Source organism: Antechinus flavipes, chromosome 3 (assembly GCF_016432865.1).
Source record: "Antechinus flavipes isolate AdamAnt ecotype Samford, QLD, Australia chromosome 3, AdamAnt_v2, whole genome shotgun sequence".
Lineage (NCBI taxonomy): Eukaryota > Metazoa > Chordata > Mammalia > Dasyuromorphia > Dasyuridae > Antechinus > Antechinus flavipes.
In genome coordinates, this window is record NC_067400.1 from 422,176,280 (window position 1) to 422,280,518 (window position 104,239).

A 104,239-nucleotide genomic window follows, 5' to 3' on the forward strand; every position below is an offset into this window, starting at 1 on the left:
GGGGAAATAGTTCAATTAATAGAAATAGGCAAATCAAGAATTGATATGATTTCATAGAATCAAAGTGTTGAATAGAATAGAGTTTATGGGATTATTTGAGGCAGCCAGGTGATACTTTAGGGCTCTAAGCTTGGAATCAGGATAAGCTAAGTTCAAATCTGGATTCAGACACTTGTTAGCTATAGTATCTAACTCTGGACAAAACCTCTCTTTGTTTTTTTCATCTGCAAAATGGGGTTATAATAGCACCTACCTCCTAGGTTTCTGAGGGCAAAAGAAGATGGCATTTATAAAGAGTTTTGCAAACCTACAGTATTTTATATGATTTACATACATGTCTACACATATATAATTGATATATGTATGTATAAAAGTAACCTATATAATGCTTTGAAATGTATAAAATGAAGAAAACAAAAGTCATTGAAAATAAAGATACATTTTCCCGCTATACAAGTTCAGGAACCTTTTGAAATCTATTGACCTTTAGTGAAGAATCCATGTTTTAAGGGTGTAAGAATTGGATATGGATTTAGTTTCCATAGAGTTATGAAACAAATTAAAGAAATGCAGAGACATGAAACTGAAACTTAAGAAATGAAAATAAAGAGGGAAGTCATAAATTACAATAAAAATGCTATAAGATATAATCAGAAATGGAGACTCATTTATATGGGGAGAATTAGATGTTCTAGATAGTCTGTAACCTCTGTAGTATCCAGCCAATGGGGAGTAGGGAGAGGAACTTGCATTTTGAATGGTAATAAAAAGCTTGCTTTTGTACTTCAAGGGCATGTCTACTAGTTTAGATACCCGTTCTTGCAAGAACATAACATCCTTTCCTGGTTTCATCAGGATTCTTGATAAGAAGTTTGTCTAGTACAAAGGAATGAAGTAGCACCTTAGTGGAGGATTCCATCTGAAGCCAGAATTTGAAACTTTGTGTTCAATGGCAACTGGTAACAGGCGGTAGTAACCAAGACCAGTGGAGTACCTTCAAGTAGTGGTCACATGAGAGCATCAGGGAGTAATACCTGGCCAAGACTACAAGGGCAGCTATGTGGTGAAGTGGATGTGGTGAAGTACTGGGCTTGGAAGTAGGACTATTCATCTTCTTGAGTCCAAGTCTGGCTTCAGACATTTCCTAGCCCTGTGACCCTGCTTGTCTCAATTGCCACATCTATAAAGTGAGCTGAAGAAGGAAATGTGAAATTACTCCAGCATATTTGCCAAGAAAACCCTAATTGGGGTCATGAAGAATCTAGATATGGCTAAAATGCCTCAACAAAAGACTGGAGGGGACTTCTTGTAATCACCAGACCTTATCAGATGACATTGGTAGCTCAGCATCATCAGAGACAAAAAAGGCCACTTAATAAGTACAACCTGTTCACATATGTTCCCTATTACATGTGCCTCCCCACATGTATTCCCTAGGTTTGTTCTACTTTTGGTGTGTGAATTTGTGGAAGAGACTATCTCAGATATATATAGGAGAAATGTTTAAGTGTTATTTTCTTATTCTGATATTTTATCCCATACCTTTGTTTTGAACTAATTGTGTCCTTTGCTTAGGAAATGTAAACACATTAGTGGGGATTTGTGAACTATTGTTTTAAGGGGATGCAGATCCATAGAGTTGTTTAAACATTAAATGGCTTGTCTGGGGATTTCACTTGCAAAAGGTAGTTTTACCATCACAAGCTATATATAGTACTTTATCTTTTATCAAGTCCTTTATGTACATGATCTCTATCATAACACCACTCTGAAATAGTGCAACTTTTATTGTATGTGCATTTTACAGATGAAGAAACTGAGATGAAGAAATTTTCCTGAGGTGTCCTAATTATTGAATACCTTGTGGAATATCTATATTTAGGGAATGGGGTCATAGAGTCATAGATTTAGACCTGGAAGGGACCTTGGAGATCATTCAATGTGAATTATTTATTTTAAAGATGAAGAGACTCATTCCTAGAGGTCAAGAGAAAGATAAATTAGCAATGGAGTCAGAGAAGCAGCAGAAGAAAAGTAAAAGAAGAAACAGAAAGGATAGTGTCATTGTAGAGAAAGGGATGAATTCAGAAAGAGGGTAGGAAATTTGCTTCAGAGAAGGCTTAAGGAAGGAGAAAAGGCCATTGGATTTTTAGCAATTGGGAAGGCATTGGTGACAGTTGTAGAGTGGAAATCTATACATAGATTTAAGGAATAAATAAACAATTAACAGTCAATGAACTAAATTCTTGGGATATAGAAAGAGACAAGACAGTGCCTACCCTCAAGAAATTCACAATCTAGTGGGAGAGACAACAAGAAGACAAATATATACAAACAAGCTATGAGAAGGGGAGGTGAGAAATAAGAAACAAGAAAAGGAAGGCATTAGAATTAAATAGGGTTAGTAAAGGCTTCTCATACAAGATGAGATGTTTCTTGGAACACAAAGAAAACTTGGAGATGGATGGGGGACAGTCAGAGAAAATTTTCAGAACTGAAAGAGGAGATGCTCCAGTTTGAAAGGCAGTTAATAGATGATGTAGGAGTGGCTTGCCTTAAGGTAGCGAAAGCCCATTTGAGATTGTGGTGTATAAATTAACTTAGAATGGCTACAGAATTTTCTAAACCTACTTTCAACATGTGTAGGAATAAAGATGACAGATTGCTGGAGTTATCTGAGGCTGAAGTTTGGCAATATGATAAATAGGACCAGGGATTGAGATAAGAGGATAGAATAGAGTTGGGTTGGTTCACTAAGGACTCAAGATGGGGAAAAGTAGAGTGGCTAGTAAGTGATTAGGAGAGAATTGAGGGGTCAAGGATTTGGAGGTCACCAGAAAAAATGAAGAATAAGAGTTTGATAAGAAAAAGAAAAGAGAGGTAGAAAGCCAACAGATTATGGTTAGATAAAGGGATATAGGTATAGGTTGTTTAGAACTAGAGGAATCATGAAAGATAGGGTCAAGTCTTAGAATTTTCTATTCCACAAGTATGTAACACAATGCTTGAGTATATTTTAGAGTTAAGAATAATTGACTTCCAGTTCTGAAAGGGAGTTCAGAGATAATGTAGTCCCATTCATTTTCTTTGAAATCCAGAAAAGCAATCTTAGTATACCTCCTTTACTAACTCTAGCAATCTCTCCACAGTGTCTCTTCCAAACCTTTTCATTCCTCCTCAAACTTTCTATGAATCTCCTCCCTCCATTCTCTGAGCTGAGAACCTTACCTCACATTTTACAGAAAAAATTCAGGCCATTTGCCATGAGTGCTCTCTCTTCCTCATCTACCATGACTCATCCTCATCTCACCTGATGGAGCGCTCTTATTCCTTACCAAGACTAACCCTTCTATTGATTCACATGATCCCATTTGTTCTTGTTTCCTCCACACACTCCCCGCCACCCCAATCATCTCCACTCTTTTACTTATTTTAAATTTGTCTACTGGCTTCTTCCCTAATGCCTACAAACATGCTCCTCTCTTCTATTCTCAAAAAATTCTCACTTGATACTTCCATTCACAATAACTATCCCCCTATACATCTTCTGTCTTGTGAGGCTAAACCACTTTCAGAAGTCACCTATAATAGGGGCCTCTACTTTATCTCTTTGTAATGCCTTACAGTCTTGCTTCTAACCTCATCCCTCTACCAAAACTAACCAAAATAATCTCCTTATTGCCAAATCCAGTGGCCTTTTTTCAATCCTCATTCTCCACAACCTTTCTGCAGCTTTTGACACTGTGAATCATCCTCTTCTCTTTACACATTTTTCTCTCTAGATTTTTGGTGCATTTTTCTCCTGGTTCTCTATTTACCTTATCAGACTGTCCTTTCTCACCCTCCATAACCACTCTATTGCCAAGGCCTGTTGATCTTACCATTGCAACCAACATCTCTAAAATACTCATCCTTCTCTCCTCTGATACTGACACCATCTTTGTACAGGTTATCATAATGTCATGTTTAGACTATTGCAATAGTCTCTTGGTTGTTAACTCTTTCCTCATTCTGATGAATTCTCCATTCAGCTACCAGAGTATCTCCCTCTTGCCCCCAGGATCAAATATAAAATCTCTGTTTGGCTTTCAAAGTCATTCATAACCTAGGACCCCTCCATACACATTTTCCAATCTTTTTACAACTTATTTCTTCCTGACATATACTCTGTGATTCAATAACATTGATCTCCTTGTTGTTCCATCATTTTACCTCTGAGCATTTTCTTTGGTTGTCCCCCAAGCCTGGATGATTTTTTTTCCCCCTCTTTTTCTCTACCTCCTGGCTTCTCTGGCTTCCATTAAGTCCTAAGTAAAATCCCATCTTTTCCAGGAAGTCTTTGCCATACTCTCTTATTTCCTTCTCTTAATTATTTCCTATTCATCCTGTAAAAAACTTATTTGCATTTATTTGTTTTGTCTCTCTCATTAGATTGTGAGCTCAAAGGCAAAGTCTATCCTTTATCTCTTTTATGTACCAGTGCCTGGCACATTGAAGGTCCACTCAATGTGTTGTGAATCTTCTTCTAGATCTTTTGACATTTTGTGGAAACTAAAAACATGTAGGATATCCATCTCTTGCACTACCATTCATAAGTGATCCATCTTCTTTTCTAGTCATACATCTCAGTAATAATAGTTTTTGTATCACTTCTCTCCTGCAATTCTTTCATAATAAAATATTGTTATAGGCACAATATTTTATTATGCTGCCTTATGAGAAGCACATAATTTTAATCCATTAGAGACTATGGCTCAGACATAAGATCCCTGGAAAAATTTTGATGTTTGGAACTGAAGGAATTATAAATTCTTGGAAGACCTTTATTTCAATAAATCACTCAATCAAGAAGAATTTGTTAAACTCTTACTAGGTAGCAGGCACTATACTAAGCACTGAAAAGATAAGGAAAAGAAAAGCAACAACTCCATTTTCTCAAGGAACCAAAAATATACATGTACAAGTATATCAATGTAAGAAATATTTATACATCCAAAGTACTTACAGTGTAGAAGGAAAGAAAACTTGAAGAGGAAGTTCACTGTTAGCTGGGGAGATTTGGAAGGGTTTAATATAGAAAGTGGTTGTGGGTGATCTGTGGCTTAAAGGAAACCAGGGATTTTAAAAGGTGGAGATGGGGAGAGATAGCATTCTAAGCATAGGGATCAGTCAGTGCAAAGGCATGGAAATAGGTAAAATATGCCCGTTGTGAGGGACAGCAAGTAAACCAAAATTGAGTGATTGTAAAGTTTATAAAGAAGAGAAATTAAAAGCCCTGTGCAACTTCTCATAGATAGACTGATGCAAGTCCATCCTCTCTTCATTGTCTACCTTTGATGTCTGGCCAACATATATGTAGTGATAGACCATCCAACTATTGGAGAGAAATGGTGTTTCATTTTTGTATTCCATTACATAGCACAGCATTTAGTATAAAGACTTAAGAAATGTTGGAGAGAAATGGTGTTTCATTTTTGTATCTCCATTACATAGCACAACATTTAGTATAATTTAGTAAATATTGTTTCATTCACTCATATGTGGCCAACTCATGAAGACAGTTTTGTCCTGAGTTATCACCCCACCTCTTTTTCTTTGGGCTGAATTATCTCAACTTGCCTTGGAAGCAATTCCAATATGAAGATCTGAGTTTCAGGGTCATCTAAGGCTACAACTCAAACTCTCAGAGTGTTGGAGAAATGTGTGTGTGGGGAGAGGGGAGTTAGTGGGTGGATGCACTAGTGCATTTTTCATTTGCATGAAATCAGTCACAGTGTCACCATTGACCCTTAAACATGAAATATTTACTAAATCCTTAGGCAAAAGAAGAACAATTGTAACATTTACTCATTAGAAGGCAAATGTAGAAATAATCATAATATTCACTAAATAGAAGACAAAAGCAGTAAAAATAAAAATACAATTATCCCTTCCACATCACATTCACATTGCAACTTTCCCTATATCCGTTTTGATGAATCTCAGGTCAGCATAAAAAATCAAATGGGAATTTTCAGGAAGTCTTGCAGAAACAATAAAAGAAACAGAAAATGTTTAGAAATGCATAAAATATATTTAGATTATATTTTATCATTTAATGCCATAATAACTCAAACTTCTTCTCTAGTATGAGGGATCAAATCCCCCTTCTCCTCCCCAGGCAATTGGGGCTAAGTGATTTATCCAGGATCACACAGCTAGGAAGTGTTTGCAGTCTAATTTGAACTCAGGTCTTCCTGACTTCAGGGCTGGTGCTCTCTCCATTGCTCCACCTAGCTACTCTCCCCCTTCTCCCTCTCCAGGATCAAATTTTTTTAATTTGAATTTTCCAGATCATGAGGGCACTGGACCCTAGCACCTGCCATATGGAAGGAATAACTGTATCCCTTCCCTAATGGTCCACCAATTTGCTTGAGTCACATTCTCCCACTGAAGAAGTAAAATAGATAGCAGGAATGGGAAATAGGAGAGCAATAGATTTGGGAGAGCATGATTATAAAAAAGAGTATTATCATGACATAACATCACAGGTTACAAAGTTTGCTACTTATTATGTGAATAGCACATAGGAGTTAGCAAAGAAAGGGGTTTTAACAATTAACAAGGATAGATAAGTTCCCTAGTGGAACTCACAATTCTGATTAATTGTGAGGAAGAAGCTGTTAAAGAGGAGAAACTAAGAGATGGGACTATACCTTTACTGGCACGCTAAATCTATAGAATATAAAAAACTAACCCTAAAAGGGAGTTAGTAGGGGAAAAAGATTACACCAATGATTAGTAGGCTTAATCCTAAAAGGGATTTAGTTGTAACAAAGAGAAAGAGGCAATGAGGCAGGAGCACCTCAAGACTGGCTAGCTCACAATTAATCAAACCCTCATATTGGGTTTAGTCCTGAAAAGGAGTTAGTAAAGATCTAGACCATCATTGGATCTTTTATTGGGCAAATATAATATATAGGGGAGATTATATATATATGTATATATATGTGTGTATATATATATATATATATATATATATATATATATATATATATATATATAAAATCTGAGGCAGGAATGGAAGAAAGTTGACATCATAACTTGGCTTCCTGATTGGATAAATAAAAAGAGAATTTCTTGATGGGTAGGGGAGGGTTGTTGGGTACTGTAATCAAAAGTCCCTTGAACAAAAAGACCTACTTAAGAGCAAAAGGCTCATTGGCTGAGTTTATCCTGCCTATTAGTCTCTGCTGTATTATAATCCTATGAGTGCTTCATGCTTTCTCTGCAAGGAAAAACAAACAAAAAAACTTGATCACCTAACTAACCAAGGACCTCAACAGCACCATGCCTAGAATGCATATAGGAGAGTGGGCATATGCTTACAGAAATCTAATGGGGAGGCACATGACTCAGGCTAGCAGACCTTGATATCTTGCTTATCTCTATAAATCAGTTCTTACCACCTGTTAGTTGCTGGACAATATCTTTTCTCCATTTAATTCTCAGAGTTCTCTTGTTACACAAAGCCACTTTTCTGCTGCTCCCGGGTCATTGAAGGAACAGGGAAACTATTTTATTATTTAATGATTTATACATTATTAGATTTTTTTTTGAGGTTTAATCTCCTTATTTTGCAAGAAGTGCAGTAGTTACTCATGGGCCTAAAATCCCAGTGCTCACTGGGTTAGGGAAGTTTTCCATTTTTCCTTCTCTTCAGGCAATCTGGTGTCTCTCCTGCTCAAAGAGACTCAGCATATTAATTCCAAATTTAGCATGGATACCGAAAAAAATCCATGAGAGGATTCCTTTCTTTCTGGGTAGAGGTGGCTCTAGAGAGCAATCCTGCTTTTTTTTTTTTTTTTTTTTTTTTCCCAATCAGCTCTCAGCAAAACAATGTATCTCTTTCAATCAACAGAGGTCCCAGCAAAACAAATGAAGGTCTTATCAGTTCCTACCTGTCTTCTGTAAACATCTCTTAAGCCTCCTATCCTGGACTTTTTCTGGCATAAAATCTTTCTATAACTTCTTTTCATCATATCCATCCAGTTGCTTTCTCAAGTTGGAGATGACTGATCTATGGGCCCTCTCCTCCAATTGGAGAAATCTTTTGAAGAGTTTCCATATGAGTATTTCCAAGCTAGCCATGCTCACTTTTAATCCAGGCTCAACTCCTGACTCACATTTGTCCCTTCTTGGGTATCTCTGTTCCCCTCATCCCTACTTGTCTTCTTTGTGAATGTAAGCTTCTTGAAGGCATTTTTCCCCTTTATTGTTTGTATTTGTATACAAATCCCACCATTCAGTCAGATATGATACATAAGTCCTTATACAACCTTCTCATAATATGCAAATAATTATTTGATTTGTTTTTATTACCAATATCCTTAAAAGCTTAGAAAACAGTTTCATGTAAATAAGGTAATGGACCACAGTGTTCTGCAGCCATAATTACTAGTCAGCATTATGTTTTCAAAAAGGTCATCTCAGTACATTTATTGGAGGGATAATTTTCTTTCTGGTGCTCAAAAGAGTCTTTGTTTCTCCATAACATTTTATCTGAGAAGTCATATTTCTTCTTAGGCTTATTTATTAACTTTTCTCATAAATATTATTTCTCTACCCAGTAAAGCAAAACGTCCACTATCAAAATTGACAGTACCTTACATTCTAAAAAAGGTGTGAGGGAAGAACAGGAGGATTTTTTGCGTTGCATTTGGAAAAAATCACAAGCATTACTGGAAAAAGGTAACCAAGAAAATGTCAATTATCACTGATCTATTTTTCAATCACTACAACATCTTTATGAAAATTATTTATGAATTCATAGATGCATACTTGCTAAAGATATGAGGAAACTCATAACAGGGAAAAGGCAGGCTTCCATAATTGACACTCTACTGTTAACTCTGGTCTTTATAGTCACTCAACTAAATAAATGGTTCAAAGAATACAAAGTTTTATTATGCCTACTGTCAGTTGGCTAGAAATATAATTTTTTTTAGTAGAGCATAAAACAACCTTAAAGATTCTTCTTCAAAAATATATCTATCATGCACAAAACAAAATCATTCAGAAATCCTTGGAAAAAATAATATAATTTTGTTAGATGACTCTCTGATTATTTCTATCAAGCCTGGCATAAAACAAGTAGACATATACTTGCCAAAGGTGTTTGTCACAGTCATGGAGGATGTCCAGCACAGAATTCAAGTGGAAAATGATTCCCTATAGATGGTGAGTTCCTCCAAATGCTCCTGTTTCCACACAGCATTGTACTAGTTACATCAAGCCTAGTAACACGGCAGTCTCTTAAATGGGTTCGATAATCATTAAAAGAGTTCAGTTTACTCACATTGAAGGCATTAAAACCTACTTTTCGGACTTATTACAATAACCAAAAAAATCCTCCAGTTGAAGTTTAAAATGTATCCCATTCCGCAGCCAATGGCTCTGGTAGAGAGAAAGCCAAAGTGTATAGCCAGAGTCAAGATCCAGAGATGCTGCAATGAATGTGACTACAATTCCCAGCATGCCGTGTAATCCTGGTTTCGAGCTTAACCTTGCCTCACTGCACTTCGGGTTATGTAGTATATTTGCTCTCCTTGTGCACGCCGCCACGACAGGACATTTGGCGCTGCTGATTCCGAGGAGAGGAGATCTCTCTTCCAGGACCCGGTGAGCCTGAAAGAAAGTGTGGGGCTTGGTAAAAACTAGTCCAGTCCACGGGGAAGTTCTGGGGCTAAGTTAGGTCACTGCGGTTCTTGCCCACGTGTGCCCCGCCTCTTAGCCTCACGTGCTGGCTTTGCTGCGGGGGTAGGCAATGAACTCGGAACATCAGGGAACTCTGTAAAATGAGAGGTTCGTACAAATAACCCCTAATATTCCTTCCAGTTCTGAGCCTCTTGAGTTAGGTAACCTTACTTGCTTCCAGCCTGAGATTCTCTTTGCCTACATTCCACCTACGAATGTTATTTTAAAATTTAGGGTTGGTTGGAAGGGGACAAGAGATCCGCGGTGTATCTGATGGGATTGGTTTTCTCCTCCCTCATGTTCGGGAGCTCTTTCAGAACTAGACATCACAGAGGGAGCTCTTACTGCTTTCTGGGATAGGAGTGGACTAGGTTACGCTTGTGGGAGCCCCCATAGTGGAGCAGTGGGTGGCTAACCTAGTCCCCGTGTTTCTGCTCAGTGCCCAACGGGGATTGGCTTCTGGAAAATTTGTGGCTTTTGGGTTGGCTTCCCAAAACTAGTCTCAGCATCTTGTGATTTAGAACTGAAAGGGACCTTACAATCAGCCAATCTAGTGATAATTTTACAGATGAGTAACCTGAGACCCAGAGAAGGGAACTGACATTGCTAAGGATTCAAAGGGATTCCACATCCTCTGACCTGCCAAATCCCTGGCCTTTGCACTTCTCCAACCTGGTGGGTGGGGATAATTTGTGACCAGCATTAATTTCTGTCCCTCTCCCCACTTAATAATATTTTATTTTATGTTTATACATTTTGGATTTAACATTTAACATGTTAAACATATATTGAATTGCTTGTCATCTAGGATGGGGGGAAGGAGAAAATCTGAAACACAAGGCTGTGCAAGGGTCAATGTCAAATTGTCCGTGCATATGTTTTGAAAATAAAAAGCTTAAAATAAAATAAAAAAAGGTTTTGCAAGGGTGAATATTAAAAACTATCTATGCATATGTTTTGAAAATAAAAAACTTTATTTAAAAAAGGAAAAATATTTTATTTTTTTCTAATATATGTAAAGAATTTTCAACATTCATTTTTATAAGATTTTGACTTCTAAATTTTTCTCCCTGTCTCAGTCCTAAGACAGCAAGCAATCTGATATAGGTTATACATGTATAATCATATTAAACATTTCCATATTAGCCATGTTGTGAAAGAAGAATCAGAACAAAAATGAAAAACCACAAAAAAGAGAAAAAATGTGGAAAATTGTATGCTCTCTACATTCAAATTCCATGGTTCTTTCTCTGGATGTGGATGGCATTTTCCATGGGTCTTTTGGAATTGCCTTGAATCATATTGTTGAAAAGTACTAAACCTATCATAATCACTGCACAATGTTGCTGTTACTGTGTATAATGTTCTGGTTCTGCTCACTTTACTTTGTAACAGTTCATGTAAATCTTTCTAGGTTTTCCTGAAATCAGCTGCTCATCATTTCTTATAGAATGATAGTATTCCATTACATTCATATTGTTCAGCCAGTCCCCAGTTAATGGTTGTCTCCTCAATTTCCAATTCTTTGCCACCATAAAAAGAGCTGTTATAAGTGTTTTTTGTATATGTAGGCCTTTTTTCCTTTTTGGGATACTGAACTAACAGTAGTATTGCTGGCTCAAAGAATTTGTTCAGTTTTATAGCTCTTGGGCATAGCTCCAAATTGTTCTCTAGAATAATTGTACCAGTTCACAACTCCACCAGCAATGCATTAGGGTTCCAAGTTTTCCACATCTTCAACATCTTTTCTCTCATATTAGCCAGTCTGATATATTTCAGGTAGTATCTCAGAGTTGTTTTAATTTGCATTTCTCTAATCAATAATGATTTCATATATTTCTTCACAAAGGACTAGATAGCTTTGATCTCATTTGTGAACTGTTCTTCATATTCTTTGAATTTTTATCATTTGGGAAATGGTTTGTATTCTTATAAATTTGACTCTTTGGGCTTGAGACCAATTCATATCAATTGAGGTTTTGTATGTAGGCATTTTGTCCTCTATTGACTTTGGTGTTTTAATCTTCCCTTTCAGTGAAATAGTGTTCTGTGATCAAGATTCTTTTTTGTTTCTTGCTCAATTTTTTTTTTCTTTTCCTATTCCATGGCATTTAAAGTTGAGCTCTTAAGTCCTTTTTTTTTTTTTTTTTTAAATTTTATTTTTATTAAACTTCTACAAAGCATATGCATGGGTAAATTTTCCAATATTGATCTTTGCAAAACCTTTTGTTCCAAATTTTCCCCCTCCTTCCCACCTCCTCCCCTAGCTGGCAGGTAGTCCAATACATGTTAAATATAATACATGTTAAACCCAACATATGTATACATATTTATACAGTTATCTTGTACAAGAAAAATCACATCAAGAAGGAAGAAAAAGAAAAACTGAGAAAGAAAACAAAATGTAAGCAAACAATCACAGAAAGAGTGAAAATGCTATGTTGTGTTCCACACTCAGTTCCCATCGTCCTCTCTCTGGGTATAGATGGCTCTCTTCATCACTGAACAAGTGGAACTGGTTTGAATCGTATCATTGTTGAAGAGAGCCATGTCCATCAGAATTGATCATTGTATAATTTTGTTGGCCCGTGAAAGAAATAAAAAATGCAGGCAAGCAAAAATATAGGGATTGGGAATCCAATGTAATGGTTCTAAGTCATCTTCCAGAGTTCTTTTGCTGGGTATAGTTGGTTCAGTTTATCACTGCTCCATTGGAATTGATTTGGTTCATCTCATTGCTGAAGGTGGCCAGGTCCATCAGAATTGATCATCATATAATATTGTTGTTGAAGTATATAATGATCTCCTGGTCCTGCTCATTTCACTCAACATCAGTTCGTATAAGTCTCTCCAGGCCTTTCTGAAATCATCCTGTTGGTCATTTCTTACCAAACAATAATATTCCATAATATTCATATAACACAATTTATTCAGCCATTCTCCAAATGATGGGCATCTACATTTCCTGGGCAACCTTATTTCACTCCTGATCTTATTGGGAATGGTTTCAGTTTATCCTCATTATATATGATGCTTGCTGATGGTTTTAAATAGATGTTACTGACTGTTTTTAAGGAAAAATTCCTATATTCTCAAGTGTTTTTATTAGGAATGGGTGTTGGATATTATCAAATGCTTTTTCTGCATCTGTTGAGATAATCATATGGTTTTTGCTAATTTTGTTATTGATACAGTCAATTATGTTAATAGTTTTCCTAATATTGAATCAGCCCTGCATTCTGAAGTCCTTTCTTAAACTAAACTGCCAAACATTCTAACTCTATTGCAGAGAGCAAACTCCATTGGTTGGCTGGTCACAGTATTTGAATGCCGAATATGTACTTGCCAGCAAGATTATTTTATGGAGAACTCATACATGGCAAGTATTCACTAAGTGGTCAGAAAAAGCAATACAAGGACACTTTCAAAGGTCTCTCTTAAAAACTTTAGAATTGATTGTATGACATGGGAGGGACTGACACAGGAGTGCCCACAGCAAGTTATGCTCTCATCAGAGAAGGTGCTGTGTTCTATGAGCTAAGCAGAATTGAATTAGCTCAGAAGAAACACGAGATGCACAAAGTGAGAGAATCCACCCCAAATGTTCAGAGGGACTGTTTGTGTATGACCTATGGCAGATTTTTCCAAGCTCATATTAGTCTGATCAACCACAGGTGGACACACTGTAACTCACCTCTATAAAAGTGATGTCATTTTGGTCCTCTTCAGAAATGAAGGACAACAACTAAAGTCAAGTTCTGTTCCTGGGGAATTAGGAGTACTGCCGCAAGCTTCTTTTGCAGTTTCTCATTCTGCTTCAGTTTTATGGAAGAGTTCATCTCATTCACATTCACAGTTATAATTAGTATCTATTTCTCTTCATCCCTTCCCTTCCCTTCATTTCTATTTTTCTCTCATCTTTCATTTTGTCCCTCTTCACCAGTGTTTTGTTTCTGGCCACCACCTCCCTTATTCTGCCCTTCTAATAGCACTCTCCCCCCTTTACTTTTCTCTCTCTTCCTACTTCCCATAGGGTAAGATAAATTTCTATACTCATCTGAGTGTGATGTTATTTCCTCTTTGAGTCAAATCAATGAGAGTAAGGTTTAAACAATGCTCACTCTTTCCCTTCTTACCTCCTTCTGTAATAGGTCTTTTGTTATCTCTTCAGTTTGATGTAATTTACCCTATTCTGCTTCCCTCTTTTCTCTTCTCCCAGGACAATACTTTATTTTTACCCTTAATTTTTTTGTGTCATCACATTAAAGTAAATTTATACCTACACCTTCTATGTATAATTCCTTTTAACTGTCCTATTAGAAATACAATTTTTAAGTCATAAGTATCGTATTCCCATATAGGATTGTGAACAGTTTAACCTTGTTGAATAACTTTTTTTTTTCTTTCCTGTTTACATTTTTATGCTTTTCTTGAGGCTTGCATTTTCTCTTCAACTCTTTTCATTAAGAAAGTATGAGAGTCTCTTATTCCAATGAATATCCATCTTTTCCCCTGAAAGATTATGCTCAGTTTTGATAGTTGATTTTGGGTTGTAATCCAAGTTCCTTTACCTTCTGGAATATAATATTCTAAGTGCTCCAATCCTTTAATGTAGTAGCTGCAAAGTTCTGACTGTAATCTTGACTGTCGCTCCTTGACATTTGGATTATTTATTTCTGGCTGCTTGTTGTATCTTCTTCTTGCCTTTATAATTCTGGAATTTGACAATAACATTCCTTGGAGTTTTCCTTAGATTTTCTTTCAGGAGATGATCACTGCATTTTTTCAATTACTATTTTGCTTTCTGGTTCTAGGATATTAGGCCAGTTTTCCTTGATAATTTCTTAAAAGATGTTGTCCAGACTCTTTTCCCCCCCATTTGATTATGGCTTTCAGATAGTTCAAAAATTCTTAAATAACCTCTTCTGAATCTGTTTTCTAGGTCAGTTGTTTTTCCAGTGAGTTATTTTACCTTTTCTTTTAATTTTTCATTCTTTTGATTTTGTTTAACTGATTCTTGACATATCATAAGTCATTAGCTTCACTTGCCCAATACTAATTTTCAAAGAATTATTTTCTTCAGTTAGCTTTTGTATTTTCTTTTCCATTTGGCCAATTCTGCTTTTTAGGGAGTTGTTTTCTTTAGTAGATCTCCCCTGGTGCCCAAATTGGCCAAGTGTAGTTTTTAAGGAATTCTTCTCTTCAATCAATTTTTATCCTTCCTTTTTCAAGTTATTGACTCTTTCATACTTTTTATTTCTTTCCTTGGTTTTTGTTCTACCTCTCTTATTGGATTTTAAAAATACTTTCTGACCCCTTCCGAAAAGATTTTTTGGGGTTGAGAGCAATTAATTTTTCCTTTTCAGGTTTTGCATGTAGGCATTTTGACATTGTTATCCTTTTTTGAGTCTGTGTTTTTGATTTTCCCTATTGTCATAGTAGCTTTCTGTGGTAAGGGCTCTTTTCTATTTTTTGTTCATTTTTTTAGCTTATTTTTTGGCTTTTAAAGTTGAGCTCTGCTTCTGGGGTATAGGAGGGCATTTATCTTAAGCTTCTTGTTCTGGGGGCTGGGGGCTGGCCACTGGCTTTCTGTGATGGCAGAAAGGTGCTGTTCAGATGCTGATGGCTTCCTCACTTCCACTGGGGTAATCCAGCCTCATCATGCTGTTGTATCTTGGCTTCCAGGACTAGCAATTTGCTTTCTGTGCAAGTCTGGAGGTCTCATAGTTGGCTTGCTGTGCTACTGGCCTGCTGAGATAGAACTGAGGGGTCTCAGTTGCAGATCTCTGCTGTGACTGAAAAACCTTCCCTGGCTTTCCTGCATACCACCAGAACTGAAATAGATTCCTTTTTTTCCTAAATGAGATAGACCTTCCTGAAGTGCTTGTAATTATTTTAAGCTGAAAAATAGTTTCACTCCATGTTTTTTTAAGTTCTGTTGCTCAATTGTTTAGAGACAACATTGTTTCCAAGACAAATTGGGGGGAGCTCAGGTAACTTTGATTTTCTCAGCCATCTTGATTCTGCTCCCAAATACTAATATTTTAAAGAAAAATGAGACATCACATATAGTAGGTCCTAAAACCCAAGCCATGCTCTTACCTATAATCCAGTTAATATTACTATAACTTTTAGAAAGGATGTCTCAATTGAGTTTCTCACAAATCTTTGTTATATAATTTCAACTGAACTTTCACTAGGACTAGGTCATCCTTTTACACCTCTCCTAATCTACTTACTATCCCACTCAAAAACTTTTCTATACTTCTTTCCTCAAACTTTATCTCTCCCCCTCCTCTCTGCTGAGAATCTTGCCTCATATTTAGTTGAAAATATTCAGACCATTTAAAAGAGCTCCCTCTTCTCTCTTCCTTATCTCACATTACTCAAATGCCTTTTGCTGCTATCTTTCCCTTTATCTTCCTCCTATTGTGGCATTTGTCAAAACAAACCCTTCACCATGCATAAGTGATTTCATTACCTTCTCTCTTCTCCAGCAGATTGCCCTTCTCTTTCATCTTCACTCTCACTTCTTTTCAGTAATTCCCTGTCCTATTGGCTGCTTGCCAATTATGTACAAACATACCCTATGGCTTGCTCATCCTTAAAAATATCTTCATTTGAACTATTTATCTCTGTTACTTATTATCCCATTTCTTTCCTCTCTTTTGTGACTAAACTCCTGGAGAAGGTCATCTACAATCTCTGTTTCCACTTCATTTCCTCTTCTCTTTTTAACCTTCAGTAGTCTGACTTCCAACTTCATCATTCAATTTAAACTGCTTCTCCAAAGCTGCTATTAATCTCTTAATTGGTCTAAACTGTGTGGGACAAAGACCACCACTCAAATAAATCAAATAAATTAAGAAGATTTCTCAAGATAAAGCAGAAAGGAATTGTATTATGATCTCAAGAGAAAGGGCGTCTCCCTCCCCACACGCAATTGGGCAAGGAGAGGGAAGGCCCAGTTAACAGACAAGAATTATTTAGGGGCCCAGGATACTATTCCCTCGAGGCTGGATCTTTGCTCTAATTAGCCAGGGCAAATGACCTCACATTCTAAGTCATAAATGAAGAAAAACTTCTAACCCAACTACATCAACTACTAAATTACCTTAGATGGGAGTTTCAATACCTAGGTGGCTCTACCGTAGTCTTACAAAGCAAAGGGCCCACTTCTTATAAACCATGTAATTTCTGGAGAAAGAAATCTGACCTGGGGTACATCAGACGTTCACTCAGTTTTTACAACAGTCTTGTGAGACAACTTTTACAGTTCACTTCAAATCCAAAGGCAAAATTTTCTCTGTCCTCTTTTCTCTTGGCTTTTTGAAGTGTCAAAAGTTGATTATCTTCTTCTCCTTTTTTTTTTTTTTATCATAATTTTTGGGAAGTCCAATGATCCTCAGGTTATCTCTCCTAGATCTATTTTCCAGGTCTGTTGTTTTTTCAAGTAAATATTTGATGGTTTTTTCTAATCTAATTTTTTTGGTTTTGCTTGACTGATTCTTGCTGTCTCAGTGAATCAGCCATTTCTCTTTGTTCAGTTCTGATTTTTAGTGAGTTATTTTCTTCATTAACTTTTTAAATTTCTTTTTGTATATGTCCAATTGAGTTTTTAAATGAGTTGTTTTGCTCTATGGAATTTTTTCCATTTCACTAATTTTTTTTTCTTTTTCCAATTCACAAATGCTACTTTCTTGGGAATTCTTTACCTTTTCTAATTCATAAATTGTTTCCCTGCACTTCTTGGGAGTTTTTTGCCTTTTCCAATTCACATTTCAGGAAGTTGTTGCCCTCTTGCATAGCTTCTCTTTCCTTACCCCATTTTTCTTCTAGTTCTCTTTTAAAGTTTTTAATAGTCTCCTCTAGGAGAGCTTTTTGTGTTGGGGACCAACAATTGTCTGGGGACTGTCTGCTATTAGTCTCCTCTGGGTTGAAAAGCTGCTCTCTTTCTGGATAGAAGCTATCGATCCTTTTGATTTTTTTTATTCATTTTTTAAAGCCTATAGGGTCTGCCTTCAGGAGGTTACCAGCTTCCTCTGCAGAGCAGTGATAGGTGTATGGACGGGTAGCTGTCCTGCCAACCAGCTACAAAGAGCAGAGTGGTACTGGAGTGCTCTGGGAAAGAGTTCCCCACCCGGGGGATAACTCAGGCCTGCAGGGCTGAGCTGGGAAAGTGCCCTGCAAAGAACCCCCGCTGTGTGAATTAACAACTGCCCTGGGGCTAGAAGCCTGGCAGTGAAAGTGTCACTATCCTAAGCCAAGGCCTGCCTTGGGGCTGTGGGTATTAGGCTGTAGACTGACTAGTGAATAGTCCCATAGGGACCGGAAGTGTCCCTGCTTAGGGAAGCACAGTAGGCTGCGAAAGTTCTATTGCCCCAAGCTGAGCCCCCCACTGTGCAGATTAGAGGCTGCCCCGGGCTGTGCCCCCCTGCCATGCAGATTTGTACCTGCCCCCTCAAAAGCCCCAAACTGCGGGATGTGGTGGCAGGGCTATGTTACTGTCTGTGCTGAGTCACTTCCGGTTTTGAGTGGTTATAGCCAGATCTTGTTAGTGTTTTTTTAGAGTACCCTCTGTTTTAGGCTTTAATTTCTCTGCCTTTTACTGCTTTGTAATCAAGGCAGAGCAGGTAGGCTATGGGAGAGTCATCTCTAGCTGCAAAGGTCACCCCTGCCCCTGGTCTGCTCCGGAAGCTAGTCTCTCCCTCCCTGTGCTGGTCTGTTCCTGGCCCTCAGGACAAACCTTTCCTGGCGAGCTTCCAGATTATCTTCGGCTAGTAAGTTGTTGTGCTTCTAAACCTTGTGGGTTTTGCCAGTCAAGAGCTATTTTTGAGGCTGAATTTAATAGTTGGTCTTCAGGGCATGAGAGGAGTTTAGAAAGTCACGCGTGCCTTCTTCACCATCTTGGCTCCCTTATCTTCTTCTCCTTGATGCATTTTTCCCTAAAGGTTTGCCTGACCATATTTTCTTCTAGTTGTCCTGCCTCTTGGACTCTACCTTTTTAGTCTTGTTTTCTCATTTCTCTCTAGGCTTCACTCCTGATTTTGCTATGCTCCAGAAGCCTCTTCATGCTGGAAGGTCATTTATTCTACCTTGGAAATCACATGCTGGAAATCCCCTCTAGTCATTCCAATCTGATTGGATGGTTCCTTCTAGAATTTCATTTAAAAAAATTATTTAATTTATTTTTAGTTCTCAATACTTATTTTTGTCAGATTATGAGCATGAAATTTGTTTTTCATCTCTCACTTCCTTAATGCCTCCCCAAGACAAGAAGCAATCAGATATAAGCTATACATCTAAAGAGATAAAATAGGCACCAGAAGTTGTAAATAGAAATAGATTCAGGAGAGTAATTAATTAGAAAAAGAATATTCTATAAAAGTTCACTGCAGGAAGCAACTATGTCAAGGCACCTATCACAGGCTACAAAGGAGGGCTATTTATTACGTGAATTAATTGACAGGAATTAGCAAAGAAAAGGGTTTTAACAATTAACAAGGGGAAAGACAAGTTCCTTAGTGGAACTTACAATTTATCAGGAGGAAGAAGCAATTAAATGGAACACACCAAGAAGTGGGAGTGTGCCACTGACTTGTGGGCTAAATCCAAAGAGGAGTTTATCAGACTAATCCCAAAGGGGAGTTAGCAGGGAAAGGGGATTACACCATTGACTGCTGAGGCAAGGGGGGAGGAGATGGGAGTTGGGGAGAGAAGGGTAGAAGAAAGATACCCTGAGATGGTTTACCTTTGGGGCTAATCCTAAAAGGGATTTAGCAAAGATCTATACCTTGGACAGATGTTTTATAGGGAAATATAATATAAATATAGGAATTTGATATCGTAGACTTTCTGATTGGATACAATTTGGTGGGATTTTTAAAAATCTCACTTGAAGTGTACTTTTTTTTCCCTTTGGAGAGCTGATTAATAAACATTATAGGAAGCAGATAGGTGGCATAGTAGAGTGCCTGTAATCTGGAAAATCTGAATTCAAATCTGGGCAAGTCACTTAACCTTTGCTTACTGGTTTTCCTCATCTGTAAAATGGAAATAATAACACTTATCTCCCAGGGTTGTTGTGATTGTTAAGTGAGATAATATGCAAGAGTTTAATACAGTACCTGGAACATGTGTGGTATTATATAAATGTTAATTATTATATTAGTAGTAGATGTAGTAGTAGAAGTAGTATTAATCAGCACAAATCCCATCTCTTCTCTGACACTGCCATTACTTTATTTCAGGCTCTCATCCCCTCACACCTGGATGATTTTAGTACTCTCCTGATTGGTTTAGCGGCTTCAAGTCTTTCTTTATTCCAGTCCATCCTCTCAGACTCCAAGTCTTCTCATGTCATTTCCTGGTTCAAGGAAAACTCAAATGATTGCCTACTCCTCCATCCAAGACCCAACATAGTATCCTCTGGCCTTCAAAACCTTATTTCTAATTTTCCAGTCTTTTTTTTTTTTTTTTGACCAGGACTCGATGGCTAGGAAGTATTAAGTGGTGCTCTATCCACTACGCCATCTAGCCGCCCTACTTTTCCTATCTTATATCTTATTCCCCCTCCTGTAATAGCCCAGTGACACTGACTTCCTTCCCTTGCTTACACTTCACCTCTTGATTCCTGACATTGATCCTGGCTGGCTCCAGGCGGAATTCTCTCCACTTTCGTCCCTATGTCCTACCTTCTTTGACTTCCTTCAGGTACTAGCTAAAATTTCACCTTCTACAGTAGGTAATCAGGAAAGATTACCTACTGACTTCCCCCTGAGATTTATCCCATCTGTGTCATTTTTATACCGTTGTGTGTCAGATGTTGAAGACATTAAGTTCTTCTATTGCATCCTGGACCATCTCTAGTGTCCCTGAGTTTTATTCTGTCTCTCTGGGAGAGACTGAAGCTGAAGACTTTGTGCAACCCTGGTTCATTTCAGTACATTTCACCTAGCTGTCAAGAATGATCCTGGAATGACACAGGTCATCTTCAAAAAGATTAAACAACAGTTGTTGCTATGTTGTCTCTCCATTAGACTGTGAGATCCTTAAGAGTCGGAACAAATTTTTGTGCTTCTTTTAAATGCTTGCTGACTTGATTACTATTTCTTTTATCACCTCTGAAACTTTCTCTGGTTTCTACTCCCTTACATGTGTTGTATTGCCTGAGGAGAATGTAAGCTTTTTGGGAGCAGGCACTGTCCCACTTCTGCTTTTTGTATGTGGAATGTTAAGCACTGCACTTGGCATTTAGTAGGCCTTTAGTACATATTTTTCATTCATTCAAAAAGATTTGAATATGAACTGAGGAAGTAAGTAAGCAGAATCAGAAGAATATACATTCTGAAGTCTGGCTCCCACCCTCCTCGGTTTAGTGCTATCTAGACATTTTCATCCTTTACTTAAAATTACCAAGGGGGGAATATAAAGACAGTCATTAAGGGCAGAATGTTTCAACCAAGGATTTGTTTGACATCAGGTCGTTGTATGTGGGGAAATCTGGATTTGAATACCAGTGTGGCTGTGGGCAAGTTACTTAGTATCTTTGAACCTCAGTTTCCTAATCTATTAAAGGGACATAATTTATATCTCATGTATCTCACTTAAACCTATAAAGTGAAGATAATGTTTCCAATGACTTTTAAGATCCCTTCTTATAGTTCTGTGGTAGCTAAATGGCATAAGATAGAGATTGGCTTTTGAGTCAGAAGGACTTGAGTTCAAATCCAGCCTCAGACATTTAACATGTACTAGTAGAAAAGTCACTTAACCCCAATTGCCTCACCAAAAAAAAAAAAAAAAAAAATTCTGAAGATCCTTTTCATTTCTAAAGCTAATATCCTACAAATTCAGTATTAGCAATTATCTATTCTTTTTTTTTTTCTTTATAAAAAAAATTCTTTTTTCTTTACTAGAAATTCTTTTAAGGGTTCCAAGGACCAAGCACTACAACTATAGGCTGATCCAAAAGAGCCAAGTCAACCTACAGCAGATTTAACTGAGTACTAAGAGTTTAATTGGGCAGCTATGTGGCATGGTGGGTAGAGTGCCAAGTTTGAAGTCAGTAAAACTTCTCAAATCTGACTTCAGACACTTTACTGGCTATGTGATCTTGGGCATTTCACTTAATCTTGTTTACTTCAATTTCCTCATCTGTTAAATGAGCTGGAAAAGGAAATGCTAAACTACTTCATTATCATTGTTAAGAAAACTCTTCATGATTCCCAATCCCTCTATTTTTGTCCACCTGCATTTTTGATTTCCTTTATAGGTTAATTGTACACTATTTCAAAGTCTGATTCTTTTTGTACAGCAAAATAACTGTATGGACATATATACACATATTGTATTTAACATATACTTTAACATATTTAACATGTATTGGTCTACCTGCCCTCTGGGGGAGGAGGTGGGGGGGAAGGAGGGGAAAAAAAATGGAACAAAAGGTTTTGCTGTTTGTCAATGCTGAAAAATTACCCGTGCATATATCTTGTAAATAAAAAGCTATAATAATAATAATAATAAATTAAAAAGAAAACCTTTCATAAGATCCCCAAGAGTCAGACATGACTGGAAAAAAAACAAGAATCTAATTATTTGATTCTATGGTTCAATGGCTAATTTCTAACACATTCAGTTAATAGGAAAAAATGCAATTGCTTTTTACTACCAAATGTTATAAAATGCTTTCTAAATCTTTGAATGTCAAGATCTAAAAACCAAAGAATATGTTACTATGCAGGATAGTCTTTCTGTAGATTTTCTTTATATTCACTGTAAATTAGTCTTTTACCACAAATAAAAATCAACTTCTCTTCCCTGATTTAGATAGCCTTTTTTTTTGTTTGTTTGTTTGTGACAGTTCGTTGCTTCTCTTGATGGAATGAAATATTAGTTTAATACTTAATTGAAAAAAATAAAATAAAATGAAGAACCCTAGGTATTAATTGAGACTAAATGAGAAAGTTCAGATATTAAGAAAATATGCCATTTACAGGTGTTTCAAGCCATTGCTTGTATAAATACTGAGCATTTGCCACCTATTCTTTTTCAATTCAACTTACAATGCATTTATTTTACAAAGCTTTTTTTTTTCCTGTGTCAGATACTCTAAATTCTTTTTTATATATGTACCACATCTTGTTACTGTTCTACACTTTTTAGATTCCTTGACTGATGATTAAATATTCTTTTAATTGACAGATTAAAAAACTGCTAAATGAAGTGCTTAAATTGTTTGAGGGCACTATAAGAATAAGAATGAATGAATGAATCATGCCTTGCTTAGAAAAGAATTTGTTTTTTTGCTTTTGTGACCAAATTTATAAACTGTCCATTAATGGTAGGATTAAAAGTTAATTCAAAAAGTAGTGTCTAGGGAAAAAAATAGATCTCAGATCTCAGGACAAATTTTTCTGTTTCCATTAAATTCTGATGAATTCCAAGAAAATATTTTATTGATCTAGAAAAAATAACAACAAAATTCATATGGAACAATAAAAAGTCGAGAATCTCGAGGGAATTAATGAAAAAAAAATCAAATGAAGGTGGCCTAGCTGTACCTGATCTAAAATTATATTATAAAGCATCAGTCACCAAAACCATTTGGTATTGGCTAAGAAATAGATTAGTGGATCAGTGGAAAAGGCTAGGTTCACAAGACAGAATAGTCAATTATAGCAATCTAGTGTTTGACAAACCCAAAGCCCCTAACTTCTGTGAAAAGAATTCATTATTTGATAAAAACTGCTGTGATAATTGGAAATTAGTATGGCAGAAATTAGGCATGGACCCACACTTAACACCATATACCAAGATAAGATCAAAATGGGTCTATGACCTAGGCATAAAGAACGAGATTATAAATAAATTAGAGGAACATAGAATAGTTTATCTCTCAGACTTGTGGAGGAGAAAGAAATTTGTGACCAAAGATGAACTAGAGACCATTACTGATCACAAAATAGAAAATTTCGATTACATCAAATTAAAAAGCCTTTGTACAAATAAAACTAATGCAAACAAGATTAGAAGGGAAGCAACAAACTGGGAAAACATTTTCACAGTTAAAGGTTCTGATAAAGGCCTCATTTCCAAAATATATAGAGAACTGACTCAAATTTATAAGAAATCAAGCCATTCTCCAATTGATAAATGGTCAAAGGATATGAACAGACAATTTTCAGAGGATGAAATTGAAACTATTACCACTCATATGAAAGAGTGTTCCAAATCATTATTGATCAGAGAAATGCAAATTAAGACAACTCTGAGATACCACTACACACCTGTCAGATTGGCTAAGATGACAGGAAAAAATAATGATGAATGTTGGAGGGGATGCGGGAAAACTGGGACACTAATGCATTGTTGGTGGAGTTGTGAACGAATCCAACCATTCTGGAGAGCAATCTGGAATTATGCCCAAAAAATTATCAAACTGTGCATACCCTTTGATCCAGCAGTGTTTCTATTGGGCTTATATCCCAAAGAAATACTAAAGAAGGGAAAGGGACCTGTATGTGCCAAAATGTTTGTAGCAGCCCTGTTTGTAGTGGCTAGAAACTGGAAAATGAATGGATGCCCATCAATTGGAGAATGGCTGGGTAAATTGTGGTATATGAATGTTATGGAATATTATTGTTCTGTAAGAAATGACCAGCAGGATGAATACAGAGAGGACTGGTGAGACTTACATGAACTGATGCTAAGTGAAATGAGCAGAACCAGGAGATCATTATACACTTCGACAACGATATTGTATGAGGACATATTTTGATGGAAGTGGACTTCTTTGACAAAGAGACCTAACTGAGTTTCAATTGATAAATGACGGACAAAAGCAGCTACACCCAAAGAAAGAACACTGGGAAACGAACGTGAACTATCTGCATTTTTGTTTTTCTTCCCGGGTTATTTATACCTTCTGAATCCAATTCTCCCTATGCAACAAGAGAACTGTTCGGTTCTGCAAACATATATTGTATCTAGGATATACTGCAACATATCCAACATATAAAGGACTGCTTGCCATCTAGGGTAGGGGGTGGAGGGAGGGAGGGAAAAAAAAAATCGGAACAGAAACGAGTGTCAATATAAAGTAATTATTAAATAAAAATTAAAAAAAAAAAAAAAATAATTCAAAAATAAAAAAAAATAAATTCTGATGAATAAGTTAAGTCCAAATCAAATATTTTTTTTTTTTTGCTCTAAAAAAAATTTTTTTTTTTTATTTAATAATAACTTTGTATTGACAGAATCCATGCCAGGATAATTTTTACACAGCATTATCCCTTGCAATCACTTATGTTTCGTTTTTTCCCCTCCCTCCCTTCTCCCCCCCCCAAGATGGCAAGCAGTCCTATATATGTTAAATATGTAGCAGTATATCCTAGATACAATACATATCCAAATCAAATATTAAAAAATGATAACATTTCCATCTGAACTTTGGAATTAGAGAATGATGTGAATGCCAGTGATGATTCTACTTTTTTTTTTTTTAAACAGGTTTTGTATGCTGAAATGAACTGAGCGTACATAATGAAAGCCCAAAAAGCAGAGCCAAAGCAGAAGTTGCTTTACCAATCTATCTCACATGATGGCCACAACTATTTTTTTTACTTGTGAAGATGGATGCAGAGGAGAAATTTTTTTCTGAGTGTTCATTAAGTAGTCCATGTAGCGATTAGTTTCCATCATGCTTCGTCTGCGTGCTGCTTATGAATTCTTCTGGAGAGTGTTTCGACTTGGACCTAAAACTATCAATCCTTTACTTACACAAATAAATGAATGTATAAATGAAGAACAGGTTTTTGATATAGTTGGAAAAAATAAAGCCAAGCTTTCTGAAAACCATGTGGGATATGCATGTAAGGTACTTTGGCAATTTCAAAAGGAAAAGTCCGATTTGATGAGAAATATTCCATATGTTAGAGACCATCCTCAGTTTCTTACTCTTCGTATTTTAGCTAAGGATAAAATTGAATTAATGGATGATGATACCCTGGTGGATGTATTGCATGTTATGTTAAGGTAAGCAATATGATTTTTTCTTTTTTTAAAAACTCTTCTAAATATATTTCCATATTTATGATGCTACACAAGAAAAATCAGATCAAAAAAGGAAAAAAAAATGAATTAAAAAAAAAAGGCAAGCAAACAACAGAAAAGGCAAAAATGCTATCTGGTGATCTACATTCAGTCCCCATAGTTTTCTTTCTGGATGCAGATGGCTCTCTCCATCACAAATCTATTGGAATTGGCCTGAATCATATCACTGTTGAAAAAAGTCAAGTCCATCATAGTAGATCACCATATAATCTTACTGCTGTGTACAATGTTCTCTTGGTTCTACTCACTTCACTCAGAGTCAGTTCATCTAAGTCTCTCCAGACCTTTCTGAAATCATCCAAACAATATGATTTTCAAGCTCATTGATGTATACTAGTTTATTTCATTTTTGTTTAGTTTTTTCGCTTTTTTTGTTCTTAATGGGTTTTTTTATATTTTCATCTTTTATTTTTTTATATCACTTTCATTTCTGAATGTCTTCCTCCTCACTAGGCAAAATGCCATCTTTGTTATAAAGAATAAAAAAGGGAGAAAAAACCAAATCAATTCATCATAGAATTACATGTCTATCAGTATTTATAATGTTCCATACATGTAGCCCTTCTGCAAATAAAAGAAGGAAGTGTATTTTCTCAATTCTACTCTGGGGCCAAGTTTGGTTATTATACTTATATAGCTTTCAGTTTCATTTTTCCCCGGTTACACTTTTATAATTATTGTGTATATTAATTTCCTGGTTCTATTTCATTTTCTATAATCAGTTCACATATATCTTTCCATTTTTTCTATATTTTTTGTATTTATTCTTTTTGATAGTACAATAATATCCCATTATATTCCAGCACTGCAATTTGTCTAGTATTCCTAATCAATTGACATCTTCTTTATTTCTAGTTCTTTATTATCTCCCCAAAATACTGTCATGAATATTTTGGTATGTTCAGGACCTTCCTGTGAACCTTTGCCTCCTATTAGGGTACATATTTTATATTGAGCTCTTTGACTCAGTGGGTATGGACAGATTAGTCACTTTTTCATGTAATTCCAAATTTCTTTCCAAAATGGTTCCAGAACAATCTCCCCACTCCACTAAGAGTGTATTAATGTGCTTCTCTTCAATTCTTCTCCTGTTAATTATTCCTCTCTTTTGTCATTCTTATTCTGTTAGATTCTAGTTGAAACTTACATAGGTTTTTGGGTTTTTTAAATAAGAGAAATGCAAATCAAAGCAATTCTAAAGTTTTTAAAGTTTAATTCATACCTTTTGTTCTTGGTATCCTTTCTCTACCCAAATACCCCCAGTGACTACAAAGGAAAACACTTAAGCAAAACCATATTTAACAGTGACTGACCATTTCTAACAGTGTAAGCAGCATTTTGCACTCAGAGAAGGTGGTACCTCATAGTTTATTGATTGATTGATTGAGGCAATTGAGGTTAAGTGACTTGCTCAGGATCACACAGCTAGGAAGTGTTAAGTGTCTGAGATCTAATTTGAACTCAGGTCGTCCTGACTTCAGGGCTGGTGCGCTACCCACTGTGCCACTTAGCTTCCCCTTATAGTTTATTTTTAAAAGATACTTTAAAAAACCACCTTACATGATACCCTTTTTGGTCAAGTATTAATTCACCCCTTTGTCTTCTCACTGTATGTACTTAACAACTGGTAACTATTTTCTCCTCTTGGGAAAAGTACATGGATATCCCTTCTTTGCTTATTCATACAATAATATAAAAACAAATCAGAGTTGAGGCTTAACCAGTAATGGAAGGAGCATTTATATGATTACTTCTTTGACTCACCATTTCACAAGGAAATGCTGTTAATTTGTAGATCTTGAAAATGAGGTAGAAAGATAATTTTGGGGTTGAAACAAATGCATAATGCCCCTGGGTTTATATGAAACATGGTATAGTAAAAAGACCTCTGAAGTAGGAGGGAAAAAACAAGGTTCCAGCCTTGGCTTTGTGTCTTCCTATTGATTTTGGATAATCTACTTAGCCTTTTGGTTTTTTTGTTTGTTTATTTGGATTTTTTTAAAGGACTGAGGATAATCATTCTGCCATAACTATTTCACAGAGTTGTTCTGGGAATCTAATGTGCTAATATTTGTGAAGTCAGTTAAACCTGACGTTTATATGAAGTTTTGGCCTCTCTCTCCCCAACAAGAAGATCTTTTTTGATTTCTTTCCCTACTCTCCAGCTGTTTGTGCTTCATTTTCCTCTTGCAAATTTATATCTATGTGTATTTCTTTGGTATCCACTTATTATGTTTCTATATTATTTCCTTAATATAATAATATAAGCTCCTTGAAACCAGGAGTTATTCATTTTTCATTTTGTGTCTCAAGCATCTCATATGATATATCTTATGATAGGAATCAATGCTTGTGGATTGGTTGATAGGTTGTATTATTACAGCAAACCTCATGGCTTATCTTTTTTAAAAATCAGATTTTCTTTAATTTTTTGAGAATATACCTTTTCTCCTTTTCACATCCTCCCACTCTTGTTGGGAAAACTAGAAAAACAAATTTCCTTTTACCTTACAGTTTTAACTAATTTAATGACAAAGATTTTTATTGGTGGTGTTTAGTATATTGGGAAGTTAAAACCATCTTGGAGCCAGAGAGTAAAAGCAAATAATTCTTATCATAACAGACTTACCTTGCTTAAAATCTACATTTTTATGTTAACTAGCCCAACATTTTAGACATGAAAGGCAGAATATTTAGTTGAAAGGGACGATAATTCCAATGTTTTTTAAACAGGATAGTGGATAAAAGAATTACATTTTTCCTTCTGCTGGATATTGTGCCTATTTAAATGCAACTCAAGACTTAATTAATTTTCTGTGTTGTAACATCTCACTTGATTCATATTCAGAAGAATAATATCTAGCCATATTAGACCCATTTTGTTTTTAGAAAGGTGATTTCTTTAATCCACATATAACATTTTCCTTCCCACATATAACACTTCACAAATCCTATTAGATTTATTTGGCTTGATGTTTTAGCCTGCTAGGATCTTTTGGAATCTTCTCTCTGTTCTCAGTATCTTATGTGTCTCGTCTACAGATTTGATAAATATGCTGCTTATGTTTTTATACTTCTTGAGTAAACATGAAACAGTTTAAAGCCAAACATAAATCTCAGGGAATTTCTTCTTTCCAACTTGACATTGAACCATAAGTGATTATTCTTTGGGTCTAACTATAGAAGCAGTTCTACATTGATCTAATTATATTATGATGTAACTCACATCTCATCGTCTTTTCCATAAGAATAGCATGAGAGTCTTTGTTAAATGCTTTGTTACAATCTAGCTAAATTGCATCTAGTTATCCATATTAGTCAGATTCAAAAAGGAAATGAGATTAGTGTGCCATAACCTATTCTTGATGAAGCCATGCTGTCTTTTTGTGTTCAACACTCCCTTTTTTAGAATTTTGCCAGAGTAAATGATGGCTTAAGATTTTTGTAGTAGACTCAGCCCTGGTTATTTCAGGGATTTCAGGGATATACTTGGAGATGTATTTCATTTGAGCCTGGTGTAGAAGTCCATAAAATAAGTAATCAACTGAGGTAATATTTGTGTTTAGTATAGTACCAGGTACTTAGTAGTCACTATATAAATGCTAGCTATTGTAAGGCGCTGGAGTCAAGTGAGTACCTCTAATTCTGATTGTAATGAAATGAATGAAAAACCCATCCACCTACAAAACAAAAGGTTTGTTTAATTATAAGAGGTGAAGGGCACAGTCTAGCCATTATTAAGGTGAGCACTGTTTCCTTCCTTTGGTTGCTACCCATGGTGGTACAAGGTCAGAAACCTGAGAGAAGAGTTGTTCTGGCTATTTTTGTCCTTAAGACAACCAGGAAGTCAATAGTGCAAGGCTTAGTGCCCTGAGTTTTTTAAATTTTGAGGACAGTTTCAATATCTTTTAAGGATATAAGGCAGGGCCTTAGAGTATTGTGGTCACCACCCTTTGTGTATGAATTCACTAAAGATAGCAAAATAAAGTTTATCTTTTTGTTATCATTTACCATAGTCCCATATACTCTGAGCAGCTGTCTTGTCTCTTTTTTGAACCTCTGCTTTTATCTTTTTAAGAAAACTTTTAGCTTATTTATTTTTGAAGGGTGAGATATTTACAGTTAAATGACTTACCCAAGGTCACACAGCTAGTAAATATCAAGTATTTGAGATTGGATTTGAACTCAGGTCCTTTTGACTCCAGGGTTGATATTCCACCTAGATACCCCTCCTACTACAACAATCCTTTCTCCGAGTGCCCCCAACTCCCACTTTTTGGTGTCCTTACCTTTTTTACCTTAGCTTCAACCCATTCCAAGTTTGGTTCCTGACCCTGTTCTTTCAGAGCTATGTCATACTCTTGTTTAATCCTCTGTTACTTGTCACTGTTGCCATCCTTGTACACATCTGATTTAATACTGAATTACTTGATGAGTTGGCTTCCCCATTAAGCCAATGGGGAATTCTCTGATAGTAGGGCCTGAGTTTGCCATTCTGTGTCTGTAGTGCTTAGCACAGTGCCTGGCACACAGTAGATGCTTAATAAATGCTTGTTTAGAGAAATTTCTCATTGGAATTGTTTGTCTTTATGACTGTAAGATTTCATTTTTAAGAACTTTCCATTTGTCCTAGGCTAACTTTCCTGATAGAATTTTAGTCTGTGGGATTGCAATCTTTTCTTCCTACATAGTTAATAAATATTTGGAATTAATTTAATGTAGTTCAAAGAAGTCACTAGAAGAATAGACTTTTCCTCCCCTTTAATTTATTGTGGCATTCAGAAAGGCCTCCTCACTTTTATGAAATAATACAATCTTGGAAAGCATAGGTAAATTTCTACAGTATGGCATGTTGCATTCACATACTTTAATATCCTCAGTAGAAATTAAATAAATAAATATTATAAATATTTGTATTTAATATATAAATGTGTAAAGGTGTGTAAAAGAGTGATGTTGCAGGTAATAACTAACAGTTGAGCATATACAAGGCATATGAAACAGGGAAATCTGTGTGTGCATTGCTTTCCTCCTGTGTTCCTTCAACATTTATCAGCATACTCATCATCAAAGGGAAGAAATGAACCTGTTAGAGCAATTAGGTGGCTCATTAGAGAGAGCATTGGCCCTGGAGTCAGGAAGAACTGAGCTCAAATGCAGTCAGACATTTGATGCTAGCTGTGTGTCTCTTGTTGCCTTGAAAAAAAAATAATAATTGAACCTGTATATACTGACTGCAGGGCCAGCTCTTATAGACTGCTTCTGTAGTTCTTTATGAAACATCATTGAATGAACAAAGGAACAAAATACTGAGGGATAAAAGAAGGAAAATGATTATGTAAGAAAAAATAACTTGCTCAGTTTTGTTTTATGTCTTTTTGAGCTACTAATATGTTTTCTCTTTTAATCCCAAAGGTTTGCTGTTGAGGCCCATGATCCTTTAATTGAGCACCTAGTTATGGAAGCATGGAGGAGGATAGAAAGGCAAGTATTGTGGGTAGTTTCCTTGGAAGAGGGCCTGTCTTGTTCATCCTGACCTGAACTCTTTATGGAGAGAAGAGGAACTCCTATCATAGGTTGGAGGGCCAAAAGCAAGGCCTAATGGTGAATTTATTAATAAATAGCAAAAAGGTAGGTGACAGATAAGTCCTAATTCCAGAAATACAGGTTTGTCCTGGAGCAGCAACTATCACAGGGACAGGAGAAGATTTTAGTTATCCAAAATGTGGTTAAGTTCGTTCACAAGGGCTTTATTTTCCAAAGTGACTTGCTTGGTTTACTGAAAATGTTTCCATTTCAAATCCTTGGTATTTGGACCATACAATCCCATTCCATTTGTTATTTCATTTTAAATTAGTGTAAGTTTTCTGCCATTAAAAGTGTTTTCTGAATTATTAATAACTGTATTCCTGGAGGATCAGACCCACTAAGGGTGTATCTTTTCAGGAATAACATTCTTGATGTCCAAAAAGCTAAAGGAGATTGAAATATTTAGGGACATAATAGGGCAGAGGTTAAGAGTTTTTTTTTTACCTATCTCAGAGATTTTGGTTATTTTAAATAACAAATAGCCAAAGGCCACACACATAAAAAGCAATTAATTTTTTTTTTTTTTTTTTTTTTTTTTTTTTTTGCTAATTGGGGAGGTTTGAAAGAGAGAAATTCAGGCCTTCTACTGATTTTTTTTTTTTTTTTAATGCAATTCAATAAGTGTTTGAATTGAATTGAGTCAGTTGCCCTAAAGAAAGATGAAAGCTCTCTAGTCTTTTATAAACAATGTCAACTTTCCTGTGGGTGTAGGATAAGTTAAGGGAAACTACTGATATGTGGAAAGAAAAGAGAGAAAACAGCTGAGATCAGCAATTGCTTGGTGGTTGCAATAGAGACAGTGAGTAACAGACTACATTGAAGATAAGAAAGACTTCATTGAAGATAAGAAGCTGCAAAGGTAATATTTGTTGGTATGGGCAAATCTACACCTCTCTACATGTCTCCTTGGAGGAGAGGGATAACTAATCATCTGTGGTTCACAATATAGTGAAAGGGAAAGGACATTGAATTTATAGTCAGAAAACTTGGAGTCATAGATTATCTCTACTACTTCCATCTATGTGGCTTTACACCTAATATATAATATATAATATATCCTTAATCTCTCTGATTTCCTTAGGTATAAAATGAAAGGGTTGATGGTCTGATATCTAAATCTTTCAGATTTAAATTCTTGTGTTAAATCATTCCCACCAAAGTTCCTATCATGTGCAAGTCTAAGTGCAATTTTTAAGTGGAAAAAAAAAAAAAATCTCTTAATCCATGACCTCAAGGTGTTTATTGTAACTTTTGAAGGCATTAAATCACAGCTCTGAAGTCATGACTGGGCACAAGGTTTCACACTATTATATATATAGTAATTGATAAATAAAAAAATTAAAATTGACCATGCTGTATATGACAGACCTAGTTTCATATTTCATTCTTATTTTTTGGCCTTTTTTATAGACCATTTAAAAAATGAAAAGTATAGTTAGTTTATTTCATTAATATTTTATTTTTTAATAGTTTTTTTTTATTTTTTGAGTTTCAACACTCACCTTTGCAAAGCTTAATATTCCACATTTGTCTCCTTTCTTCCCTCCTCCCCACTCTTCAAGATAGCAAGCAATCTGATATAGGTTAAATATGTGCAATTCTTCTAAACATATTTTCATATTCATCATGCTGAGTAAGTGTATTTTAAAAAGAAAAAGCAAGAATAACCTTTCTCCCCTTCCCCAAAAGAATGACAAGATAAGAACAAAGAAAATAAGCAAAAGAGGTGTTAAACATAAATTCGATATGATCTATGATCCTAGCTCCTTCAGATTTATAGATGAGGAAACAGGACCTGTGACTTGCCTAAGTTGATTAGGCTAATAGATGACATTCCTGGGAATAGAGCCCCAGTCTCCTAACTTCTAGCTCATTTTTCTTTTCATTATATTACATCTGCCTGCAGCTTTCTCCCAGGGTCTAGATGCTCATCTTTCTCTAGTCAAAGAGAAGTTGCATTAGTCTCAGAAGAGAAAATGGCCATCTATAAATAATTAATTAGAAAAAGGTAAGCTGCAAAGTTAGAAAAGAGTGAGCCCCCCAAAATGCTAATAGATTAAGAAATATCATTTCATGGGTACTCAGGTCTAAGATATCAGATACCCTTCATTATGTCATAGCTCTCAAATAGGTAACTGTAAAAAATTTTTGCAGACCTAAAGCTATGGAAACAGTAACATTTGAAGTGTATTCTCTTTTATATAGAAACATGGAGATCTGAATTGCTTATGCTGGAAAGATCTGTGTCTTTGCATCTGGTTCAGTGGTCATTTGAAAGAAGATTTTACCAACAAATGGAATTAACTAAGCCATATTATTTAATTTGGTACATTAGTAATAAAATAGGAACAAGAGTCAGAAGGTTTGAGCATTGATTCTGTGATCTCTGTGGCCAAGTCAGTTGATTTCCATGAGTTTCAATTTCTTCATCTGTAAAATCAGGGTTAGAGAATAAAGAATCTGCAAAGTCCCTTCCAGCTCTAAAGCCCTCTGATTCTCAACTCTCAGATTCTGTGATTCTAAGCATAGTTTTAGCATCTCAAGTAGCTTATTAGAACACTGACTACCATGGATGAAAAAACATTTATTAAAACATTTCTTAGTTTCCAGAGAACTTATGTAGTTCTGTCTTCTGAATCATTTTCCAGCAGTTCTGAAGCAGGTTTTTTCCCTAGACAGACATAAGGAAATCAAATGAGCTCTGTTTTAAGCAGAATAAGACCATATTAGGGGTCCTTATTTCTAGCAGTGATGCAGCTACCCAGGAAATGCAGTCTAGTGATTAGAAAAACTTCATTGTTTTCTAGAGTTTTCTAAGGTGTCATAATTGACAGGGTTCTTGCTGAGCTTAATGCTTCCAGAATCAATTAGGAGTTCCATAGTTGTAGGATCTCCCTCTACTTCCTCTTTATGAGCAGATGTGGCCAGCTCCTTGATAATAAGACTTGCCAAACTTAATTTGTTCCTCAGGTGAAATGACAGCAATAATAATGAAAACAATAATAATAGCTAATATTCACATAGTACCTTAAAATTTGTAGAGCACTTTAAAATATTGTCTCATTTTGTCATCACAACTCTTGGAGATAGTTTCTAGCATTATCGTCATTGTTTATTTTTTTCTTTACAGATGAAGGAATGAGACAAATAGAGGCTTACTGACTTGCCCAAGGTCACAATTAATAAGTGTCTGAGGTCAGATTTGAACTCAAGTCCTCTTGACATCAGATCTTATATTCTAACTACTCTAGATCCATTCTAGACACAATTTCAGTTTGGTTGTAACAATTTTTGACAATTTATTTGCTAGCCAAAAATTTAGTGCAAGCAAGATAGAATAATGAGAAGAAAGTCATTGTAGTCCACAGTATTAGTAATGTAGCAGTTATATAAAATATTTTAAATGGTGTTGAGAGATCACTGTCATTGTTTGTTTTTTTCTTTATTAAAACTTTTTATTTTTCAAAACATATGCATGGACAATTCTTCAACATTAGCCCTTGCAAAATCTTCTGTTTCAGTCCCCCTCCTCTCCCCCCCCCCCCCCCCCGCCTTTTCCTCCCCTAGATGGCAAGTAATCCAATATATGTTAAACATGGTAGAAATATATCCAATGTCTGCATGAATATTTGTACAATTATTTTGCCACACAAGAAAAACCAAATCAAATCAGAAAAAAAATGAGAAGCAAAATTAAATGCAAGCAAACAACAACAAAAAGAGTGAAAATGTTATGTTGGATCATTTCCATTGTTATAAAAAAATCATAGGAGCTTAGATTTAATGGCACATGGGATCATAAAAACTTTCATCTTGCAGCTAGAGAAAGAGATTAAAAGAGAGGTTGGGAGTTGCCCACAGTCAGAACCAGGATTAAAATGCAGATCATCTGATCCCAAGTCCATGGTTCTGTCTATTGTATCATGCTGCTTTTCATTTAAGATGTTTTTGGGAAAAGCAAAAAAACTCTCTAGAAAAGAATTTTGAAGGAAGATCACCCTATTTCTACTGTATTTTTTCTGCCTTTCAAAATAACGTAATGTAATGACTATGTTCTGGCATGTCATTTGTTTTTTCTATCAAGAAATATTTTTTTTAGAGTAATACTTTTAAATAACTTAAAATATTAATTCTTGACCATGTGCAAAATCAGTGTGGACCTCAAATTAGATAACATAAAGTTCTTTGCATATTAAAGCACTATATAAAAATACTAGCTGATACTAGTTACTAAACTTATACTTTTTTTTTGTGTCATGTGCATGTCTAGGGAATATTAACTTCACATTGTCTATAGTTTGAGAAGCAAACGAGGGGCAGCTAGATGGTGTAGTGGATAGCTGGCCCTAAAGTCGAAGGACTTAAGTTCAAATCTGAGCTCACACACTTAATACTTCCTAGCTGTGTGACTCTGGGCAAATCATTTAAGCCCAATTGCCTGGACGGGGGGAGGGGCTAAAGAGATATAGAAACAAACCTTTTTTTTTTTTTTTTTTTTTTTTTTTTTTTAAGGGTAGAGCAAAATTTATTATTTTGAAATTTACTTAATATTTTTCTCCAGTTACATTCAAAACAATTTTTAAAAAGATGTTTTAGTTCTAGTTTCTTTCCCTTATCCCTACCCACAATTAAGAAACCACATGTGAAGTCAAAACATTTCCATTAGTTAAATTATGAAAGAAAACAGGTCTCCTGCCTTAGTGAAAATAAAAACCCTCAAGAAAAATTAAGTTAAAAATAGAGAAAGAGAGATAGAGAAAGTTCAAAGAGAATGCTTTGAACTATATTCAGACTTGATCAGTCCCTGCTCTGGGTATGGATGGTATTTTTCATCATAAATCCTTCAGAGTAGGTGTGGGTGATTATACTACTGAGAATAACAAAGTTATTTACAACTGATCATCCTAGAACATTGCTATTACTTTGTATACTATATATATCATTTTATTCATGGAAGACTTTCCAGGTTTTTGTTTTTTTTCCTGAGAGCATCCTGCTTTTTATTTTCCAGAGAACAGTACTATTACATCAAAGATACTTGAAGCAGGCATTTTTTAAATAACAAAATGACTGTTTATCTATGGATACTCTAGAGTATTGACTCTCAGACTTTTGGATCTCAAAATTCCTTTATATACTTAAAAATTACTGAGGATCCCCAAAAGCTTTGGTTTTATATGGGCTACATTTATCAGTATTTACTATATTAAGAATTATAATAGTATTATTGTGAAGATAATGTTAGCCTTATCCACCTCCTAAAAGGTCTGAGAGACCCTTCGGGTCTTTGGAGTACACTTTGAGAACTGTTACTAGGCAGTTTTCCTCTTCTGGTTGAATAAATACATTTTCTCCTAACTATAAAAAATAGGCTTTTCTATAATAATACAGTATCCCATCATAGATCTATTTAAATAATTGAGTGTGTAACTGTAGTGTAAGAATATAGGTAAATTTGGGTTCCTAAAACAAAATAAGAAGTTTGGATTTTATGGTAATATCATATCAAATGGAAATTTGCATAACTGCAAGTTTGGGGTATTTTTAGATGAATTTATTTTCCTTCTCTATACATAATCATGAATTGAAATTGTCCTAATCCTTTGAAAAACGTAGAAGTTAATCATTCTAGCTCTGTGGCTCTGGGAAGTCTCTTAATTCTGCTTGCCTCACCAAAAAAAAAAAAAAAATTAATTAATCATTGATGAAGAACAAAAATGATTGCCTTGTATTTGCTAAGTTTTGGATCATCTACTTTATGTGAAAGTTATTACTAATGTTATTTCTTTTTGTTCCATATGATAGGTTTGACTTTAAAATGCTGTCAAAATTCTCCACCTGTCTAGCGTATCAACAGATGCATTTCAGTCCTTTAATGGGAAAAATAGCTGAGATTGTAAACAGGAACCTGGATTCAATGCAGGACTTAAGGTAAAGATGATAATAGTGAAATTGAATCCATCCAAATCCAAAGAGATCAAAATAATTCCCATGCAGCCTAAAGATGCATATAATTTACCATCAAATTGTATCTTTCTAGTTGTCTCCATCTGGAAATAGTTCTTTTTAAAATTGGCAAAAGAAAGTTGTTAATTTTGTTGACTGGTATGATTTAATATGCTAATTTAAAAAACCCTGAAGGTTACTTCAACTTCTTGTCCTTTCACTTAAACAAATATTTAATTGTTTCTACTATCTCCAATTTTAAACATTGTAGGAACTGTGAAGAATATATAGAATGACACTGTTTCTTATCTTTATAGAATGTTTTCTATAAAGTAAACCTTTTCTTTTCGATTTTTATCATTGTCTGAAAAGACTGTACTGAAAAATTCTCAGCTTTCTTTGTTCTAGTTTTGATAAGCGTAGGAAAGCTAAAGGAAGGTTTGAGGATATTTTGGCCAAGAGAAGAATAAATATTTGAGTGGAAGGAAAAAGTGGTGATTTTTAGTGTGATACGGAATACTAAACCAAGAATTAAGATGAAAGGGAGTGCCTTAAATGAACAGTTTTTGAAGCACAGTTTTTACTATTCTTACCTGTTGATTATAGAGTTGTGTTTTTTCTGATAAGGGAGATTAAAAAAGGACAACCATGGAAAAATTATTAAGAGCCAAGAGAAGTAATTAGCTTTCATTTATTTAATATCATTGTAACTAAAGAAGGGAAATACTAAATCATTATGATACTCATTAGTTGGTTTTTTTTTTTTTTTCATTTTTCTTCCTTTAGATTTTGTGCAATTATTGTCAACAGACATTTATTTTGATCTGCCTTCTACCTTCTTATGATAATTGGCTCAAATATAACTGATTTTATAATTACCTTTTGTTTAAAATAACTAACTTCCCTATCGGACTTCCCCCAACAATTATGATTTTTTTTTTCATTTTTAGATTTATTTAAATGGATATTTTAAGTGTTGCCCAGATTCTGATGTCTAAGTCTTTTAACCACATATACCTGTGTTGGTATAATTTTTTAAAAAACCTTTTATGTTATAGAAAATAGTTTTTTATTAAAAAATGACAGTGGTGACAAATGACCTTTTTGCTTTACATATAATCATCTCATTTGAGTCACTCAAAAACCTGGTAACATAGATGCTCCAGGTATTTTACAGAGGAGGAATTTGAGACTCAGATATAGTAATTGACTTAGTAGATAGCAACTCATACAATTAAGAATTGTCAAGGAAAAATCTGAACTTAGGTTTTCCAAACTGGACATTCAGTATCCTTTCTCTATGTAATGGCCCTGTAAAGGGAAAACAGTTTGTTCAGTAGGTACAGCACTGAACTTGGAGTCAGGAAGACCTGTGTTGGGATCCAACTTCAGATGCTTACTAGCTGTATGACCCTAGAGAAGCCACATAACCTTCTCTGCCTTAGTTTTTGCTTCTATAAAATAGGGGTAATCATAGCAATTATCTCAGAAAGTTATTGGGAAAATTAAATGAGTAAATGTATGTAAAATACTTTTCAGACTTCACAATATAAATGATAGGTCCTATTATTGTTGTATATTATAACAATAATAAAATAAAACTAATACCACTTTATATTGAGTACTATCACATGCTTAGGCCAGTTTGTTCTAAAAAATGAACAAAATAACATTCAAGGTATTGGTATCTTGTTATAGTAATTAGAGTGAAAATAAAGACTTCAGGGAAAATAATTTTAAATACACTAAAATGGGAATATTTTACTTCACTTTGGTTGGCAGCTGGTACCAGTTTATTTTTGATTATTAAAATGTTAATATTATGCAATATCTTGAATTTTGCTGGTACCACAAAAGTCTAAATATTTTCCTTAAGATCACTGATTTCAGAAATACTAACTTTAAAATATTGTATATTTCATAGGTTTCATGATGAGATATTAATTTATGGTTGAGTCAGAAGAATAATTTTAATTTTAATCCTATTTAATAGTATATGAGTGATGAATTTGAAAATAGAATTATAATACCAGCAATAGATACTATTATTAAATACATGAATAAGGAATAGTCTCCTGTTCCAAGGAATAACTTAAATCCTAAACTAAAATTTTTTGTACGGTAGTAATCACAAATTTGGTTTCTTTTAATACTTTTTTAGTCCTGTAAAGAATGTTTTTTATAAACATCTTTTGTATTAATGGTTAATCATAATATGGAAAAATGTTATATAGTTGCTGTACCTGAAAAATGTTCCAAACTCTACACCCACAGATTATGAAAAATTCTAATAGGATTTTGTATTGAGTATACATATTGTACAAAAAAAATGAAGTATGAAATTATACTTGTAAGCTAGATTGCTGTAGTTGACACTATTCTTTATATTTCAGAACAGGTGTGTACTATTTGTACTAAGCACACCACAGAATCATAATTATCCAAAGTCCATTGATTTTAATATGTGTTTTGGTTTGTAAACAAAATTATAGTTGTTTTTTCTTGCACATTTTTGGAAATAATTATATAAGAACTTATGTATATGCTTCTAGATGCACTGCATAAATACAAGTTTCATTCACACACAAAAAATAAAATGTTAATATTGGGGATACATAAACAGCAATTTCAATCACAGAAATACTGAGGAAAAAAAAAATTGAGGCTTTCAGGAACCCAATAAATTGTCATTTCAACTTGTCTTGGATTTTATTTTACTTTTTTTTTTTAAGTGTGACCATTTCATTATGTTATATTTATAATGGTTTCCCCATTTCTCTTCAGATAAGACCTTTCTTTCTTTCTTTCTTTCTTTCTTTCTTTCTTTCTTTCTTTCTTTCTTTCTTTCTTTCTTTCTTTCTTTCTTTCTTTCTTTCTTTCTTTCTTTCTTTCTTTCTTTCTTTCTTTCTTTCTTTCTTTTTTTTTTGCTGAGGCAATTAGGGTTAAGTGATTTGCTCAGGGTCACACGGCTAGGCAGTGCTAAGTGTCTGAGGTCAGATTTGAATTCAGGTCCTCCTAATTTCAGGGCTGATGCTCTATCCATTGAGCCACTGAGCTGCCCCAGTATCTTTCTTTTTTTAAAAAAAATTACTATTCTTAAAGCAATGTGTAACTGTTTAATTTTTTTTTTTTTTTTTACTTTTTAGGAGCTTGTCAGTCTTGATGGTGAATATATCTTCTGTTATTTCACAAAATTTTTGTGAACGACTTCTGAACAAAACAGAGCTTCTTTTAGATACAACAGACCCTTTGCATTTTAATTCTTCAATAAGAATAATGCAGTTTCTCCGAAATATTCGATATAATTATCTGCCATTATTAGAAAAGTGCAATCATATGTTCATCAGCAATATTGAGCAGTTGAATTTGAATACCCTCAGTCTTATTCTTGCACTCTACCAGTCTCTGCAGTTTAATAATTTTCCATTTCAAACATTAGCCAGAGAGAAGCTCTCTAAAATGATTGCTCTTTACTATGATCCTGCTAGCTTTGTAAAATTATTTGTTGCCTTGGGACCTTTGGCTGGACCAACAGAAGAAAAAGAGTAAGTTCTTTTGAATATGATTTGCTTTTTTATTTGGGGAAGGAAACATGGAGATTTAGGTCAGGTTGTATAAGAAAACTCTAATAAAAGAAAAAAATGAAAGGAAGTGAAAAATAGCATACTTCAGTCTGTATTCAAATATTCAAGTTCTTTCTCTGGAAGCAGATAGAATGTTTCATCATTGGTCCTCTGGGATTGTTTTGGATTACTGTTGTTGAAAATAGCCAAGTCTGATTCACAGTTCTTCATCAAACAATGTTACTGTATACAACATTCTCTTGATTCTGTTCACTTTACTATGCAACAATTCATATAAATCTTTTCAGGTTTTTCTTGTAATTTCTTATAGCATATTACTATATGCAATATATTGCATTAAAATCATATACCACAACTTCTTTAGCCACTCCCCAATTAATAGGCATTCTTTCAATTTCCAGTTCTTAGCCACTACAAAAAAATACTGCTATAAATATTTTTGTACAAATAGCTCTGTTCTCCCCTTCCCCCCACCTTTTTTTTTGTTATCTTGGGATAGACCCCTACTAGATCAAAGAGTATGTACAGTTTTATAGCCCTTTGTTCCAAATTGTTCTCCAGAATGGCTGGAGTTCACAACTCCACCAATGTATAAGTATCCCAGATTTCCCATATCTCCAACATCCAAGATTTTCCTTTTTTGTCATATTAGTAAATCTGATAGGTGTGAGGTGGTACCTCAGAGTTTTAATTTGCTTTTCTCTAATCAGTAATGATTTAGAGCATTTTTTCATAGGACTATATATAGCTTTAATTTTTCTGGAAAATTTTTTATTCACATCCTTTGACCATTTATCAATTGGGGATAAACTAATATTTTTGTAAATTTAACTCAGTTCTCCATATGTTTGAGAAATGAGCACTTTATCACAGATATTTGTTGGAAATTACTCTTCCAGTTTTCTGCTTTCCTTATAATTTTGGTTTCATTAGTTTTGTTTGTACACAAACTTTTAAATTTTATATAATCAAAATTTATATTTAACATTTTATAATATTCTCTTTTTTCTTTGTACCAAATTCTTCCTTTATACATAAATCTGACAGAGAAATTATTCCTTATTTAATTTGCTTATATCACCCTTTATATGTAAATTAATACCCATTTTGACTTTATCTTAGTATACAATGTGAGATCTTGTTCTATATCTACTGTTTTCCAATTTTCCCAGAAGTTTTTGTCAAATAATGGGTTTTTGTTCTGAAAGCTTGTTTACTGTCATTTATTATAATTTAATTTGTACTTAATCTATTATACTAATCCACCATTCTATTTCTTAGCCAGTAATAAATTGTTTGGATAATTATGGCTTTATAATATAGTTTGAAATCTGTTATAGAAGATGCCTTCTTTTGCATTTTTTTCCTATTGATTCTCTTGATATCCTTGAACTTTTGTTCTTCCAAATGAATTTTATTATTTTTTCTAGTTCTATAAAGTAATTTTTTGATAGTTTGATTTGTATAGTATCGTATAATAATCATCTCAAATCTTAAACAAAAAGTGAGTAATAGAAGTTGAATTAGGGGAATATTCACCATATCTTTTTAAAGTTTAGCAAGGGGGATTTTTTTGGAGGAAAGGGGATTTTCTGTCTTTCTTAGGAAAGAGTAGATCTAGTGGAAGCAAGGAGGATAATCTGGTTTTAAGAGAAGTTACAGAAGTAGGAGTGTGATGATTAGATGAAATTGTACCTAAGTTCTTTTTATTCAGTAGGATGTGGGTTTTTTTGTTGTTGTTTTAGCATCTTCTCTTTGAATTACATGGTGCCAAATATTGTGTGAGATGAAAAAATAGAAAAAAATAGTGGTTACTATTTTCAGGAATGTTATAGGTTAGTTGGGGAGAGAAGAATATACAATAAAACTTTGAAATAATAGTAAGATTGATAATTAAATATTATATTGTATGGTATAGACAATAAATATCTTAGTTCAGAGGAAGGGATAACTACATAGATTAGAATAGTTAGGGAAGTCTTTTTGGAAGAGGTAATACTCAACCTGGGTAGAATTTAGATATAGGCAGAGATAATTAAGGAGAGTATTGCACACAGAAGATAAAGCAGGAGGACATGTTTTCTAAACCCATGCTCTGGGACTGCCTTATAAAATATTCTAAAATGATACTTCATTAACAAAACCCATGGATAGTGTGCAAAATGGACATTTTGTATTTTGAATTTCCTTCCATATTTTTAGAATATGGACTTGCATACAAATATTAATATAGAGGTATAACAGGCATATCTGTTCATAATTTATAGAATTATTTATTTCACTTTTCCAGTAAGCATTGAATAATTTCCTTATTTCACTCTATTTCAACATATCAAGCCTAATTTTTCAATTTTTAAAGTATCAATACAAAATATTTCTTTTTATTATAGTTGATTTACGGAGAGACAAAATTAGAAGATGCACATTTTAATTTCTGTTCCACAATACTGTAGTTGTTTCTTTTTGAGATAATGATTGATTCCTATCCTTGTCTAACTATATGAATAAAACCAATAAAAATGAGATTAGCCATTTAATTTTTCTTATGGAGAAATTTATTTCTTTCCTTTTTATTTTCCGAAGAAATTCCACTCCCAATTTTAGGGAATTGTAAATTTTTCAACTTTTTCAACTTTTTTCTATTTTTTAGGCTTATGTTAGCTCTTCAAATGGTGATGGATGTATTGACTAGTCAACAAGCATTAGCCGTAGTGGTCACAATGGAAGAAATGAATAGCAAAGATTCACATCTGATTGAAAAGTAATTTTCTTTTAAGTTTCTGATACTATAACTGGATTGTATCATTTCAAAAAAAATGTGTATTTTAACTATTACAAAACTTTTTGCATGTATAAAGGCATGTGGGGAATTGTCCTGTTTTATAAATGGTTTTGGAGACAAAAAGAATATCATAATGTATGATTCGTTTCCATTAAAGGGAATTCATAGCCATGCAGACTTTGAGTTTCCTTTAATTATATACTAGTGTTATGACATTGTCATTTTCATGCACATTTGTTTTCTTTTTAATTAAATAAAAGAATTTAGAACAAGAGAAAGTATATGTTTTATTTAATGTTAGTTAAATTATATATAGGATAACTCTGTTATCCAGTTGTTTATTATTTATGTCTTTCCTCTCTCATTATGCTTTTGCTTTGGGATCACTTAAATATTTTTGATCATCTTTATCAGAGATATGGCTGGGAGTAGAGGGGAAAAGACAATAAATTGTGCTATTTAGTAGTAACTCTGACAAGATTTCAGATTGGAGAAAATGGATTTGATGCCAACTGTTTTGGATTAGCTCTTAATTCAAAATGCATTTCTAGATATTGATTGTCTAATATAAACTGCTAAAAATGAAGCATTTATTATAATAATTATTGTTTAACATTGCTTCCAGAATTGCTTCTGTTTTATACAAATACTTGCATGTCTATAAACCAGTGGAATTGGTACAGATAACCAAATCCTTGATCCACTTGCGTCTTCATAATTCAGAGTTTTTTAGAGTTCTCCGAAATCTACTACTTAGGTAAGTTTAAAATAAAACTGTTTGTTTTAGTTTTCATATAAACTATTCCCAAAAATTTTTGGCAATTTAACTGTGTTGAAATATGACATCTCATTTTGAGGGCATAATCTATTGAGATTAAAAATATAGTCATCATCCCATTTCAGCTGTGAGGTGATTCAGGGCAATTCCAGTAGACTTGTGATGGAGAGTGCCATCCTCCTTAGAGAGAATTATGGAGACTATGGATCGAAGCATAGTATTTTCATCTTTTTGTTGTTATTTATTTGCTTGTTCTTTCTTTGTTTTTCATGTTTTCCTCCCTTTTGATCTTCCACCAATCTAGATCTTCTACTGCTCTACAGCTAATAGCTTTTAGTGAATTGTCAGGGATAAAAGAGGTTAAGTGATTTCTCCTGGGTCACACAGCTAGTATGTGTCTGAGGCTGGGCTTGACCCAGCATCTATCTTCCTCCAAACCTGTTTCCCTGTCCACTGTGCCTTTCTGTCTTTCAGATTGACAATTACTTTTATTAAAAAAATTCTTTCATAGTTTAAATGTTTTAGAAATATTTTAGAAATCTTTTTTATACGTAAGCACATTTCTCTTGTTCCTAATAAATGTGTTCTATTTGTCGAATAGAAAAAAAATCCATGTTCCCACCATAAATGAGTTTCTGATTTCTTTCATTGATCCACTATTATTTTATTTTTATCTTCTTCCTTCTTAAATTTTTTGTATTTTCAATTTTTGCCACCACATAGTCTAATCAAACAAGTTGCCTACGTGAGCCCAAACCAGATTAAAACATAATTGAGAAATATTTAACAACAAAAAAAATTAAAATGCAGCAGAATGTAGATAATATGAATGTGTGGTTTTTTTTAAGTCAGTATACAACTCTGCAGGGATCCATTTCTATCTGAGTTTGAAACTCCTTATCTTGTCAGTGTATAATGTTTAATTCAGCAATTACTTGGTTATTTTAGTCAAAGGATCTATGTAAAGAACTAGGGAATTAAAAAAAAAACTCCAACAAAAATGAAACAATCTGTCTCTTTAAGGAGCTTACTTTCCTTTTCTTTTTAATTTTTAATTTTTTAATTTAATAGTATTTTTTCCCAATTACATGTAAAGATAGCTTTCAACTTTTTTTTAATATAATAGATTTTTATTTTTCAAAATACATGCAAAAATAGTTTTCAACATTCACCTTGAGAAACCTTGTGTTCCAAATTTTTCTCCTTTTCTCCTGATTTCCTCCCTTCCTAGATAGCAAATAATTCAATATAGGTTAAACATGTGCAGTTCTTCTAAACATATTTCTACATTTATTATTCTGCACAAGAAAAATCAGATCAAAAGGCGAAAAAATGAGAAAAAAAAAACCCAAGCAAAGAACAATAAAAAGGGTGGAAATATAACACTGTGATCCACATTCAGTCTCCATAGTTATCTTTCTGGATTTGGATGGACAAGTTCATTGGAATTGTCATGAATCACCTCATTATCAACATTTACTTTTGTAAGATTGAGTTCCAAATTTTTTTCTCCCTCCCTCTTTTGTCACCCTCCTTCCCAAGACAGATATAGATTATACATGGACAATCATTTAAAACATATGTCCATATTAGTCATGTTATGATAGAAAAATCAGAACAAAAGGGAAAAATCACAAGAGGAAAAAAAGGCCAAACAAACCAAAAAAAAAAAAAGTTAAAATAATATGCTTTGATTCACATTCAGTCTCCATAGTTTTCTTTCTCTGGATGCAGATGGCATTTTCTATCCCAAGTCTATTGGAATTTTCTAGGATCAATGTATTGCTGAGAAGAACTAAATCTATCATAGTTGATCATCACATAATTTTGCTGTTACTGTGTACAATATTTTCCTATTTCTGTTCACTTCACTCAACATCAGCACATCATTTCTTATAGAAAAATAATGTTACATTTTATTAATATATCAAAACTTAGTCAGCCATTTCCCAATTGAAGGACATCCAGTTAATTTCCAGTTTCTTGCCACCACAAAAAGAGCTGTACACTTTTGTACATATGGGTTTTTTCCCCTCTTTTATTCTCTATTTGGGAAACAGACCCTACTGGATCAAAGAGAATGCCCTTTGGTTGTAGTTCCAAATTACTTTCCATAATGGCTAGATCAGTTTATAACTCCACCAACAATGAATTAGTGTAAGGAGCTTACTTTCTATTTGATAGAATAGTAGGTGACAACAGTGAACTATTTATCATCTGATAAATGTCTTATTTCAACCTAATGTAATTTATACATAAATTCTTTTTTTATAAAACTGTTTTATCCTTTTTCTTTTCTTTTTTATTTTAACAGCCATTTGAAAAATAATGTTATGCCTGTTGAAATTTCTATGTTGGTCCATGTTATTGCAAAACTTCCTTTTCCTCACTTGGATGAAATAGGGCTTTCCCGGTTGGAACCCATTTTACCACAATGTAGTTTAAGTGATCTATGTACTTTTGCATCATCTCTTTCAAAATGGTTTCAACATGACCATTCATATTTGGACAATATTTATCAGAAAAATATCAAACTACTTCCACAATTAAGTGCCTATGCTTATCGGAGATTACAAAAAGCTAACAATTTGAATGTCTTATGGGAAGAACTTAAATATGTTCATGGAGAATGGTTTGAGGAAGAACTTCTTGAAGAAACAATTCTCACCTTGCAACGCTTGGCTGACCAAATCACATATAGAAACATTACCAACTTGGCAGCTTTTATTGTCAAGACTAACTACCTTAGTCCTCCGGTGCTTGACAAGATAGCTTCTGTGACAATTCAACAAATCAATAAGGTACTAGTTGAATTTCAGTGTTTCATATTTAGCTTTTGTAAAGATTACAGTCCATTTTATGTATATATATTGTTGAATTTCAATGTTTCACATTTAGCTTTTGTAATGATTACGGTATAGACAGTGAATTGTAGTGAGTGGGATATTCATCTTTGAGTCACAAAAACCTTGACTCAAATCCTACTGCCAGCCTGCCTAGGTCGTGACCTCTATGCCTCTGAGTTTTAAGTTGGTTGTATATGAGCTGCATCCCCACACCATAATTCCCCATAATGGTAAAATTACAGACCCTATTGGCATGATTTATATAAATATTATATTAACTATTAAGAGTATGATTACATGTTTTGTGTGGTTTATTTAGTAGAGCCATCCTGAGCCCTGTAGTACGTATGAAGTCATTCTGTGATTTCTAGTTTGATTCTCCATCTTTTTCTGTTAGCAATTAAACTGGCTTTCTAAACTTCAGCTCTCACACCTCAGCTTCCACTGATGGGTGACAATTTTGAGAATCTAATAACAGGCTTTTTATTACACCATTACCCATGGGTAGCCAAACAGTTGTTGAAAGTGGAAAAGAATGTAAGTGGTCCAGTGACTTTTGAGCACTCAAGAATTTGCTGAGTATCTTTGTAAAGTAAGAAAGATGAGTGAAAAAATTCAACCCACTCTATGGAGTTAAGAGGTCACAAAGACAAAAACAAAATATTTTCTGCCCTCAAGGAGTTTACATTCTGTTGTAAAGCATTCACATATAAAGATAAAACATGAAAATCATGCCTTTCAACTAAAGTGTTGCTTGATGATGTAAATATTGTACAATGTACAATGGGATTCACTTCTGGAGACAGATAATTTGTGTCAAATTGAAATCTCTGGTAAGGCTATATATTAATACTAGATGAGATGATAATAAAAATTTCTAGCATCATACCTTTAGATGTTTTAAAATGACTATCTCATTAAAGTATAGTAAAATAAAATTTAATTCCTAGTTTTAAAAGTAAAAGGATTTTTTCTTTTGTTTTTATTTGTACCTTTAAAATTTGCTATAAATTGCTAAATGAAGGTCATCTCCTAGTGTGTATTTTTTTTTTTAAAGGATGGTGGTATCTTTAGTTCTTGAGATGCTATGATTTTAATCTAGCATTATAAGATACAGTTTTATTCTGTATATGAGAATTGTTGATTTGAATAAAATAATTTTATTCAATTACAATATGCCCTATTAAAAGTTTTTTTTAAAACCCTCTTCTATTTGCATAATAATCTGATTAGTTAGAAGTATTAAGTATTGCAAATACCATTAGTGTATTGGTTTATTTTTCATTTGTGGATGAGTTGCAATTTTCATCATTAGAGAGAAATCCTGAATAGATAACATTATAGATTTACTGCAGCATTTTGGTATATCTACTGTAATTCTGAGAGAACTTTATCACTAATAAATTCTATTATTAAGTTGTATTAGTTGGCTTCTAGGCCCCATATTTATGGTTCTATAATCTAAGAAGTTTTATTGAATTAATATTTAAAATCTAACAACTTCATTCTTTTTGTTCAGATCCATCCTTTGGCACTCCATTCTATTTTGCTTCCCTTCAGTGTCCTTAACTATGATCCGCCCCAAAAGGATGAATTCTTCGGAACTTGTATCCAGCACCTTAATTCACATTTAAGTAGGTGTACTTTGTTGAAATGAACTGTTGGGTTTGAGAATGTTTTCATTGTGCAATTTTAAGATGAGCATCAGTATCTGGTCATAAAGAAATCATTCATTGTTGAGTACTTTAAAAAAATAAATTTAGGCATTCCATCCATATTCAGTATGTATTATAAATTATACTCTTTCCTCTGTCTTCATTCCTAGTGAATCTAATCTCTGTCATATTTATTGGAAGATAGACTTAAACTTTGACTTTGTTCTCCTGAAACTACATCCTGGTAGTTCCTTAATGTTTACTACATAATATCATTTTGATGAGGTGATGAGATGATGAGGTTAGACAGGAATGAGTGAGTTCCTTCTCTCAGAGACATGAGTTCTGAGTGAATTTGCTAACCCAGAGGCTATAGTAAAAAGCTTTATTGTTAAAGAGACTCTAAGAGAGATTCTCTAGGGGTGGGGAGGCATGTCTCAAGGAGAGATCTGCAAAGAGTCATTTTTTGAAGATCCATTTTATGTATGAGTCTAGGGGAAGTTTGATAATTCTCAATTGAATGTGAAATCTTGCCTGGAGTTGTAACTTCCCAACAAGAAAGCTTATCTTGCTCTGAGAGGATGCTTTGGAGGTATAGATCAAAGGAGACATTTTTTTTTTTTTGTGCTTTTACATAATTTTACAGAGTTCACTCAGGTCATACAGAGTTCACTCTCATCAATTTCATTACACCCATATATCATAATTTTTCTCTTTTTTATTCTCCAATCAGTGGACACTCTTTATTTTCACTTCTTTAGGAACAGAGTGCTGCTATGCATGTGTTGACATTTGTTTCTGTCTTTTGACTTCCTTGAATTATATGTCAAGAAGGAGAATTGCTGGGTCATAGGATTTGGATAATTTATTCACTTTTCTTAATTTACATTGTATTAGGGGAAACAATATATACACATAAAAGTATATATGATGTATATAAATGAACAAAAAGTAATTTTATGTGTATGAAGGGGGAATAGTGGCTGATTGAAACAGGCATGATCTCATGTACAAGGAATCATCAACTGAATTTTGAAAGTTACAAGGTATTCTGAGAAGGAAATGAGGAAGGAGAGCATTCCATTCAAGGTGGATGACATTCTATCCTGCGAGGTAATAGCAAGATATCTGGATGAATGGTATAGGATATAAAGGGAAATTGATTAAATACTATTTTGTAATAAAACACTATGCTAAATGCTGGGGATGCAAATGAGAAAATCTTTACTGAACATGCAATCCAAGGAGTGGAGAAGGGAGAGACACAAGAAAGTCAAAAAGGAATTGAGGGAGGGAAAGTGATATCCAAATAGAGTGCAGAGTGAATTCCAATCCAACGAACAGTTAATGGGAAGCTAAGAGTTGGCAGAGCTAGAGTTCTTAGTGCTTTCTCCTAGCCTCTTCAGTCAGAGGGGTAGAGAATCCTGAAAAGATGTGAGTACCAAAGCTGGTGAAATCTGGAAGGCATGATGAAGATACTGATGAAATGCCTTCTTGAGAGCATAATGATGGCAGAATCCAAGTGCAAGGAGTGAAACTGGTGGAAAAAATGTGCTATAGGAAGGAATTTTGCCAGCTTAATGGAGGATGGACAGGAGAGAGGTGAACAGAGATAATCCCTAATTCTCAAGCTCTGTAAGATTTTATGATACTAAAGGAACCTTGGGTAGACAGGCTGTGTGTCTATCATCTGAAGACCGTAAAGTCACCAGGAAATAACTCAGATGATGAAGTTTTTTACCATAGCAACTCTTAAAAGCTAGCGGGACAGTGATCTGTGTCAGTGGAAGGAATAATCACTTCAAGGAGATTAAATTCAACAAGCATTTATTAAGTGCCTACTTTGTTAGCCACTCAGCTGGGCACTGGAGGCACAAAGAAAAAAATGGAAAGCAGCTTTCTTTCACTAAGGAATTTGCATTTTCCTGGAAGTGACAAATGTATTTTCAAAACAAAGATTGTTGCTTTTTTTAGTTTGATCAGAATAGTATGAAAAAAGGACATGGGATTATCTTACTCTTCTGGAGTGGTTTTATTTTGATTTTTTAAAATTTTGATTTATTGGAGTTAAGTGATTTGCCTAGGGTTATACAACTAGGAAGTATTAAGCGTCTAAGAATACATTTGAACTTGAGTCCTCCTGACTTCAGAGCATGTACTCTATCTACTGTGCCATCTAGCTGCTCCTTGGTTTTATTTTAATAGATGTGGTCACTATTACTACTACCAGAGGATATTGGATTTTCTTCATAAATATATATAACTTTCTAGTTATTGAATTGTTTAAGAATCATTTAACTTTGTCTTCTGATTTTATACATTTGTATTTTTTATACATATTTTATTATTATATGCACAAATACTAATTTATATATTATACATTTTATACAGCATATACATATAGCTATTGTTCAATTATTTCAGTCTTTCTGACCCTTTCTGACTTCATTTGGGGTTTTCTTGACAGAGATACTAGAGTGGTTTGCCATTTCCTTCTCCAGCCTATTTTATAAATGAGGAAAATACAGATTGAGGCAAACAGGGTTAAATAAGTGCCCAGAGTCTTGTAGCTAAGAAGTATCTGAGGCCATATTTGAACTCAGGAAGATGAGATTTCCTGATTTCAGGCCTGGCACTCTATTTATTATACCATCTAGCTGCCTCATATAAATACATACAAACATACCTACATATTTATTACATATATACACATATATGTGTGCACTTATATGCATATGTATATGTATACATGTGTCAGAGCTGCCTCCTGATCTAGCCATTTGGGTCTTATGCTATTGATAAGTGACTCAGAGGGGCAGCTTCGAGGGAAAGAGGTGATTCGATCAGCTGGTGCTAAAAGTCCTATAAATACTTTACTGTGACCAGAGCAATGTATATAGTAGCTCCCCCTGAGTGCCAGCCTCCCCAGTCCCCTATTTCCAACTCTTCTAGAAGTGCCAAGTCCTACCCACTTTCCCCATTTATATACTTTCCCATACATTTACTGAGGCTGCCCTTCACAAAGTTTCTTGGATAATTAATTTTAACATCCTCTGTGTAAAAATCTATGAGTTATGTAGGACTCCACACCTTTCTAAATAACATCTTGGTATTTTTTGAATATTTCTTTTAAGAATCTATGTTTTTCCTAGGTCTCTTTGAACCTCATATCTTAGTGTTTCTTGGCTTTACATTGGCCCTTGCTGAGTATTTTCCAGAAGATCTGATAAAGGCAATATTTAATACCAAATTCCTAGCCAAATTGGATTCACAACTTCAATGTACGTATCTTTAATATTAAAAAAATCAATTACATATATTTTATATATAGAACTCTAGGTCCAGTTGAGATGAAAAATAATTTTTTAAATGTAATTTAAGGGGTTAAGACATGGTAAGTCCTAATCATTTCTAACCAAATGATAATTTTAAAGTAATACAAAAGGAACAAGGTGTAATGCATAGTTAGCCATCCTGTCTTTGATACTTCCTATAAGACTAAAAAATAGTTTATATACAATATCAAGTACAATGCTGAAGAACACCCCTTTCAAAAGAGAAAAAAAGCACCATATATTCTATGGCTATAGTAAAAATGACCTTCATTTTTTCACCTTTTTGCTTAAAAAATTTATGACAAAGTATATCACTAACATGATAGATTCATCAGGAAATGTTTAATAAGGGCTTACTAAATTCCAGATTCTGTCCTAAGTGCTGGTAGTTTCAAGACAAAAATAATTTGGGGCCTGCCCTCATTTTATTGGGGGGAACCACCATATAAACACAGTTTAGCATAAACAAAATGAATGTAAGTTAATTTTTTTTTTGTTGGGAGCAGGATTAGCATCAGCAGCTGGGGATTAGGAAAGATCTTTTGTGGTAAACAGTTGAGCTGAATTTTAAGGGAAACTAGGAATTCAAGATGGTGTGGAGTTGAGGAATACATTCCTGGTATGGGATTTAGTATAGATAGTCTGTGTTAATAGAATGTTTATAAACTACCAGGTTTAGATTTTAATTCTAATTAGTATTTTAAATTTCAGACTTACCTTCTTTCTTAAATACGAGAACTCACAGCCGCCTCATGGAATTTAATAGAGCAGTCTGTTTGGAATGCCCTGAATTTGAAATTCCTTGGTTTCATCATGATTATTGTCAGCAGCAGTACAATAAAGGTATGAATATGTTATTTTTTTCTTATAACTCTAAATCTTTGTTTTTTTTTTTTTTAACTTTTTAATCATCTATTTCATAGTTTATTTTTTTCTCCAATTACATGTAAAAACAATTTTTAACATTAATTTTTAAAAATTGAGTTCCGAATTATCTCCCTTCTCTCTTCCACTGAGAAAAGCAACTTGATATAAATTATATATATGCAGTTATGCAAAACATTTTTCCATATTAATCACATTGTGAAAAAAAATCAAAAAAATAAAGGGAAATATAGTATACTTTGAGCTTCTTTGGAACTCCATCTATTCTTTCTCTGTAGATACCTTTTTTGATCCTAAATGCTTCAGAATTGTTTTGGATTATTGTATTGCTGGGAATAGCTAAGTCATTCACAGTTGATCTTATTACAGTATTGCTGTTGCTGTGTAAGTTTTTCCAGGTGTTTTTGAGAGCATACTAATTGTCATTTCTTAGAGCACAATAGGATTCTGTCACTATCATATGCCACAATTTGTTTAGCCATTCCCCAATTGATAGGCATCTTCTCAATTTCTAATTCTTTGCCACTATTAAAAGAGAAGCTGTAAATATTTTTGTATATATAGCTTCTTTTTCTTTTTCATTTTTATCTCTTCGGGATATAGACTTAGTCATAGTATTGCTGGGTCAAAGGGTATGCATAGTTTTATAGCCTTGGATTTCTTAAAGAGATATTGGTACCTGGGTCTCAGATAATGAGGAAGTAATCATGCTATTTTTACTGTGGGAATTATTTAAGATTTAAGAATTCACTGGAGACTATTGACAGTAGTAACCTTGATGCCAATGGCGCAAGATGAGTTTTATAGGTGAGACTGATTTACCTTTTAGTAATTAAATAGAACCCAGAAAGAATGGCTCATAATTATAATGGAACTTCTTACTATAGCAAATAAGGTTATAGTGAAGCTCCAGTTTCTTTTTATTTATTTTACAATTTACCTTTTTTATTAATATTATTACCTTTATTATTTGTAAAAGATAATTTGTAAAATTATTTTTTATTATTACAATTTATTTCATGAAAAAATATGAACATGTCAATATCCAAAGAAGAACAGAAAAGATTGTTTTATCTAAAACATGATCTTTTTTCACATATCTGGTCTTCGCCATATTGTCCTGGTTGTCTCTGGTACCTTTTAAATATCTTTTTGCCCATTTTGGTGTATTTTTACTTTAAAAAAAAAAAGTCTTATCATTGTTTGCCAACTTTCCCCATCCCTCAAATAGAGGAATAATATGAACAGTTAAAGCAAATATATTTATTATATCTGAAAATGTGCAGCTCCTTCTTCACCTCCAGTATATCATCTTTGGATTTTACTTAGGGGAGGCATGCTTCATAATCAGCTGCTCTATTTTGTTTTAGCAAAATCTTAAAAATGATTTATGGAGTACTTTTTAATCTAATCTTTAAAGCAATAGCAGTAATTACTGTTTTTATAAGACTTAAGCTCTTAGAAAGTCAAAATTTTGTTTCTGTTCTGTGTAATTAATTGTTTAGAATAATTTTTATTCCAAGGTTAATAATACTGTCTTTGAACAAAGTCATCTTTTTGTTTTCTTTTAGTAAATAGCAGCATCACTGCAATACAACACAAGATTTACAAAATGTTGGGAAAAATCCTAGGAGGACCCAATTATGTAAAGCCATCAGCTCTTACACCTTATGGATACACAGTAGGTAAGACCAAAATAATGTAAAAAATTTTACTAATATTAGAACTTGGAAAAGAAATACTAGGAGCTTTTTAAAAAAAAAACCACTCTAAACATTGATATATTCATTCATTCATTTTCATTACATTGGCTTAAGATTCATTAATCTTGAATGGATTAATGAAGGTGATTAAGTTTGGGCTTCTGTCTTGAAGAGATTGATAGTCATGTAGAGGAATTCACACGTGTACTTGCTTCAGGATATCATGAGAAAGATACTATAGAATACCTTGAGAGTTTAGGGGAGGCAGAAGGATCAAGGCAAGCATCCTGAGGGTGATATGGGAGCTGAGCTTTGTATAATGGCTGTGTAGTAAGTGGGATAATACTTTTCAAGTTCTGTGAATGCTGGACAAGATATGGGGACATATGTTTGAGTAATGGGGAAGGAGACCAGTTTAATTAGAATATATGAAGGTAAGAAGTGAGAAAGGAACTTCAAAGTCAAGTTGTCCCCAGATTGTAAAGGATCCTGAATGCTAGGCTAAGAAATCTAGACTTTTAGAAGGTTATTCAGGACCACTGAAGGTTTTTAGGAGTTGAGGAGAATGTAATCAGAAATGTGCATTAGGAAAATTTGGCTTCAGTGATTGGAATGAGAAGAGGTTGGGAGTAGGAGTGACACTGTGGGTCAGGAAGTTATTGCAGAAGTCTAGCAGAGTATGGGGGCTGGATGAGAGTGGTGGCCAGGTAGCTTTGGGAGTGACAAAGAGAATGATTGCACTTGGACCAAGTATGTGGATTTTGAGGAAGTTGGAGAAAATTGGACATTTTGAATACAGGTAACTAAGAGAACTGACAGACATAAAGTCAGAAAGAGAAGTAGGTTGGGAGTGGTGGTGTACGGATAAAAAAGTTAGTTTAGAATATGTTGACTTTGGGATAATAGTGAAAGAGAATAGGACATAGGAGGCTAGGGACCTGAGTCCAAATATATGACACCAGGTAAGTCACTTAATCTTTTTCAGTTTCCTCAGCTGTAAAATGGGGATTATAAGGGTACCTACCTCACACAGTTGATGGATCAAATGAGATGACTTTTGGAAAGCATTTAGCTAGTGCTCAGCACATAGTAGGTATTTAATGCGTGTTCCCGCCATCCCCCTTCCCTTTCTCATCCCTGTTCATTTTCCTCCCCAGCCAATAAACCCCCATTACGAGATGGTCTTATTCAAGTGGAATATCAGGGGTGAATATGAGGAATATTACAGAGGAGATTCTTACACATTGGAAGGAAGATTTTGGACTAGATTTCTTTTAATGATTTCTAAGGTTGACATATAATGTTTTGTAGATTTAAAAATAGATTAATTTGTACTATTTCTAGCTTTGGATATATGATACAGTTGGTCTTTTAGGATATGTAATATTTGCTAATAAACAGTGAATTAGGATTTGACCAAGTTAGTGCTTCATTTTTCCTAATTGTTTAAGGATCATTAGTTTTAATGTTAGAAATTGACATATTAATCTTTAGAAAGGTGTGCTCTATTAGGCAGATTCTTCCAGGTAGCAATTGAGTTCTAGTTGCTTACTATAGTATTAGACTGAATCAGGAAGAACTGAGTCCCACTCCCATGTCCATTTATTAGCTGGGTAATTAGTTCTGAATAAGTTATGTATCTTTTCTTGAGTTTTAATTTCCTCATCTATCATCAAGAGGAGATATCACTTCACTCACAGAATAAAAATGAATATATATAAAGTGCTTTGCAAATCCTGAAGCACCATGTGAATGTGCACTCTTACCATAACTTTTTGTAGTAGTTTTTTCCTACTTTTATGGTCAGTGTTTGTTCAAAATGTAAAAATAAGATTTAAATATGATAAGTAGTATTTGTCTTTTTAATATCATCACCATCATTATAAAAGATTTATCTTGTCCATGCATCTGATTACCATACTGCCTTACAGATTTTGAATATATCTTGGATAAAAAGAAAAAGCCTCTTCCTTATAGAAGTCAACTTGAGGTTTTGAATAAGCTTTCACATGTACACTGGGGACCTGATACTGACAACAGTAGGTCAGAATCGCTACCAGGAACACAAAGGTAAATTGTATTCATATTTTAGATCTAATCTTTAGATTAGATTCATAATTTAGGTCACAATTATATCATATAATGGATTTATTAATCAAGTAACTTTGTGCTATATTTTTGTGTAAATTAGCTTGTCAGCTACAAGTAATTTAAGTAGGAAATTTTGGTGTTCTAATTCCTTTTATTTTTGTTATTTTAAAACAACCTTTTGCATAGGGCAGGTATTTGTGTTTGTTCAATTGAGTTGAAAACATTTTTGTTTCTTGTAAACTTCTAATTATCCTGCGTCTTATTTCAACATCAAAAGTAAATGTTTTTTATTGTTCCGTATAGGGTTGCTTTGGAATTCTTGGATTCACGAGCATTTTGTAAAAACATTTCCCACTTAAAAGGAAGATCTGCTATGAAAAAAAGACATCTGGAAATTTTGGGCTATCATGTGATTCAGGTATTGTGCAAACTCAAAATATCCTGCTATAAAAACTAAATTACTTAGGAGCCCTGCATATAAATGTTGTATTTTTCCAATATTTAGCACACTTCCTATTACACAGTAAGTGCTCAGTAAAGGCTAGTTGATTTGTTGATGTTTTATCCTAATATGAATATGATATCCTAATAGCATATTTTGATATGAAATGGGAAGAATTATTTCATTATTTTGAAAATTCTATTCTGTTTCATATTAAAATTTTTTTTTTCTTCCCTGTTCCATATTTTGAAAAACACAGAAAATTCTTATTTCCTCAGTTGTTATTTTCTTTGGAAAACATGTTGACTTGATAGCAGAGGGATCTGTTATAGAATTAAAAGAATCATCAATACATATCTAGAGCTGGAAAGAACTTCAGAGGCCATCTAGTCTTCCTTCCAAACCTCCGACTGCTCCCCTTATCCTTTACCCCTGTAGCAGCAGTGACATCAGGTATGAGGAGACAGAGGCAGAATTTGAACCAGATCTTCCGATTCTGAAATCACAGCTCTTTCCCCTGAAGGGGTAAGGCTGAAAGACAGCTTAAGTGCACTAAAGAAAATGCTCAGTATTAGTCTTCAGGAGAAGAGAAGAAGAAAGCAAGCAGAGGTAACAGAAAGAGGTATTCATAAGAAACATAATCCCATTTGCTAGATATCTATGGGATGTGATATGAACCAAATTCTTGCTGGAATTCTGCTTCATAGCAGCTTTTATCTCTTATTTTTAAAAAATAGGTTATATATCTGAATCTAAATACTGAAATAAAAGTAATCAATCTTCTCTCTTACAGATCCCTTATTTGGCATGGAATTCTATGGAATTATCAACAAAGGATGCTCGGATGGAGTATTTGAGAGAGCATCTGTTTGCAGAAGCCAAATCATAATTAGTTTTTAATTTATGATATACCTCATTGTAGACTTAAATCGTAATAGCAAATATAAACTTAATTAAAAAACAGCATTGTAAAATATTTAAGACTAATTTTTAAAAAAATGTTACTGTGTAACAAACTTATAGGACTTCAAATAGAGATTTTTAAAAATTGCATACCTTTTCCCGTGAAGCACTGTTAATTTCTTTCAGTATGAAAGTCATGTATCTTTTTGACTTAATAATGAATTGTTAATTATACCTGAATATATTTTTTTGAAGAGCATTGTAATCAGGCAGTTTATTGGTATCTGAGGAATCAGATGCCAATAGTTTTCTATTTGCTTCAAATCAGGAATTGGGATTGTACAGGCTTTCTTCTCCTTAGTCTTGTCCAAATATATGTGATATTTTGTGATGTTCAGTTTGCCAATTATTATTGAATGTCATAGTAATTGAAAATATTTTATCAACACTATTGTTATAATTGCATGTATTTTACACCTTTTTTTTGTAACCATTCTAGTCAGACTTTTCAGTTTGATTTCTAAAGCAAAGATGTGCTAAAATATAACCTTTAAAACAGTTAATGACCACATGAAGCTCAGAAGAGAACAAAGTTAAGAGTCATCAGGCCAATATGTCACTATGCCATTTTAATGCCATTTAAAATAATTTTTGCTCTGATTCTGATGCAGCCCGTACAAAAAAAAAGTCTTTTAAAATTACATATGTGTTTTTATCAGATAGTAACAGTTAATTTAATCCATCACATTTATTCCTAAACTGACATTAGATTGTTTTTCTGACATGTGATCATTGCCAAGTGCTAGATACTGATCTAATGTATCAAATCAGGTATTTCTGTGTCCTGTAAAGAAAAGGCATCAATGTTCTACCTCAGTGGGGATATTACTGAATTAGCCTAAAGTCAGAAGTAAAATCAATAGTATTTCAGAAAGGAAGCAGTCTAATTCTAAAAATAGTCCTAAGGTTTCTGGTCAAATGGCTCATGCAGCGAAGTCAAGTTCTTTATGAGAGCAAAATAAGACTGAGTAATTGAACAAGCAACAGTAGTAAAGGTGTTGAAGATGTGTGTGTGTGGTTGTGATGAGGAATGTTCATACTTTATACCTGAAGCCTAAGTAACATGAACACAATTTCCCCCCAGAACTTTCACAATTTATGTGAAGAGATCAAAGAATGATTTTTTTGTACTGCTTGCCACCTTATTATTTCCAAGTATCCATGTACGTAAAAACCCACCAAGGAACACACCATTCATTAGGCTAACAAATAAATCAGTTTCCTTATGGATACTCTCTCTCTCTCCCCACCATGAGATAGTAGCTTATGGCTTCAGGATTAAGAGTTCCTGATTTTTAATTTTAAAGATAAAATCATTGATTAATATTGGTAAACCAAAGGAAGTTGGAAATTGGTAAAAGACTGCACAGGCTTGCAAAGAGAAGTAGGGAAAAGAAAGAAAACTTATTAATCTAACTATTTTACTTCAACTTTTTCCCTTAAGTGATGAAAAGAGCCTTTGCTACAGTCTTAAATATCATTTCTGAAATCTCACATTATCATCTTTATTATTATCAAGAACAATATTAAAATTTCATTATTTTGATGTATTAAAATTGGTAGTAATTTTTGACTTGATATGGAAGAAATAGAGGGGTTTGGTTTGTTGTTTAAAAAAAAAATAAGATATTTCATTCTCTAACTTCAATTGTAATTGAAAATGAACATAGCAATAGCCTGATGATGGAAATGATAGATATATGTTCACAGACAATTTGAACTTACTATCTCTTTACAGACAATTGGAGCAGACAGATTACCAACAAGATTGTATAAATTCAATTTTATCTTTTATCTCCTTTTAGAAATCTTTATGATGACTGATTTTTACATTAACAATATATTTACTTTGATTCATTTATCTACAAAAGTTGTCAACATTTCAGACAGTGACACAGTAACAGTAGATTTCTATATAAATTTCTGTACAGTCTTTTAAAAACACAACAAATTAAAAATCCATAATCAAAAACTCCCACAATTATATTGTTACTTTTCTTATCTATAATTTAGACAGTTTGAAAAGATTGAAGCGTGTTGCCAGGCAGCTAGCTCCTGAGGCATAACGAATCTCCTTTAACATGCCAGTCCATTCTTTTTTATCATCTTCATACCTGTTTAAGGGATGACATTTAAATCAGTTAATATATATTTGAAAGTGATGGTGTTTTAATGGTTTATTATTTTACTAAGAAAAATTAAGTATGTGTTTATCCTTGAAGGCAACTAGATGAAAGATAGCCTAGATGACTTTAAAGGTTGTTCACATGCCCACCTGAGTGACTTATTGTTTCCAAAATGCAGCCTGCTTTCAAGTAGTAGTTTAAGCTTGAGTGTTAATCTACTGCTACTGTAGTTAAGTTGTTCCTTTTCCTCTTTTAAATTATGAACTCAATATATGAACATTTCTATATACTACAAAGAACAGAAAAAAGATTCACATATGTGAAACATAAGTCTTAACTACTGTATCTAATTTTGTTCAATTAATAAGCATTTATTAAGCATCTATGTAGTTAGCACTCTTGCTAGGTATTTGGATACAAAGGCTACAAATAAAACAGTCCCTATCTGTTAAGCATTCAGGTAAGCAAAGGCTGAAAGCAAATAAATGTGAGCCCAATAATTGAATCAATAATTTTTATGTTTGAGTCTAGTGTTTTGTCTGGACTAGTGGCTTTATCTTTATAATGTACTACTGACATTGAAAGTCATTCTTCAGATGCATATTTGTTGGTACCATACATAATACATAATCTTAGAAAGTTGCCTGGAGCCCCAAGAAGTTAAGTGCTGCCTAAATAGATTATATAATAGGGACAAAACTTGATGCCAGCTCTTTTTCTTTACACAAACACACACACATAAAAGTCATGTTGTGATAAAAAACATAGATCTTTTAACACCCCCCCCCCCCAAAAAAAAAAAACCACCTAGGTAAAATAAGGTTTCAAAAAAAAAGTAAATCAGTCTGTATTCAGATACAATCAGTTCTTTCTCTGGGTATGGATAGTATTTTTCATCATAAGTCCTTCAGAGTATCTATAGATCACTGCATTGATGAGACTAGCAAAGTCATTCACAGCTGATCATCCAAAACAGTGGTATTACTTTGTACATAGTATATTTCATTTTACATGAGCTCATGGAGGACTTTTCAGGTTTTTCTGAGAGCACTGTTCCTCATTTCTTAAAGAATAATAGTATTCCATCATAATTACATACTACAATTTATTCAGCCATTCCCCAATTGATGGGCATCTCAAATTCTTTGCCCTGAGAAAAGAGCTGCTGTAAATATTTTTGTACAGATAGATTCTTTTTCTTTAAGGAAAAAAAAATAAAACTTCTTTGGGGATTCATGCCTAGTAATGGTATTATTAAGTCAAAGGATATTGATGATTTTATGGCCCTTTGGGCATAATTCAAAACTTTTAATCATTTATCAATTGGGGAATTGCTCATTTTTTAAAATAAATTTGATTCAATTCTCCAGGTCTTTTTGACTTCAAGACCACCTATAGTGTCTTATCAAGAGAATTGGTCTTAATAATCTCTTTCTCTCTCTCCTTTTTTTTTTTTTTAATTTTGGCTGAAGCAATTGGGGTTAAGTGACTTGCCCAGGGTCACACAGTTATGAAGTGTTAAGTGTCTGAGATCAAATTTGAACTCATCCTCCTAACTTTAGGGCTGGTGCTCTATCCACTGCGCCATTTAGCTGCCCCAGGTCTTAATAATATCAATAATTGTTTCAATTCTTCACTTTCATCATCATAGTTGAAAAATTACTCTTTTTTACTTAACAGTTTTTTACTGTTCTTTAAGGTTTTTTTTTACTCTGAGTTTCTGAACTTGATGGCAGTTGAGAATTGCTCTCTATCTAAAAGTGCTTCCTAAGCAAATGATGTAAAGTGATAATGATGCAAAGTTAGCCAGAACCCAGACAAGATACGCACCATCAGATTTAATTTCTTTAATGCTTCAAAAACTAATTCTCAGATGGCAATAAGACCACAAGGAAAATCTTTATGCCATATCATAAACAACTGTGTCTTCCTTATGCAAGCAAAACTTGGTGCCCAATATTCTTTATAAGATGGCTCTAAACTATTAACTAATGAAGAGTTTATTATTAACATATAGAAAGACTGTATAGAACCTGGGGCAAGAAATTAAAGAATAGTTTTAATAGTTTAAAGGAAATGTGACCACATTTAAGCAACAGGAGGTTTAAGGTTAAATGAAGCCTGGATAATTGGAGTTTCCAATTAGGTTGTTTTCTGTCTGCAGCTGATAAAATATAGAAAATCTTTGTTTTTTGGAACAGTTTCAAGAGAAAACAAAGGGGATAGAAACTTCCAAGTTATGAGAAGAAATTACAGTATTTTCAGTAGCAAGGTTTGGAATGTGATGCTCAGAAGTGGACATTTTTATCTGGTTTAATCATTATAGGCTTAGGAATTCAATAACAAATCAACTTGAGGCAAGGTTTGTCAGCATCATGGGCCTAAGGTTAAAACTCTGCTTTCTCAAACACATTGCAGAAAAATCTCTATTACCTTTCTCCCCTATTATTGAAAGATGATACCTGTAAAGTGAGTGATCTCCTTTTATTACCTGCCCTATGCTTAGATAGTGTTTTTCCTTTTGTTGTTCTTTTTGCTCAGTCTTTCCACTTTGAGATGTTCAAGGTCCCTTGTTTTTTTTTTTTTTTTTTTTTTTTTTTTTTAATTTCCAGATCCCAATAGGGATCATGAAATTTCCCATGAGATTTAAAATTGTTCATCTTCTCTACTCTGCATTTTCTTATGATATCATTAACAGTTACACAGCCTCAGTTACATGATCACTTCCAAAACCTTCACTGCCCCCATCTTCTCTCATCATCATCTTTCTCCTGCTTCTTGTCTTTCTGTATGTCAGATCCTCTGTTAATTGCAGTCTTTTTCCTCTTTTGACTATATCAAGGTACTCCTGTCCCCAAAAGCTTCATATATCAGTAAACCCCTCCTGCTTTTTTGATCATTTTAGAAACTTCTTTGCAGAATCATTAGCTATGTCTGGTTACTATGCATGATGGCAATAAGGCCATAAGGAAAATCCAGAGCTCTCCTCTATATACACATTTAGATTTAATTATGAAGATTACTCTCAGATTTATCTATCTAGTCCTAAACTCTCTCCTTTTTATATTTGTAGCATTCCCAACATTTAGTTTAACAAATAGTGGCACAGAAGATAGAGTGCTGGACTTGAAGTGAGGAAGACCTGGTTCTGAATCTTGCAGATGCTATTATTATTCCCATTTTACAAATGAGGAAACTGGCATTTAAAAAATGCTTCATAATCTGATCCTAGACTGTTTTCATGCTGAATACAAAATGCTCCAAACACATTCAGTGTTCTAGCACAACTGGTCTCACTATCATAGCAGTCCATCTCCTTTCTCTGAAGCTGTTCCTTAATCCTGGAATGCTTTCCCTCTACTCCCCACATGTATAATTATTTTATATATGTCCCCTTTGAATCAATTTGTGACTGATTAAAATATAAGCACCTTGAAGGCAGGAACTGTATTTGTATTTTAAGTGTCTGGAAATCAGTATGCATTTAAAAAATGCTTTGATTGATTGCTTAGTTTATCTTCTCCAAAAATATCAGAAACTCAGGCCCAGTTTTAATTATTTGGCTACTAGCTTTCCAGTTTGCCAATTTAAAATTTGTACTGGTTTAAGAACATACTATGTCCTCTTTGCCTTTTTTTCTTCTTTCAAATGATTTTTCTTCTTGTTATCTAAATTAACCACCTTCAACTAATTCAAGTTCTCTTTAAATCAGAATCAATGTTTAATTTATAACTTTATGAAATGCGCTAAAGGCCAAATAAAAAATGTTAGGAATCTAATGTAAAAAGAATGTGGAAGCTGTAGACCTGGCTTAGATTCTTGGTTGTATAACTTTAGCCTTTCCAAGCCTCAATTTTATCATCTATAAAATATAATACTAAAGTCCTCACACGGTTGTTTTGAAAATACAATAAAGTAAAATAGATAACAAAACATTGTATAAAGTATAATGTGCTATAGAAATGTCAGCTGTCAGCTAAGTAATTTTAGAAACAACATTAACTCACTTTCCTAAGGAACTATTATAATACTGACATTACAATTTATAGTCAGATTAGTGGGCCAAAAGTTAAATTTGGGTTCTAAGAGTATGTAGCTTACTACTGAGAAGTAGTTCTCAGTTAGTTTGTCTTCTCCAAGAATCGTTTATTCTTTTTGTAGAAAATTATTCTTCTTTCATTAGATTTAGGTGACAACACATGGATGAAAACTATCAGAAAAATTGGAGTAAACAGAACTCACTTCCATATATCATTGACTTCCGTGGGTGCAAATTCCTGGGATTCAAGTTGAACCATAGCAAATCCACCGATAGCATAAAGAGATCCAGCCATACTGACTAAACTGATAGAACTTCTCTCTTGGGGAAATTCAGGCATCACTTCCCACCTAAGCATGATTAAAAAGAAAATCAATTTCAGCCAGAAATCTAAAGCAAACAGCAATTTATAAGCACTGGTGAGATCTAACATACTCACTTATTGGTGGTGAGATCAAAAGCTTCAACAGAAGCGGAAAGGCCATCTTCTGTGACACCTCCTGCAATCACAATTTTGCCTTTATGGATTGCCACTCCAAACATGGAACGAGGGGTTTTCATTGGGGCCAAATCTTTCCAGTCTCCTTTTTTGGAGTTGTAAATAAATACCCTATTTGTACATTTTCTATGAAAAATGAACACAAATGAGATTATTCAGTCTCTTGAATTTTTAAAAAAAGACAGCTGAATAGCCAATTCCTTTGTTAGTTTTCATATGAAATATGGTATTTGGTAAGAGGAGACAGATAAATGATTATAATGCTGCTATCCAAAGTGTTCTTAATTTGTACTTGGGTCACTTGGTCATCAGTTAAGAATAATCCCTGACAGCATACTGTATCTTGCCTGTGCCACACTTGTAAAATGATAATAGTGGAATGACATTCTCAGTTAAAATCTCTAGATGTTGTGCAAATGAAAATAGTTTGTTTTATAATTTTAGAAATCAATTTTTATAGCCACCAGCCAAAAAACTTATTAAACCTCTTGATTATATGTCAACAGACTATGATTTCATTAACAAGGACACTTTTCTTCAACAATGTAGTTTGTATACTACCCATATCTTCTTGAGCTATATGATTCTTGTCTGGGTGTTCCTTAAGTTTTCCATAAAGGATCCACCTAATGTATTAGCTGTCTTTCTCAGATTCTTTTAGATATAGAATGCAACCCTCAGGCTATTCATCTGTTATCTCTCCTTAATTCTGCTGCATGACCAGCCTCTCTCCTTTTCCAGTTAAACATATAAATTATATGATTGACAATATACTATAGCTTGCTTATTATACCTAATTGTTTTTCTTTTGTGCTTTGGTTTATGTGAAACCAAGTTGCTATGGCATCATGAGAGAAATGCAAATGTTATAGAGATGGGGTTTTGTGCCAGGAGAACAGCTAGGGACCATCAAAGCACTATGAACTTTTCCCAGTTGTGATCCAGCTTGATTTCTTCCTTTGATTTCAATTCTAGACCCATCTTATTATTTATGCAAGATATCTATCTAAGCATATGTCCAAAGTATTTAAGTAGACCAAACCAACATTGCTTGTCCAATCTTGTGGCACAATCTTTGTTCTTAGGCAATATTGTCTTTTTTGTTTTTCCCACATGGATTCCTGGGTTCCACTCTCTAACTTAAAAATTCTTGATACACTGTATATTTGTCGATAGTTAAGTGAAATAGTTAAATTCTGAGTTTTAAAGCTTTTTTTTTAAATAGGATCAGATAGGAAGCAGCTCAGGGACTGGTTATAAAGCATTCTAATCCATATCCCCTGAAAAGTTCTCTCATTATTATATGAAAGGGGTTTTTATACCTTTTCTTCCAGCATTCTATTAGACTCTATTCAATATACTTTAGAAAATTTTAAATTTTAATATAAGCCTTCTGTCAGAATATGCACAGCATTTTATATAACTTTTTTTCAGATTCCTTTATATCTCTATTGACAATAAGTTAAAAAAATTTCATTTTGGTGTCAACATACAATTTAAAAATTTTACCTTTTACACAACTAAATAAGGATTTCCCATTTTAGAAATATGAATTCAAAATAAGAAAGGAAGGTATTTTATAATACTTTTGTCAGTATAAATCACAAAGAAATTTTAGAGAACTTACTTGTCATCTGTCTTTCCTCCCAGACAATATATCATTCCATTATGTGAAATCACATTATGACCGTAGACTTTGATAGGAAGCTTTTTTACTTCATTCCACTTTATAGACCTATATAATTAGAATTTGATTAAAAATAAAGGGTTTTAAAAACATGAAAGCATAGTAGGCACTTGAATACTTTATGAAAAGAGAATACTAAACTTACACAGGATCAAAGCATAAAACTGAATCCAATGAAGCCTCTGTTTGAAGATCTTTGCCAGCGACTACATAGATTTTGTCATCTGCTTCTCCCAGACCAAAGAGACATCTGGCTGATGGAAGAGGGGGAAGTCCAACCCATTCAGATGCTACATTATCAAACTGAAAAAATTATATATTAAGGAGGTTATAGAAGTGAGTAGTGAAAATATTCAAGGCTGTACTATATATATTTGACAGTATATTAAGGCATTTAAAATTGAAACACACACACACACATACACACACACACACACACACACACATCCCACACACAAAACCCCTCTCCCCCAAAAAACCCCTTTTAAAACCTTTTTAAAAGACATAATCAATTATAGTAACTAATATTAACAGAATCAACTTCAGGATCCTACAGGAAACAGAAAATCTAGTAGTATCACTAACCATATTTAAAGTTATTCTTTTCCTTTCCTGATTTTTAAAAATTTTGCTTACTCTTCTGACAATACTTTTAAAAAATAAGAACATTTAGTTCTTTTAAAAAATTGGACTAGATCTGTGATTTGTTTGGCATAGGTAACTCCTGTTAAAAGAAACTTCTTCACCAATACAAATCTGAAATTACTCTGCGTTGATTGATTGATTGATTTGCTCAGGATTACAAAACCAATAGTTCTAAAGCAGGATTAAACCAGTTACTGAATTTTACAGATTAACTCTCAATCCATTCTACCATACTGCCCCTCATGGTATAGCAGATATAGCACTGAGTCTCGATTAAGGAAACCTGAGTTTAAATCTGGCATCAAACACTAGCTGTATGATCCTCTTTAATCTCTGTTTGCCTCAGTTTTTTTTAACTGTGTGGTTGTGAGAATTAAATGATATAATAATTGTAAAGTGCTTAGCATAATACCTGGCACAAAGTAGGTCCAAATAAATGCTCTTTTCCTCTTCTGAGACATGAGAATAATTCAAAAATTGTGGAGATATGAAGTCATGTGAAATGTGTCTAAATCTTAAGGGGAAGGTGTAATAATCAGTAAGGATATTTGTGATCCCAGGAATCTAACAGCTAAAGGGCCACCAGGCAGCATTTCAGTTTTGAAAGGTTTTTATCCTGCTAGCTAAAATTAGCATTTCCCCTAAGCTAGTATCCATACCAGTTGCACCTATCGCTCAGTTCATTGGACAGCTGGAGAATAAGCAAGTTTTTCATTCCTTAGGTTTTTTTTTTCCCCTCATTTTTAACTTTGTAAGTGTTCTGTTTGTAGTTTTATGTATATTGACTCATATCAATCTCAGTTGGATTTATCTTAAAGTCTGTTGCTTAAAGTAATTTGAAATATACTTTTCCCTCTTTTCTGCTTTAAGTTAATAACGTTTTATTTTGGCTGTATCTACAATTCTTAAGTCACCTTCTCTATTTCTTTGCATAAAATTGAAATTGAATGATGCTGGTTTGGTCAAGATCAGGATTAAAATGAGGAAATTTTAGGATTTAGAAACAACATTAACTCACTTTTCCAGGGTTACACATCTAATATCTGAAGCTGGATTTAAACTCATGGAGTCTTCATTATTCTAGGTACAGCACTCAATCCACTCTATCTTGGTGCTTATTACATTTGTATAAAAAAATCTTATATTTCCACTGTTTGTTTATAATTAGGAGATAAGCTATTCCAGCAGTACTGTTTTAAACAAACATTAAAATAATAGAATACTAAGCACCAAATCTTCAAATAGTCCTGACAGAAATGCTAATTTTTAATGAACTTTTACCATCAAATCTTCCTTTGATTACAATCTCTGCCACCACATTGGTTTTTTGGACATAAGAGAGTGATAGTGGAAGGGAGTTAGGGACTATAGCTGAATTATTATTCATAACTGCTTTTGGAATGAAGAAAGGTTATTATTTAGGCTTATAGAATAAAAAATGAGGACAGCAAAAAAAGGAAAGAGCAGGCAGGAAATTAAAAGGTCTTAGAAGTAATCTTGGGTAGGGAACAAAAACTCTGGACTTCCATGTCTGAGGAAGATTTGACTCAGATCTTGCCTTAGATACTTAGTAGGTATGACCAAGGATAAGTAAATCATTTAATCTGTCTGAGGTTGTTTCCTTATCTGTAAAATTGGGATTGAAAACAGTTGTTATATATATTTGAGTGATTATAAGATCCAAATGAAATAATGTATGCAAAGAATTCTGTAAATGAAATTCTGTCAAAGTATAAAGGGTCAGTTGCTATCATTATAGTAAATGGAAAGGGGAACCAGTTCTAGATGAAGTTCAACTAAAACTTATATGAAATAAAGCTTTAGCAAAGTCAAATATTTTTTCAGAATTAATCTAGAGATACAATTATTTCTCCTGATGTAATAATGGTTTTCAATTTTGTTAGTCTTACTCAGTGGATTGCTTATTCAATGAATCATTAGATTCTTTTGTGCATGATCACAGCCATTGTCATTGAATTTATTCATTCTGAAACTGATGTCATTGCTGAATCTAAAATTGGGAAACTGATATTACATTTAAAAAATTATTGCATTCAGATGCTGATGGTGAGTATGATCCTATGTATGCTATGGAAAGAAATATTTCATTTTGCAATGAACTCTGGAATTATGGAAATCAAAAAAAGATGTGTTATTTAAGCACTTACAAATAGTGATATAACTATGGTTAAAACTAGTATTTTAAAAATGTCACATATATTTACTCTATGAAATTTGAGATGCTATTTTTACTTAGTTATCATTTTAACTCAAATACCTATCCATTCTCTGCCTTAGTCTAAGCCAAACAACATAGAAGCTCATAAACTAGAACAGTAGTGTGGGCAATACTAAAGTTGTTAAGCCACTCATTTAATTTAAAACCATTAGTTATTTACTTTAATCATATGTAAACACCTTTCTTTAAATAAATGGTTTATCAGTGATATTTTTAATCACAAGCTTCTCAAACTATGTGTATTAAAATACAGTCTCTAGTTTCACAAATCACATTGTCACATTGATATAAAAATACTAAGGTGTTTATAACCTTAAAAAATACTGATGCTATGAAAATTAAGAATTCTAAATATGCTTAATTAATGAGCACAAATAGATATTTTTTTTCTAGGAGGTAATTAATTAAAACATGGAATATATAAGCTACACTTGTTTGTTTACAATAAGACTCAATTTTGGCAATAATCATAACAAAAAAAAATCACGGATGACATTTTATCTCTAAATATAAGGATTTTCCAGGCCCATTGCTCAAAATATCTCATGGAGTCTTGAAGTGATAGATGACTATCTGACCAATTATTTTTATTCGCATGAATTATATAAATCACTTTTCTTTAGAAAGTATTAAACAAATTTTATGAAAATCAAGCCAGACTAAATTTAAGTTTGCCAATAATGGTGTATTTTAGTAGCATCCTAAGAATGCTATGTAAAGAATTATAACCAGTTTATCAATGGGTATGTCTAATTATATTTGACATGTCTAACCGACATTTCAATGTATGGATAATTCTCAAACATCATTTAATTTTTAATTGCAATCCCATTCCTTATGAAATCTTTTACAAGAAATATCAAAAAATTAACTAAACTGATAAAAGGTTTCACCTCTCCTTCTTGCCTTTGCCTACATTTTAGTAAACACATTAGAGAGATGTTAAAGGATTGTGGAACAATGATAAGCAAGTAGTCTGAATAATCCCCAAGTTGGATCATTAGCTCTTGAATAAATGAGAGCTCTCTCTCTATGCTTCTATTTGCACAGCAATAAAGAGGTTTCTACCTGAAAGAAGTATGACTGTAGAGGCTGATCCTTGTTTTCTTCATCTACATACAATCCTCCTACAACATACACTTGATTTTGTTTGGTGACTATGCTGGAATGGTTTCTGGGAATCTGCTCAGCCAGTGCAGCAAGGTAACATTCATTTTCTGTGGGGTCATAAGCCACTGCAGCTGTGTCGTTAATCAAAAGAATGAGGTCTTTCACAAACATTCCATGCCTGGGGATATCATTCAGATATCCAGGAAGCAAATCTTCATCACCCACATCACCATTCACTTCCCCAGCACTAGTCTTCTCTGCAGTTTTGTTAGGCTCAGGAAGTTTTCCTGCAAAAGCATCTTTTAGAATTTTGATTTTTTTCTGAAGATCAGGATTGCTTTTAATTATATCATCCTTCTCAACATGATCTTTGAAATATTTTTCTGTCATAAGGCGAAAACGGATACAATCAAATACTTCCCCAAGATTTTTCACCCGGTTTTCTTTGTCTGTTCGGACCCATTTCATTACTGCTTCAAACACTGCTTCTTCTTTTTCAACATTTAAGCCGTCATTTGAAATAACTGAGATCAGTTCCTGTGGAGAAAGTTGCATAAAGTCCTCTTCCTTGCAAATCTGTATAAAGCGATCAGACACAAATTCACGAGCAGATATCGCAAGTCTTGGGCAGTCAAGAAGAAGGCCTAATCTCAGGATGGCTAGACAGTTACCAGGAGCAAGTCTTTTCTGAAGATAGGAAACGCAGACAGTGAACACTGAGGGGATCTGAAAGCGGCTAGCCAAGGCAAAAATATCTTGCACATTTGTATCATTGAGATCAATACTGGCTGAATAAAGGTATTTGATGATTAAATCCAATATGGCAGGGTCCACATTATCTAGTACTACCTCCTTTTTTTTCTCCTCATCAATTTCAGATAAGAAATACTCACGGAAATAAGGGCTACAAGCTGACAATATCAGTCGGTGGCAAGGAAGACTTTTGTCACCTGCTTTTAAGGTGCAATCGATGAATTTTTTCTCATCCAGGAGATCTTTTAGACCATCCTGAAGAAGGGTGGATTGGTAAAGCCGCAGTTCCTCTGCGAGTTCCCGCTGGGAATCCATTTTGTGAGTAACCTGGGTAAGGAAGGGGAAACTGAAGGCCTTAGCTCTGTGCAGCACACAGGTCTAGCAGTAAAAAAGGCAGTTATCAATGTGCTTTGCTTAGCTTGAAGCCTTCGCAATTTAATCCTGCTAGTAGCTAAATATAGATACCCACTCTCACAACTGGAATTTAGAATGGCTAGTTTAGAAAGAAGGGTTGTTCTTGCAGCTGTTATAGATTGAAAAAAGCAACTGGAACTTTTTGTCACTAAGGAAACAGCTATGAAACAAGACCTTTAAATTAAGTGGAAGGGCAAAGTATATAAAATATTAGTAAATAGGTGAATAGAGATAAAAGAAATTTTCTAAATACAATGAGAAAATTACAAAAATGAGTCATTCCTCAAAAATTTTTTCAAAAAGGGAAAGTGGCCCTTTGAATTAATGATGCATCAGTCATAGGAGGATGAGATATATCTGGATCAGTCAGTTACTTTAAACTTTGATCTCATACAACTTAAGAAATATAATATGAAGAAATATTTTGTAACAATGTTCCCACAAGTTTCTAGCTAAAACAGCAAAGAATTTTTTCTTTAAAAGAAATTATAATTTTAAGTATGATTTTTAAATTGATCCTGAAAGTAATTTCAAAGACCCAACTGAATTGTAAATAATGCAGAGAAATCACTAATCACTTTTTTCCTATGGCATTCTGAATTATCTTTAATTTTAAATAGAAAATTTATATAAGAAAGATAGTCATAGTTTACAAATATTGAAAATGTTTTTATAAAATATTAAAAAGATAAAAGCATTCCATTCTTTGACATTACAGAAACTTTACACTCATTTGAAGATTGCACAGAATTATAGTTATGATCACATTTACAATTTGAAAATCATTTTTCTAAAGCAAACAATGACAATTTTGAAAGGGTATGAAACTATAAATGATTCAACTTTTATTGTTGTCAGGTCAAAATACTTTAAATGGCAGAGCTCAACTTAGAGTAATTATGAAAATGCTTTGACTTTCTATATGAGCTACAAGATTGGATTTTCTAGGCATTCTGAAATTTGTTGTGCTTTTTGCAAACATTGTAATTTCAATTTCTGTTTGAATTCCTACAAACATACCATACACCATTAAATCAAAAGTTTCTAAACTTTAAGGTCACCACAAATGGATAACAGTTTTCTTCTATTTTACATCATAATGAAATCCATAATGTTGTCAGCTGGTAAAACAACAGCTGAAAGGAGAGCTCATTGACTCTTTTCCATTTATAGACACTACTGAAGGTTTTATCTCACTAGAAAACATATAACAGCTGCTTACCCCCTCCCTTTAAACAATAAATGAGTCATTTCTTGAGTCATGATAACATGAAACATTTGAAAGGTCTTAATGAGTCAGATGAAAATCTTATGATGTGACCCATTTGAGATTAGACTTTAAAACTCAGCAATTTTTATAGTAGTTATTTCTTTGTGTATGACATATAACAAATACAATTCAGTGACTAAGCTGACATTATTTTTTACAATGTGGCAGGGAAAAGATATTACAGAATTTAGTAAAAAACAATAGCAACAACAGTTACAGTAATTTTCATAATGCTACCTCTCTTGAAATTGATAGTATTTCCCAATAAATTTATTATTCTGAAAATAAGTTGTTTTCTTAACCCTCTGTTAAGCTGACATATAGCCAGCACAAGCTTCTATAAATGTGCAACTAATTAGGAAGTGAAAGTGATTCTATAAACCATAATAAATATAAACAAGGAGAATATTAGAAAAAATCAGTGTAGCAATAAAATGACAAGACAAATGTTTTATTTCAAAAAAGCATTAAATAGATATGTCTATTGATAAAATAATCTAAATAGTACTTAAAATTTTGAGTAGAAGCTGATTTACATCAAGTTCTAGAATTTTAGAAATTTATGAACCAAAAACAAAACAAAAAAAACCCAAGTTCCTCAAATTAGGAAGTTTATTTAAAAAGTTTATACTTAATATAAACTATGTAGCAACACAATTAAACTTGCTTGAAAAGGACAATAGAGATGATTGTTACTTCTTCCTTTAGCAGATGAGCAAAATGAGCTCCTAAGTGCTCAGGCATTCAAAACTAAATTCTTTTACTCCAAAGAAAGTGCTCTTTTCTACTGCAGCATACTACTTAGCTTATCTTACCTAAGTTCAGAAAAGTTCATCTTTGATTTAATCCTATTCTCCTAAATTTTGATTCAATATCTTATTTTCCTAAATAATATTTGCAAAATATTAAAACATACTATACAAATACTCTTTATTAAATACATATACACAATAATTTTATGTCAGGAAATTCACTAATGTACAAGATTAAAATGCTATGTACAGTAAATAAATTCATAAAACTAAATCCAATTTTGTTACAATTTTAAGATAGACAAGGAAACTGGCAATAACATATAAATGTATTTTTTTCTTGAGTTCTTTTAAAGTTATTACTTTACATATGATTATTCAATATGTTATACCAAACCACTAGTATCTTCTATTTTAAAGTTTCTTTAAATAGAAATTCAGCTCAAATCAAAATCAACTCATTACTTCCCAAAGTCCCTGCAGGGTGAATCCATCCTTCAATTTTTCTATTGCAAGCCCCAGTTCTTCTGAAAATACAGGTTCACGATCTTGTTGCTTTTTGACAGTTAAGATGAGAAAAGAGCATAGGCAAGAGGAATAAACAAAAGATTGTATATAAGTTTGTGAATACTAAATGATAACATATAATTTTTATAATAAAGTAAAATAGCCTTACCTTATTACCATCAGCAAAATAAGCCTATGAGAAAAAGAAAGCTATTAAATTCCAAATATCTAATAAATCAAAGGCTAAATGGGGTCAGTGGTCTAAAACAATTTTCAGACTAATTCTAAATAATTTATACTAAATGAATTTTACATTTTTGTCTTATAACACGTTTTCTCTCCTTAAAATTTGTTGTAAGAGAATTCATCTAGTTGCCGTTAATATTTTAAGCTATTAAATTATTTTTGTGCAAGTTTTAAACACTAAATATATGACATACTTACTACTCCATTAAAGTCTTACTCCACTACCTCCTTGAGATATGAGTTTTTGAAGGCTTTCAATGTATCAAAAGTTCTGGCAAGTCTTTTTATGCCAAAAAGAAATCAAAGTATGGGACAAATGATTAAATCTGTCCTCCAAAGGCCACATTAACAGAGTTTAGGAAGCCTCAACAACCAAGAAGGTTAAATATTGAGTGTTTTTTCTTTAGCTAAAATAACTTTAAATAAACTATCTTTTCAAATGGAGTTGTGATCTATGTTAGCAGAGCAAACACACATCCAAATGTGTGTGCTGAATTAACTACTATTGGTACTATATCCTTTTAAAAAGATAAAATGAGTAATTTATAACCAACCTATCAGTTTTACCTATGTTGGCAAAAATCATTAATATGATCTATCAGAAAATAATTTTTTGTGAATATGATTTGGCATGGCAATGTATTTATAATTAAACTGTTTCCAGACTTTTTACATTTCTGTTTCAAAGTTTTTCTGCCCTATTTACTATCTATCAATGATTTATTCTGATCAAGTTAATTTTTTGAAACTATTTTCCCTCTTTTAGTACTTAATTTTAGTAGTGTTTATTAGAGTTACAGAGGGGAAATTTCTCTCTCTCTCTCTCTTTTTTTTTTTTTTTTGACCAAACAGTACCAGTGTGAAAAATGCATATTCTCCATTTCCAAATAGGATAAACCATTAAATTAACAAAATTTAATCTAAAGAAGACAGAAGAATGAATCTCTGCAAAGATTTTTAGTTCACCAAAGAACGAATTCACAAAGAAAAATGTATTGTTAATTATTGTTTGTTTTTTTTTGATGAATGAAACAATGTGAATGAGACAATGAAATATATAGTTTTAAATAAACATCATTTTTAATATCTTTTAATACTCCAAAGTCTGAAAAAAACTTTTTACTTGTTTCTGAAATCATCTGAATGACTGTATTTCCATTTAAAAAACTTAAACTAGAAGACAAGGCACATGTCCTTATATTCAATACCTAAAAAAACCGTTTTGCCTAAGACAGCTCCATTCTCAAATGTCCCAAGTTCTAGGGCATTTTATTTACTCATATTTTACTTAAACCACAGAGATAAAAAAAAATTGTTTCAATTCAATGGATTTCTTTGAGAAAGCTTACCACAAAAGCATCAGTGTGTTCATCGGACTCTATTTCCACATCATCTTGAATTTGTTCAACTGTCAGATCTTCAAGAGGTTGAGGCTATAAAACAAGACATTTTGTAAATTAGGCTGCATAGAAAAATAAGCTGAGAAGATACATCAAAGTTGTAATAAAGGCAAATTTAATTAGGAAAATGTGATGTGGGATTTTTTTTTTGATAGCAATAAATATTCTTGTCTTACAAAAATATCCTATTTGTGATACATTTCTCTATTAAACAATTATTTTCATTATAAATCAATGTGAATATTAAAAGGAATAATTTATATGAATTTCAACTAAAATTTAGGTTTAAAAAATAAATTAGTTCAACATCAAACAATCTTAGTTGGCAATTATTATAAACACTACAAATATTATGCTTAAAAACTTAAGAAAAAAGTAAATGTATTTTTGTGATTACTTTCTTCACATAATTTTTTTGACAATGACAATAAGTTTCATAAAAAAGGCAGAGCTTAAGCTGTGCCTGGAATGACTTTGAGAGGTGAGGATTGGACAGGTGGAAGAATGACTTGGGCCGAAACAAAGACAAACAAGTTGTGCTTTGACAATAAAAATGTATAGGGTTTTATTAGTCTACAAGATTTATGTGATTAATTTGCACTATGTAAGAGTAGAAGTGCGTGATGAAGACATACTGTTACAGGGGTCCTCAAACTTTTTAAATAGGGGGCCAGTTCACTGTCCCTCAGACAGTTGGAGGGCTGGACTATAGTAAAAACAAAAACTTTGTTTTGTGTGCCTCTAAATAAAGAAACTTCATAGCCCTGGGTGAGGGGGATAAATGTCCTCAGCTGCTGCATCTGGCCCATGGACTATAGTTTGAAGACCCCTGTGACCTTAAATACCATGCTATTGGTTTTTGGCTTTATTTAATGGACAGGAGAGAATTACTGACTGCTTTATGATAGGGAAATTATATGAACAAAATAATATATTAGGAGTCATCTGGGAGTAATGTTGGATGGCTGAGAATTTATAATAGATTATCACAAAAATCCAAATGTGAGAAATAAGGGTCTAAAGTGGAGGATGATAACAGGAATAGAAAGGAAGATATAGATTTGAGAATCATATAAAGGAAAAATTGTTAGGGTGTGGTGATTAAATGGAAGTTAGGAAAGGGAATTGGACAATGAGGTTATACATGTGAGTACTTAGAAGAATGGTGGCATAATTAATATAAATATTAATAGAGTATTAATAATTTAAATAATAATAGAAATAAGAAAACTACCCAGAAAAGGCAGTCTAGAATTATAAAGATAAATTTAATTTTAGACATGTTTTGAAATGAAATCCTATATATGATTAGAAATGAGAGAATGGTGCCTAGGTGAGTGGTCAAGAATAAATTTAAGGCTTGTTGACCTTAAAAAAAAGGCAAGTACTCACAAGTTGAGCAATACAAGGATACCCTCAAAGTCTTTCTAAAGATAGAATTGATTGTATGACATGGGAGACACTGGCATAGGACCACCTAGCATAGTGTGCCCTTATCAGAGAAGGTGCTGGGCTCTATGAGCAAAACAAAATTGAATTAGCTCAGAAGAAACGTGAGGTACACAAAGTGAGAGAATCCATCCCAAATGTTCATAGGGACTCTCTGTGTCTGACCTGCAGCAGAGCACTCTGAGCTCACATTGGTCTGATCTGCCATAGTCAGATACACTGCAACTCAACTCTAACAGAATAATGTCATTTTGGTTTTCTTCAAGAATGAAGGACAACAACCAATTAAAGGTAAGTGAAACTAGGAAAGAGCTAATGAATTTAATGGAACAGAGCAGCATCAAGGGGCTGGGGGATAAGATGAAAGTAGAAAAAAGGTTCAGTAGGGATAGGGCATGGAAGTGAAAGATAAAGAAGCTGTAATCTGAGGAGAACCCTAAGCTTGAGATCTTTGTGGCAGTCATTCTCTCTAATGATGAGAATGACAATGTAGGCTTACTGATGAGTGATCTATGTAGAATAGAAATGGAGATTTATTAAACAAGGAGACTGAGGTCACTGTATCAGATGGGTTATCAATATGGATGATGAAATCACAGAGGATGATGGCAAAGAGCCACAGAGAAAGCTTGACAGTTGCTCAAGTTACTGAGAAAGACCTAAGAGTTTCTTGGAAGTCACTTGGCTCATTGGAGAGGACTAAAGAATAAGAATCAACTCGCAGTTAAGCTAAGGGGGTAGAAGAAGAGCCTGTCTCACAATAGACCTAGCATTTCACGAGGCATAATGGCAGATAATAGAGTGAAGAAGGGGCAGGCGACTAGATTATAGCTGAGTTGGATAGTAATGAAAGTATAGGAAGGAATAAAAATGAAGGAAGGATTTTCACTTATATATATATAGATATAGATGTAGCAGGAACAAAAAAATCAGAGGGTTGGTTAGATGTTAATGATGGAGGAATTAAAGTCTAGGCAGAAAGAATCCATGAATCATTCATCATTTTAAAACAGTTAAAATAAAATTTCTGCATAGAATATTCTAATGTTATCTGTGTATCAGGATATAATAACCTTCTATAACAATATGGCAAAGTGATAATTTAATAAGCTGAAGAAATTACCTTTTCTTCCATCTCATAATCCACTCCAAATACAGGACTGGCAGAATAGACTCTGTGAAGTGAATTTATTTCCTTTACTGATTCCTGTAGTTTTTCCACAGGATCTATTTTGAAACCAAGTACATATCCTCCACTCTATAAGAAATAATAATTTTAAAAGAGCCTGAAGAAGGATTTCTTTCATGTAAGAAACTCTAAAGCTCATAATACTCTTGATTTACAGAAAACAATCTCTATTATCAGGCCACTTTATCCTGACTTCCTTATTCTCTTTATTGCCCCTTCCCCCCATTATTCAAGAGTCCCACCTCCTTTGTTCTTTGTGGTTTCAGATCCACTATTTTGGTCAGCTTGAAGTCAGGCACCCCCTTTCCAAATCTAGCTCTCTCCACATTTTATTTTATTAGAATACAATCTTCTTTAGGGTGGAGACTGCTTTTACTTGCTTGTACTTGTACTCCTGCACTGCTTGGTACATTGTGTGAACTTAAAAACACTTTTATTTTCCCCTTGATTTAGTTATTATAATGCATATTAAATTGTAATGGTTAAGGAAGTCAATTTTTCATTGAATTATTTCTTGAGAATAATCACAGACTTTTAATTTTGGAGAGGGAATGAGGTAATTGGAGGTAAGTGACTTGTCCAGGATCACATATTTATTAAGTGTCTGAGACTGGTCCTTCTGATTCCAGGTCTGGTACTCTATCCATTGTGCCATCTAGCTGTCCTAATCATAGACTTCAAAGTTGTCCAAAATCATAGATTTTGCCTAAGATTAGCTCTTCAAAGTGATATAGGAGGACAGATTATTGGGAGAAATGATCTAATATTTCCTGTCAGAGCTAAAAGAAACAAAATAGAGGAATGGATAGACATTCAGATTTGGTGACTGAATTTAAAGAGGAAAAATACAGGGAGGGGTGTATGTTGCGTGCATATGTGTGTGTGTATGTGATGTAATTTTCTAAGTCATTCCAGTCATGTGCAACTCTGTGTGACCTCATTTGGGGTTTTCTTGACAAAGATACTAGAATGGCTTGTCTTTTCCTTTTGTCCAGTTTGTTTTACATATGAAGAAACTAAGGCAAATTGGGCAAAATTGAGGCTAATAGCTGGGGCTCAATTTGAACACAAAATGAGTTTTCATGATTCCAGACCTAGCACTAAACACACTGTACTACTCAAAAACTTCCCAAATAATTATTTTACTTTAATCTACTGGGAGTTGAAATAAATAAGGGATAAAGGTTTGTATGATGAGTGATAATAAAACTTCCTTTTAAATGCTACCTAACAAAAAAAAGAAGTACTCAACATGATTTTTTGGTAATCTAACAAGTATTACTGTTTTTTGGGGGAACATCTAAGTAAAATGTTAGTCTTCCTATGTAACTTTACACATATAGGTAATCCCTTCCTTACTTGTGCTCATTAATTATATTAATTAATTATATCATCATTAATAATCAGTATCATATGTTATTAATAAACCTTTAGGCCTAGGCTATTGCACAGATCTTGTACACATTAAACACAATGTTAAAAACATTAAATATCTTACCTGTTGAAAGCTCTCTATAACAAGTGCTAAACCAAACTTTGAATCTCTGACCTTTATAGATCGCTAGTTATAAAATGAAAAAGGAAGAAAAATGCATTTTTGATTATTTAGTGAGAAAGATTATTTAGTATTTAGTATTCCTTTATAACATAAACTTTTAATTCCATAATTCTATTTTTCATGGTAAATGATATCTACAACATGATAAATACCATAAATTCAGCATGATAAACACAATCACTCACATCTAATAGGTAAAAATATTTTTCTCTGAATTATTCCATTATGGAAATCAATGAACACATCAATATCAATGTTATGAAACATAATTTTCAGATGAAGAAAGTCAGTAAAATATATCAACCACAAAAATGTACAATTTCCTAAAAATGTTTCTGATCTGTATCATACATTGTTATTAGGCAACTTAAAAAAAATGAAAGGGGGCCAGTAATAATGGCTTCTTTGGCAGAAGTGTTCCAAATAGATATGTGCTTCCTCTTCCCCTCTCACCAAACTCCTCCTTCTTAAATTGTGAAGGATTTTTTTTTTTTTAAGCATGTTTACCTAAAGGAAGAAGGAATTTAGGGGATCATAATAGTTACTTCAGAAGGCTATCATGTTATGTTAGACTTATTATAAATGGCTCTAAGTGACAGATTTAAAGCTAATGAATGGAGGTTATAGGGAGGCATATTAGATTGTTTTGTTTCCCAATATAGCACAGTTCCTAGAATATAGTATATGTTTTTAATAAATGCTTTTTTTTATCTTCCTCTGATCAGTTCAGATGAAAGTGAAGTTTAAGTACCCTCAGCCTCTTCCTCCTCACTTATTTCCCCCATCCTTTTCTGTTTTTCATCTTTTTCTTCCCTGATGTATTCCTTTTTCTCTTTCCTTTCTTCTAGATCACTAAACCATAACACCACTCCTAGATTCTGATGTACTTACCTCCCTCTATAACCTCTAATGATATTAGGATTCTGAGGAGAAACTTGTATAATCTCATCCAACAGAATGAAAAGACTACCCTTTCCATTTGCTGGTTTATATTTGCTATTTTATATTTTTCTTAACTCCTTTGTTTGTATTACAATGCTTACAAGGCTTGTATTACTCAATTCTAATCTTTGCATCAGGAATGCCTGGAAGTCTGTTATTTTATTAGAAGCTCATTCTAAACTCTATCCTTCCCACTGTCCCTTCTCCACCATATTTTGTTATGCCACAGTTCCATTTAACTGTCCTGACTCAGTTTCCTTGTACAAGTTTCCCTTGTCTCAGTCTCCCTAATTACTCCCCTAAGCTGTAAATCTCTCTCTGGTCCATGAAGGCTGAGGACCAATTAGTCTAAGGCTATAAATTGTTAGCCCAAGCAAGATAAACAAGAGAGTAGACCTCCTGATTATCTTCTGTCCTTGAGAACATCCCTCTAAAATATTCCAAGATATTTCACTGACATCTTTATCTCTGGGTATTCAGACATCCTGTCTCTGGGTTTTTTTGATTTATAGGCTTTTCCAGCTGGGCTTTCCCATTCTTTCCCACTCTTTCCCTCTTCTTTGTCTCCAAAAGGTATATAAAGGTTAGAGATTCTCCATTCATTGCTGGAGAATGGTGGCTGGCAGTGGATGCTGGACGCTGGATTCTTTGAGATGACAGTCTCCTCCAGACCTGGGACCAACATGAATTCCTTGGTCCCAGTATATCTTTATCTCTGTCTGACTGGATAATTTGAGACGAGAGTCCTGTCCAGTCAATCTTACTCTCCCATTAATAAATATTAAAAACTCTCTAATCTCTCTCCTGCCTCAGTTTCTCTGGCATTACAATTTTATCTATGCTCAATTTTGCCAAGTTGGTTATTCTTGTACGAAAACAGATTAAAAATCCTTTAAAAAAAGACATTGTTAAAAAATAGTATTTTCTAGAGCCTAAAACCCCTTTTAGGAAATTGGGTAGAACAAAAAGCTAAGACCTTTCTTAGGAAAGTAATATCATTGCCTTTCCCTTATCTGAATTCACAGGACTATTATCTATATAAAGATAGTCTTCAGTTTTCCTTCTTCTGAAGCTATCTAGGTAACACAATTGTAGACTCTTTGTTTGGAACACTAATGGACTGCTTCTGAACCAACCCGCTTTAAGCTAGCCTGAAAGCTCTACAGTTTCAGAGTGGCAGAATTTCAGGCTTCCCCTAGGTCTGAGCCCCAAACCTCCTTCAATCAGCTCATAAACCTCAGACAGAATTGGTCCTTTAATTTAAGACCCAATACTAGGACAATGACATAGCTGTTTATGCTTAGCCTCAGGCAAGAGACTCTGCCGTGATCTGGTACCAGCAGCAGGTCAGCTGCATATAAGCTTTAGTTCTCTCATCATTCCACATTAAATTGCTGCTCAGTTCTGGAAATCAGAGTGACAGAATTGCCTAGCTGGCTTCTGTCCCTACTAAATCTGGGATCACCTTCTGCTCTAAGTACATACCACCAATAAGTTCCAATTCAGTCCCTTGGCTGGAAGGCTTTGTGTAGTATCTTTCTCACTAGAGCCATCCTTAGTGTCTATACTTCTCTCCCTATGCTAACCTGGCCTGGAAAAAAAAGACTGTGGTTTCTCTTTAGGTTTCCTAATTTCTCCTTGGTCTGGTCCTCCTTACACTCTGTCATCTTTGCTGGTTTTGAGTATTAAAGAGCTTACCTCTAATCTAAAGTTGCTTTGGAGAAGATGGTCAACAAGCATTTGTTAATTATCTATTATGTGCCAGGTAGTGGCTAAGTGCTAAAGATACAAAAACAGACAAAAAGTAATCCTATTCTCAAAAAGTTTACAGTCTAACAGGGGAAATAATATGCAAATAACTATATAAAAACAAAATATATATACAGGATAAATAATCAACAGAGGGAAGGCACTAACATTAAAGAAGAAAGACCTATTACAGAAGGTGGGATTTTAGTTGAGTTAATCAGAAGAAATGTGAGAAGGAAAAGAATTTCAAAAATGGAGGACAATCAGTGAAAATGCAAGGAACTGGGAGAAACTGTCTCTTCAGTCAAAGAGAGCAAGAAAGTAAGTTCACTAGACTACAGGGTATATGGAATTGATATCGGAAGATATAAAAGACTGGAAAGACAGGAGGATGTCAGGTTAGGAAGGACTCTGAACACCAGAGAATTTTACATTTGATCTTTGAAGCAATAGGGAGGGAGCTACTGAAATTAGTTGATTAAGGGAGGGATGATATGGTCAAACCTATCTTTTAGAAGATCAGTTTGACAGCTGTGTAGAGCATAGACTAGAATAGGGAGAGACTTGAGCAGGGAAAACAACCTGAAGGCTACCGCAATAATCCAGGCTAGTTGTGATAATGGCCTGGACCACGGTGGTGGCAGAAAAAGAGAGAAAGGGGCATATGTGAGAGGCAGTGATATACAAATAATTGTGTTTGTTGCTATATATAACTTATATATACCATGGGGTTAGATATTACTTAATAAGGAAATTGTAGAAATACTTTTAATAACCTAAATGTTTTGTATGAAGTCCAAGAAAGGCCCACTTTATAATTTCTCTTCAGATAAGTAAAGTTATTTGAAAATTCCAACATATTTTACTTTTCCTAGAATGCTAACTGATAATGGCATATTATTCTATGTATATATTTGGATTTTTTCCTATGTTAAAAAAGCAAATCATGACCATTTTCAATATTAATTAGGCATTCTGAAATGAAAACTATTACTACTTTAACAAATAAAAAAAGAAATAATAACCTAGTCTAAAACAAATCATAAAAACTCTTTTTGGATTTTATAATTACATATTATTTACAAAAATATACTAAATGAAAATAATAAAATTTTAATTTATAGTAAAGTAAGGCCACCAAAATGTATATACTTACAATTTGCAGATACGGTATGCTAACATTGAAACTGTCATTCATATTTGCATGCCAAACAATTCTCACATTAGTAATGAAAAAGGTCCCCAAATTTCCCTAAAAAACCAATTCAAAATATGCATTGATTAGTATTCATAGGTTATCTTATTATTGAAAAAAATTCTGAATTATGCTAAATAGTTCTATAAACAACGACTAAATTAAGCTCTATGGTCAGCAACAAAATAACTTTTCTTACTCGGATCTTAGAATGTTAGAAAAATTATGAAAAGGTAAGAGAAACAAGATATATGTGACAACCTCTTAAAGTCTACCAGTGATACTTTATGGCTCTTGCCACCATAAATTAGAACACACAAGTCTCTCCCAAGTAACCATGATTACCCAAAAATTTACTTTTAAAATTCTTCAATTTGATAGTCTAAAAATCTTAAAAGTAAAAAAAAATTTACTTAAAAATAAATATTTGCACAGGAATTTAAAATGTGCACATATGTAAAGTTCTCTTAATTTTTTTTTGTCAATTGGGTTTAAGTGAGTTGTCCAGGGTCACATAGCTAGTAAGTATCTGAAGATGGATGGTCCTGTTTGCATGTAACATTGGGTTGATTATACCTACAGAATATGGCAACTGGGATCACAGTAATTTCTACTTCTTCAGTGATACAATGTTATTTCATTGATATGACATGAAAATCCCGAAATCAGGAAGATTTTAGATACAACTCCTCCACAATAGCACTTTGAAAGCTTGCCCAATGAGTTTTACACTGAATTATGTTTATGGATTACACAAAGACATGGGTCTCTGGGATTTGATGTAATCAACCCAATGTTACCTGCAAACAGGTGCATCCAGAGGACTTCACTACCTATGGAATTTCTTCAAATTGTACTGGAGCTCTTCCATCAAAATTGGCTGGCATGAATTTCCCTATTTTATGCTTCATCTGATATTAGTGATCATAGATTATCAAATAAAAACCATTCAAAGAGTCTTATATACTTTTGATACATGTATGGGAAACAGCTTTGAGTACTAATATTATTCCAGTTTTCTTTCACAGTCATGAGACAATAATTTCCAAAGAACTGAAAAGGTCTATTAGCCAGAGGGCAACGGAAAAGACTGAGGTGGATGTGAATAGAAACACATTACCAACAGGAATTAGGAAAACAGAATCTAAGATGTCATCAAAGAAATATCTAAGAAAAAGAAACTGAGCTAGCAGTTCACTGCAGTGAAGTAGAACTGATGGAGAATGATGGTACCCTTGAAATGTGAAGAGAAATCAAGGAAGCCTCAGAGCACATTAGATAGACCCCTTGTAAGGACCTTATAGAAGAAAATGGACAAGTTTTCCAGAATGAGTAGTCAGGAATGGGCTATTATCTGCTCTGTTAGAGGGAATGCTTATACTGAAGAGATACAAATCCATTTGAAAATCTGAGTAGATAAGCCAAGCAAAAAATTACTTTAAGGCTCTAATAAAGGCTTTATTAAAATCTTGCCTTGAATCATACCTGATCACTGGATAAATTCCAAACACCATTGATTTTGTCATATACTTGTTCCTGTGGTAATAATCTTAGCTGTTTGTTTTGAATTAATGCACTCCTCAGTTTAAGTTCACGGTACATTTTAGAAGTTTCATAAGCTCTACAAGAAAAAAGTAGGCTAACAAAGTTAAAAATGTAATTTTAAAACACAGATACCTAATATTATTGACATAATTAGGCATATATTTTCTACATTACATCAATAATTCATATTAATCATATCTATAAAAGTCAATTTTAATTTTTTGCTTCAAAAGCCTCTCATTTTTAGACTTCTTTTTTACATACACCCACACCCACACACCCACATCCACACCCACAACACAAGCTATATAAATCATGGCCAAAGAGAACTTTAGTAATATGCCAACAAGCATTTATTTTTTATTCTATATCAGGTATTTTGCTAAACAGTGGTAATACTAAAAAAAAGGCAAAAACAGCTCAGTCTAATGAAGAAGAGAAAATATATAAACACCTATGTAGAAAGAAGATATATACAAGATAAAATTAGAGAGAATCTTGGGAGGAATGAACTACTATACCTGGGGATACATAACTAATAATTAGAAATTTAAAAGTTATTGACAGACCATTTTTTTATTTTGTGTTTAAAAAATTGTGTCAAAATTTGGTATATTAAATACATGATGAGGAAATTCCTTCTGCTTTGGAAGATCTGCAATTGTTTTATAACTTGTAGACTTGACAGTCAAAATTGCAATAATTAAGAGTTTACTATGTCCCAGGCACTGTGAAGTGCTGGAGGTTTGGTTTTATAACATTCCCTGTTGCACTGAGGGATTAAAGACATTTTGAAGCAAGAATTCTTTCCATTATGCCATGTTGCCTCTGATGTTACTTTCTAGATATAAAAAACATGGCTTACATATAATAGATATAGACCTTTAATTTTTCTATGTTATACATATACACCTATGAAACAATAATTCATACATATATATTACACATATTACATATATGTACATGTACTTATACACACATATACACAAAGGCAGCTTAAGTGTCATGGACTTGGAGTCAGGAAGGCCTGAATTCAAATGTGACCTCAGATACTTTCTAGCTATGGGACTGGGCAAGTCATTTAACCTCTACCTTAGTTTTCTTAATTACAAAGTGGGTAAAATAAAAAGTACTTCTTAGGGTTATTGTGAGAATAAATGAGATAATATTTGTAAAGTACTTAACACAGTACTTGGCACACAGTGTTTAATATATGCTTCTTTCATTTTTTCCTTCTTTCTTTCCTATATTTATCTTCCAAACTAGCTCTCTTTTTTCTGATGCTTCTATTTCTGTCAGTGATATTGTTCTATCATTTACAAGGCTTAAAGTCCCACAACTAGGCTGTTCACACTGATTTTTGAACAAATGATTTTTTTTTTCACCTCAGCTTGGTATATACATGATGGTGTTTTTGCTCATAATGTTTTGTCTGCTTAAAATCCCCTCCCCTCTCTTCTCTACTTATCCAAATTACATTAGTCCTTAAAGTCCCAATTCTCTGAAAAATATTCCCAAACCATTCTGGTCCATATCGATCTATCTCACTGAATGTCCAACAGTACTTTCACTTCTTTGGACACTTAATACAACAGAAAGTATTTACATATTGTCTTATGTTATTATTTGATTATTTCATATATGTACACTATATTTTCACAAGTGGATGATCCTTGTTCAGATCCTTGACATCAGGAACTTTTTTTTTTTTTTTAAATCTCTCCACTGCTAGGCCCCCATAGGTGGAACCCATGAATGAAACAAAGAATAAAGTAAAATTTTAATGAGAAGTTTCAGGTAATTGGGCATTATGGTTTACAGTACTTTCTCATTAATTGAGGTTTCACCAGAGAATCACTTTTATCTCAGTTAATGCTGAAATTTATTAACCCATTTACCTGACTTGGTTAAGTACAATGTACTGAGGAAAACATTTCTTTGATGAGTCAGATTATTTTTTTTAATTTTAGCTTTTTATTTACAAGTTATATGCATGGGTGATTTTACAGCATTGACAACTGCCAAACCTTTTGTTCCAATTTTTCCCCTCCTTCCCTCTATCCCCTCCCCCAGATGGCAGGTTGACCAATAAATGTTAAATATGTTAAAGTATAAATTAAATATAAGTATACATGTCCAAACAGTTATTTTGCTGTACAAAAAGAATCGGACTTTGAAATAGTGTACTATTAGACTGTGAAGGAAATTAAAAAATGCAGGCGGACAAAAATATAGGGATTGGGAATTCTATATAATGGTTCATGGTCATCTCCCAGAATTCTTTTGCTGGGTGTAGCTGGTTCAATTCATTACTGCTCTATTGGAACTGATTTGGTTCATCTCATTGCTAGAGATGGCCATGTCCATCAGAATTGATCATCATATAGTATTGTTGTTGAAGTATATAATGATCTCCTGGTCCTGCTTATTTCGCTCAGCATCATTTCACTAAGTCAACGAGTCAGATTTTACAGTGACTCAGGATCAGCATTTGGAACATCAATGATAATTGCAATAATAATACAAATATAGAAAACATAGGAATTTGGCCTGAATACTCTACTAACTCAGAAACAAACATTAGAAGTTGTTTTACATGTTTCTTCAAAATACTAATACCTAATACAATCTCATTTTTCTTTTTCCGATAAAGAATAAATACAGGACAATATTCTGGATAAATGAGGTTTCTGAGTAGCTGAATTACATTCATTCTGGCTTTACTGCATGTATAAATTGGCCAACTATTTTGTAAAATCAAATTAGCTTTTAAAATGCTAAGAAGTTAAGCATAAGTAACATATAAATGTAATTGTAAAATTGTGCCTCTCATTTTTAGACTTCTTTTTTACATACATCTCCCCCTCCCCACACCCACAATACATAAATCATGGCCAAAGAGAACTTCAGTAATATGTCAACAAATGTGAATTTTCTATTTCTCTAATCATATAACCTTAATGTGGGTAGAAATATAAATTACTTATACAGAAAATACTTAAAACATTTGTATACTTCAAGGATGCTGATAGAGCCCAGAGTTTCTGAAATTGCCATCTTTCCTTAGTAGTAGCAAAGCTAATTTTAACATTTTACTCAAATTTTCATATTTTTGGCTATGAAATGAAATGGAAAGCTTCCTGAAGTAGAATTAACTTGATCCAAATAGTTGAGGTAAACAAATAAATAAAAAAACAACCACTGAAATTGACTATCCCTCTAAACATCCTTAACTTCCTCAGTTTTTCAGCAAGATTGCTTATATTAATTCAACTCTCCATCTCTCTTTATCTAACTACCTACTGTGGACAAATAAAAAAATCTGGAAAAAAACTTTTAATGTTTCAACTTACAAATGAGATAAAATATATGCTTTATCAGATTTCTTCTAAGGGTATTACTTCACATTATTATTCTGGGAAAATATTTTTCTCTGTACTTTCTTTAACATGTACCTTGATATCATAAAGTGACTAAATAGTATCAAAAACTTTTTTTTATACCATACCTGTGTACTGCAATGACAGAGGTAAAAAGTCTAGGATTCCCAGGAACCACATTTGTAAATATAAACTCAAAACGAGTATTATTACATTTTGTTAGTATATAAAGAGCTTCAGTCTGGCCCCGTAACTTCTGTAAGGACAAATTGTTAATGCTTATTAATAGTTTCTATTTTATAGGCAATTATTAATCAATAGTTTAAAACTAAGTTAAAATGCAAATACAGATTTCAATCTAAAATATCTAAATATTTAGATCTAAAATATATCTTTAGATACATTTAATAGTTAAGAATTAGACTTGTAATTCTACTGATATAAGGGCTGCTGGGTAAGAAAGATCCTTCTACCAATGCAAGCTTGTATCTTCTCTGCAATTTATGATTTCAGAGAGTTATCTAGAGGAAAGGTTAAGTAACTTGCCCAGAGTTTCCCAGATAGGATATATCCAAGGCAGCACTTGCACCTGTGTCTTCATGGGCTTGAGGCTAGCTCTCCATTTACCCTTTGTGCTGCCTCGATATTTTTAACAAATTGAAAAGACTTTTAACCGACTTATAATTGCTTTACATATTTTAACAACTTTTAATAATACTTTTCATACTTACAGAGTTAGCAGTTCTTGTTGTAATACTGAGTACACAGTTATAGCCAACAGCTAAAGTTAAAAAATAAAATATAAATGTCAAAGTTACACAATAAATACATATTTTGAGAAATAAAGTACAATCTTTGACACTGTCAGACATCAACTATACAGTGGAATAAAGGTTTTTAAAGTTCATAAATTAGTGTCAGTGTATGTTTTATTTAAAAGAAAAAGAAAACAAGAAATTAAATTCTAGAATTACTTATTTGCCTCTTCCTAAAAAAAAAAAAAAGTCTACTTCTTTATAGTTCACATAACATATCCTTAAATGAAATTCGACATGTTTATACTAGATGAAAAAGTTCATAAAAGGGTAGTGGAAAATAAGAAATATTACAATATTACACAAAAGTATTACATAAAAACACACAATAATTAATGACAAGCCTAAGATATTACATTATTTTAATTGTTTTAAAGATCAGAAAGACAAATTATCATTACTATTTACTACTACATTGTTGTTAAAAAATAACAATTCCTTTGTTTGTAGCTAAAGGAAACAGGTTATTGGTTATAAAACTTAAGTCAAAAGTGAATACCAAAAAAAAAAAAAAATCACAGAAAAAGAAAAATTACATTGGAGAGATGGAAAATGGCTATCAGGCAAATGTTTAATTTTTAAAAACCTCAAAACTCCCTTCCCTGAAATTTTAATCCCACACACATTTTTAGAAAAGATGATCTATCTGAAGAGAAAAAATCAAATAACACAGAAAAATATTTATATTTGTATAATGATACAAATTTTGATCAGTTTATAGAACTTGACATTTAATATGATACTTTCATGCTATAAACAACTATGAAAAGTAGTAATTTATTCTATGAACTTTGTACCTTTAAGTTAATTTAAATACATACTTACAAAGATTGATCCTGGATAATGCCAAAGAATGCCATATAATTCTCAAATTTGTCACTAACAATCTACCTGAAATTAAAAATAATTGAAATGTTTAGCAAGTCTAGAGATTTTAATTTGTAATACATCTGTGAAAGGAGAAATCTATGACTTCTCCACCTATTTATTAGTAACAAATTTACATTTATAGGATACTTAATAGTTTTAAGTGTTTTATACACATTATTTTATGTGGTCCATAGCACTATTCACAGAGACTCAAAAGCCAAGATTCAAAGCTAAGCCCTTCCAACTATCCCACTTCTTCATTTTCTCCTCTAAAGTTATAGATAACTATGTTTCCAGTGTTCAAGATATAGTAGGATATCAAACGAAACAGAGGGCAGTGAAGTAGCACAAGCCCTCAAGTCAGGAGGGTGGGGAGTTCAAATATGTCCTCAGATATCTAACACAGCCTAGCTGTGTGACCCCGGGAAAGTCACTTAACCCTAATTGTCTCAGCAAAAACAAACAAACAAACAAACTAATTTAGGATTTCAGAGGTAATCAGTAAATTGGCAAGAGATTATCATAATGGGATTAACAGGAATTCAAAGATTAGCCTATGGAAGGATTGAGGCAAATTAATGAGTTGACAAAAGAGAAACTATACTTCTGACTCAGTTAAAAATGTATTGGCTAAAAAAAAAAAAAAAATCTAGAAATACCACAGGAATATCTTGTTTTAACTCAGGGTCTTCAATATTTCAATATCTTGTAATCTATCTACAGAATTATAGATGCAAGGTTGGGGTCATTTTATAACTATAATTGGATGCCACATTATTAGGTTATAGGAAATGAATAGATCAATGAATATAAATTACAAAGGAGAAGAGATTGCTAGTGATGACTGTAGCGACAGGATCTGAAAGCAGTAATGGGTAGGAAGGAGTAAGAAGGATTCCCTCACTGGGAATGTGAGTTAGAAATATGAGAGAAAGTAAAGTCAGTAATGAAAAGGATGCCAGGAATTTAGTGTCATGGGGACAGGGGGATGGAGAGAGCTCAGAAAGCTAGTACATGGAAGAAAGAGTGGGAGAAAGAATGAAAGGGAATTTAAGATTTGGATTAGGACCTTTTGAGTTTAGGATTGAGGTAGATGGGAATAATACCCTTTTCAAAGGCCTTCTTCAACATTACTTAGCATAAATAAATTCAATCTGGCCCAATAGTATCCAGTACCATGCACTGCTCATGACAGATACTCAATAAATGTTCATGGACAGAAGAAATGTTATGCTACCCCCTCAGGTCATTGGGTAGAAAGAAAAGAAGTCACATAACAGAGATTTTTATCAGAATAAAAGAAAGAAAGGAATTATTTCTATGGGAAATTTATTCTCAATTCCCTTAAGTGAAAAATATCCAAAATTATTATTATTATTGTATAGCTACCATATAGATATTACTGCATAGTTAAGTAGATTAAAAACTATTGTATAGATAAAATAATCTATACAAACAACTATTACTACATAGATCTTACTAGATGCATTAAGATTACTATAGAATACTATATAGATATCTGTATAAATAACAAATATTATTACTATACAAAAAGATATGCTATATATAAAGATATTATGTAGACAATCATTATGTAGATGTACTATATAATTTACTCTCAAAGGTATCTGAAAGCCCAGGAACATTTACAGGAAATGTATATAAGCATCATAGAAAAGAAGCTAAATGGTCAAATAAGTTAAATATAAACAATAATACTGTTTCATATCGATTTAATAACATTTTAAATAAATGCATTTAAATAAAATTTAATTCAGCTTAAAGAATCAGACAAATAAACATTAAAGATAAGTTAATGCCGGTAAATATACTCACCTCTATCCCCATTGTTTCCTTTGGTGTCTTCTATTGAATCTAAGCAATCAATAAGGACTTCTCCAGGTCTTGTTTTCATTTGTCTAAAAATAAATTTAAAGTCCTTAAGTTTCTAGCACTAGTAGGAATATATTACACTCATTCATCTAAAAATAATGCAATAATTTTTAAGACTTTAATATACTGATCAAACATATTTTGACTGGTAATTATGTGCAAAATCCAAAATAGTGATGACATAATCCTGATCCTTCAAGAACTCAGAAATTTAGTTAAGGAGACAAGACATAAATGTATGAAGTGATGTGATAATGCAAATCAGCACTTGATTATGGTAAAATGATTTATTGTCAGTTTAGCAAGATTTCACCAGCAGAATGCCCTACTGATTTTTGTCTGGCCCTATGCCATTTAACATTAATATCTGAGAACAACCTTCATGTTACATGACAATTGGTTGAAAGAACCAGGGACGTTTAGCCTGGAGAAGAGAAAACCCAAGGAACACATGATAGCTGCTTTCAAATATTGAAAGGTTATGACAGGAAGAAGGATTAGACTATTTTGGGCATTACAAGGCAGACACATAGGCAATGGATAAAAGTTTCAAAGAGATTCATTTAGGTTTGATAGCAGGAAAAACTTCCTAACAATTAGAACTGCTCAAAAGGGCAGGAGGCTACTTCAGGGAGTATTAGATTTCTTCTTCATTGGAAGTCTCCAAAGAAAGACGGGTAGTCCCTTATCAAGTGTATTATAGTGGGGATTCTTTTTGAATAGGCAGTCCCTGAGATCTCTTTCCACTTTCAAATTCAGTGACACACACACAAAAAATTAAGGACATTAGCTGGATTTCGAAAAATGGGTAGAATTTGAGGAATAGGAAAGGTACAATAAGGGAGAAGAATTAAACTGACCAGAGGAATTAGAAATGATCAAAATAGGATTATGGCTTGTCTGGAACAGAGATTTCAGGTTAAGGAATCCTGGTTAGACAAGGCTGGGAAAGTTAGGGGATGTTAAATGATGGAGGAACTTAAGTGCCAGTTTATAGAATATAATTTATTGAAAAAATGCTTTCAGAAAATTAGTATGGATGGATTGAAATGGAGTAAGCAGGAATCAGTTAAGGAGTTGTTGCAGTACAGCAGTGATTTGAATCTTTGAGTAGAGCTGCATTCTCCTGGCCTTCCTTCTGTCTGACTTATTTTTCCGTCTCCTTCAGTGGACCCAAACTTATCTGTTCTTTTCCTTCTCTCGCTCCCTCATTCTCCTTTCTCTCTTCTCACTACTATCCTCCTAGTCACTCAGGTTTACAACCTAGTTGTCATTTTTGAATCCTTACTCTTTCATCCTCTCCACCTCCTCCAACATCCAATCTGTTGCGCTTTCCCCAATCCCTCTTAATCCTCTGTTGATGATTACCCATTTATACTGCATATAGTTTGTAGGCCGTATCTCCTATAAGAATGAAAGTGTTTTCTGCCTTTGTATCTCTTCCTTGGCACACAGTAAGCACTTGATAAATGTCTGTTGACTGCCAAGATACTTCTACAATAGAAAGCTGAGGAAAATGAGATCTGAACAGTAAGGACGGTGGGTCGGGAGGTTCCCGCGCCACTCAATGCCCAGGCGACCCTCGGACTGGCCTCGCTCATCTTCCCGCCCTCCCCACCCCGGGGGCAGTGACGTCCCTCGCGAGCCCTGGAGAACCGGGCCCTTTCGGCTGTCAACTGCTACTCACTGAGAGGGCACATCGAACCGGATATCTCGATCCTCCCAAAGCCCGTCTAGAACCGACATGGTGGCCTAGACCTCGGGAGGGATCCCCGGGGCCGCTTCCCTGGGGCTCCAAGGCAACGGTCCTTCTCTATCACGGGTTGTACGGCAAGCACCCGGAGCCAAGCTTCCGGAGAGATTGCGCCTGCGCCTTTCGTACCTCTTCGCGCTTCTCTTTTTCCCTCCCTCCTCCCACTCTCAGGTTCCCTAGGGTTTAATTGGTTTAGTTGCGGGGGCAGCTGCCGCTCCTCTGCGTGCTCCTGCTTCTCCCAGCGCCTGGCACTGGGCATGGAGTTTGCAGCTTAGTGGCCCTTTGCTAACCCCAATCCAGCTATTTATGTTATGCTCTATAGTCCTGCCAGTTCCCATCTGTCTTAGAATGTTTTTCCCTCCCCAAAGCATCCTCTCTCGATTCCTCTCCCTTAACTCCGTGAACTCCGAGAAGTTCCAATACGTTAGGAAATCTGAAACTATAATAGCTTTATCCTGTCAGCCAGACGGTAAACAAACATTTATTAAGCTCCAAAACTATGCTAATCATATATTAGGCGCCTGCTATTTGCCGGGTATCTTGTTAACTTCTAGGGGTACGGAGAAAAGAAAAAGATAATTTCTTTCTGCTAGGACCTCATGGTTTAATGGGAGAGACAATAAGCAAATCACTAAGTAGAAATAAATGATATATATGTGTGTACATATATACATATATATAATTCTGGAATAATCAATTAAAGGAAAAGACTTTGAAGAATGGGATGTCACAAGGAGGTAACACCCTCTTCTCTTAATTCTGACTGTAGAACATACCAGAAAAAATTCCATTCCAGAAAAAAGCCATTATAGGCTTTTTTTTTAATTTTAAAGAATATATCCAATTCTTTACTTTTACACTCAGTACCGGAGTCTTACTTACCCTAAAATATCACCCAAGGCCCCAGTGAATTTGAGGAGAGAGTTAAAACGATTTGTAGATTTAAGGAAAACCTCTGCTTTTACCTTCCTTTCTCCCCAACAACCTGTCCCTCCTCCTCCCCTCTCCCCTTTACAAAAGGCAGCTTTTCCTGTAGAGTGGTATAACTTGAAGCAATACATTTAAAAAGCTCCTTTCTCTTTCTCTCCCTGCTTCTTGATTGACATTGTTTTTTGTTTTTTGTTTTGCCTTATTCTCGTTTCCCTCTCCCTCAATAATCCCCAAATATCCCTTTCTATTAGAGTGCCTCTGTACTGGAAATTCCCATTGCTAGGGTTACTCTTTCATTTGGGCTAAAATGTCACTTTCTCCTTCCCACCATATTCCCATTCCCTTAATCCACTCCTGTACTTCATACAGCCACATTCATTAACCTGTAGTGTTGATTCATTTATCAAATTACCTGGAAATGGAAACAAGATAAATTCAATGAACACAAGATCGACTTCATAGAATGGAGGGTAAGAGAGATTGGAACCGGGACGTAGAAGTGAGTGAATTGGCAGTCAGGAGCGCATCTTTCGGTATAGGCCTCGAATGCTGCCCCAAACTTCACTCTTCTTCCTCCTCCTCCTCCTCCTCCTCCTCCTCCTCCTCCTCCTCCTCCTCCTTCTTCTTCTTCTTCTTTTTCAATTTTTTTCATTTTTTTTTCAAAACTTCACTCTTATGAATCCATTGTAATGATGGCCAAGAAATTAAACTGGTCAAGGACTGCCATGATTGAGATCTGGATAAAATCTTTCTCAGATCCAGGGACACAAGAAGTCTGATAATCACCAGGCTCAATGGTGCCTATTAAGGCTTCTATTCCTTTCCTTCTTTAATCCTTGCTTGGAGGTAGTTTGTTATTGTGTAAAGGAGTCAGAGCATCTTGGTTCAAAAATCAACCCTGTCTTTTGGCAAATCACTTAACTATCTCTAATCCAGTTTCTTCATCTGTAAAAGGAAGGTGTTATGTTAAGTGACCTCTAAGGTCCCTTCCAGGTCCAAATTGTGATATTTACAAAGCTCGAGAGACATTTTTAATTTTAATTAAATTTTTAATGATAATATCAGCATTTTATTAATAAAAGAGATAAATGGTACTCTCAAATGCCAAAGATCCTGACAGCAGAAGGCTTACAACTAATATGCCCTTGGAAAAATAGATGTTCCTGAGGGTGGCAATCAACTCTAATTGGTTAACAATTAATGAAAAAATGAATATTACATTGAGAGGTGGGCTATATTACAATGAGGGTCTTGAGGTTTGTGACACTGATCACCCAAATCTTGGTCAAAGAGACTTGTCAATTTCTATATCACCTGTCTGACAATAGGATGAATCCATGTTTCTCCAGACAAAGATCAGGAATCCACCCATTTCTCAAACTTAGAATTTCTTTTACTGTCTTTGATTAGATCTTAGCCAACCTGGCTGGGTAATAGGGCATTTAAAGCCTTTGAAAACTGGGCTTTTGCATGCCTTCCATATTACTGTGTTCCAGTCAAAGCAGCCCTTTATTATTCTTAATATCTAATGATTCCTATCTAATACTTATGCTTTTCCCTTCTTACTACATGGAATGTAGTTTCTCCTTACCTCCAGCTCTTGGATTACTTAGGTTTCTTTAAATACTGATAAGGCCTTTTCCAATACTCTCCTTACCTCCCAACTATCTTCCCTGATTATCTTATATAAAATTTTTATTGACTTCTATGTGCACATATTTATTCCCCAGATCCAATGTAATCTTTTTGAAGTTGGGAACTGTTTTGATTTGTTTTTTGTATTTCTAGTACCAAGTAGATTGTCCACCACAGATAATAATAAATACTTGTTAATTAATTGTTTGAACTGTGTATTCACAGCAATTTATTTCTCTTCCTATCCTGCTTTTGGGGCAGAGAGAGAGAAAGACTTGGGGGAGATTCTGACTTTTGTTCCTAAGCAGGAAGAGGGACTTGAGATTTGATTTTAGAAGAAACAAAGATTAACAGCCTGGGCACAAGCAACATGCTGAAAAATAAACTCTAGGAAGATGTATCAGAAGATTTGAACTGAGTTCATTCTGTGATATAATTGGAACTTGAATGGTAACGTCAATAACCTGCAGTTTCTAGGTGGTGAGATCTAGTCAGGGTACTAGATTCATCTGATACTGGCTAGCAATTTCTCCCGCTTAGCAACGTCACATTCCCATCTCCCTATTAACTGGCTGTGAACTGGCTTTCATTTTGCATATTTTTAGCAGAAATACTAAGGTCTGTGTGTGTTGTTTCAACTTTACACAAAGGGAAATGATATGGGAGAGAAAGTTCCTTATTCTAGGGAAATGAAAACTTTGTTCCAAGGGAGCTGATCTGGGAACTCCATAAAGTAATTAGAAAAACCCAGGTTTCCTAGGATGAACTTATGTGAACTGATACAAAGTGAAGTGAGCAGAATCAGGAGACTATACACAGTAACAGCTATATTGTAAAGATGATCAACTGTGACTTAGCTACTTTCATAAAGATAATCATCCAAAACAATTCCAAAGAACCCATGTTGAAAAATGCTATCCACATCCAAAGATAGATTCTGAGTACAAATTGAAGCATACTTTAAAAATATTTTATTTTTCTTATTTTTGTGCATGTGGTTTTTTTGTTTTTTTTGTTTTTGCATCATGGCTAATATGGAAATGTTTTGCATGATTTCACCTGTATAATCAATATCATATTATTTGTCTTCTCAAGGGATAGGGGACGTGATCAATTAAAAATTCCAAGAGACAGAATTTCCAAGTAATCAGTAATCAATTTATCTTTATTTATTTATTTATTTTGCTGAGGCAATTGGGGTTATATGACTTGCCCAGAGTCACATAGCTAGGAAGTGTTAAATGTCTGAATCCAGATTTTAACTCAGGTTCTCCTGACTTCAGGGCTGGTGTTTTATCCACTGTGCCATCTAGGTGCCCCCAGTAACCAATTTATTAATTAGTCTAACTTGCAATCAATAAATTGGTGGTCAGTGATTTCTCTCAATAACTAAAGACCCCCCCAATGGAGACCCCCCTTTTTTTTAATTAAAGTTTTTTATTTTCATAACATATTCAAGGATAATTTTTTCAACATTGACCCTTGAAAAAACGTATATTCCAATTTTCCTTTCCCTTCCTTCTATCTTCTCCCCTAGATGGTATGTAATCCAATATATGTTAAACATGGTAAAAATATATGTTAAATCCAAAATAGGCATGCAAATTTATACAATTACCTTGCTGTATAAGAAAAATCAAATCCAAAAAATGAGAAAGAAGATAAAATTCAAGCAAACAACAACAAAAAGAGTAAAATACCATGTTGTAATCCACCCTCAGTTCCTATAGTCCTCTCTCTGAATGTAGATGACTCTCATCATCACAAGATCATTGGAACAGGCCTGAATCATCTCATTGTTTAAAAGAGCCATGTCCACCAGAATTGATCATCATATAATCTTGCTATTGCCGTGTCCAATGATCTCGTTCTGCTCTTTTTACTTACCTTCACTTCATGCAAATCTCTCTAGGCCTTTCTGAAATCATCCTGCTGATTGTTTCTTATGGAATAATAATATTCCATAACATTCATATACCATAGCTTATTCAGCCATTCTCTAACTCATGGGCATCCATTCAGTTTCCAGTTTCTTGCCACTATAAAAAGGGCTGCCACAAACATTTTTGAGATGAGAGGAAAAAACCCCCCAAAACTATGATGTTTAGTGAAATTCATTATTTGAAATTTGATAGGAAAAGCAGTTTTATATTATTGGGAATTTAAAGCTGTATTTGATTGGATTTTAACTTAAAATATGTTATTAAAACAAAATGCCAGTAGTTTACCTTAGGAGGTCGTGTTTGTATTGCCCTACTTAGATGGTATGTTGCTTTCTAGAAGTTTTGGATAATTTGTAAACTATGAGTTATGCCTTAAAAATTTGTCAGCTCTATTGGGTAAGTTTTATGAAATTTGGTTCAAAGTTATTTGTGAATCTTGAAGTTTAAGGTTTAAAAAAAAGTGAGTTAAAGACAAGGGACAAAAAAGATTGATTTACAAAAGCAATTAATAGTTTAAATGGAGCATCTAGTATTGGTTTGGGAGTGTTTAAAGTATGTTGGAGAAGGTTTGAGCAAGTAGGCATTGGGAGGAGAGAGACAGAGATAGGACAGGAAGAGACGGTGTGAGAGAGGGAGGAAAGGAGAGAAGAAATTGCTTTCCAGAAATAGGGAACAAAAAGGCACAAACAAACCCCTAGTGAATTTGCCATTTGTCATGGGAAAGGAGATACCCCATGAGGTTGGGGGCTGTCTTTAGCTGGCAGATTGGATCCTGGGGATAATGGCACCCTAAAAAGGTTAGCTGTGAGAAGTTGGAGTTGGGAAGCATGGGGAAATGGGGGAAGGGCGACCACGTAGAAAGGGACAATCTAATTCCCCTCCCTCTCATTCAGATGGTGGCTTTTTTTGTTTTTTTAAAAACAAACTGCAGCTCCTTGCTGGTTCAAATATTAATTGCTTCTACTGTTTAAAGGATATTTTAAAGAATCTTTCAGATTCTTTTATATGAAACTAGGTATTCTGTATAAGTTTAATTAATTGTATCCTGAGGTTATGCCCATCATTTAAAGGGTTTCTGAAAATAATAATTTTTCCTTGTCCTTTTGAAAATGTTTCTGTTAAATATGAAAGATAACTTGTGAACATACTGAAACAAATTTATTACTGTTATCAATATGAGGTTATGGTATTTCTAAAAGTTTAATAGTTTTAAGAACTTTTGGATTCTTTTATGTGGTATTAGCATATTCTGTATAGGATATTCTATCTAAGTTTTAATTTATTGTAGTGGGTCATCCTGAAGTCATTTAAAGAGCCTCTGAAAATAGTATTTTTTTTTTGTTCTTTTGAAAATGTTTCTGTTATGGAAAATATGCAATTTGGAATATTTGTCTAGGTATTGGGTATTTTAAAGCAAAATGATTTGTATGTATAATGTTCACTTATGAAACTGTCTACTTAGCTATGAAAGAAGTGAACTTACTGAGACAAATTCTTACTGTTATAAATATAAGGTTATGGTAAATATCTGTTTAGGATTATCTGAAACTTTGGTTAATGGGATTTGTTATTGAAGTAAAAATTTCTTGGGCTTATAATTAATGCTATTTGGGAGTTGTAAAGCCCCACCCTCTGCCAGTGGGGCAATTAAAGCTATTTTATTCTGTTTTGTTGAAAGTTACGTTTTAACTGTGTATGTTATGGTTGTGTCTCTGCATTTTTTCCTCCTGTGACTGATTTCTATGATTAGAGCAATGGTCAATAGAAACTGTTAATGCAATCCAATTATGTCATACTTGCTGTTTCCAACCTGGTTATATGTAATCATTACATCCTAAATACTTGGCAAATAAGTAAAATCATCTATCTGTTACTGGTTACTGATATTCAAGTTATTGTTTTTTTTTTTTTTTTTAAGGTTTCTAACTAATGAAAGGACAAAAGCCTAACTGCCATTTTATCTATTGGGACTATAACTGACAGCTGTTTGCCTGTCTGTGAAGAAAATCTATTGAGTTGCTGGCCAATTCTTGCTGGCCTCTTCACATTTTGTTTCAGTCTGTTCTAACCTTTATTGTTAGATTTGTGTTTTTTGTTCTAGATTTTGGTCAAATTACAGGTATTGACTTGCTTCTTAGATATGGATTAGTCCATCTGAAGCTTTGGTAGCAGGCAGCACAACCACGTCTTCCTCTCCCTGGATAGAGCGACTCCTCAGCAGAAAGCAGTTTTTGAGAAGACCACTGCTCCTGGTGTAAATTGGATTGATATTGGGGAGTGGGAAAGTGGTTGGATTATTGTTAAAATTTTAACTATCACTGTGTTTAAGATTTGTTAAAACTGTGTAACTATTGCTGTATGTTTGAGGGAATTTTAGGAAACTTACTGTACTAGTCTGTTATGTATAGGAATTGTGATTCACTTTTGGGATTTATATGTGGAATGGTTATTTGATAATTCCTTTCCATGAGGAAAAAAGGGAAATTGGGAAAAACTAATGTATTTTTCTTAGGCACTTCTGCCCCACCCCCTATCTCATTAGTTCAGATTGAGTTGGAAATCATTTAAACATTTTTGTTTTATTCCTTGCTTAAATTTACTGGACTATGATTTGCTGGTTATGCTTTAACTTTGAAATCCCTTATTCTGCTGGAATTGCCCTGGCAAACTCAGTTTGGGGAATTATTTTTTAGAAACAACCAGAAATTAGACACTTGTCTTGGGACTGGCAGTCTCTCTGACCTGTTTCTCCACTCCTGTTACCCCAGTTCCTTAATTAGTATTTCAGCATGCTCAAAGGACCTTGTAGTTTGGTATCAGACCTCTAATAGTTTGGGGTTGCCTGCCTTGGTCTAACTGCATAATCTGCTCAGAAATCTAGATCCTCTTAGCAGCTCCTGTTCAATCGAGAGGGGACAGGTGGAGCTACTCCAGGCCCCACTTTTTCCCCTTTTGGAGTCCCTGACAAACTTGGGGTATCCCTCTTAAGATGGGCAGCAGGACTATCTTGAGCACTGCTACTCCCTATATAAGCAGAGGCTGAGTTAAATGCACAAATGACCACAGACCTAACTCATAGTGAACTGTCCATCTCAAACGATTCTCTGGCTGAGATGCTCCGGAACTGCAGAGGACCTGCTATTCTGCAACAGGAAGGCCGTGTGCCTCTCTAAATGAGGAATGCTGTTTTTATGCTAATGACCCTGGGATTATCAGGGAGACTCTTGTCCTTGCCATAAGTCCTTGCATTTTTCTAGTTTTATTTTGGTTTATTTGCTTTACATAGAATTGGTCAAAATTATGGTGCTAAGGTCTTCTAGAGGAACATAATTCAATGATTTCAATATTCAGAAGAGAGAGAGTATGGAATGTTGTGCCATAGTTCTCTTTTATTATCCTGACTCAGTTTCCCTAAATTGTCCTAATTAGATTTCTCTAATTGTTCTGCTTCAGTTTATAATTGTTCTGTTCAAACCTGCAAAACCATCCTTCCCTCTTAATCAGAATATTTGATAAGGATAAAAGATCTTATATTTTAGAATATCAGAATGCCTTTCCCCATCCCAAGTTATCAGAATATCAGATACTGTCTTATTTAGATGTCTCTCTCCATCTCCAGGGTACCTCCCCCCATTATGTCATCCCCATTTCTGGTGGCTCATCCCACCCTGTCAGAGTCCCATTCCTGCCCTCAGCACCCAGACTCTGCCCCTGTCTTAGTCTACCCCCTGTGTCTGAGCCATGTTTATATTTGTCATTGAGAACTCACATTGTTTGCTGGATTCTTGGAGACAATAGACTCATTCAGCCCTGGGACCAAACCATGGATCCATTTGGTCCCAGTAAATCTCTCTCTTTAAATAAATTATTAAATATTCTCTAATTTCTATCCTGCCTCAGTTTCTTTGGCATTACAATACTTTCTTAGGAAATTCAGGTAATACTAAATTATTGCTTTCATAATTAGACAATATAGTGAGAAAGAAGTAGGAGGGAAATAAAAATATGGATAGTCAGATGTCCCTGAGATATCACTGAACTTATCTTCCCCATATATCTCCCATTTTGTAATAGGCTTGCCTAAAGAAAATGCTTCTTGGAAGAAGGATAAAGTTTGAAGGAGATCCTACTGTGTTTTTGGAATCAGAGACTTGGGCTTTTATCCAGAACTTAAAGTCCTATATAAATATAACTTGTTATTATTTCCACTGAGATGAAATTTCTTTTTTTAGGTAAGAAAATACAGTGAGATCTTAGTCATCGACTCTCACTAGAAAACCAAAAGATAGAAATTATCATTATATTCTTCACCCATGCAGAAGAGAAAAGCAGCATGATATTGGGCGGCGCTTCTGAAAGTGTGGTTGTCAGATTCCTGGAGGTCCCTGAGACCCTTTCATTAGTACTGTCATATCAAAAGTATTTTTGTAACAATACTAAGATGTTATGTGCCTATTAAAATATGCCTCCCTTTGCCAACTACTTATCTCTGTGAGGCCAGATTTTCTTCAACCAAAACAACATATTGCAACAGATTGAATTAAAAAGCAAATATGAGAATCCAACTGTCATATTAAGTTAGACATTTAAGACATAACTTAGATTTACAGAGATATGTAAAAGACATAATTTTTGCTAAATTTTTGTTTTGAAAATATATTATTTTTATAACAAATGTTATTTATGTTAACATGTAGTAGAATCATTTTATATGAATTAATAAATATTTTCTAATATGGTAAATATTAGTAGGGACAGCTAGGTGGTGCAGTGCCAGGCCTGGAGTCAGGAAGACTTATCTTCCTAAGTTCAAATCTGGCCTCAGCTACTCACTAGCTGTGTAACCTTGCACAAGTAACTTAACGCCATTTGCCTCAGTTTCCTTGTCTGTAAGATGAGCTGGAAAAGGAAATGACAAACCATGTGAGTATCTTTGCCAAGAAAATCCCAAATAAGGTAATGAAGAATCAGATACAACTGAGCAACAACTATTATATTGTCTATCCATGAAAGGTGATGTAATTAATAAGTAGCAGAGTAAGGTTTGGATCTAGGCTTTTTAACTACTCTGTGGCCCCTGTCTCATTTGGTAAAGTTTGCTAATTTCTAAATTAGAAAGGTTTTGCAGATATTCACATTGAAGACATCTGTTATGAAATCTAGACAACTTGAATAATGTCCTTAAACTCCAAGGATCAGAGTGTGACACATATGCTAATCAAGTGTTACTTGTGTCTAAAATAACTAGAATTTATA

The 104,239-nt window shown here is 33.8% G+C and overlaps 3 protein-coding genes across 5 annotated transcripts; 1 reads left to right on the forward strand and 2 right to left on the reverse strand.

Annotated features, from left to right (window-relative positions):
- Positions 1 to 9,567: 9,567 nt before the first annotated feature.
- Positions 9,568 to 60,431, forward strand: FASTKD1 (FAST kinase domains 1). Its single transcript, XM_051986212.1, has 15 exons — positions 9,568 to 9,660; positions 25,249 to 25,773; positions 31,267 to 31,335; positions 37,246 to 37,371; positions 40,533 to 40,931; positions 43,621 to 43,731; positions 44,378 to 44,509; positions 46,845 to 47,331; positions 48,896 to 49,010; positions 52,184 to 52,312; positions 53,078 to 53,209; positions 54,823 to 54,936; positions 56,886 to 57,024; positions 57,349 to 57,463; positions 58,281 to 60,431. Exons 2-15 carry the CDS (start codon positions 25,439 to 25,441, stop codon positions 58,374 to 58,376), a joined length of 2,499 nt encoding a protein of 832 aa, XP_051842172.1. The 5' UTR covers positions 9,568 to 9,660; positions 25,249 to 25,438; the 3' UTR covers positions 58,377 to 60,431.
- Positions 59,005 to 71,968, reverse strand: KLHL41 (kelch like family member 41). Its single transcript, XM_051986208.1, has 6 exons — positions 70,754 to 71,968; positions 66,947 to 67,104; positions 66,742 to 66,849; positions 65,055 to 65,240; positions 64,819 to 64,965; positions 59,005 to 60,564 (listed from the first exon to the last, which is right to left on the reverse strand). The coding sequence occupies exons 1-6, from the start codon at positions 71,861 to 71,863 to the stop codon at positions 60,453 to 60,455; spliced, it is 1,821 nt and encodes a 606-aa protein (XP_051842168.1). The 5' UTR covers positions 71,864 to 71,968; the 3' UTR covers positions 59,005 to 60,452.
- Positions 71,969 to 72,610: 642 nt separating this feature from the next.
- Positions 72,611 to 94,572, reverse strand: BBS5 (Bardet-Biedl syndrome 5). Of its 3 annotated transcripts, XM_051986209.1 has the most exons (12): positions 94,410 to 94,572; positions 92,666 to 92,748; positions 90,785 to 90,850; positions 89,876 to 89,925; positions 89,273 to 89,400; positions 85,705 to 85,840; positions 84,181 to 84,276; positions 80,274 to 80,336; positions 78,710 to 78,844; positions 76,087 to 76,170; positions 74,661 to 74,684; positions 72,611 to 74,539 (listed from the first exon to the last, which is right to left on the reverse strand). In XM_051986209.1, the coding sequence occupies exons 1-12, from the start codon at positions 94,466 to 94,468 to the stop codon at positions 74,438 to 74,440; spliced, it is 1,026 nt and encodes a 341-aa protein (XP_051842169.1). In that variant the 5' UTR covers positions 94,469 to 94,572; the 3' UTR covers positions 72,611 to 74,437. The 3 variants fall into 3 exon arrangements, with proteins under 3 accessions (XP_051842169.1, XP_051842170.1, XP_051842171.1); XM_051986210.1 differs by lacking the exon at positions 78,710 to 78,844; XM_051986211.1 differs by lacking the exons at positions 78,710 to 78,844; positions 80,274 to 80,336.
- Positions 94,573 to 104,239: the final 9,667 nt, after the last annotated feature.

What these genes read in the sequence shown, in the direction of transcription:
- FASTKD1 (XM_051986212.1), top strand. Translation starts at nt 25,439, where the DNA reads ATGCTTCGTCTGCGTGCTGCTTATGAATTCTTCTGGAGAGTGTTTCGA. An exon ending in GCATGGAGGAGGATAGAAAG is followed by an intron (nt 31,336 to 37,245) that starts GCAAGTATTGTG and finishes TCCATATGATAG; the next exon opens with GTTTGACTTTAAAATGCTGT. An exon ending in TGGGCTATCATGTGATTCAG is followed by an intron (nt 57,464 to 58,280) that starts GTATTGTGCAAA and finishes TCTCTCTTACAG; the next exon opens with ATCCCTTATTTGGCATGGAA.
- KLHL41 (XM_051986208.1), bottom strand. Translation starts at nt 71,863, where the DNA reads ATGGATTCCCAGCGGGAACTCGCAGAGGAACTGCGGCTTTACCAATCC. An exon ending in TTTGATCTCACCACCAATAA is followed by an intron (nt 64,966 to 65,054) that starts GTGAGTATGTTA and finishes AATCATGCTTAG; the next exon opens with GTGGGAAGTGATGCCTGAAT. An exon ending in GAAGTCAATGATATATGGAA is followed by an intron (nt 60,565 to 64,818) that starts GTGAGTTCTGTT and finishes TCCCTTAAACAG; the next exon opens with GTATGAAGATGATAAAAAAG.
- BBS5 (XM_051986209.1), bottom strand. Translation starts at nt 94,468, where the DNA reads ATGTCGGTTCTAGACGGGCTTTGGGAGGATCGAGATATCCGGTTCGAT. An exon ending in GCATACCGTATCTGCAAATT is followed by an intron (nt 80,337 to 84,180) that starts GTAAGTATATAC and finishes TTTTATAACTAG; the next exon opens with CGATCTATAAAGGTCAGAGA. An exon ending in ATTATGAGATGGAAGAAAAG is followed by an intron (nt 76,171 to 78,709) that starts GTAATTTCTTCA and finishes CTTGTTTTATAG; the next exon opens with CCTCAACCTCTTGAAGATCT.